General features: G+C 42.7%; 3 protein-coding genes across 3 annotated transcripts; 2 read left to right on the forward strand and 1 right to left on the reverse strand.

Moving 5' to 3' along the window:
• The first annotated feature begins 41,064 nt into the window (after positions 1 to 41,064).
• gal3st4 (galactose-3-O-sulfotransferase 4) lies at positions 41,065 to 62,488 on the forward strand. The gene is made up of 7 exons (XM_038995297.1): positions 41,065 to 41,087; positions 42,607 to 42,726; positions 55,947 to 56,097; positions 56,221 to 56,367; positions 59,406 to 59,526; positions 59,824 to 60,026; positions 61,757 to 62,488. Exons 1-7 carry the CDS (start codon positions 41,065 to 41,067, stop codon positions 62,486 to 62,488), a joined length of 1,497 nt encoding a protein of 498 aa, XP_038851225.1.
• A 5,777-nt stretch (positions 62,489 to 68,265) lies between these two features.
• Positions 68,266 to 97,911, forward strand: LOC120049039 (microtubule-associated protein 11-like). Its single transcript, XM_038995298.1, has 12 exons — positions 68,266 to 68,513; positions 74,781 to 75,165; positions 76,495 to 76,590; positions 77,021 to 77,150; positions 77,429 to 77,515; positions 80,119 to 80,239; positions 80,664 to 80,811; positions 81,221 to 81,282; positions 91,223 to 91,436; positions 95,393 to 95,509; positions 95,595 to 95,794; positions 97,242 to 97,911. The coding sequence occupies exons 1-12, from the start codon at positions 68,266 to 68,268 to the stop codon at positions 97,396 to 97,398; spliced, it is 1,965 nt and encodes a 654-aa protein (XP_038851226.1). The 3' UTR covers positions 97,399 to 97,911.
• Positions 97,912 to 101,319: 3,408 nt separating this feature from the next.
• Positions 101,320 to 133,995, reverse strand: zanl (zonadhesin, like). Its single transcript, XM_038995299.1, has 51 exons — positions 133,956 to 133,995; positions 132,391 to 132,537; positions 131,551 to 131,816; positions 131,121 to 131,205; positions 130,842 to 130,997; positions 130,414 to 130,578; positions 127,970 to 128,067; positions 127,557 to 127,635; positions 126,581 to 127,282; positions 126,094 to 126,284; positions 125,714 to 125,843; positions 124,903 to 125,147; positions 124,314 to 124,462; positions 123,940 to 124,068; positions 123,652 to 123,790; positions 123,344 to 123,485; positions 122,758 to 122,957; positions 122,425 to 122,563; positions 122,116 to 122,232; positions 121,705 to 121,829; positions 120,955 to 121,100; positions 120,177 to 120,320; positions 119,843 to 119,950; positions 119,060 to 119,229; positions 117,144 to 117,346; positions 116,632 to 116,773; positions 116,103 to 116,350; positions 115,651 to 115,828; positions 115,233 to 115,341; positions 114,860 to 114,954; positions 114,212 to 114,388; positions 113,361 to 113,563; positions 112,965 to 113,109; positions 112,531 to 112,628; positions 112,267 to 112,410; positions 111,537 to 111,701; positions 108,721 to 108,848; positions 108,052 to 108,323; positions 107,533 to 107,741; positions 107,091 to 107,235; positions 106,631 to 106,878; positions 106,309 to 106,438; positions 105,312 to 105,513; positions 104,856 to 105,017; positions 104,520 to 104,650; positions 103,747 to 103,949; positions 103,473 to 103,608; positions 103,181 to 103,327; positions 102,600 to 102,693; positions 102,345 to 102,385; positions 101,320 to 101,504 (listed from the first exon to the last, which is right to left on the reverse strand). Exons 1-51 carry the CDS (start codon positions 133,993 to 133,995, stop codon positions 101,407 to 101,409), a joined length of 8,265 nt encoding a protein of 2,754 aa, XP_038851227.1. The 3' UTR covers positions 101,320 to 101,406.
• Positions 133,996 to 144,179: the final 10,184 nt, after the last annotated feature.

The raw sequence follows: 144,179 nt of genomic DNA on the forward strand, positions 1-144,179 counted from the left end.
TACCAAGACAACTGAGAACTCTGAAAAATACGAGGTCAAATCATGATGTCAGGGATCTTCAGGTCGGAAAGTCGGAGCTTCCCGAGTTGGAATTCCGAGTTAGAGGACCGCTCAAAAGATTTTTCCCAGTCGGAGCTCGTTATTTCCCCAGTTGTCTTGAATGCACTGAGGTCGGAAGTATGAGATATCCGTGGCATCAAACGGCAACAGAAGGCAGGCTTCATCAACGGGTCACACACCACTTTGCAATGAGCAGTATGCATTTTGAAAACATTTACTTAATTGTTTGAAACCTGAAAGTTTTAATATACTGAACAAAAATATTAATGCAATATGCAACAATTTTTACAATTTTACTGAGTTACAGTTCATATAAGGAAATCAGTCAATTTAAATAAATTCATTAGGCCCTAATCTATGGATTTCACATGACTGGATGCCGGGCCCAGCCAATCAAAATTTGTTTTCCCCCACAAAATGGCTTTATTACAGACAGAAATACTTCTCAGTTTCACCAGCTGTCCAGGTGGCTGGTCTCAGACGATCCTGCAGGTGAAGAAGCCAGATGTGGAGGTCCTGGGCTGGCATGGTTACACGTGGTCTGCGGTTGTGAGGGCGGTTGGACTTACTGACAAATTCTCTAAAATGATGTTGGAGGCGGCTTATGGTAGAGCATGGAGATTAAATTATCTGGAAACAGCTCTGGTGGACATTCCTGCAGTCAGCATGCCAATTTCTTGCTATCTCAAAACTTGAGATATCTGTGGAATTTTGTTGTGTGACAAAACTGCACATTTTAGAGTTGCCTTTTATTATCCCCAGCACAAGTTGCACGTGTTTAATGATCATGCTGTTTAATCATCTTATTGATATGCCACACCTGTCAGGTGGATGGATTATCTTGCCAATGGAGAAATTCGCACTAACAGGAATGTAAACAAATTTGTGCACAAAATTTGATAGAAATCCGCTTTTTGTGCGTATGGAACATTTCTGGGATCTTTTATTTCAGCTCATGAATCATCATGGGACCAACACTTTACATGTTGCATTTATATTTTTGTTCAGGATACATATTGTGTGGCATGTCTTACCTTACTTTCAAGTAGCCTATTAGATCTCCTCTCTTTCAAAATTTCTAACAGATATAAAACCGCTCCCACACGCAGTGCCCTTTTGACAACTGCGTTTTCCGTCTAATTGCATTATGGAACGAACATTCATGCATAGCCTAGTACCGTGTGCGTATTTCTGCGTGTATAATGAGAAGAAATAATAGATTATCAACATTTTAAGGAAAACGTTTGGATCTGTTGCATCGGTCTCATTGGTTTTAGAGTTGTTTTTATTTGTATGTAGCCTATTGGTTGTATGAATTTGGGATCTATCTGTCCCACATCTGTTTGGAATAGGCTATTTCTTACTCGACAAGCTGACCAATATAATAGCTAACCTAAACGTTTCTACTATAGTAGATTGACATAGGATAGTGATTTTAGCTGTTCATTAGTCGTCTTGTTGGCTGAGCAAAAGTAAATGTGGACAGTTAATCTTACATGTTCAAAGTGAATTCTGATGTGCACTTCGAACATGTAAGATTAATTGTCCACATTTACTTTTGCTCAGCCAACACTTGCATGTTCTGTTAATATGAATTACCATATTCTAAATGTGATTTCTTTCATTCCCGAGCAGCGTGGGTGGACGCACTAATCAGGTTACGCACCCAATGCTTATGGGTCTTCTTGGTCTTCCTTTCCTGTGGCGGTCCTCATAAGAGCCAGTTTCATCATAGCACTTGATGGTTTTTGCGACTGCACTTGAAGAAGCTTTCAAAGTTCTTTAAATTTTCCAGATTGACTGACCTTCATGTCTTAAATTTCTCAAATGTCCAGGAAATTAAAATGTTGCCGGTCAAATGAAACCCTGCTACCCTGTGATGGACATCCAGAAATGAATACATACCATCAGTGCTTGACTTGGGATGGAAGAAGTGCAGGAACCGTCTTTGTCCAAGTTCCATGACTTCTCCATGACTTTTAACACATGTTTCATTGCTATTATTATAGCCTACATAAAAAAGTAAGCATTATTGATACTGGGAAGCTACTGTGTCTGATCCCATGTAGACCTTCCCCCTCCTGCAGTTGTGCCCTTGATTAAGGCACTTAAAGTACTCATTACATTTGGAATACTTAGCAGAACAGGAAAATAAAAAAATTAACTTACTTATCAGGATAACACATGGTCACCCCTACTGCATATGGTCTGGCGGACTCACTAAACACAAATGCATCTTTTGTAAATAATGTCTGAGTGTTGGATGCTCTGGGCTGTCCATAAATTTGAAAAACAAGAAAATGGTGCCATCTGCTTTGCTAAATAATAAGGAATTTAAAATTGTTTATACATTTACTTTTTATACTTAAGTATATTTTAACAATTATATTTACTTTTGATACTGAAGTATATTTTAAACCAAATACTATTAGACTTTTACTCAAGTAATATTTTACTGGGTGACTTTCACTTTTACTTGAGTAACTTTCCATTAAGGTATCTATACTTTAACTCAAGTATGACAATTTTTTTTTTTTTATCCTCATCAATCTACACATAATACCCCATAATGAAAAAGCAAAAACAGGTTTAGAAATTTAAGCAAATTTATTAGACATAAAATACTGAAATATCACATTTACATAAGTATTCAGACACCTTTACTTGTTGAAGCACCTTTGGCAGAAATTATAGCCTCGAGTCTTCTTGGGTATGATGCTACAAGCTTGGCACACCGTATTTGGGGAGTTTCTCCCATTCTTCTCTGCAGATCCTCTCAAGCTTTGTCCTATTCACTAACTGTCTTGGTGTGTTTGGACCATGATAGTTTGTTGGTGATGTGGACACCAAGGAACTTGAAGCTCTCAACCTGCTCCACTACAGCCCCATCGATGAGAATGGGGGTGTGCTCGATCCTCCTTTTCCTGTAGTCCACAATCATCTCCTTTGTCTTGATCACATTGAGGGAGAGGTTGCTATCCTGGCACCACATGGACAGGTCTCTGACCTCCTCCCTATAGGCTGTCTCATCGTTGTCGGTGATGAGGCCTACCACTGTTGTTTCGTCGGCAAACTTAATGATGGTGTTGGAGTCGTGCCTGGCTATGCAGTCATGAGTGAACAGGGAGTACAGGAGGGGAATGAGCACTCACCCCTGAGGGGCCCCCGTGTTGAGGATCAGTGTGGCGGATGTGTTGTTACTTACCCTTACCACCTGGGGGCGGCCCGCCAGGAAGTCCAGGATCCAGTTGCAGTCGGAGGTGTTTAGTCCCAGGGTCCTTAGCTTTGTGATAAGCTTTGAGGGCACTATGGTGTTGAACGCTGAGCTGTAGTCAATGAATAGCATTCTCACATAGTTGTTCCTTTTGTCCAGGTGGGAAAGGGCAGTGTGGAGTGTAATAGAGATTGCATCATCTGTGGATCTGTTGGGGCGGTAAGCAAATTGGAGTGGGTCTAGGGTTTCTGGGATAATGGTGTTGATGTGAGCCATGACCAGCCTTACAAAGCACTTCATGGCTACAGATGTGAGTGCTACGGGTTGGTAGTCATTTAGGCAGGTTACCTTAGTGTTCTTGGGGACAGGGATTATGGTGGTCTGATTGAAACATGTTGGTATTACAGACTCAGTCAGAGACAGGTTAAAATGTCAGTGAAGACACTTGCCAGTTGGTCAGCGCATGCTCGGACAACATGTCCTTGTAATCCGTCTGGCCCTGCGGACTTGTGAATGTTGACCTGTTTAAAGGTCTTACTCACATTGGCTACGGAGAGCATGATCACACAGTCCAGAACAGCTGATGACCTCATGCATGCTTCAGTGTTACTTGCCTCGAAGTGAGCATAGAAGTAAATTAGCTCGTCTGGTACGCTCGTGTCACTGGGAAGCTCGCGGCTGTGCTTCCCTTTGTTGTTTGTAATAGTTTGCAAGCCCTGCCACATCCGACGAGCATCGGAGCTGGTGTAGTACGATTCAATCTTGGTCCTGTATTGATGCTTTGCCTGTTTGATGGTTGGTGGAGGGCATGGTGGGATTTATTATTAGCTTCCGGGTTAGAGTCCCTCTCCTTGAAATCAGCAGCTCCACCCTTTAGCTCAGTGCGGATGTTGCCTGTAATCCATGGCTTCTGGTTGGGGTATGTACGTACAGTCACTGTGGGGACAACATCATCTATGCACTTATTGATGAAGCCAGTGACTGATGTGGTGTACTCCTCGGAAGAATCCTGGAACATATTCCAGTCTGTGCTAGCAAAACAGTTCTATAGCTTATCATCTGCATCATCTGACCACTTCTTTATTGACCGAGTCACTGGTGCTTCCTGCTTTAGTTTTAGCTTGGAAGCAGGAATCAGGAGGATATAATTATGGTCAGATTTGCCAAATGGAGTTCGAGGGAGAGCTTTGTACGCGTCTCTGTGTGTGGAGTAAAGGTAGTCTAGAGTTTTTTCCCCCTGGTTGCACATTTAATATGCTGGTAGTAATGAGGTAAAATGGATTTAAGGTTCCCTGCATTAAAGTCCCCAGCCACTAGGAGCGCCGCTTCTGGATGAGCGTTTTCCTGTTTGCTTATGGCTGTGTACAGCTCATTGAGTGCGTATACAGCTCACTTAGTGCTAGCATCGGTTTGTGGTGGTAAATAGACAGCTATGAAAAATATAGATGAAAATTCTCCTGGTGAATAGTGTGTTCTACAGCTTATCATGAGATACTCTACCTCAGGCGAGCAAAACCTTGGACTTCCTTACTATTAGATTTTGTGCACCAGCTATTGTTAACAAATATATACAGACCGCCACCCCTTGTCTTACCGGAGGTGGCTGTTCAATTTGCCGATGCAGCGTAAAACCCGCCAGCTGTATGCTATTCATGTCGTCGTTCAGCCACGACTCGGTGAAACATAAGATATTACAGTTTATTGTCCCGTTGGTAGGATATTCGTGATCGTAGTTCTTCTATTTTGTTATCCAATTATTGTACATTGGCTAATATGACAGATGGTAGAGGCAGATTACCTATTCGCCATTGGATCCGTACAAGTCACCCTGACTTACATCCCAGATATCTCAATTTCTTTCTCATGCGAATCACAGGGATTTGGGCCTTGTCGGCTGTCTGAAGTAAATCCTTCTCGTCCGACTCGTTACAGAAATAAATCTTCTTCCCTTGCGAGGTGAGTAATTGCTGTCCTGATATCTAGACGCTCTTTTCGGTCATAAGAGACAGTGGCAGAAACATTATGTACAAAATAAGTTACAAATAACGCGAAAAAAACCCACATAATAGCACAATTGGTTAGGAGACAATAAAACGGCAGCCATCTCCTCCGGCGCCATTATGTATTTTCAGGGTCCTGAGATGTTCGATTGGCTGAGCCACTCAAGGACTATCAAAAACTTGTCCCGAAGCCACTCCTGCATTGTCTTGACTGTGTGCTTAGGGTCATTGTCCTGTTGGAAGATGAACCTTTGCCACAGTCTGAGGTCCTGAGCGCTCTGGAGCAGGTTTTCATGAAGGATCTCTCTGTACTTTGTTCCATTCATCTTTCCCTCGATCCTGACTAGTCTCCCAGTCCCTGCATGATGATGTGGGATGGTGCCATGTTTTCTCTGGACGTGCCGCTTGGCATTCAGGGCAAAGAGTTCAATCTCGGTTTCTTCAGACCAGAGAATCTTGTTTCTCATGGTCTCAGAGTACGTTAGGTGACTTTTGGCAAACTCCAAACGGGCTGTCATATGCCTTTTACAGAGGAGTGGCTTCCATCTGGCCACTCTACCATAAAGGCCTGATCGGTGGAGTGCTGTAGCGATGGCTGTCTTTCTGGAAGGTTCTCCCATCGCCACAGAGAAACTCTGGAGCTCTGTTAGAGTGACCATCAGGTTCTTGGTCACCTCCCTGACCAAGACACTTCTCCCCCGATTACTCAGTTTGGCCGGGCGGACAGCTCTAGTCTTGGCGGTTCCAAACTTCTTCCATTTAATAATGATGGAGTCCACCAGTGGTGGAAAAAGTACCCAAATGTCATACTTGAGTAAAAGTATACAGTTGAAGTCGAAGTTTACATACACTTAGGTTGGAGTCATTAAAACCCGTTTTTCAACCACTCCACAAATTTCTTGATAACAAACTAAAGTTTTGGCAAGTTGGTTAGGACATCTACTTTGTGCATGACACAAGTAATTTTCCAACAATTGTTTACAGACAGATTATTTCACTTATAATTCACTGTATCACAATTCCAGTGGGTCAGAAGTTTACATACACTAAGTTGACTGTGCCTTTAAACAGCTTGGAAAATTCATGAAAATGATGTCATGGCTTTAGAAGCTTCTGATAGGCTAATTGACATTGTTTGAGTAAATTGGAGGTGTACCTGTGGATGTATTTCAAGGCCTACCTTCAAACTCAGTGCCTCTTTGCTTGACATCATGGGAAAATCAAAAGAAATCAGCCAATACCTCAGAAAAACAATTGTAGACCTCCACAAGTCTGGTTCATCCTTGGAAGCAATTTCCAAACTCCTGAAGGTACCATGTTCATCTGTACAAACCATAGTACGCAAGTATAAACACCATGGCATCACGCAGCCGTCATACCGCTCAGGAAGGTGACGCATTCTGTCTCCAAGAGATGAACGTACTTTGGTGCGAAAAGTGCAAATCAATCCCTTAACAACATCAAAGGACCTTGTGAAGATGCTGGAGGAAACAGGTACAAAGTATCTATACCCACAGTAAAACGAGTCCTATATCGACATAACCTGAAAGGCCGCTCAGCAAGGAAGAAGCCACTGCTCCAAAACCGCCATAAAAAAGCCAGACTACGGTTTGCAACTGCACATGGGGACAAAGATCATACTTTTTGGAGAAATGTCCTCTGGTCTGATGAAACAAAAATAGAACTGTTTGGCCAGAATGACCATTGTTATGTTTGGAGGAAAAAGGGGGAGGCTTGCAAGCCGAAGAACACCATCCCAACTGTGAAGCACGGGGGTGGCAGCATCATGTTGTGGGGGTGCTTTGCTGCAGGAGGGACTGGTGCACTTCACAAAATAGATGGCATCATGAGGTAAGAAAATTATGTGGATATATTGAAGCAACATCTCAAGACATCAGTCAGGAAGTTAAAGCTTGGTCGCAAATGGGTCTTCCAAATGGACAATGACCACAAGCATACTTTCAAAGTTGTGGTAAAATGGCTTAAGGACACCAAAGTCAAGGTATGGGAGTGGCCATCACAAAGCCCTGACCCCCATCCTATAGAACATTTGTGGGCAGAACTCAGAAAGCGTGTGTGAGCATGGATGGCTACAAACCTGATTCAGTTACACCAGCTCTGTCAGGAGGAATGGGCCATAATTCACCCAACTTATTGTGGGAAGCTTGTGGAAGGCTACCCGAAACGTTTGACCCAAGTTAAACAATTTAAAGGCAATACTACCAAATACTAATTGAGTATATGTAAACTTCTGACCCACTGGGAATGTGATGAAAGAAAAGCTGAAATAAATCATTTTCTCTACTATTATTCTGCCATTTTACATTCTTAAAATGAAGTGGTGATCCTAACTGACCTAAGAGAGTAGGATTAAATGTCAGGGATTGTGAAAAACTGAGTTTAATGTATTTGGCTAAGGTGTATGTAAACTTCTGACTTGAACTGTAGATACCTTAATAGAAAGTTAATCATGTAAAAGTTTCCCATTAAAATACTACTTGAGTAGAAGTCTAAAAGTATTTGGTTCTAAATATACCTAAGTATGAAAAGTAAATGTCATTGATAAAATATACTTCGGTATCAAAAGTTAAAGCTAAAATAATTTAAAATTCCTTATATTAAGCAAAGCAGACAGCCTCATTTTCTTGTTTTTAAAATGTAAGGATATTCAGGGGCACACTCCAACACTCAGACATAATTTTCAAATTATGCATTTGTGTTTTGTGAGTCCGCCAGATCAGAGGCAGTAGGAATGACCACATATTCTCTTGATAAGTGTGTGACTTTGAATATATTCCTGTCCTGCTAAGCATTCAAAATGTATCAAGTACTTTATGGTGTCAAGGAAAATGTAGGGAGTAAAAAGTACATTATTTTCTTTAGGAACGTAGTTAAGTAAAAGTTGTCAAAAATATAATTTGTAAAGTACAGATTCCCCAAAAACTACTTAATAAAGTATTTCTACTTATTTCTACTTGACTTTACGCCACTGGAGGCCACAGTGTTCTTGGGAACCTTCAATGCTGCAGAAATGTCTTGCTACCCTTCCCCAGATCTATGCCTCGACACAATCATGTCTCGGAGCTCTACGGATAATTCCTTCATCCCCATGGCTTGGTTTTTGCTCTAACATGCACTGTTAGCGAGAGGTTGACCGATTATGATTTTTCAACGCCTATACCGATTTTTGGAGGACCAAAAAAAGCCGATACCGATTTTTATATATATTTGTAATAATGACAATTACAACAATACTGAATGAACAATGAACCCTTTTATTTTAACTTAATATAATACATAAATACATTCTATTTAGTCTCAAATAAATAATGAAACATGTTCAATTTGGTTAAATAATGCAAAAACACAGTGTTGGAGAAGAAAGTAAAAGTGCAATATGTGCCATGTAAAAAAGCTAACGTTTAAGTTCCTTGCTCAGAACATGAGAACATATGAAAGCTTGTTCTTCAATATTCCCAGTTAAGAAGTTTTAGGTTGTAGTTATTATAGGAATTATGACGCATTGACTATTTCTCTCTATACCATTTGTATTTCATATACCTTTGACTATTGGATGTTCTTATAGGCACTTTAGTATTGCCAGCCTAATCTCGGGAGTTGCATTGCTAAAAGCTGCTTGCAAACGCAGTAAAGTGCTGTTTGAATGAATGCTTACGAGCCTGCTGCTGCCTACCACCGCTCAGTCAGACTGCTCTATCAAATCATAGACTTTATTATAATAAACACACAGAAATACAAGCCTTTTGTCATTAATATGGTCAAATCCGGAAACTATAATTTAAAAAACAAAACGTTTATTCTGTCAGTGAAATACAGAACCATTCCGTATTTTGTCGAATGGGTGGCAACCCTAAGTCTAAGTCTAAATATTGCTGTTACATTGCACAACCGTCAATGTTATGTCATAATTATGTACAATTCTGGTAAATTAATTATGCTCTTTGTTAGTGTAACAGTATAACTTTAGCCCGTCCCCTCGCCCCGACCCGGGCGCGAACCAGGGACCCTCTGCACACATCAACAACATCGCTCCACAAAAGCCGCAGCCCTTGCAGAGCAAGGGGAACCACTACTTCAAGGTCTCAAAGCGAGGTTTTAAAAAATATACTTCTGTGTATTGATTTTAAGAAAGGCATTGATGATTATGGTTAGGTACATTGGTGCAACGAATGTGCTTTTCACGATTGCGCTTTTGTTAAATCACCCGTTTGGCAAAGTTGAAGCAGGCTGTGATTCGATGATAAATTAACAGGCACCTCATTGATTATATGCAACACAGGACAAGCTAGTTAACCTAGTAATATCAACCATGTGTAGTTAACTAGTGATTATGTGAAGATTGATTGTTTTAAGTTTAATGCTAACTAGCAACTTACCTTGGCTCATTGCAGCCACACGATCCTTTTGACGCTGCACTCGCGTAACAGGTGGTCAGCCTGCCACGCAGTTTCCTCCTGGATTGCAATGTAATCGGCCATAATCGGAATCCAAAAAGGCCGATTACCGATTGTTATGAAAACTTGAAATCAGCCCTAATTTAAAAATCGGCCATGCCGATTAATCGGTCAACCTCTACTGTCAACTGTGGGACCTCATATAGACAGGTGTGTGCCTTCCCAAATTATAAGGGCACAAGGCAAGACCCAGATGCAGACACAGGAGGCAGATGGTTAGAGTCCAAGATGTTTATTAACAATCCAAAAGCGGTAGTCAAGAGAATGGTCGTGGACAGGCAAAAGGTCAAAACCAGTTCAGAGTTCCAGAGGTACAGAATGGCAGGCAGGCTCGAGGTCAGGGCAGACAGAATGGTCAGACAGGCAGGAATGGAGTCCAGAAAAACAAGCAAAGGTCAAAACCGGGAGGACTAGTTAAAGAGAATAGGAAAGCAGGCGCACAGGAAAAACACGCTGGTTGACTTGAACATACAAGACGAACTGGCACAGAGAGACAGGAAACACAGGGATAAATACACCAGGGAAAATAAGCGACACCTGGAGAGGGTGGAGACAATCACAAGGACAGGTGAAACAGATCAGGGCGTGACACCAAATCATGTCCAATCAATTGAATCTACCACCGGTGGCCTCCAATCAAGTTGTAGAAACATCCCAAGGATGATCAATGGAAACAGGATGCACCTGAGTTCAATTTTGAGTCTCATTGCAAAGGGTCTGATACTTATGTAAATAAGGTATTTCTGTTTTTTATATTTAATAGATTTGCAAAAATGTCTTAAAACCTGTTTTCGCTTTTTCATTATGGGGTATTGTGTGTAGATTGATAAGATGGAAAAAGTCAAGGGGTATGATTACTTTCCAAAATCACTGTATATATCAGGCTAAAATATTTATGTTGTAGGGGAGATGCACAGCAAGTCATTTGTCAATTAGGCTATTCTTAGAATATTTTTTTACGTTGTCGCAATTACATGGCCACTGTTTAATAGAGGGGAATCCCAGCTTTCCAACAGTGCAGATTTATTTAGACTCTACAGTGGAAAGGCAACAACGAAATAAATTATTGGTTAACTATAGTTAACTAGCGCGATAACTGCTACAAGTTATGTTTTGAATTGGTGATCTAGTTAGTTAGTCTGTCATTATTTTATACTTGCTGCTGAAATGTTGCGCTCTCTCTCCTTGGGCAATGGCCCACTCTCACTGGCACACAAGCAGCACCACAGACATGCATTGAAGGATCATTCCGATAATGGCTGACATGTTGTTTTTTAATTGATTGATCATATTTAAAAGGGTGCTTTCATGAATTACATTAACAAGAATTCTGAAACAAATTTACAAACCCTCATTTGACAACTTGGAAAGCGCATCATGCCATTCAGGCTGGCACATTTTCAATCTGTACTATCTCGAACAGCCTACTGTCACTCACAGATTCACAGAATAGCCCCAAATAAACTTGAACAAAGAGGAATCAGGAAATAAATGCCCACTGCTATTCAATGAAGATCCTGCCTTCATTCCGCTTTGATCAACCTTTTTTGCCTCGATGTGTGAATCTTGGCCAGCAATAGGCTACTTTGTATTTTATAGAGGAACTAGTATGCAATTCCCCCCAAAATTAGAAGTGCCGATACGGCCGTAACATATCATACTAAATGGAGTGTCTCGGATTTACATACAGAATAATATGAGATGTTCTGAAACCAGGTTGCTTTAACCCCTACCTCCTAGCCTAGCTAACATTAGCCACCTAGCTAACGTTACCCGTAGCCACCCAGCTAATGTTACCCACAACAAATTGTAACTTGTAACGTATCATACATTTGCAAATTTGTAATATATTATTTGAAATCGATGATGGACATCCACAAATGAATACATAACATACGAAACGTAACGTAACATTCATAATTAGAGTGTTTTTGGATTTACATTTACTATATTACGTCTACCCCTGAGTCCAGGTTGCTCATTCATTCGGGCCCAGAAAGTTTGTTCTCATGTGGGGCTCATGGTTTCATTCTCCTGCGCCAGCGCGAGAGGAGCGTGTATGAATGGAGCGTTTGTTTTCTGCGGAATATAATGCTTGGCGAACAGATGGGGGTTGGAGGAAGAGGAACAGGGACAGATAGACTATGACACAAGAGCTTGGATGCTGACTTGTGCTCAACTTCTCTTGACTGACTGAATGGAGTCTCTCTAGTCTAGCCTACATTCATTTAAAAACGTTTTTACAAGGCTTTGAATTGTTTAGCCTAAATATGTTTGGCCAAGCACCAGAGTTGCCATTATTGTTTGAATTAAACAGATAGCCTTTATTTTAAGGACTATATCACTCCATTGACTTAGGCCCCTACTAAATAAATATTTTAAAAGTTTGATTTTATAGGAGAGAAAGGTAGCTTTTTGACCTCGGCCAGCTCTTTCATAATGTTAAATATCTCACAAATAAAGATACAGCACGCGAGCTTGCATGACTGATGACTTCACACGCACACACACACGCACTCTCACTCAAACACACTCTATGGTCACAGCCTACTTTTGAAGTAGAGAGAGGGGAAGCAGGCAGCAGTGACAGACTGGTCTGGTATAGAGGGAGAGAGGGAGGGATAAGAGGAGGAGAGTGGGGGAAGGGTTGATTGTTAGAGCAAGTAGGCTGCTGAGGAGAGAGGACTTCAGAAGCAGTGCACTCTCCAAGAAAATATGCTGTCTGGTTGAAGTCTATTGGATTTTCAGATGTTAACGTTAGGATACACGTTTAGCGAACTTTATGACCACATTCGCTGTTGTTCCTTGTAGTTCTTTGAAGTGTGAGTACTAGGTACGAACTCGCTAGACTTGAGATGAGTTAGCGGTATACTGGCCGTTAGCTAGTTTAAGAAGTAAAGATTATTTCATAGAAAGGGTTGGCAATATCGAGGAAAATCCTCGTCCAGACATTGGCAAGAAAATTCCACTTAACGACCTATCGGGTGAGTAAAGTGTCTGCATAACAATGGTGCATACTTTATGAATTATGGTTGGAAAAATATTGATATGAACTTTTGCACAGATCTTGCTAGCCATGTGGATCCACAATGGACAGACTGGTAATTCACGTCGCTAATAATAACTTTTGGGAGATTTCTTTTTAGAAAACACATCACGTTCACACGAGAAATGATTCAGCTAACTCTCCATAAGCGGGCTAGCTAGCTACTTTGCACTAAACAGTCGTATTTTGTTGGATTCATTTTCGTACTGGTCCCCCGTGGGAATCGAACCCAAAACCCTGGCGTTGCAAGCCCCTTGCCATACCAACTAAGTCATACAGTTGTATTAGTTAACAATATAAACATCACTAAGTCTTGTATAATTGGGTTTTTAGCAATGATAACTATAGTATTTGAGGCTCAGACGCATCACATCAGGTAGTCGATAAACATTGGTGAATCGATCGGTCACTGACTAGGCTACAAGACAATGGGGGACTATATCCCCCGTTTTCGAACTCGTTCTGGGGAGTAGACAGCTTATGGCCAGGGTTTTGACCAATCAGTTGGGCTAATCTAGTTTAGGCTGATCCTATGGCTCAGTATATCTAGGTATACGTGTTGTTGTGGTCCCTGGTGAAGGTTCTCAGTAAACTGCTTAAGTAAGAGCATTTTGACATGTTTACATTTAGCCTTCTCATGATAGCATAGGATGGTTACGATACAACTCAGGTCTTCACCCGTGTCATTTTCGTTGGACAAGAATGCACACAATATTGTTTTGTTCCTTCCTCCTTGAGTACTGATTTGATTTAGGCCATTATAAACAAAGCAGCTGTTTTCCACTGTAAAGTAGGCCTATATGTAACTAAATTGGAATGTCAACCATTTTTATTGCAATTGATAAACTTTCTTTATGTTGAACATAACCCTAATTCAATTTGACTCTATCAACCACGTCAAATAGTCTCCATTTTAGTACTAATGTTATTACTAGTTTATTAAACAGTTATAAACACACTGAAGTAGGCTATTTCAGCAATATATATATATATTTAATGCATTTAGGCAATGACATTGGTTGACATTTGCCAGCAGAAAAAACATCAATATTTTTGTGAAGTATCTGACAGCCATTTGATGTGTTCAATGAGGCATTGTATCATGTGGTTTGCATTATATAATGTTCATACTGGGCGGGGGCTTGGAGCCGAGGCGCCCTAAACAGTCAAATCAATAGACTGGCCCTGGCTCCGCCTCCACCAGTGGCTCTCAACAGTGCTTTTTCATAAAAAAAATAAAAAAAATCACCTTTATTTAACTAGTCAAGTCAGTTCAGAACAAATTCCCTACACCGGCCAAACCCGGATGACGCTGGGCCAATTGTGCGCCGCCCTATGGGACTCCCAATCACGTCCGGTTGTGATACAGCCTGGATTATAGAGATACTAGTTACGGTCATAGACATAGAAATATTTTTTATAGCTAATAGTGATAAATATCTCTAGCTATAGAAATATAACTCCTAGAGACTGTCTGACATGCTATATGGAGGGGTGAACGTTGAGTGATGATACATGAACATATAGTCAAAAGTAGTGGTCCCCTTTGGGATACCACTTCAGTCGCTAGCTAGGCTGTTAATCTATCACATGATACTCTCTCTGGCCACCTTATAGACATTGAATAGATCGATACACATTCATTTCTCTGTCAAAGAGTCTCTACAACCACTCCCCTGCTTCCAATAGAGTGTAGCCTACAGCTGGTCTGTAGTAGTAAGGATACTGACTGACCCTTCAGTGCTGAGACATGGTTTAGATTAGTGTAAATCACCCCTGCTGCCCCAGGACAAGACTAACACACCTCATTGAACTCATCAAAGGCTTTATGATTAGGTGATTAAGTGTGTTTACAGCTCGAGATGGAACTCTAGAACACTGGTTTGGAATATAATTAGATGAATTAGATCCCTCTCTCTCTCTCTCTCTCTCTCTCTCGCTCTCTCTCTCTCTAGCTCTCTCTAGCTCTCTCTCTCCCTAGCTCTCTCTCACAGTTTTTCTCTTTCTCTCGGTCGATCTCTCTGCCCTACTGAAAATGTCACAATCTGTTAACCTTCCACCCTGTCCTGTACTGTCTCTTGTACTCTCCTCAGCCTGTGAGCCACACTACAGTACACACACACACACACACACACACACACACACACACACACACACACACACACACACACACACACACACACACACACACACAGACAGATAGACAGACAGACAGACAGACAGACAGACAGACGGACAGACGGGCAGTCAGGCAGAAACAGGCAGGCATAAATCTTTTTTTAAAGTTGAAACTTTATATGACAGTCATTAATGACATTTTTTATTGAAATTCAATTATCCATTTAGTCTATTTTAAAGCACTTTTTGGTTTATTTTCTCTAGTAGTAATTTGTATTTTTGCAAATTTGGAGAATGAAACCCCTACTTGTTTGCACACTATCTCAGTGTTTCTAGTTACCTTTTGGCCATCCCTAACAGATGGAGGGAAATTTGCTGGGAAAACACTTGCAACCTATAGCGAGCTTATGCACTCTATATTCATAATTGTGTAATGAAGGTTCAGTAGATACCAACATATCGGTTGCCTATGGGCCTATCTGAAGTCTTACAACCTGTCAAACAACAGCTCTCATGACTCTCATAAATACAATCAATCACAGATAGTTTACTAGTTCACTGGTGGGGACCAGGGTAAAGAAAGAAACACTTGAGGCATTCAGATTAGCCTTACAGATCTGAGTGATCATTATCTCCACCCACATGGCACCTTTTCCTCCTCCACAGATGCTTATTGTGAGGGAGGGAAGGAGGAAAGGAGAAGGGTGGAAGGTCTGGGGTGCATCCCAAATGGCACCCTATTCCCTATATATTGCACTACTTTTGACCAGAGCTCAATGGGGCCTGGTCAAAAGTAGTGCACTATATAGGGAATAGGGTGCCATTTGGGATAGAGCCCTGGGCAGCTGGTCTGTTGGGGCTTAGAGCCTAGGGGCCATTCTCTGCCAAGGACCAGCTACAGTTAAACGATTAGTGGCTTTAAAGCTAAATATATCTTCAGCCTCAGGACCTAAGGTCTTCCTTCCCGAAGCCAGATCTGGGTTCGAATAGTATTAGAAAGATAAAATAACTTTATCTGTGCTCGATTGAGCTTGATGGCACAAATGGAACCAATGGAATAGTCCACAAAAATCCCGAAGTCCAAACTCCAACCCTGGCAGAGTTGCCATTCCAGGAAAGATTTCAAATACCGTTTGAACCCCTAAGCTTCCACTAGTGCACACAATGGAGGATGGCTAAGACAGTAACTGTAGCGACGATAACTAGGAATGAGTGACACCTCCGGCTGACACGATTGTGTGAACTAGTTCATAATTTTGAGTTGACGACACACGCATAGACACACACGCAAGAATGTCAACTCTGCCGAGTCATGTTTAAATCTATCACTCGCTCTGTCTCTATGAGAAGTTCAGGGTCAATGTTAAGGGACCGCAATCAGATTGGTTGGTCATGTGCTTTGGGCTCTTGATGCGTTGTTATCCTACAATTTAATTTAGCTCCATTTAGCTACGTCTGTTCTATTCTATTGTTATCTCCGTTATGAACACTATAGGCCTACGGAATCATAAGGACAAACGTCTCCAAATTAACCCAATAGTACTATAATGCCTCCAAATGAACCCTATAGTACTATACTGTCTCCAAATTAATCTTACCTACACTACCCTGTCTGACTGGCATGCCAATGGGTCACTTGAGGAAATAGGTTAATGCTTTTGAATGGAGGTAATGTATTCATGTTTACCATCCATTCTAGGGTTTAAAAAATTATGCTAGTTTTCACAAAATTCCCACCTTTTCTGGAAATTGGAGGATTGGAGGATTTCTGGAATGTCTTCTTATTCCCTCCTGATTCCGGGAACCTCCTGATTCCAGGAATTGTCCAACCAGGATTTCTGTAAAATCTGGGAATAGGCCTTACCCAAGAAAAAACAATGAATTTGATTCTGATAGCTCGATTACTTTACTTAAAACTTCCTATGGCTGGGGGCAGTATTGAGTAGCTTGGATGAATAAGGTGCCCAGAGTAAACTGCCTGCTACTCAGTCCCAGAAGCTAAGATATGCATATTATCAGTAGATTTGGATAGAAAACACTCTGAAGTTTCTAAAACTGTTTGAATGATGTCTGTGAGTATAACAGAACTCATATGGCAGGCATAAATCTGAGAAAAAATCCAACCAGGAAGTGGGAAATCTGAGGTTTGTAGGTTTGCCTATCCAATATACAGTGTCTATGGGATCATATTGCACTTCATAAGGCTTCCACTAGATGTCAACAGTCTTTAGAACCTTGTTTGATGCTTCTACTGTGAAGGAGGGGGGAATGGGAGCTGTTTGAGTCAGGGCTCTGGCAGAGTGCCACAAGCTCACTCAGGCGCGCCCCGTTGAGAGTTAGCTGCGTTCCATCGCATTTCTACAGACAAAGGAATTATTATTGAAGATTTATGTTAAAAACATCCTAAAGATTGATTCTATACATCGTTTGACATGTTTCTACAAACTGTAATGGAATTTTTTGACTTTTTGTCTGGCCTGCGCGTCATCAATTTGGATTTTGGAACTAAACGCGCGAACAAAAAGGAGGTATATGGACATAACTTATGGACGTTATCGAACAAAACAAACATTTATTGTGGAACTGGGATTCCTGGGAGTGCATTCTGATGAAGATCATCAAAGGTAAGTGAATATTTATAATGCTATTTCTGACTTCTGTTGACTCCACAACATGGCGGATATCTGCATGGCTTGTTTTGGTCTCTGAGCGTTGTACTCAGATTATAGCATGGTGTGCTTTTTCCGTAAAGTTTTTTTGAAATCTGACACAGCAGAAGTTCATCTAAAGTTCCATGTGTAATACTTGTATCTTTTATCAATGTTTATTATGAGTATTTCTGTAAATTGATGTGGCTCTCTGCAAAATCACCAGATGTTTTGGAGGCAAAACATTACTGAACATAACGTGCCAATGTAAACTAAGATTTTTGGATATAAATATGAACTTTGTCGAACAAAACATACATGTATTGTGTAACATGAAGTCCTATGAGTGTCATCTGATGAAGACCATCAAAGGTTAGTGATTAATTTTATCTCTATTTCTGCTTTTTGTGACTCCTCTCTTTGGCTGGAAAAATGGATGTGTTTTTCTGTGACTAGGTACTGACCTAACATAATCGTTTGGTGTGCTTTCGTCGTAAAGCCTTTTTGAAATCGGACATTGTGGTGGGATTAACAACAAGTTTATCTTTAAAATGGTGTAAAATACTTGTATGTTTGAGGAATTTTAATTATGAGATTTCTGTTGTTTGAATTTGGCGCCCTGCACTTTAACTGGCTGTTGTCATTCCCACACCTCAGCCGGCTCATCAGGCTCTCATCCCACGTCATGCCTCAACCGACTCGTCGACGCTCCCACACTTTAGCCGGCTCGTCGGGCTCCCACGCCTCATGCGCTCGTCGGGCTCCCACGCCTCAATCGGCTCGTCGAGGATGGCTCGTTGTCAGGCTCAAAAAGCCTCAAATTTGCCCCGATGGCCACCATTTTTTCAACCCAGGTCAGCCTATTGCGTGCTTTGGTGTGTGTGTATTCCCAAACAAGGTCCAGTTACACTCTGAGGGAGCTGATGTTGGTGGGATTTGGAGGATGATGGAGGCAACAGGGGAAAGAGCCTCAGATCCACCAGGTGGCTGATGAGATATGTTGGCACGATTGCCATATTGCATCTCCATCCCAAAGCCCTTGCTTGGAAGTGTACTTTGCCAGACTGCCAAGAACCTTGCCCTCATCCAGGCCTAGGTGGCAAGACACGGTAATGATGCCAGCATTCTTGGGGTCCAACATGTACGCTGGGCTTCAGGCAGAAGTCTTCACGCTTTTTGATGTATTTCAGAACTGCAGTTTCCTCTGCTTGGAGCAACAGTGAAGTGGGCAGGGCAGTACGGATTTCTTCTCTTACATCTGCAAGCAGAGTCTGAACATCAGACAGGATGGCATTGTCTCCCTCAATCCGTGCAATGGCTACTGCTATAGGTTTCAGGAGTTTCAGGCTGCTTATCACTCTCTCCTAAAATACATCATCCAGGAGGATTCTCTTGATGGGGCGGTCCATATCGGCAGACTGTGATATGGCCATTTCTTGGAGAGACTCCTTCCCCTCCAGGAGACTGTCACACATGATGACAGCACCACCCCGATGGATGTTTCTGGGCAGCTTCAATGTGGTGCTCTTATTCCTCTCACTTTGCTTGGTGAGGTAGATTGCTGCTATAACTTGATGACCCTTCACATTCCTAACCATTTCCTTGGTTCTCTTGTAGAGTGTATCCATTGTTTTCAGTGCCATGATGTCCTTGAGGAGCAGATTCAATGCATGAGCAGCACAGCCAATGGGTGTGATGTGAGGGTAGGACTCCTCCACTTTAGACCAAGCAGCCTTCATGTTTGCAGCTTTGTCTGTCACCAGTGCAAATACCTTCTGTGGTCCAAAGTCATTGATGACTGCCTTCAGCTCATCTGCAATGAAGAGACGGTGTGCCTGTTGTCCCTTGTGTCTGTGCTCTTGTAGAATACTGGTTGAGGGGTGGAGATGATGTAGTTAATTATTACTTGCCCACGAACATTCGACCACCCATCAGAGATTATTGCAATACAGTCTGCTTTCTCTATGATTTGCTTGACCTTCACTTGAACTCTGTTGAACTCTGCATTCAGCAAATGAGTAGATAAAGCTGGAGGGGTGTATGCTGGGCGGAGAACATTCAGAAATCTCTTCCAATACACATTGCCTGTGAGCATCAGAGGTGAACCAGTTGCATACACAGCTCGAGCAAGACATTCATCTGCATTTCTCTGACTACATTCCTTCATTGGGTCAAAAAAACTCCTGATTCCAGGAGGACAATGAGCTGTTGCTATCGATAAGGTGTCTGATTCATCATCGAATAGAAGAATAGAAGTAGAATAGAAGTAGAAGGACTTTTGTCAGAGGTTGCTTGTTGTGAGCGCTGAGGGGACTTGGCCAGATGATTCTGCATCTTTGTTGCGTTCTTCACATATGATTTGGACACAGTATTTGCAAATGTATACCGCTTTTCCTTCTACATTAGCTGCAGTGAAATGCCTCCACATATCAGATAATGCCCGTGGCATTTCCCTATAAAGATTAGAAGATCATGAGTAAAAAATAAATAAATAGAATTCCATATACAGATAAATAGTTAAGCAGTTAGATTAAACAACTCCTTTGTAAGACAAATGTTTTAAAATTAAACATGTATGGAAACAGGTGAATTAACACTCCTCAGTTAACAGGCTCAAGCAAGCTAAAACCCACATGGTAGCAAAAACTAACTAGCAGAAATTGTTAACAAGTATGAAATAATTTAAACACACTTTTCTGTAGGCTACTATTTACTAGTGAACAAAAAATAATGTATGTCATATAAAATATCTTCACCCCACCCAATATTGTAATTAAAACTTGCCAGAAAGCAAGTAGTTCTTGGCTCAGACACTGTAGTAGTGTTGGCTCAATAGCATCTCATTAGTGTGCAAGATCTTGAGAATCAGCTGTACATGTGATGGAAGAGTGCACTGCACATGTGATGGAAGAATGTACTGTGCATGCAGAGGGTTGCAATTCCATCGAATTTGGGATAGTTTAACTGAAATATACCACAAGACCTAGAATTGCCTGATGTGTATCCCACAAAAAAGGTCCACTCTTATAAGCTAACTTTTTTGATGAATTTAAGCAAAGTTCCCCAAATTAACCCAAATTAACTTCCCATGGAAAATTTCCGGAAGATTTCCGGAAATTTCCCTGAAAGTTTCCGACCCTTTGCAACCCTAGTTACACCAGATACTGACTGGTTTTCGGATCCACACCTCTACTTTTTTTAAGGTATGTGTGATGAACAGATGCATATCTGTATTCCCAGTCATGTGAAATCTATAGATTAGGGCCTAATGAATTCATTTCAGTTGACTGATATCCTTATATGAATTGTAACTCAGTACAATCGTAGAAATTGTTGCATGTTGCGTTTATATTTTTTTCCAGTGTATTATCTTTTGAATTTAATTGACTTACTGTGTGAGGTGAAGAAAAAATGACTGAGAGCTGGGCACTTTCTTACATTTGACATTTGCGAGAAACAGGCCAGGTACTTCTATGCGTGCTCAGGCGCGAGTGCTCCGTCAACATTAACAGGACAGAGAAATCAGACACATGGCATGAGATAAACCAAAACTTTTTTCTCACAAGCGTAGCAGGTTGTGAACTCTGCAAACAATGTTTCCACTCCGAATGAGAATAGTCAATTACTGTAATTAATAAATGAATAAACAGAAATTAAAGTAACCAAATGACAGGGATCAATGGTAAATGTCCTGTTTTACAAACGGTATAGGCTACCACATGGGTATTCATAAAAGTGCAAACCCGACACTGTATAGCCTAGGCTACTATTCTATTTTGCGGGTATAGGAGGGCGGCTATTTTTATTGTCTTTCCTAGGGCAGGACCGGGCCTGATCAGCTTTGATTAGTCTATGAATTAAGAAAAGATTCCATATAAAATTATACATGCCAGGTTGGAGAAGATTGGCACATGGTCCATTGATACAGCATTAGTACATTATAGGCCTCAGAGCCAAAACAACCTTGTCGACTGCTGTTGAATAATTAATGACATATCCAACCTTTTTTAGAAGAAGACCAATTTATTGATTTACTAGCAAGCAATAAAAACACGCATTGTATAAAAGAAAGTACACACATCAAAGATTTGTTTTACTGAAGTGCCATGGCCTATAGCTCTCTACACTCCCGGACATCTAGCGGATTCATAGTTGTGGGAAGTAGGGTTGCTGAGGGTGCTGTAGCACCCCCTGAAAAATCGTGAATAAAAAAAAAAAATTCGCAGCAACTCCACCCTCTACTTCCTGCGGCTATGAGCGGATTAACTGCTATAGCAGCAAAGGACAGTTGGAAAGTAGAAAGTAGTTTAATATACAGACAAAGTTAGCAAAACAATTGCTTATAATCATTAGTAAACAATCCCGCTATTAGGTAAAGTTTATCTATATGAAAATAAAGTTAATAAAACATTTTTTAAATCCTACAATTAATGTAGCCCTATTTAAACGGTTTTGGCGGTTATTTTAATTTCATGACGGTCTTCATCCATAACCGCCAGTTACCCGGTTATTCAATTACCATCACAGCCCTAGCTTCTGTGAGACTGTACCCCGGGCCCTTATGGACACAGGGGGCTCCGGCAATGGCTGATGTAGCACCCCATTTGGCTGCAACCAAACGTGGGGGCACTGACGTCACAGTAATGCTTTTGTGGCGGGTGGCGCACCGGTTGCTCAGACCTGCACTAAGGCCCCTCGCTCTTGGGGTTACCCGAGCCAAGTGCTCGGAGGCTGCTTCCTCATCGGAGGTGCCCGCAGGATGCTTTCTCCCTTCAACTCTAGGAATTGGAAATAGGAATGGGATTGCCATAATGCCAGGGGAAAGCTAGTAAGCTTAATTTGACGGAAGTTGTGTATGCTAGCTGACGTTAGCCACGATGAGGCTTCTAGTCTAATCTAGGCTAGCTAGCCTCTTGAAAGTAGTACGGTCCGTTTAGATCAAGAGAAAAATTATGGTGTAGATATTGGGGTCGGACGAACAGTAGATGAGTCCCCCCCATTTTTTCCTACATTTTAAAGCGCACTTCCTGCAATTATACACAGTTTAACATGAATTATGACTCTCTGGTGGGGTATTTTGAAAACACAGTGTAAGGTAAGTGGAAGGATATGTGGACGCCCCCCCCACAAAAAAAACAGCTAACTTCCTGCATTTCAACACATTTTGCCATGGGGCAGAGAGAAACATTTGCAGTTTTATGATGCTATGCTACACATTTTCTCATGAGTTTGAGAACATTTTTGCAGTTTTAAAACCAATTTCCTGCAATTCTACACATTTTACCATGGGGCTGAGAGAATTTTGTTTTGTTTTATAGCTCATCTCATGCTATTCTTCACATTTTCCATGAGGAGGATTTTTTTCCCTCAGCTTTAAAGCAAATTTTCTGCTACTCTACACATTGTGCCACGAGGCTGAGAGAAAATGTTGCCGTTTTTAAATAACTGTCCAGTGAAAATCTCATATTCTATTAACTCTGACTCATCCTATGCTTGTATTTGTGACTAAAGAATAAATTGGAGAAAAAACATGTAAAAAACCCCTCAAACTATCTCAAACAGACCATTTAAAAAATGCTTCCTTTTTCCTCATAGAGGATGGCCAATCAGTCTACTCGCATGAATATTTTTAATGACCCGGTATACGCCCACACCATTCTGTTGTTGGGGAACATCCACACCATTCCAACACGGAAAAGCTGCTTTTTAACATAATTAATTAAACATTTTTGAAAGGAAATATTCATAGAAATCTATTTCATAGAAATCTGGAAACACTGCACAGTTTCTTCAAAGGTCGACTTTGGGAAAAAATGCTAAATGAATGGCTTTAAACGGTATAACTGATCAATGCACCATCATAGGTCATTTAATGCTTAACCCCAAAAATGGATGAACAAGATATTCGTTACTGATCTCTACAGCTTCCATTCAAAAACAAATCCTGTGAAATGACGTCAACACATACTGGAGGAGTTACTGGCTAGCTACAAGTGGCTAGCTTAGCTAACAACCTAGCCAAGGCGGTCCGGGCGCATGACTAGAATGACACCTCAATGAACCACCAAAGGCACACCGCATTTCTGTTTGAAAATGGAGAAAGAGGAGGAGTTGGACCGTTTTTTGTTCCAAAAGTTGACAGTTAAAGCTAATTTCTGGTCATGGGTGCACCTCAGCCACGCTCAAGGTCCTAAACGATATCATAATCGCCGTCGATAAGAGACATTACTGTGCAGCCGTATTCATCGACCTGGCTAAGGCTTTCGACTCTGTCAATCACCACATTCTTATCGGCAGACTAAACAGCCTTGGTTTCTCAAATAACTGCCTCGCCTGGTTCACCAACTACTTCTCTGATAGAGTTCAGTGTGTCAAATCGGAGGGCATGTTGTCCGGACCTCTGGCAGTTTCAATGGGGGTGCCACAGGTTTCAATTCTCGGGCTGACTCTCTTCTCTGTATACATCAATGATGTCGCTCTTGCTGCTGGTGACTCTCTGATCCACCTCTACGCAGACGACACCATTCTGTATACTTCTGGCCCTTCTTTGGACACTGTATTAACTAACCTCCAGACGTGCTTCGAAGCCATACAACTCTTTTTCCGTTGCCTCCAACTGCTCTTAAATGCAAGTAAAACTAAATGCATGCCCTTCAACCGATCGCTGCCCGCACCTGCCCGCCCGTCCAGCATCACTACTCTGGACGGTTCTGACTTAGAATATGTGAACAACTACAAATACCTAGGTGTCTGGTTAGACTGTAAACTCTCCTTCCAGTCTCACATTAAGCATCTCCAATCCAAAATTAAATCTGGAATCTATTTCGCAACAAAGCATCCTTCACTCATGCTGCCAAACATACCCTCGTAAAACTAACCATCCTACCGATCCTCGACTTCGGCGATGTCATTTACAAAATAGCCTCCAACACTCTACTCAACAAATTGGATACAGTCTATCACAGTGCCATCCGCTTTGTCACCAAAGCCCCATATACTACCCACCATTGCGACCTGTACGCTCTCGTTGGCTGGCCCTCGCTTCATACTCGTCGCCAAACCCACTGGCTCCGGGTCATCTGCAATTCTCTGCTAGGTAAAGCCCCGCCTTATCTCAGCTCACTGGTCACCATAGCAGCACCCACCTGTAGCACGCGCTCCAGCAGGTATATCTCACTAGTCACCCCCAAAGCCAATTCCTCTTTTGGCCGCTTTTCCTTCCAGTTCTCTGCTGCCAATGACTGGAATGAACTGCAAAAATCACTGAAGCTGGAGACTCATATCTCCCTCACTAGCTTTAAGCACCAGCTGTCAGAGCAGCTCACAGATCACTGCACCTGTACATAGCCCATCTATAATATAGCCCATCAAACTACCCCATACTATATTTATTTATTTATCTTGCTCCTTTGCACCCCAGTATCTCTACTTGCACATTCATCTTCTGCACATCAATCACTCCAGTGTTTAATTGGTATATTGTAATTACTTTGCCACCATGGCCTATTTATTGCCTTACCTCCCTTATCTTCCCTCATTTGCACACACTGTATATAGATTTTTTTTTACTGTATTATTGACTGTATGTTTGTTTATTCCATGTGTAACTGTGTGTTGTTGTATGTGTCGAACTGCTTTGCTTTATTCTTGGCCAGGTCGCAGTTGTAAATGAGAACTTGTTCTCAACTAGCCTACCTGGTTAAGTAAAGGTGAAATAAATAAATTAAAATACAATTTCCTGCAATTTTGCCATTGTGTTCATATGCTATCTGGGGGGCCCCCAAGCAACGTAACGCTAGATACGTATACTAAACAAGAGAGCTACCCTAGCAATTCCACCTTTAGGTAGCCGGAATAGCTAGCAGTTGCTAGCTCGACTCTGAGAGTTAGCCAAACTGGCTAGCATGCTATGCAGCGCTTGGTCTCAAAAGTCTATGTAGGACCGGATCACTGAGGTGGGACCCGGACCCTTCTGGGAAGAGGCAAGCACAGGCGGTGGGGGGATACCCACAGAACCTGGTCGCTCTCTCTCTTTGAGTAGCCTCCCGTAACCAGCGACAGAGAGCACAAGAGCCGGGAGACATTCAACCCAACCAAAGTCCAAATGCATCTCCGCGTCCCACTCAAACTCGCCAAGGTACGTGCAACTGGGAAACGCCAAGCTCCCTAGATAATGCTACCCGATAGTCAATAGAACCTGCGCCACGGACTAGCAGGGGAACAGTGCCCACGGTCCCCGAGCCTCGCACATTAACTGATATGAGCGAGAGCAGCCTGATCATGCACAGAGCCGAGACATACTGGACGAAAAACGTTAGCATCTTTTAATTCATTGGGACATGGTCGCGAACCCCAACCAGACTTGTTAGCCTTTGTCATTTCGGTCGAGTTATACAATCTTACTTATTGCTATAGCCAGGCCAAGCAATCTGAAGAATAACTAATTGTTTGTGTTTAAGAAACGTATGAGAACCATACAAACTTCAACACACAACGTCCAGGGGGTGAGCACGCTCTACCACTAAGGGACAGTTTAGTTGGTTCAAAATTCCAAAGGCACTGAGCTAACTTTGTTGCAGGTGCATGCATGTTGTGTTGTAAATGTGAACATGAGTTAAAACCACCACTTCAGATTAATCTGACGTTTTTTCTTGCACTATACCCAATGATTATGAAAACTTACTTGATAGGTCGGGCGTCCTCATTGTGGTTTTATAGACGTGTTTAATGCATTTTATGTACACACTTTATTAGAATACTTATGAAATGCACATTGTTATATTTGGTAACACTTGCTTATTTTCCATCGACTCCAATCCCTTTCGCCGCATTGAACGGATGTGGGTGGTGCAATGTCTACGTAAGGGTGCATATTATAAAACACTCACAAAAGCTCTGTCGATGGTCTTGAGGCCGATACATGAAGCTTAATAACGAGCAGTGATACTATCAAGAGCAGTGATACTATCAAGAGCAGTGATACTATCAAGAGCAGTGATACTATCAAGAGCAGTGTACGGGTTTCTTCTTTTTTTCACAGTTTAGTTGGTGCAACGTAAGACAGTCTCGTGTTCCAGTTGTTTGTTTTAGTAGAGTGAATCCTTCTTGTTCATGTGTGCAGCAGTGAGTGCATACTTGCATGTGGCTGGGTACACATTGCTGACAGCAGCAGTATACAATTACTGAACAGCAGCAGTAGGAAATAAGAGCCGTGGTCAGTTCCCCCAATGATTGAAATGCATCCTATTGAAGATAACCTTTTGGATAGCCTTGCTGTCCATCTCATTCGCACTGAAATGCATCCTCAACTCTGCAATACTCTCAGTACAACAAGGGCCTGTTCATCATGGTGCAAACGTTGCAGAATATCCAGATAGAAATGTATTGTGTAGAACAGGGGCCATATCCACAAAGCCTCAGTGTAGAAAATTGCCCAGCTAGCACATAACGTTCTAAGAACCATATGTTTCTTAGTGCTTGGTGAGATTGTGGTTGTCCTATGGTTATTCTTCATGCAACCTTCCCACAACTTTCTGGGAATGGTGCAGGATAGTTGCTTGGCTTTGGAACATTCTCAGCACATTTAAGGAATTTGACAGAAACTATATTTTCTTGGTATTTCATTAGTTCAACAGAATGTTACCAAAAGTTCAAAAATGGTTACATTTCATTAACATTTTGGTAATGTTCTAGGAACGTTCTCTAGGTGGTTTGACATTGGGAATATTCTCAAATAGTTCTGTTGGAAGGTGAACCTTCACCCCATTCTGAGGTCCTGAGAGCTCTGGAGCAGGTTTTTATCAAGGATCTCTGTATTTTGCTCCGTTCATCTTTGCCTCGATCCTGACGAGTATCCCAGTCCCTGGCGCTGAAAAACGTCCCCACAGCATGATGCTGCCACCACCATGCTTAACCTTAGGGATGGTGCCAGGTTTCCTCCAGACGTGACGCTTGTCATTCAGGCCAGTGAGTTCAATCTGGGTTTCATCAGACCAGAGAATCTTGTTTCCCATGGTCTGAGAGTCTTTTGGTACCTTTGGGCAAGCTCCAAGCGGGCTATCATTATCCTTTTACTGAGGAGTGGCTTCCATCTAGCCTCTACCATAAAGGTCTGATTGGTGGAGTGCTGCAGAGATGGTTGTCCTTCTGGAAGGTTCTCCCATCTCCACAGAGGAACTCTAGAGCTCGATCAGAGTGACCGTCAAGTTCTTGGTCACCTCCTTGACCAAGGCCCTTCTCCCCTGATTGTTCAGTTTGGCCGGGCGGCCAGCTCTAGGAAGAGTCTTTGTGGTTCCAAACTATTTCCATTTAAGAATGATGGAGGCCACTGTGGTCTTGGGGACCTTCAATGCTGCAGAATTGTTATGGTACCCTTCCCCGGATCTGTGCCTCGACACAATCCTGTCTTGTCGCTCAAAGGACTATTCCTTCGACCTCATAGCTTGGTTTTTGCTTTGACATGCATTGTCAACTGTGGGACCTTATATAGACAGGTGTGTGAGCCTTTCCAAATCATGTCCAATCAATTGAATTTACCACAGGTGGACTCCAATCAAGTTGTGGAAACAGCTCAAGGATGATCAATGGAAACAGGATGCACTTGAGCTCAATTTCGAGTCGCATGGAAAAGGGTTACAAATACTTGCAGTACCAGTCAAAAGTTTGGACACACCTACTCATTCAAGGGTTTTTCTTTATTTTTACTATGTTCTATATTGTAAGACATCAAAACTATGAAATAACACATATGGAATCATGTAGTAACCAAAAAAGTGTTAAACAAATAAAAATATATTTTAATTTTGAGATTCTTCAAAGTAGCCACCCTTTGCTTTGATGACAGCTTTGCACATTCATGGCATTCTCTCAACCAGCGTCACTTGGAATGCTTTTCCAACAGTCTTGAAGGAGCTCCCACATATGCTGAGCACCTGTTGGCTGCTTTTCTTTCACATCTCAATTGGGTTGGTTGGGTGATTGTGGAGGCCAGGTCATCTGATGCATCACTCTCCTTCTTGGTCAAATAGTTCTTACACAACCTGGAGGTGTGCTGGGTCATTGTCCTGTTGAAAAACAAATGATAGTTCCACTAAGCACAAACCAGATGGGATGGCGTATTGCTGCAGAATGCTGTGGTAGCCATGCTGGTTAAGTGTGCCTTGAATTCTAAATAAATCACAGACAGTGTCACCAGCAAAGCACCATCACACCTCCTCCTCCATGCTTCACAGAGGGAACAACACATGCAGAGATCATCCGTTCACCTACTCTGCGTCTCACAAAGACACGGCAGTTGGAATAAAAATTCTCAAATTTGGACTCAGACTTAAGGACAGATTTCCACCGGAATGTCCATTGCTCGTGTTTCTTGGCAGAAGCAACTCTCTTCTTCTTATTGGTGTCCTTCGACCATGAAGGCCTGATTCACGCAGTCTCCTCTGAACAGTTGATGTTGAGATGTGTCTGTTACTTGAACTCTGTGAAGCATTTATTTGGGCTGAATTTCTGAGGTTGGTAACTCTAATGAACTTATCCTCTGCAGCAGAGGTAACACTGGGTCTTCCTTTCATCTCGCATGAGAGACAGTTTCATCATAGCGCTTAATGGTTTTTCTGACTGCACTTGAAGAAACTCAAAGTTCTTGACATTGTCCTGATTGATTGACCTTTATGTCTTAAAGTAATGATGGACTGTCATTTCTCTTTGCTTCTTTGAGCAGTTAAAAAAAAAACATAATACGGACTTGGTATTTTACCAAATAGGGCTATCTTCTGTATACCACCCCTACCATGTCACAATACATCTGATTGGCTCAAATATATTAAGAAGGAAAGAAATTCCACAAATGAACGTTTAACAAGGCACAGCTGTTAATCGAAATGCATTCCAGGTTACTACCTCATGAAACTGGTTGTGAGAATGCCATGCGTGTGCGGAGCTGTTATCAAGTAAAAGGGTGGCTACTTTGAAGAATCTCAAATATAAAATATATTTTGATTTGTAATTTTTGGGGGGGGTTAATACATGGTTCCATATGTGTTATTTCATATTTTTGATGCCTTCAATAGTATTCTACAATGTGGAAATTAGTAAAAATAAAGAAAAACCCTGGAATGAGTAGGTGTGTCCAAACTTTTGACTGGTACTGTATGTAAATAAGGTATATCTGTTTTTTAAATATTTTTATATATTGGTAAACATTTCTAAAAACCTGTTTTCGCTTCATCATTATGGGGTATTGTGTGTAGATTGCTGAGGAAATGTTTTTATATAATTAATTTTAAAATAAGGCTGTAACGTAACAAAGTGTGGAAAAAGTCAAGGGGTCTGAATACTCACTGTATATGAGTCTCACCGTCTTGTCTGTCATGTATGCCTACAATTATAGGGAATGATATCTTCTGGTATGGTCATTATATTTCTATCTGCAACATTCTGAATGTTTCACCCCAGGCCCTGGCTTGGAAGGTTCAAGGGTGCAACATTACAGGCTGTTCAGATATAAATGTGTTTGAGTCTGCTGCTCTATGTGTTACATTTCTATATGCAATCTCTATATTTTTCCATGTGCAGTAAGACGTTTCACTCCAGGCCCTATATGGCCAGCCACAGAGAGAAGACACCCTTCACTTGAAGTGATAACTGTCTGCTCTATTCATTATATTTCTATCTGTATTCTTCTGCAACGTTCTGAACATTTCAGTTCCCCAAGTACACCCCAGGCTCTGCTGAGACCTCTGTCGGAGACAGTATTCAAGTGTTAGAAGTCCTAACTGTCTGCTCTATTCATTATATTTCTCTGTGCAGTGCTCTGAACGTTTCACCCCAGGCCCTGCACAGCCTGCACAGCTTGCCATGGCACGGAGACACACTTCAATAGAAGTGATAACGCCCTGCTTCCCCTCCATTATCACATTCCATTGCTTCCCGTTGAACTCTGCAGCGGCGAATTAGCGCCAAGTCCACTCTTTACTGCTACTGCTTGAACTGGAGGTTGTGCACTACTTTTTACCAGGGCCATAGGGCACATGTAGAAGTAGTGAACTTGTAAAAAGTAGTTAGACAAAGTTCTCTTGGATGTTCAGCATTCGAAGTGAGTGACAGAGACCGTTTGACTTCAAATCAAATCTGATTTTATTGGTCACATACAGTTGAAGTCGGAAGTTTACATACACCTTAGCCAAATACATTTAAACTCAGTTTTTCCCAATTCCTGACATTTAATCCGAGTAAAAATTCCCTGTCTTAGGTCAGTTAGGATCACCACCTTATTTTAAGAATGTTAAATGTCAGAATAATAGTAGAGAGAATGATTTATTTCAGATTTTATTTCTTTCATCACATTCCCAGTGGGTCAGAAGTTTACATACACTCAATTAGTATTTGGTAGCATTGCCTTTAAATTGTTTAACTTGGGCCAAATGTTTCGGGTAGCCTTCCACAAGCTTCCCACAGTACGTTGGGTGAATTTTGGCCCATTCCTCCTGACAGAGCTGGTGTAACTGAGTCAGGTTTGTAAGGTTTGTAGGCCTCCTTGCTCGCACACGCTTTTTCAGTTCTGATCACAAATGTTCTATTGGACTGAGGTAAGGGCTTTGTGATTGCCACTCCAATACCTTGACTTTGTTGTCCTTAAGCCATTTTGCCACAACTTTGGAAGTATGCTTAGGGGTCATTGTCCATTTGGAAGACCCATTTGCGACCAAGCTTTAACTTCCTGACTGATGTCTTGAGACGTTGCTTCAATATATCCACATAATTTTCTTTCCTCATGATGCCATCTATTTGCTGAAGTGCACCAGTCCCTCCTGCAGCAAAGCACCCCCACAACATGATGCTGCCACCCCCGTGCTTCACGGTTGGGATGGTGTTCTTCGGGTTGCAAGCCTCCCCCTTTTTGCCTCCAAACATAACGATGGTCATTATGGCCAAACAGTTCTATTTTTGTTTCATCAGACCAGAGGACATTTCTCCAAAAAGTACGATCTTTGTCCCCATGTGCAGTTGCAAACCGTAGTCTGGCTTTTTTATGGCGGTTTTGGAGCAGTGGCTTCTTCCTTGCTGAGCGGCCTTTCAGGTTATGTCGATATAGGACTCGTTTTACTGTGGATATAGATACTTTTGTACCTGTTTCCTCCAGCATTTTCACAAGGTCCTTTTCTGTTGTTCTGGGATTCATTTGCACTTTTCGCACCAAAGTACGTTCATCTCTAGGAGACAGAACGCGTCTCTTTCCTGAGCGGTATGACGGCTGCGTGGTGCCATGGTGTTTATACTTGCGTACTGTTGTTTGTACAGATGGACCTGGTACCTTCAGGCGTTTGGAAATTTCTCCCAAGGATGAAACAGACTTGTGGAGGTCTACAATTGTTTTTCTGAGGTCTTGGCTGATTTCTTTTGATTTTCCCATGATGTCAAGCAAAGAGGCACTGAGTTTGAAGGTAGGCCTTGAAATACATCCACAGGTACACCTCCAATTGACTCAAATGATGTCAGTTAGCCTATCAGAAGCTTCTAAAGCCATGATATAATTTTCCAAGCTGTTTAAAGGCACAGTCAACTTAGTGTATGTAAACTTCTGACCCACTGGAATTGTGATACAGTGAATTATAAGTGAAATAATCTGTCTGTAAACAATTGTTGGAAAATTACTTGTGTCATGCACAAAGTAGATGTTCTAACCGACTTGCCAAAACTATAGTTTGTTAACAAGAAATTTGTGGAGTGGTTGACAAACGAGTTTTAATGACTCCAACCTAAGTGTATGTAAACTTCTGACTTCAACTGTACAGTCGTGGCCAAAAGTTTTGAGAATGACACAAATATTAATTTTCACAAAGTCTGCTGCCTCAGGTTGTATGATGGCAATTTGCATATACTCCAGAATGTTACGAAGAGTGATCAGATGAATTGCAATTAATTGCCAAGTCCCTCTTTGCCATGCAAATGAACTGAATCCCCCAAAAAACATTTCCACTGCATTTCAGCCCTGCCACAAAAGGACCAGCTGACATCATGTCAGTGATTCTCTCGTTAACACAGGTGTGAGTGTTGACGAGGACAAGGCTGGAGATCACTCTGCCATGCTGATTGAGTTCGAATAACAGACTGGAAGCTTCAAAAGGAGGGTGGTGCTTGGAATCATTGTTCTTCCTTTGTCAGTCATGGTTACCTGCAAGGAAACACGTGCAGTCATCATTGCTTTGCACAAAAAGGGCTTCACAGGCAAGGATATTGCTGCCAGTAAGATTGCACCTAAATCAACCATATATCGGATCATCAAGAACTTCAAGGAGAGCGGTTCAATTGTTGTGAAGAAGGCTTCAGGGCGCCGAAGAAAGTCCAGCAAGCGCCAGGACAGTCTCCTAAAGTTGATTCAGCTGCGGGACCGGGGCACCAGCAGTACAGAGCTTGCTCAGGAATGGCAGCAGGCAGGTGTGAATGCATCTGCACGCACAGTGAGGGGAAGACTTTTGGAGGATGGCCTGGTGTCAAGAAGGGCAGCAAAGAAGCCACTTCTCTCCAGGAAAAACATCAGGGACAGACTGATATTCTGCAAAAGGTACAGGGATTGGACTGCTGAGGACTGGGGTAAAGTCATTTTCTCTGATGAATCCCCTTTCCAATTGTTTGGGGCATCCGGAAAAAAGCTTGTCCGGAGAAGACAAGGTGAGTGCTACCATCAGTCCTGTCTCATGCCAACAGTAAAGCATCCTGAGACCATTCATGTGTGGGGTTGCTTCTCAGCCAAGGGAGTGGGCTCACTCACAATTTTGCCTAAGAACACAGCCATGAATAAAGAATGGTTCCAACACATCCTCCGAGAGCAACTTCTCCCAACCATCCAGGCAAAAGTGATAACTAAGTGGCTCGGGGAAGAAAACATCGATATTTTGGGTCCATGGCCAGGAAACTCCCCAGACCTTAATCCCATTGAGAACTTGTGGTCAATCCTCAAGAGGCAGGTAGACAAACAAAAACCCACAAATTCTGAACTCCAAGCATTGATTATGCAAGAATGGGCAGCCATCAGTCAGGATGTGGCCCAGAAGTTAATTGCCAGCATGACAGCGGATTGCAGAGGTCTTGAAAAAGAAGGGTCAACACTGCAAATATTGACTCTTTGCATCAACTTCATGTAATTGTCAATAAAAGCCTTTGACACTTATGAAATGCTTGTAATTATACTTCAGTATTCCATTGTAACATCTGACAAAAATATCTAAAGACACTGAAGTAGCAAACTTTGTGAAAATTAATATTTGTGTCATTCTCAAAACTTTTGGCCACGACTGTACATACATGGTAAGCAGATGTCATTACGAGTGTAGCGAAATGCTTATGCTTGTAGATCCGACGGTGCAGCAGTATCTAACAGGTAATATCTAACATTTCACAACAAAACCTAATACACACAATCCTGTAAAGGAATGGGATGAGAATATATAAGTATAAAATATATGGATGATCAGTGACAGAGTGGCTAAGATGCAATAGATAGTAAAGAATAGATAGTGAAGGATACAGTATACAGTATATACATATGAGATGAGTAATGACTAATGCGAGATATGTAAACATTCTTAAAGTGGCATTATTAAAGTGACTAGTGTTCCATTTATTAAATTGGCCAATGATATCAAGTCTGTAGGTAGGCAGCCGCCTCTCTGTGCTGTTTAACAATCTGATGTTCTTGAGATAGAAGGTGTTTTTCAATCTCTCTTTCCCAGGTCTGATACACCTTGTACTGACCTCGCCTTCTGGATGGAAGCGGGGTGAACAGGTAGTGGCTCGGGTGGTTATTGTCCTTGATGATATTTTTTGCCTTCCTGTGACATCGGGTGTTGTAGATGTCCTGCACCACCCTCTGGAGAGCCCTGCGGTTGTGGGCGGTGCAGTTGCAGTACCAGGCGGTGATACAGCCTGTAAAAGTTAGTGAGGGTTTTCGGTGACAAGCCACATTTTTTCAGCCTCCTGGGGTTGAAGAGGCGCTGTTGCGCCTTCTTCACCACACTGTCTGTGTGCGTGGACCAATTTCAGTTTGTCAGTGATATATACACCGAGGAACTTTCCACCTTCTCCACTGCTGTCCCGTCGATGTGGATAGGGGGGGTGCTCCCGTTGCTGTTTCCTGAAGTCCACAATCATCTCTGTTGTTTTGCTGACATTGAGTGAGAGGTTATTTTCCTGACACCACACTCCGAGGGCCCTGTGCATATTAAAAGACCAGTTTGTCTTATATAAGGCTGAATGGACTGAATGTAATGGTCATTCTGCATTTGAGTACTGTAATTATAATACTGTACATTAGGTCCAATTTATTCTTTACCTTTACACGTGATATTTCTTGGTCTTAGACTGAATGGACTGAAGGACTGAATGGAGCCTAATGCTCTTCATGCATTCAGTAATAGATAGCTACAATACAAATGCATATTATGTGCATAGGAACCCTTTGAGTAAGACTAAAGGGATCTGGACGTGGCCTGATGGTCATCATACATTTATACTGAACAAAAATATAAATGCAACATGTAAAGTGTTGGTCTCATGATTCATGAATTGAAGTAAAAGATCCCAGAAATGTTCCATACACACAACAGCTTATTTCTCTCAGATTTTGTGCACACATTTGTTTACATCCCTGTCAGTGAGCATTTCTCCTTTGCCAAGAAAATCCATTCACCTGACAGGTGTGGCAAATCAAGAAGCTGATTAAACCGCATTATCATTACACAGGTGCACCTTGTGCTGGGGACAATAAAAGGCCATTCTAAAATGTGCAATTTTGTCACACAACACAATGCCACAGATGTCTCAAGTTTTGAGGGAGCATGCAATTGGCCTGCTGACTGCAGGAATGTCCACCAGAGCTGTTGTCAGAGAATTGAATGTACATTTCTCCATAAGCCGCCTCCAACATCGTTTTAGAGAATTTGGCAGTAGTCCAACCGTCCTCACAACCGCAGCCACCCGGACAGCTGATGAAATAGAGGAGTATTTCTGTCTGTAATAAAGCCCTTTTGTTGGGAAAAAGTCATTCTGATTGGCTGGGTCTAGCTCCCCAGTGGGTGGGTCTAGCTCCCCAGTGGGTGGGCCTGGCTCCCAAGTGGGTGGTGCTATGACGTCCCAGGTCCACCCATGGCTGTGTCCCTGCCCAGTCATGTGAAATCCATAGATTAGGGCCTAATTTATTTATTTCAATTGACTGATTTCCTCATGTGAACTGTAACTCAATAAAATCTTTGAAATTGTTGCATGTTACATTTATATTTTTGTTCAGTAGTGTAATAGATACTGTACTGTACATTAGTTCCTTAACATTATTATGTGATGTAGTATTTATTATATGTCGATATTAAAGGGATAGTTCACCCAAATTACAAAATTGCACATAGCAGCCAGGTTATCAAACCCAAAGAATTGATTGCTGATACTGTCTCCCCTTGTCCTAAGACTGCTTATAGAGTAAGGAAACCAATATTTAATTTTGGTGAACGATCCCTTTAAATTTGTCAAAAATAATCTAGTCTTCTTTTTTTTATTGGTTGCCACAGATTAATCTGCAGCGATGATACATTTTTAGTTTATCCTTTGATTTATTTATATTTTTTATTTATATTTTATTTTAATATAGGTGATCTCATCCCATTGAGATTATAAAAGGAAAATCTATTTTTTCAAAGGGACACCTGTCCAAACAAAATGTCCCCATGCCCAGCAATCAAACACTACAGTTTGGGGTATTATAATTTATCCTTTATTTTATGGTGGTCTCATTGAGATTTAAAAATCTATAACAAGGGATATCACCCGAAAACATTGCCCCAGCAATCAGACATTACAGTATTTAGGTATTATTACACCAGTATTATTATCACCGGTATTATGATTCAGTATTAGGTGGTGGTAGTGTTGATCCTATTGCCTCTAGGTAAGTTCAGCTGGGTTCAGTCACACGCTCTGCCCGGTCTCTGCTCTGGAGGATCCTTCATGATAATTTAAGATAAAAAAATGAAACTTAAGGTTACTTTTCCATCAGTTCGTTTTTTAACCTTTGTAGACTTAAGGGGTGCTTTGAGGAACCCTTTTCAAAAGAGCGGTGCGTTTTGGAACCAGCAGTGTGCTGGTGAGTAAAGGGAGCTCGTGCGTACTATTCGAATTGAGACGGTCGGTCAAAAGATGCACTGGAAGCGGGAAGCGTGTGGTTGGTTGTAAGACCCCTACAGGTGAAAGACAACTGCAAAGGATCGATGAGAAAGGTGAGTAAATGTTAGCTATTCGATAGCAAAGTTAAGTGATATCAAAAAACAAGAAAAAAGTACATCATGTAATGTAGTCTTCGTTTTTCATCAGCTAGCCTGTAATGTTAGCTGCTAATTGTTGTATAATTGTTGGTACATTTTAGCTAACGTTAGCTTGCTAGTTACTGTAATGCTAGCTAACTTTAGCTAGCTAGATTCAATATGGCAAAATGTTCATCCTCATTTAAACCCATAATACACTCTCTCACCACTCCTTCCATCCTCCTCCCTTAAGACTTTCACACACACAGAGAGAGAGAGAGCGCGAGAGCGAGATAACCCAATCTAGGTTATATTAAAGGTGAAATATGCAGAAATTGTTCTGCCATTTCCTGATTGAAAAAATTCTAATAGTTTGCCTAATTTCAGTTTGTGTCAAAACAAGCATTCATTGTGTAAAGAATGATTGTACCATCTAAACCTCTGTTGAATATATTTTCCATAACCCAAAATATTGTATGTTCAGCAGTTTGAAGCAGATGTACTAAACTGAAAGAAAAAAGAAATGTATATGTTACATTTGATATCAACTACTCATGTTGACTGTGTCTAATTTATGTCTTTCAGGGTGGTGTGTCGGGATGGACTGCTCTGATGGAGAAACTCAACCTCCACAAACTCTACGCCTATGTAGATATTCCATTACAAATCTGCCGTTTCCAGCTACAATAGTCATTTACAACATTAACAATGTCTACACTGTATTTCTGATCTATTTGATGTTATTTTAATGGACAAAAAAATTAGCTTTTCTTTCAAAAACAAGGACATTTCTAAGTGACCCCAAACTTTTGAACAGTAGTGTATATATGTATGTTTTTATGTTTAGATTCATAATATAATTTAAAAGTACGCATTAAGGGATCTGTAATAGAATAAATGTGGCAAAATGTCTACATTACGAATGTAGACATTAATAAAGGCATTTCTAATAATGTGGGACGTGACGCTTGGCATTCAGGCCAAAGAGTTCAATATTGGTTTCATCAGACCAGAGAATCTTGTTTCTCATGGTTTGAGAGTCTTTAGGTGCCTTTTGGCAAACTCAAAGCGGGTTGTCATGTGCCTTTTACTGAGGAGTGGCTTCCGTCTGGCCACTCTAACATAAAGGCCTGATTGGTGGAGTGCTGCAGAGATGGTTGTCCTTCTGGAAGGTTCTCCCCTCTCCACAGAGGAACTCTAGAGCTCTGTCAGAGTGACCATCAGGTTCTTGGTCACCTCCCTGACCAAGGCCCTTCTCCCCCGATTTCTCAGTTTGGCCAGGCAGCCAGCTCTAGGAAGAGTCTTGGTGGTTCCAAACATCTTCCATTTTAGAATGATGGAGGCCACTGTGTTCTTGGGGACCTTCAATGCTACAGAAATTGTTTGGTACCCTTCCCCGGATGTGTGCCTCGACACAATCCTGTTTCGTTGCTCTATGGATAATTCCTTCGACCTCATGGCTTGGTTTTTGCTCTGACCATGCACTGTCAACTATGGGACCTTATATAGACAGGTGTGTGCCTTTCCAAATCATGTCCAATCAATTGAATTTACTACAGGTGGACTCCAATCAAGTTGTAGAAACATCTCAAGGGTGATCAATGGAAACAGGATGCACCTGCACTCAATTTCGAGTCTCATAGCATAGGGTCTGAATACTTAAGTAAATAAGGTATTTCTGTTTTTTATTTGTAATAAATTTGTGAAAATTTCTAAAAACCTGTTTTTGCTTTTTCATTATGGGGTATTGTGTGTAGATTGCTGAGGATTTTTTGTATTTAAAAAAAAACATTTTAGATTAAGGCTGTCAAGTAACAAAATGTGGATAAGCAAGGCTTCTATGGTTGAGCAAGGCAGTTAACCCCCAACAACTGCTTCCCGGGCACGGATTAATGCAGCTCCCCGCACCTCTCTGATTCAGAGGGGTTGGGTTAAATGTGGAAGACACATTTCGGTTGAATGCATTCAGTTGCGCAACTGACTTGGTATCCCCTTTCCCTGTCCATTAATTCAGCTCCGCCCTGGGGTTTCTGTAGTGCACTTGGAATAGAGTTTTCAAAAACACTGGATTGATGCAAATAATCATGATTCTGCCAAGTGCCTTCAGAAAGTATTCACACCCCTTGACTTTTTCCAAATTTTGTTGTGTTACAGCCTGAATTCAGCCTGAATTTTTTACAAATTAATTAAAAATGAAAAGCTGAAATGTCTTGAGTCAATAAGTTTTCAACCCCTTTGTTATGGCAAGCCAAAATAATTTCAGGAGTAAAAATGTGCTTAACAAGTCACATAATAAGTTGCATGGATTCACTCTGTGCAATTATGGTGTTTAACATAATTTTTAATGACTACCTCATCTCTGTACCCAACATATACAATTATTTGTAAGATCCCTCAGTTGAGCACTGAATTCCAAACACAGATTCAACCACAAAGACCAGAGAGGTTTTCCAATGCCTCGCAAAGAAGGGAACCTATTGGTAGATGGGTAAAAATGTTAAAAAAGCAGATATTGAATATCCCTTTGAGCATGGTGAAGATATGAATTACACTTTGGGTGGTGTATCAATACACCAAGTCACTAAAACAATACAGGCGTCCTTCCTAACTCAGTTGCCGGAGAGGAAGGAAACCGCTCAGGGATTTCACCATGAGGCCAAAACAGTTACAGATTTGAATGGCTGTGATAGGAGAAAACTGAGGATGAATCAACAACATTGTAGTTACTCCACAATACTAACATAATTGACAGAGTGAAAAGATGGAAGCATGTACAGAATAAACATTTTCCAAAACATGCACCCTGTTTAGCAACAAGGTAATAAAGTAATACTGCCAAAAATGTGGCAAAGCAATTCACCTTTTGTCCTGAATGCAAAGTGTTATGTTGAGAGATTAATTTACCTTTCAACAGGACAAAAACATATAAAACAAGGCCAAATCTACACCTGAGTTGCTTACCAAGAAAACAGTGAATGTTCCTGAGTGGCTGAGTTCCAGTTTTGACTTAAATCTACTTGGATATCTATGTCAAGACCTGAAAATGGTTGTCTAGCAATGATGACCAACCAATTTGACAGAGCTTGAAGAATTTTGAAAAGAATAATGGGCAAATGTTGCACAATCGGGGTGTGGAATGTTCTTAGAGCCTTACCCAGAAAGACTCACAGCCATACTTGCAGCCAAAGGTTACATATGTAAATGAGATATTTCTGTATTTCATGTTCATAAATTCCTGGTTTGCATACCCATTCTTGCCTTAACATTTATCATAACTTGAAACATTTCCTACTTCCCTACCCCATGCTGTTTGAGTTCAGCCCGTGCTCTGTATGTGTGCAGGCCGCATGTAATAAATACACATAATGAACGAACAGCTTCCGGTATCCATCCTTTAAAAAAAATCAATTATAAAGCCTAGATTTAAAAAAAAAAATATATATATATAGCATTATTACAACAACAACAAAAAACATTTCACTGGCCCAAGCTGCCCATTGACGGGATGATCATCCGGGTTTCCAAAACATCACCTGTATGTCGAGCCCTGACAGACAGGGGCATTCCCGTGCTGTTGTTGCTTCTTCAGAAAGTTTAATTGCACATTACTGTTTGAATAAATCATGATGATAAAAAAACGTGACCATGTACATTTATTTCACTGGAACCCTGGCAACCAATTAAAAATGTGTGTTGCACTGCCAAGTCAAACGGTCGCAAATGTGACTTTTTTGGTCGCAGCATCGAACACTGTGTGCGCGCGCTTGTTTGTGTGTGTGTGTGTGCTGTGTCTGTGTCCCTGTGTATGTTTGTGTGTAACTCCCCCGCCTCTCATGACCCCCACCCCTGCACATAAACATTTACGCTTACAAAGCCAACCCCTTTCTCTCCGTCCAAACCTGTTTTATCCCAGAGCCCTGAAGGAGCAGCTAGCCAGCAAGGAGAAAGGCGCAATAATAAAAGGGAATGCAGCTTGACAAACAGCACTGCGAGAGCGTCACGTAGCATCCTACGGTAGCCTAAAATCGTAACGCAAAACCTCCGGGATTTTATACAGAAGACAATAATACTCGTTAATCTATAGCGATGGCTTGATTTGATCGGTGGGTTTTCGGTAAAGGCACGGCCAGGGCTCGTGCCTTCGAGATGCACCGTGGCTCCTGCTGCCGCCAACCGCTGCAACACGCCACGGAAACCGCCACCGGCCCGGTTCTATCATGGCTTTCAAACGGAGAGCGAGGTAAGAACACCGAGTTTGTGTTCAGTCGAGACCGGGACGGGGCTTGCATTGCAATCCGAGCCAGCAGCGGAATCGGACAAGGGAGGTTGATAGATACAAGGGTCTGAATTTCTCATTGAAACCGAAGCTGAGATTGATACAGACAGACAGCGGTGGTTGTTTTATTACGGTCGGTCTACTGAAAGGAGAATCCCACCAAACTAAGGCCCCCACGTTCGTGCGATAATGTCTCTTCCTTAGGCTATACCCTTCATTGAGCATTCCGTTTATATAATTTGTATTAGGGCGTCTCACAATGTAACTTATGTTAAGCGTTTGCTTGCCTTGCTTGCTTACTAGCAGGTCGACTCATCATCACCATGCTCGCTTGTGTGACAAACTGAAATCCGTGATTTCGCTCTGTCTGTTACGATTCTGTGGTGTTAGCTAGAAAGATTAATGTTCAATCAGCAGTGTTCTTGTCTGTCGTTAATGCTTACAGCCTCGCCTCCTCTCAGTCCGAAAAACCTTTGTGCTTGATTGAACACCTGGGAACATTGAAGTATATTTCCACCCACTATCTTCGTTTTTATCATAATTTTATTATAACAATAAATCAATGCATTATAGCACACAGCAGAAGAGGTTATTACTGTGACATAAACATTGCAGCGGGACAGTAGGCTAGAGCTGTAGCAAGCTATCTAGCAGTACAATGCCTATTACTGTTGTGGCTGAAAGAGTCAGTGACAGGTTTGCACAGCACAGGGATATCATTACAGTACCGCTAAACCAATTCCTCCTATGATGACATGTGATACTGCATTGAACCAGATACCCCTATTTAGAAGTACTCTATAGGCCTACTTCCACTATTTTTTCAAGAACTACCCCTGCCAAATAGAGGAAAGTAAACAAACGCATCAATGAAGAGTGAGTAAATAGTGTGCACACACATATGAATTCATGAAATTCCTCTACCCTCTATAGACTTGTTGTTTAGGTCAATTATTCCTTGTCCTGTTTACATACTGTGTTCGCTGACATCATACTCAGAGAATGTGCTTGCTGATACTGGTGCTTCTCACTGGTCATCACAACCCTCAAGTCATAATTGTTTGGCGACCCATGCAACGCCGCCGCTCTCGCACTACCTTTCTTTATCTTTCTCCCTCCCTCTATTTCCCTTCCTCCCTCTCTCCTTATTTCTCTGTCCCACTTCCACTCCCCTCTATCGCTCCTCCCTTGCTCTTTATACCCTCTCCCCTTCTCCTTCCTCTCCCGCCCCACTCCAGGAGGATGCGGCTGGGGCCTACGTGGCTCTGAGCCTAACCCTTATATTAGTTTGGTGTGTTATATCATATTTGTTTGGTGACCCATGCAATTCTCTCTGTCTCTCTCTCTGTCTTTCTCTCGCACGCACACACACACACACACACACACACACACACACACACAAAGGGTATGCGGCTGGGGCACATGTGGCTCTGGACCCTTAAATAAATAACAATAATATTTATAATTCTCTCCCTCTCCACAGGAGGATGCGGCTAGGGCTGGGGCGCTATCGGGTGGGGCCCATGTGGCTCTGGAAGGCCCTGCTGGTGTTCGTGGCCATCGCCTTCGCAGGACAGTTACTGGGGGTCATCTTCAACAAAAGGTCAGAGGTCCTCCACCCCAGCATGGTCCCAGATCAGTTCCTGCTGTCTTGGCAAACTCCTGTTTGACAATGAGCGTTGGAGTTGGCAAGAAAGCGCAAACAGTTGTGGGATCAGGCTATAGCTACTCTGCAGCTCTTTGTAAAAACAACGTCTTCTTCTTTTTCTATTCTATCGTTCTTCAATAGAGAATAGAATCAACTTCCCTATCCCAGTCCATAACCAGTATATAACCAGTATAGGAACAACCAATACAGCTATATGTTGTGTTCAGTCAACTTTCACCTGCACCTTTAGCAATTTGCTATTTGCACCTTCCTCTTTTTTTCCATATTGCTTTCATCAGCAAAACAATGAAGAAGAAAAATACATTGTAGTAGCACCTACATTATAGAGACTTACCTTGTACTGTATGTTACGTCTTGGTTCATTAATAACCTCTAAAAGTCTAAGCTGTTGTTGGGGGTTCTACTTAGCTAACATATGGAATTGTTTTAAGATGATCATACCATGGATCATTTAGCTATATGATTTTTAATTTTAGGACCCCTATATATTTATAGAATATTTAATAAAATATTGAATTTGGCCTTAACTACTATATCCCATGGAAACGCATTGAATAACACATTCATAAATGGCAAAAATTACAGTAAAAAAATAAATAATAAGGTATAAGGTTTTGAAGTGTCTGGCCGATATCTAGGACATATAAGAAAGCTCAAGAAATATTTAACTACATTTTTTTTACACATATTTAACCCCTTATTTTGGTTGGCATAAAACTACCTCCATACTTCGATTCATTTGTATGGTTTCCTTTCGGACAAGTCCCTTGAAACGTTTTAATATTTTTTAAATTATATTTAGCCTTTATTTAACTAGGCAAGTCAGTTAAAAACAAATTCTTATTTACAATGACAACCTACCAAAACACAAAAGGCCTCCTGCGTTGGACGGGGGCCTGGGATTAAAAATGTTAAATAAAACAACGAGAGAGACACCACAACACTACATAAAGAGAGACCTAAGACAACAATATAGCATGGCAGCAAAGCATGACAACACAGCATGGTAGCAACACAACATGGCAGCAGCACAACATGGTAGCAGCACAAAACATGGTACAAACATTATTGGGCACAGACAACAGCACAAAGGGCAAGAGGTAGAGACAACAATACATCACGCGAAGCAGTCACAACTGTCAGTAAGAGTGTCCATGATCGAGTCTCTGAATGAAGAGATGGAGATAAAACTGTTCGGTTTGAGTGTTTGTTGCAGCACGTTCCAGTCGCCAGCTGCAGCGAACTGAAAAGAGGAGCAACCCAGGGATGTGTGTCTCCGTAATCTAGAATGGGTAGGATCGTCATCTGAATCAGGGTTAGTTTGGCAGCTGGGGTGAAAGAGGAGCGATTACGATAGAGGAAACCAAGTCTAGATTTAACCTTAGCCTGCAGCTTTGATATGTGCTGAGAGAAGGACAGTGCCATACTCCCAAGTACTTGTATGCAGTGACTACCTCAAGCTCTAAACCCTCAGAGGTAGTAATCACACATGTGGAGAGAGGGGCATTCTTCTTACCAAACCACATGACCTTTGTTTTGGCGGTGTTCAGAACAAGGTTAAAGGCAGAGAAAGCTTGTTGGACACTAAGAAAGCTTTGTTGTAGAGCGTTTAACACAAAATCCGGGGAGGGACCAGCTGAGTATAAAACTGTATCATCTGCATATAAATGGATGAGAGAGCTTCCTACTGGCTGAGCTATGTTGTTGATGTAAATTGAGAAGAGCGTGGGGCCTAGGATCGAGCCTTGGGGTACTCCCTTGGTGACAGGCAGTGGCTGAGACAGCAGAATTTTTGACTGTATACACTGCACTCTTTGCGAGAGGTAGTTTGCAAACCAGGCCAAAGACCCCTCAGAGACACCAATACTCCTTAGCCGGCCCACAAGAATGGAATGGTCTACCGTATCAAAAGCTTTGGTCAAGTCAATAAAAATAGCAGCACAACATTGCTTAGAATCAAGGGCAATGGTGACATCATTGAGGACCTTTAAGGTTGCAGTGACACATCCATAACCTGAGCGCAAACCAGATTGCATACCAGAAGAATTAGACATCAATATATAGATGTATAGACATCAAGAAAGCCAGTCAGTTGATTATCGACAAGTTTTTCCACCACTTTTGATAAACAGGGCAAAATAGAAATTGGCCTATAACAGTTACGATCAGCTTTATCTCCCCCTTTAAATAAAAAACGCACCGTGGCTGCCTTCCAAGCAATCGAAACCTCCCCAGAGAGTAGAGAGGTTAAAAAGGTCAGAGATAGGCTTGGCGATGGTAGGGGCAGCAACACTAAAGAAGAAAGGGTCTAATCCATCTGACCCAGATGTTTTTTTGGGGTCAAGTTTAAGGAGCTCCTTTAGCACCTCGGACTCAGTGACTGCCTGCAGGGAGAAACTTTGTAGCGGAGTAGGGGAAAAGAGGGAGGCGCATCGGGGTAGTTGCATTCGAAGGGGTGGGAGATTAGGAAATGTTGGATGGGCAAGGAGGCATGGCTGAGTCAAATAGGAATCCTGACTTAATGAAGTGGTGATTAAAGAGCTCAGCCATGTGCTCCTTGTCAGTAACAACCACATCATCAACATTAAGGGACATGGGCAGATGTGAGGAGGAGGGTTTATTCTCCAGGTCTTTAACCGTTTTACAGAACTTCTTGGGGTTAGACCCACAGAGAGAGACCTGCTCCTTAAAGTAACTAACTTTGGCCTTCCGGATAGCCTGAGTGCACTTATTTCTCATCTTCTATGGTGGCATGTTTGTTTGTTAACAATACCACTGAAAATATGAAAAAATAAGGTCCAAGCGTCTTCGACAGTGGGGATCAAGCTGATTCTATTCCAATTTACAGAGACCAGGTCATGAAGGAAGGCTTGCTCATTAAAGTGTTTTAGCAAGCATCTATGACAAATCCGGACTGGTCGTTTCACTGAGCAGCCATTACGAAGACAGGCTGTAAAACAGTCATCACTAACGTCTTAACAGAAAACACCAGACTGATACCTGTCAGGATTATTTGTGAGGAAAACGTCAAGGAGAGTAGCCTTTTCTGTGTATTTGGAGTCTTACCTTGTGGGATTGGTAGTAATCTGAGAAAGATTTAAGGAGTCCCATTGCTTTAGGACTTGGTCAGGTGGTTTAAGTATGTCCCAGTTTAGGTCACCTAGCAGGAAAAATTCAGACGTAGTGTAAGGGGCCAGGAGAGAGCTTAGGGCAGGTAGGGTACAGGCCGGTGCTGATGGAGGACGATAACAACCAGCAACAGTCAACAAAGAGCTATTTGAAAGTTTAATGCTTGAAACTAGCAAATCAAATTGTTTGGGGACAGACTTGGTGGAGACAACCGAGCACTGAAGGGGATCGTTGGTAAAGATTGCCACTCCCCCACCTTTGGAAGATCTGTCTTGGCGAAAAAGGTTATAACCAGAAAGGTTAACATAAGTATTCAAAACACTTTTCCTTAACCACGTCTCAGTAATGACCAACACATCTGGATTGGAGCTGTGAACCCACACTTTCAATTGATCCATTTGAGGTAATATGCTTCTAGTGTTAACGTGCAGAAAACCCAGGCTTTACGAGAGCAGAAATCAGTGAAGCAGATATCAGAGCACAAGTCAGAATTGGGGCTAGCAACTGTAGATGGGCCAGGGTGTACATGCACATTTCCAGATATCATCAGCAGTAATACAATCAAGGCACGGCAGAGGACATAGATAGCTTTGCAGTGTTGATTTATGACATTTGAATGTGCATTAGATGTCAACAAGATCATATTGTACAGCAATCTCATCAGGTAAAATGAATATAAAGCCGGCGAGAGGTGGTAAGAATAGGATGGGAGGCCAAGAGTCCGTGTAACCAATAGAGAGCCAGAGTCCCGAGTGTGGGAACAAACATAGTCTGTCCCACGGTTGGGTAAATAAGCAAGTTCATAGTCATCAAAGCATGCATGAGTCATGAGGCAAATAGCATAAAGCACAAGAAAAAAATATAACGACTTGGGGCTAGCCATTGTAAGTTCAGAGTCACTCGCCCCAACAGTGTGTGTGTGCTGGAGGTGAGCGAAAACTCGGGAGAGAGGGGGGAGTGTGGCGTGGGTACCTGTACCAGACAGGGGGAGACAGGCCAGGGCAGACAGTGAACAGATCGCCAGGTGGAATCCAAGCAGAAGTGTCACACCCACATGGGATAAGCTTTTTTCTGGAGACAGATTCCGTGTAGAAAATGCCAGGGAATGGTCTCTGAACAGCGGGAGAGGGCTTCAAAGGCCTCTGGATTTGGGTGGGTAGGCTGTGAGACTCTCCTGCCATTGTTGGGCTCAAAGGCTTTGACACCTCTCACTTCACACCTCAGTGCTAATTGAAGTTGTATCTGTTCTGTCCTAGCAAGCTTGGTAGCCTTAACTTAGCATTATGGGGGTTGTAAGAGCAAAACGGAGAACACCATCATGTTCGTGAGAGTCTCATCTTTACATAAAGTTTGTAGGTCAAACCGTTTGGACGTTTTCGTGAGAAGACAGATTTTTTTGGATGTCTCATGATCTGACAAAAACTGCTGTAGCTCGGCCACCTTCCATCATAGATGCGAAGGCTGAAATAGGCAGATGCGGTGGATTATGACGCAGCCCATGCACATTTTTTTTAATGTAACTGTATTTAGAAAAAAGCATGCTAAGTGACCTGGTCCGTGTTGTCTTCTAGAGTGACCAAACTGTGTGGATAGAAGTGTGTCCAGTAAATAACTACAGTATCTATATGGGTCTTTCTATAAACTAGGGTACCAGTGAGGATTTCCTACACTGGACAACTTGTTACAGCTGTTGATAAGTCATTGATAATAATCTGCCAATTTATTTCATGTCATTACATTAACCTCTCTGGTACAAGTGGAGCGTCCCACCTCGACAACAGCCAGTGAAAGTGCAGGGCGCCAAATTCAAAACAACAGAAATCCCATAATTAAAATTCCTCAAACATACAAGTATTATCCACCATTTTAAAGATAAACTTCTTGTAAATCCAACCACAGTGTCCGATTTCAAAAAGGCTTTACTGTGAAAGCACACCATGCGATTATGTTAGGTCAGCACCTAGTCACAGAAAACCATACAGCCATTTTTCCAGCCAAAGAGAGGAGTCACAAAAAGCAGAAATAGAGATAAAATTAATCACTAACCTTTGATGATCTTCATCAGATGGCACTCATAGGACTTCATGTTACACAATACATGTGTGTTTTGTTCGATAAAGTTCATATTTATATCCAAAAATCTCAGTTTACATTGGCGCGTTACGGTCAGAAATGCATTGTCTCAAACAAACATCCGGTGAAAGTGCAGAGAGTTACAGAAATACTTACAGAAATACTCATCATAAACATTGATAAACGATACAAATGTTAAACATACGAATAAAGATAAACTTCTCCTTAATGCAACCGCTGTGTCAGATTTCAAAAAGGCTTTACGGAGAAAGCACACTTTGCGATTATGTTAGGTCTGCACCTAGCCATAGAAACCCATACAGCCATTTTCCAGCCAAGGAGAGTGCCACAAAAGTCAGAAATAGCATTAAAATTAACCACTTACCTTTGATGATCTTCATCTGGTGGCACTCCCAGGTCTCCATGTTAGACAATAAATGTTCATTTTGTTCAATAATGTCCCTCTTTATGACCAAATACCTCCTTTTTGTTCGCGCGTTTTGTCCAGTAATCCGAATGCTTAGGTCCAGACGAAAGTTTTTAAAAAGTACAATAAAAGTTAGTAGAAACATGCCAAACGATGTTTAAATGTCATAAATAATCAATAATATTTCAACCGGACAAAAGCTTCGTCAATAGGAAAGGAGAAACAAGAAAGGCGCATTCCCGATCAGGCGCATGGCTGATGAATGGAAATTTCCACTGGCCACTGATTGAAAGTGCTGTATCTCCCTCATTTTTCAGAGTAAAAGCCTGAAACAATGCCTAAAGACTGGCCACATGTAGAGGAAGCCATAGAGACCGTGAACTGGGTCCTAAGTCTTTGTATGGTGGATAGGCTTTCAATGGAAAAACAGCCTTTCAAAATAATAGTACTTCCTGGTTGGATTTTCCTCGGGTTTTCGCCTGCCATATCAGTTCTGTTTTACTCACAGACATTATTTTAACAGTTTCGGAAACTTTAGAGTGTTTTCTATCCAAATCTACTAATTATATACATCTCCTATCTTCTGGGCCTGAGTAGCAGGCAGTTTAATTTGGGCACACTTTTCATCCAAAATTCCGAATGCTGCCCCCTACCCAAGTGAAGTTAAGATATAAGAGGGATCATAGCTATATTCCATAAAATTTACGAGTTGATTTAAACTTATGTTTAACCCTTTATCATGGTCGATGTTTTAACAGAAAGTCCAAAATGTCCAAAATGCAAGGACTTTCTGTCCTTGCATTTATGGCAGTTTAAGTTGGCGTTATATCATATATTAAGCATTAATCAGTTAAATTAGACATTGAACTTGAACCCTGTAAGAATCCTGGATCTAGCTGTTGGACAGTTCTTTTGTATAGCGATCTCAGAAATGCAGTGTAACTAACATTTTGTGTCTTATGTTATGTGGTGAAAACAGTTTAATGGGCACACAAATCCAAAATAATAAATGTAATTGAAAAATAGAATAATTCTAACTGAAAGAGTCACTTTTTACTTCAAACCTAAATCAATACTATCATTAAAGTGGCTCTTCAATAATTATGCATAATAGGTTACTTGTTGGATTCACATTAGGTGTCAAGCTGTTTAATTACGCCCTGATATTTTCACACATCATCATCTGATCCAGCAAGGAATTTTCAGAATGACAACCAAGTGACCGATAGCTGTTGTGATAGTTCATGCGATGCTACAACAGCCCAAGTCCTGGGAAAAAAGGTGTTCGCGAGGAATGTCCAGAATATTTTGGTGTCTCATTTGTTACGCCAGTGAAGAGAGTTGTGCCTGGATTCACGTTGGATCTAATATCCCTAGCGAATTGAGGTTGATCATCTGTTGTTGTATGCTTGATTTACAGCAGTGTCTCGTTCGATTTAACAGAGAAAGCATCAAGGTAATGAGTTCATGTTTTCGTATGTTTTTGTGCCTCGGGTTGGACACTGTTTAGGATAGACTAGTGCGCAACACCCAACTCTCTTCCTGTTAATTATTCTGGATATAATGACAACAAATTACATAGCCTAGTGGACTTATTGACAATATGATCTGGTAATGAAATAACATGACAAATAAAGTTTGTTTAACATGTTACACCTGCAATGTTAAACAATGCAAGGGGCTTGAATTTGTAGCTCAGAAATGTTTTGTTGGAAAAATGACTTGTGTCATGCACAAAGTAGATGTCCTAACCGACTTGCCAAAACTATAGTTTGTTAACAAGAAATTTGTGGAGTGGTTGAAAAACGAGTTTTAATGACTCCAACCTAAGTGTATGTAAACTTCCGACTTCAACTGTATTTTAGAATCTAATAATTTGAATAACAAATTCTTTATTCTTAAAGTGGTAATGGCCTACTTTTTCTTTTACACTTTTGCATGCTTTTTGGGGGTAGGGGTTCTATATTAGGCCCTAAATGTACAATTATATACAGTTGAAGTCGGAAGTTTACATACACTTAGGTTGGAGTCATTAACCCTTTCACATGTACCATCACACGGGTGTGATCGTTCTACAGTGGTCCCTGAAGCGTACGATCACACCCGTGTGATTAGAACACTCATTTAGAACGCTCGTTTAGAACGGCCAGTTTCGAATGACGCAACAATCAGCGTTTGAGCTGGCCACACTTTTTTCAGAAACTATTTACACAAACACAGTCCTTACAAAGTTATGTCCAGAATGTGAGCAGTTTATTTTGGGATGCAATGTTCAGATATTCACAGAAGTATATATAGCATAACACAATTATCCTAACCGGAAAAATGTAGGCTACATTTGTCCAAGCGCTAACTGAGGAAAGATTGACCCAACACAAGCAGTAATATTTTCTAACTCTCGGCTGACATAAACTACAATATGAATTAGCTAATAGCAATTATTATGTATAATTAATCACATCACGGGTGAGCTCACCATTGATCGAAATAATTAGGTAAAACACTTTTGAAATCGAAAGTAATCCGACGATTAGTTTCAGCGCGCAGCCATGCATTTGTTCCTCACAGAAACCGAAGATAAGAGAAGACAAGATGAGTTTGGTCTGTTTATAGTATGCATGTTGAAGGGGTGTGTCAATCATTGTCGTTCACATCCCACCCTTCATTTCCGGAAGTCCTCAAAAAATGAGTGAACTCTTACTCACCTCCTTTTGTTATAACATCTTTGGTCAAACAGACGATTACGTGAAACCCAGAATGCATTGTATGTCAACAAACATGGCTACACAGCTGGAATTAGCTTAGCTCATCATAATCAGTACAACCTTCAAAAAAGCATTTTACACACATAATATGTGCCCATTACAATCTGTGCAAGAATCGGAATGCATGATTTGTCACATAGAATTGAAAACATGTGAATAAAACAGTAAATACACAAATAATTGCCACACAAAACATTTTCTGATAGTGATTTATTGAGACAAGTGGCGCGTGCCGGCAGTCAACCACGTACCCTCTCACTCTAAACCATTCAGTGTTGTTGTTTATGTATGTAGATAGTGAGCTAAGCTGTAGCATTAGCAATAACTTTCAAAAGGAGACAACTCACAAATGTGGAAATTCTGGAGATTTTGAGTCTGAGTATGAAAGTCAGGAATCAGATTCTGACAGTGAGGAGCTGCCCCCCAACCTTGTAGCCATTGAGAACCCTGAATCTGAGGACCCCTTGTCCACTGACAAAGTCCCAGTTCCATTAGAAGATGCTGGTGGTGATGGTGGCAGACTGACAGTGGATGAAGTACAGGAGTTCTGTGGTAACTAGAAGGCTGCCAGCCATTTCACCCCTCCTGACCCTGCTGATTGTGTTGATGAGTTCCAGTCTGGAGTGCAACGCCCCTTGCCATTTCCATCTGAGGCAGAGTGCTTCAAGTTATTTCTGACAGAGGAGCTGGTGGGAGACATAGTAGAGACCAATCGCTATGCCTTGGAGCTACAGGATAAGAGAGAGCCAGTGTAACGGATGTGAAATGGCTAGCTAGTTAGCGGGTACGCGCTAATAGCGTTTCAATCAGTTACGTCACTTGCTCTGAAACCTTGAAGTAGTGGTTCCCCTTGCTCAGCAAGGGCCGCGGCTTTTGTGGAGCGATGGGTAACGATGCTTCGTGGGTGACTGTTGTTGATGTGTGCAGAGGGTCCCTGGTTCGCGCCCGGGTATGGGCGAGGGGACGGACGTAAAGTTATACTGTTACACCAGGAGTGGGGGGACAACCACAATTAGTGAAATGTATACATTCCTGGTGACAGTAAAGAAGAACTCCCTAAGAGAATACTGGAGCAGAGATCCTATGTTTGCAACTCCCTTCTTTGCCACCCTCTTTTCCCAAGACTGCTTTCTAGTTCTGCTGCTATGACTGTATTTCATCATCAACGCTACTGCCATCCTAAATGACCCGTTATACAAAACAAGAAATGTCAACAGCTGGCAGTAAAGTGCCATGACAAACGAGACGTCCATGTCCTCTCCACTGTCCATACAGCAACCAGGTCGGCCACAGGGAAGGTGAACCACCTGACGGGAGAGAGAAACAAACCAGACAGAGAAACATCAAACCAGACTGCGTGCTTGACTATTACCTCAAAATGGGGGCAGTGGATAAGGCCGACATGATAAACAGCTTTGTGGAATGAACTCAGGAAACGACCAAGTGGTATAAGATATTTTTCCAGGGTAGCGTCAAAATACAACATGCCAATACTTCTGACGCATTTAGCATTGTTTTACAGAGCTAATAGAATAATGTAACTAGCTACATAAGCACGATTGAATATAACACCATAAAAGGTGAGTAACATGAGTAACGTTACCTAGCGTGTCCGCGGTTATAAGGAATATACACAAATATATTATGCTCTATACACACAGTGAGCTACAGTAGAAACGGTAAAACACGACACAGAAACTATTATAACGTAATTAGGCACTTACTTTGATAGAAACGCAGTCTGGATTTGAAGATGGGTGTCTGTAGTGACGCCTCTAGCACTGAGACGCTGTGCCACTTGGGAGTCAAAAGGCCAGGGTAGCTTCAACATACAACACATGCTAATACATCCGTGACACAATTAGCATTGTTTTCCAGAGCTAATAAGACTGTAGCTAGATACCTAAGCATTGAGTATAACACCATACATGTTATGAAATGAGTAACGTTACATCGCGTGTCCGCGGTTATAAGGAATATACACAAAAACATGATGCTACAGTAGAAACGACATAACACGACATGCAGAAACTATTATAACGTAATAAGGCACTTTGATAGAAACGCACTCATTTCCAAAGTTATTATTGGTAACGAAAACAACTTTGATTGCGATGCAGGCGACAGGTGGAAAATATGAACACGTGTATGCAGGACGGCAGATGAGTAAATGTCTGCAGACTTGAACTGCACAAACAATTGAGAAGTGTTTGGGGAATTTTGTCCGGGTCAGAAATGTCAAAAAAATTAATTGGTCCGCAAAAGTAAAAATGACTACTTTTATGTGAATGAATGAGGCGGAACACACCTCATTTCAAACTGTTATTATAAAATAAAAAACTGTTTAGAAAATAATTTAAAATTGACAAATAAAACAGGCAAAGGCGTGCTTTGGTTTGAGGGCAGCGCAGATTAAATGTACTGTTACATAACAATCACATTCTGGAATTGGAGAGAACGTTCTAACATCACGTGCATAAAACAACTCACGCTGGGGCGACCGTTAGAGATATTTGGAACTCACGCATGAAAGGGTTAAAACTCGTTTTTCAACCACTCCACAAATTTCTTGTTAACAAACTATAGTTTTGGCAAGTCGGTTAGGACATCTACTTTGTGCATGACTGTTACGTCCGTTGTTGGAATGAGACCAAGGCGCAGCGTGGTAAGCGTACATCTTTCTTTATTTGAGGAACACAAAAAAAAAAAAGAAAAAAAAAAAAGGGATAAACGAACTTAACATTCTGCAGGTTACACAGTAACAGTACAAAAACAAAATCCCACACACTCAGGTGGAAAACAGGCTGCCTAAGCATGATTCCCAATCAGAGACAACGATAGACAGCTACCTCTGATTGGGGACCCATACCAGAACAACAAAGAAATAGAAAACATAGATTTGGCCACCCAAGCCACACCTTGACCTAACCAAATAGAGAATAAAAAAGGCTCTCTAAGGTCAGGGCGTGACAATGACACAAGTCAATGACACAAGTCATCCAACAATTGTTTACAGACAGATTATTTCACTTATAATTCACTGTATCACAATTCCAGTGGGTCAGAAGTTTACATACACTAAGTTGACTGTGCCTTTAAACATCGTGGAAAATTCGAGAAAATTATGTCATGGCTTTAGAAGCTTCTGATAGGCGAATTGACATCATTTGAGTCAATTGGAGGTGTACCTGTGGATGTATTTCAAGGCCTACCTTCAAACTCAGTGCCTCTTTGCTTGACATCATGGGAAAATCAAAAGAAATCAGCCAAGACCTCAGAAAAACAATTGTAGACCTCCACAAGTCTGGTTGAGAGAAATTTCCAAACGCCTGAAGGTACCACATTCATCTGTACAAACAATAGTACACAAATATAAACACCATGGCACCACGCAGCCGTCATACCGCTCAGGAAGGACACGCATTCTGTCTCCTAGAGATGAACGTACTTTGGTGCGAAAAGTGCAAATCAATCCCAGAACAACAGAAAAGGACCTTGTGAAGACGCTGGAGGAAACAGGTACAAAAGTATCTCTATCCACAGTAAAACGAGTCCTATATCGACATAAACTGAAAGGCCGCTCAGCAAAGAAGAAGCCACTGCTCCAAAACCGGCATAAAAAAGCCAGACTACGGTTTGCAACTGCACATGGGGACAAAGATTGTACTTTTCTGAGAAATGTCCTCTGGTCTGATGAAACAAAAATAGAACTGTTTAGACATAATGACAATTGTTATGTTTGGAGGAAAAAGGGGGAGGCTTGCAAGCCGAAGAACACCATCCCAACCGTGAAGCACGGGGTTGGAGCATCATGTTGTGGGGATGCTTTGCTGCAGGAGTGACTGGTGCACTTCACAAAATAGATGGCATCATGAGGTAGGACAATTATGTGGATATATTGAAGCAACATCTCAAGACATCAGTCAGGAAGTTAAAGCTTGGTCGCAAATGGGTCTTCCAAATGGACAATGACCCGAAGCATACTTCCAAAGTTGTGGCAAAATGGCATAAGGACAACAAAGTCAAGGTATTGGAGTGGCCATCATAAAGCCCTGACCTCAATCCTATTGAAAATGTGTGGGCAGAACTGAAAAAGCGTGTGCGAGCAAGGAGGCCTACAAACCTGACTCAGTTACACCAGCTCTGTCAGGAGGAATGGGTCAAAATTCACCCAACTTATTGTGGGAAGCTTGTGGAAGGCTACCTGAAACGTTTGACCCAAGTTAAACAATTCAAAGGCAATGCTACCAAATACTAATTGAGTGTATGTAAACTTCTGACCAACTAGGAATGTGATGAAAGAAATAAAAGCTGAAATAAATCATTTTCTCTAATATTATTCTGACATTTCACATTCTTAAAATAAAGTGGTGATTCTAACTGACCTAAGACAGGGAATTTTTACTTGGATTAAATGTCAGGAATTGTGAAAAACAGAGTTTAAATGTATTTGGCTAAGGTGTATGTAAACTTCCGACTTCAACTGTAAATTATACAATTGTATAACATTGAGGTTCTTGAAAATTACAATTAAGTTATTGAAACAGTCCTTGAATTTGACTTATCAATGTCTGTATGAACCCTGCTTAAAGAATGTATAGTCATATGCCTATGTTGTTGGATAGGTGGAGTTATGGGCCAATTTGCATACATTTACATTTATTCCTCTCAGTGCACATGTGGAACTGCATAAAAATATTTTTTTATTTTTGTTTCAAACCATTTTGAAATGATCATCTTTTCCCCCTCCCCTCATGTAGCCTCCAGCAGGACAGGTCGCGGTCGCTGTTCTCATCCGACGGCCAGGGCCCGTCTCTGGGCTCCTGTCGGCCCCACAGCCACGTCATGTTCCTGAAGACCCACAAGACAGCCAGCAGCACTGTTCTCAACATGCTTTACCGATACGGAGAGGTAGACTACTTAATCTTCAGTTTGGCTTTCCTTCAGCAAACTTATTTTTATGTTATATTGTATAATTTCTTTTGGATCTTTGAAAGCAGCTTGAAATCCATAGTCTTGTTCTTGTTCTTCTAGGAGAGGGATCTGTGCTTCGCCCTGCCTCTGGGGTACCAGTTTGGCTACCCTCTCCCCTTCAACGCACACAGGGTCAAAGGTTATAGAGGGCCCCACGTGGCCGAGTTCAGCATTATGGGAAACCACATGCGCTTCAACAAACCAGAGGTACGTGCTTTAGATTATTAATTGTGTATTTATTTATTTTCTTCCAATGTGTATTTATTGAGGTTTTTGAACAGCAAAAAAAAACAAAAAAAAACCCATTAACAGGGCAAGACACAAGGTCAATTGTATTGTAATTTTTCCTATATTCATGTGCATGTGAGGACATGTTTTATTCTATATTTACACGTTGGCCTATTATTTATTGAGGAAACAAACAAAATCATAGGACAGAAGGGAGAAAAAAAACTAATACAAAACAGAATATTATTTTAAAATTTTTTGTGCGTTAGTTAAACACAGATTATTATTTGCATGGAACTGATGATATCTTTTGTAGGTTTGGCAGGTTCCCTTGTGATTTGTTAACTGCTTCTGTTGTTGGCAAAGAAAAGGACAGTGACAGTTGTATGTGAACGTTTCAACAGGATGGAGCAATTTAGCTACCAAAAGTATGTGGACACCTGCTCGTCGTACCTCTCATTCCAAAATCATGGGCATTAATATATAGTTGGTCCCCCCTTTGCTGCTATCACAGCCTCCACTCTTCTGGGAAGGCTTTCCACTAGATGTTGGAAAGGACTTCCATTCAGCCACAAGAGCATTAGTGCATTTGTGAGGTCGGGTACTGTGTGTGTGTCTGTGTGTGTGTGTGAGAATGGATTACTTTTGGGAACAGGAGCGACCAGAGCTTATTAAAACAGGTTTGTTAGTGGTACTTGTTAGAAAACATCAAAGACTGGGATTCAACTTCACAAACATTAGACTCATTGCATGACGCACGCACACACACACACACACACACACACACACACACTAATCCCTCTGTCACGATCGTCTTTAGGTGAAAGAGAGGACCAAGGCGCAGCGTGATATAAATACATCTTCTATTTATTGAAGATGAAACGAACATGAACACTAATACAAACTAGACAAAACAACAAACGTGACGCTAACAAACGAAAGTGCAGACACAAGCTACTAACGTCAACCATAGACAATTACCCACAACCTACCTAATGCCTATGGCTGCCTTAAATATGGCTCCCAATCAGAGACAACGATAGACAGCTGTCTCTGATTGAGAACCAATCCAGGCAACCATAGACTTACATAAACACCTACACTGAACACAACCCCATGGACTCTACAAAACCCCCTATACAATACAAACACCCTAGACTAGACAAAAAACACACAAACATCCCCCATGTCACACCCTGACCTAACTAAAATAATAAAGAAAACAAAGATAACTAAGGCCAGGGCGTGACACCCTCTAAAATATTTTTTTACATTTTCTTTAGGGGCTTTAATATTGCAGATACATTGTGGCTTCTATCAATGTAATTGGCTGCATCATTTCCAATCCCCCATATACATTACCGTTCAAAAGTTTGGGGTCACTTGGAAATGTCCTTGTTTTTGAAAGAAAAGCACATTTTTTGTCCATTAAAATAACATAAAATTGATCAGAAATAGAGTGTAGACGTTGTTAATGTTGTAAATTACTATTATAGCTGGAAACGGCAGATTTTTTATACAATATCTACATGGGCGTACAGAGGCCCATTATCAGCAACCATCACTCCTGTGTTCCAATGGCACGTTGTGTTAGCTAATCCAAGTTTATCATTTTAAAAGGCAAATTGATCATTAGCAAACCTTTTGCAATTATGTTAGCACAGCTGAAAACTGTTGTTCTGATTAAAGAAGCAAGAAAACTGGCCTTCTTTAGACTTATTGAGTATCTGGAGCATCAGCATTTGTGGGCTCGATTACAGGCTCAAAATGGCCAGAAATAAAGAACTTTCTTCTGAAACTCGTCAGTCTATTCTTGTTCTGAGAAATTATGGCTATTCAATGCGAGAAATTGCCAAGAAACTGAAGATCTCGTACAATGCTGTGTACTTCTCCCTTCACAGAACAGCGCAAACTGGCTCTAACCAGAATAGAAAGAGGAGTGGGAGGCCCCGGTGCACAACTGAGCAAGAAGACAAGTACATTAGAGTGTCTAGTTTGAGAAACAGACGCCTCACAAGTCCTCAACTGGCAGCGACCAAAAATTAAGATACATACTGTATATATATATATGGACAGTACCAAAACAAATTATTTAATGATTCTGTTTCTTTGCAGCAAAATGTGCAGAGCTGGGATATTTGTATCCCCCATATATATAACATTCTATTGGTTGCAATTTAAATTGAACATTTTGTATCAGTTCATAAACCATGTGCCATGGAAACAATCTCTTCACAACAATTTTGCAATCTGTATTGCACAGCTGTCATTTTTTTGGGTCCTTAAATGAAACGGGTATACTTTTTTTAATCACAATTTCCTTTAAACAATTTTGGTCTTTAATGCAGGGCTGACAGACAAGTTCCTTACTTTTTCCGCCTTCCACTTGCCTTTTCCATTTTTGCGGTAATGCTGCAATTAGTTGGTTGTAATTTTGGGTAGAGCAGACATTTCCATATATTTTTGTTAGCTGCATGTGTGACATAACTTCACCAGTCCTATTTTTGATATCATTCACAAAGATTATACCTTTGTTTTTTTTTATTCCCAAAATAATGTTTTTTTTTATCAATTAGTATATTTGAGTTTAACCATATTGTTGTAATATGTGTTCTGTCTTTTCTGGCTGAAATTGCAACCAATTTCTTATGGCTTGTTTTAAAAATAGCAATATTTTGGAGATTATTTCATTTTCAAATAACCACAGGTGAGAGGTTGTAATAAAGGCCCTCTAAAACATTAGCTAAAGTGCCACCCTGTCCCTGTTGAAGTAAAGGTATTATACTGCAATGAAGAGAAGAGTGTGCGGCTCCTAACTTCATATTATTATATCCATTCTTTAGTTCATTATTTCATTTTTATTTTTTTACATCCAATCAAACAGTTTTCAATGTTTTTAATTATACGGTGTACAGGGTCATTTCAAGTCATTCAAACAGTTTGACTATGGCCTCCATCACTCGTTTTCTTTCCCCATGACCTTTGACCCTCTGACCTCTTCTTCTGTGGTCCTCCAGGTAGAGAAGGTGATGCCAGTGGACACCTTCTACTTCTCTATCATGCGTGACCCCGTAGCGCTGGCCGAGTCGTCCTATGCCTATTACAAAGCTGTCGCCCCCGCCTTCAAGAAGGCCAAAGGTACATAATGTAGCCAATCTATCCTACTGTTTAATGCTGGTTTATGTCTGCTATTCTGTTACTTTTTGGGCACAGGTTAAGCCTAGTCCAGGTCTCAAAAGCACTTTCATTGGAGATTCTCCATTGAGCATGCATTTTAAATTCAGGAGTAGGCTTAATCTGTGTCTGGGGAATCAGTTTTTTATCTACATTGAGGTTGTATGCTGCAAAATGAATTGCCTCATTGAGGTCAAAGTTTTCTTAATCTAATTTTAATGTAATCTCTAATCTAATTTGAACCTTAATCTAATCTGACAGGCCTGGGAGACTTCGCCGACAACCCCAGGAAGTACTACGACCCCCGTCTCCGTAACAACCACTACGCCCGCAACCTGCTCTGGTTCGACTTCGGCCTGGACCACAACGCCAACTTCTCGACCACACTGGCCCGACGAGGCGAGGCGGCCGTCCGACGCGCCTTCAAACTCATCCTGGTCTCTGAGCACTTTGACCAATCCATGGTATATATAGTACATATGCCATTTTGCAGACGCTTTTAGCTTTTATCCATAGGTGGCCCTTATCCTAGATCGGCACTCTTTTTTTCACTTTTTTTAACCTTTATTTAACTAGGCAAGTCAGTTAAGAACAAATTCTTATTTACAATGATGGCCTACCAAAACGCAAAAGGCCTCCTGCGGGGACTGGGGCTGGGATTCAAAAAATTAAATATAGGACAAATCACACATCACTACAAGAGAGACACCACAACACTACATAAAGAGAGACCTAAGACAACAACATAGCATGGCAGCGACACATGACAACACAGCATGGTAGCAACACAACATGGCAGCAGCACAACATGGTAGCAGCACAAAACATGGCACAAACATTATTGGGCACAGACAACAGCACAAAGGGCAAGAAGGTAGAGACAAGAGTACATCACGCGAAGCAGCCACAACTGTCTGTAAGAGTGTGCATGATTGAGTGTTTGAATGACGAGATAAAACTGTCCAGTTTGAGTGGTTTTTGCAGCTCGTTCCAGGAGCATTGGTGGCAAATCTGATGGCCTAATGGTAAAGAACATCTAGCCGCTCGAGAGCACCCTTACCTGCTGATCTATAAATTCCATCTCCGTAATCTAACATGGGTAGGATGGTCATCTGAATCAGGGTTAGTTTGGCAGCTGGGGTGAAAGAGAAGCGATTACGATAGAGTAAACCAAGTCTAGATTTAACCTTAGCCTGCAGCTTTGATATGTGCTGAGAGAAGGACAGTGTACCATCTAGCCATACTCCCAAGTACTAGTATGAGGTGACTACCTGAAGCTCTAAACCCTCAGAGGTAGTAATCACACCTGTGGGGAGAGGAGCATTCTTCTTACCAAACCACATGACCTTTGTTTTGGCGGTGTTCAGAACAAGGTTAAAGGCAGAGAGCTTGTTGGACACTAGGACAGCTTTGTTGTAGAGGGTTTAACACAAAATCCGGGGAGGCGCCAGCTGAGTATTAGACTGTATCATCTGCATATAAATGGATGAGAGAGCTTCCTACTGCCTGAGCTATGTTGTTGAAGAGCGTGGGGCCTAGGATCGAGCCTTGGGGTATTCCCTTGGTGACAGGCAGTGGCTGAGACAGCAGATGTTCTGACTTTATACACTGCACTCTTTGAGAGAGGTAGTTAGCAAACCAGTACAAAGACCCCTCAAAGACACAAATACTCCTTAGCCCGCCGACAAGAATGGAATGGTCTACCGTATCAAAAGCTTTGGCCAAGTCAATAAAAATAGCAGCACAACATTGCTTAGAATCAAGGGCAATGGTGACATAATTTAGGACCTTTAAGGTTGCAGTGACACATCTATAACCCTAGCTCTTGCTCTGAGACCCTTTATAAATACAAGCCCTGGGTTCAGTTTTTCCATTTAGATACAGCAGATAATATTACATTCACGGACAAGGTGGACCTGATCCTAGATCAGCACTCTTTTTCCTACGCTTTATGAATACAGGTCCTGGGGCCATATGTATCAAGCGTTTCAGCCTAGGATTATTGGTCTAGGATACATTTTGCCTTAGTGAATAAGATTACCTGATTCAAGATCAGCACTCTTACTCTGAGAAGCTCTATGAATGTGCTGACCTAGGATATGTTTTGCCTTTTCGATATAGTGAATAAGATTTATTGGACAAGGTGTACCTGATCCCAGATCAGCACTCTCTTACCTACGCTTTATGAATACAGGTCCTGCTGCGCCACGCCCTCTGCTGGCCGCTGGACGCCATCGTCTCCTTCAGTCTCAACGCCCGCCAGCAGAAGCCCAGCGGAGGCAGCTCCTGGGTGGGTAAAGCTGCAGTTGCGCAGCCCCCCGCCCTGGCTCTAACAGACGACCAACGTCTAAAGCTCCGCGAGTGGAACGCCCTGGACTGGCACCTCTACCAGGCCTTCAACCGCTCCTTCTGGAACGAGGTGGATCGCTTCGGGAGAACCAGGATGGACCAGGAGGTCGCTCTTCTCCGTACCCGCCGGGATGTGCTGGCCCGGGCCTGCCTGAGGGATGGCGGGAGACCTGTGGAGGCCAGCCGCATCCGCGACAAGACCATCAGGCCCTTCCAGAGCGGCTTGGTGAAGATCCTGGGATATGAGCTCCAGCCTGGGCTGGACAACGCTACTCATCAGTCCTGTCTGAGGATGATCAGGCCAGAGATCCAGTATAAGGACCTGCTGGATGCCAGGCAGTTCCCCAGGGCTGCTCCCCAGGCTGCCCAAGCCCAGGCCCCGGCTATCCCTGCTGGGGGAGCCTACGTGAGGAAAGACCCTTCTTCCCAACTCAGGACAGGAGAGCTGGGGGTGGGGGAAGGAGGAGGAGTAGGAGGGGGGACGGGGGAGGACAGGAGTCGGCTATCTCGTAGTAATAATAATAATAATAACCAGACATTGCTACGAGGAGGAGGAGGGAAAGGGAAGATAAAATAGTTTTCCATCCAGAATTCACTGCCTTGAGAGAATGGATAAGACTAACGCTGACTGAGCCTGTGTACTCTTACTCAAGCACTCGTTGAGTATTTCTATTACTAAAGTACTCAAGAGACTTGTTGGAAATACCCATTCCCATTCTCCCTCCAACCCACCTCTACTTTACTGTACATTCTCTTTCTTCTGGCTGAACTTAGGACTGGTTATGACTCTATTTCGTGTTCATACTGACTTTATGGTTGCTGTGGATGTGTTTTAATGGGACTTGAAATGGAATTGCATTGCATTCAGTGGGCCAGATGTCGTTCAAAAATTCTGCTTCTCTGATCGAGAAAGAAAGTCACATTTGGTGGTCCAACTGCTACGTTCAACATAGTCTCCTGCACGATCAAGAACTCAGCCAGTCAGTTTTAGTTTTTTGAAAAATAACTAGGCTATTACCTTTCTTGAACGCTAACACAGACGGCATATATGATATGACAGCAGCCAGGCAGCCAGCCATAGCCACATACTGGGAGAGGAATGATTCCCACCTGATGTAAGTTGCATGTTCTGACTGAGAATAGGAATAGGAATGGAATTCATAATTTTGAACGCAGTGTGTCCGGTGTAGAAAACGTAGTCCACATGAAGCAGTGGATGCGGATGAGGGGAGGACGGCTCATAATGGCTGGAATGCAACGAAAGCATCAGTATCAAACACACGATACTGTTCTATTCATTCCATTCCAGCTATTACAATGAGCCTGTCCTCCAATTTAAAGCGACACCGGCCTCCACTGATACGAAGCCAGCACTGGAGAGCAGTGAGTCTCGGAATAGGCTTAACTGTGATGTCTCCAAGATGGGAGTTAGGAGCGAAAACTTTGATAAGGACCGAAGTGTACAGCATTAATGTACTGTATCTGAACTGAAGCACTGTGGTTGAATGGATAGCTAGCATGTCTGACTTTGAACCTTTTAGTGTGGCTTTCAATAGATATAGTAATATTGGATACACAGTAATTCCCTGACTCAATGCGGGTGTTAAATGCGAGCCACACAGCAAATGGGCCAGTGTTACCTCGTGTTGATTTTTCAGTGTAACATTTCTAGTGTTGATTCAGGTGTTAAATTAACACTATTTGGTGTAAATGAACCCCAGTGTTGGTGTTAATAACCAGTGTTAAACTAAAACGACGTCCATCATTGTCATATTTCTGATATCTTAGTCTTCCCAACCCAGCAGTCATTCTCAATGCAGGTTGCAGGTGAATAAGAATTTAAAATGTTGCCTATACCAGTCTGTCTGGATTCCAATAGAAATTACTCATCACTTTGCAAGCCATCATCATAATGTGACTTGCAAGCCTGAAAACCATGAGTTTCAGGCCACTGTATTGGTAAAACAAGGCCCTCAAAATAAGGCCTTATTAAAAACTTGTTGTATTGTGTTAAATAATACAATTTTAATGTTAACATATTCGCTTAGGATCTCACTAAATGGATGAATGCAACAACCATGTCTCTGTCACAAAATACAAAATACAGTTATAGGTGCTAAAACTACAATTCACTCAAAAGGCAAGGCACTCTGGGAAATATGGAAATAAGGCTGTACACTAAGCAGTGTGCTAATTTAACACTGAAAAGTGTGGACCCGTATATACACTGGACCAGTGGCCTCACATTAATTTGTGGATTTGAGGGTTAAGCTATTATTCAAATGATTCACTGAAATTGTCCAGTCCAAATAATGCTGTTTCCTTTTCCTTATTGGCCAATGGCCATCTACCGAAATAAACTTTATCAATAAAGTTGATAAATGGCTGCCAAAAGTTGCCATCTATCGACATATATGTAGTATAACCATGTTCATTGAGGTTTGTCTGTTAGAAAAGCGCAGACAGTACATGTCGCCGCGGTTGTTGTCCCACTTCCATTGATTTCAATACAATATCGATGTGAGCGATTCATTTGCGCTTGATATTGAGTACAGTAAAACAAGCTCATCAATTCCAGTCTTGAGTGACAGATTGGTAAATGTTGGTCTGTGTGCAGTTCATAAGGTATTTAATTTAGCAGTCATCTGAACACAAGTGTGACACATATGTAGAGATTAACGTTTATGTATTGGTCTTCAAAATATCACAACGTATTTCAACATATTGATTATAAATTTGGACTTCTAAAACCAGTTCGGCCATGAATCAAAAAGCCATGACAACAGGAAGCAACAACAGTATAATTTTCAATGTATGTTTTAGGAATATAAATGGTACTTTTAACATTATTTTCAGGTAAAAGCAATTAAATTAGCCCAAAAACATGCTATGATTTATTGATTTTGATGATATTAGTGGAATTGTGAAAATATGTTTGTTCTGGCTATATACATATACTGTACATCACGTGTGTACATACAGTGGCTTGTGAAAATATTCACCCCCCTTGGCATTTTTCCTATTTTGTTGCCTTAGAACCTGTAATTAAAATAGATTTTTGGGGGGTTTGTATCATTTGATTTACACAACCTGCCTACCACTTTGAAGATGCAAAATATTTTTTGGTGTGAAACAAACAAGAAATAAGACAAACATCTTTTTAAAAGTTGAGCGTGCATAACTATTCACCCCCCCAAAGTCAATACTTTGTAGAACCACCTTTTGGAGCAATTACAGATGCAAGTCTCTTGGGGTATGTCTCCTTAAACTTGGCACATCTAGCCACTGGGATTTTTGCCCATTCTTCAAGGCTAAACTGCTCCAGCTCCTTCAAGTTAGATGGGTTCCGCTGGTGTACAGCAATCTTTAAGTCATATCACAGATTCTCAATTGGATTGAGGTCTGGGCTTTGACTAGGCCATTCCAAGACATTTAAATGTTTCCCCTTAAACCACCTGAGTGTTGCTTCAGCAGTATGCTTAGGGTCATTGTCCTGCTGGTAGGTGAACCTCCGTCCCAGTCTCAAATCTATGGAAGACTGAAACAGGTATCCCTCAAGAATTTCCCTGTATTTAGCGCCATCCATTATTCCTTTAATTCTGACCAGTTTCCCAGTCCCTGCCAATGAAAAACATCCCCAGAGCATGATGCTACCACCACCATGCTTCACTGTGGGGATGATGTTCTCGGGGTGATGAGAGGTGTTGGGTTTGCGCCAGACATAGCGTTTTCCTTGATGGTCAACCCAGCAGCTCAATTTTAGTCTCATCTGACCAGAGATCCTTCTTCCATATGTTTGGGGAGTCTCCCACATGCCTTTTGGCGAACACCAAACGTGTTTACTTATTTCTTTCTTTAAGAAATAGCTTTTTTCTGGCCACTCTTCCGTAAAGCCCAGCTCTCTGGAGTGTATGCCTTAAAGTAGTCCTATGGACAGATACTCCAATCTCCACTGTGGAGCTTTGTAGCTCCACAGCTCCACAAAGCTTTGTAGCTTTGTAGCTTTGGTCTCTTTGTTGCCTGTCTGATTAATGCCCTCCTTGCCTGGTCTGTGAGTTTTGGAGAGCGGCCCTCTCTTGGCAGGTTTGTTGTGGTGCCATATTCTTTCAATTTTTTAATAATTGATTTAATGGTGCTCCGTGGGATCTTCAAAGTTTCTGATATTTTTTTATAACCCAACCCTGATCTGTACTTCTCCACAACTTTGTCCCTGAACTGGTTGAAGAGCTCCTTGGTCTTCATGGTGCCGCTTGCTTGGTGGTGCCCCTTGCTTAGTGGTGTTGCAGACAGAACAGGTGTATATATACTGAGCTCATGTGACAGATCATATGACACCTAGATTGCACACAGGTGGACTTTATTTAACGAATTATGTGACTTTTGAAAGTAATTGGTTGCACCAGACCTTATTTAGGGGCTTCATAACAAAGGGGGTGTCACGCCCTGACCATAGAGAGCCCTTGTTTCTCTATGGTGAGTAGGTCAGGGCGTGACTAGGGGTTATTCTAGTTTATAATTTCTATGTTGTGTTCTAGTTAATATTTTCTATGTTGGTGTTTTGTATGATTCCCAATTAGAAGCAGCTGGTAATCGTTGTCTCTAATTGGGGATCATATTTAAGTAGCTATTTTTCCCACCTGTGTTTGTGGGATATTGTTTTGTGTTTGTGCATGTGCACCACGTAGTCACGTTTAGTTGTTCGTTTATTTGATATATTTTGTTTTGTTTAAGTTTCTCTTTGAATTAAATATGTGGAACTCAACATCCGATGTGCCTTGGTCCCGTTCTTACGACAGCCGTGACAGAATATCCCACCAAAAGAGGGCCAAGCAGCGTATCCACGAGGTAAAGGAGTTTTGGACATGGGAAGAAGTGATGGGTGGATGCGAGACCCTTCCTTGGCGGCAGACGGAAGGTAATAATGGAGGACAGTGACGACGCCAGGGTTCGCGTCCACAGAAAGCCCAAGGACAACCCCAAGTTTTTTGGGGGGGAGGCACAAGGGGTGGCCGGCTGAGCCTCGGGAAGAGCCAGAGCACCTGGAGTAGGCGACAGAGAAGTGGTCAGTCGACCCAAGGAGCGTGCCAGAGCCCGCATGGGAGTCGATGGAACATTGTGAGGAAGGATACCGGAGAATGGAGTTGGCTAGGAGTATGCGGCAGCGCAAGCGTGCTGAATAGCGGGTCATCAGTCCAGTGCCATATGTGACGGCTCCACTCACCAGATCTCCAGTGCGCCTCCTCAGCCCGGTATGTCCTGTGCCGGGTTCCTCGCACTCGCCATGAGGAGCGTGTCGTCAGTCCGCTGCCAAAGAAACCCCAAAATTCTTTTGGGGGGTGGCACATGGAGCTGGCGGTCGAGCAGCAGAGAGTGCCAGAGCCTGTGTGGGAGGGAGGAGGAGGAATTCGATGAAAGATTCCGGAGAGAGGTGGTAGCGATGAGAATGCTGCAGCACACTCGCCCTGAAGTGCGTGTCCCCAGTCCGGTACGTCCTATGCCAGCTCCCCGCACTCTCCCTGAAGAGCCAGAGACCGTCAGGGAGGCGATGGAGAAGTTGGGAGAGAGAGAAAGGAGAGAGATGTTGTGCATGTGTGTTCTGCGCAACATTCGACCAGAGGATCCGGTTAGCAGTCTGGTGAAACCTGTACCGGCTCCACACATCTGGACTCCAGTGCTCCTCCCCAGTCCGGTACGTTCTGTGCCTTCTCCCAGCACTCGCCCGGAAGTGCGTGTCATCAGTTCGGTGCCACCTGTACTGGCTCCACGCACTAGGCCTCCAGTGCGCATTCACAGTCCAGAGCTTCCGGCGACGGTTCCCAGTCCAAAGCTTCCGGCGACGGTTCCTAGTCCAGAGCTGCCAGCGACGGTTTACAGTCCAGAGCTTCCGGCGACGGTCCCCAGTCCAGGGCTTCCGGCGACGGTCCCCAGCCCAGAGCTTCCGGCGACGGTTCACAGTCCGGAACCTCCTGCGACGGTCCACGGTCCGGAACCTCCTGCGACGGTCCACGGTCCGGAACCTCCTGCGACGGTCCACGGTCCGAAACCTCCTGCTACGGTCCACGGTCCGGAACCTCCTGCGACGGTCCACGGTCCGGAGCTTCCAGGAAAGGCGTCCAGTCCAGCTCCAGGGCAGGAGCCTTCCTCTGCGCCGGTGCCCAGTCCAGGCACGGCATCCAGTCCCGCTCCATGGCAGGAGCCTTCCTCTGCGCCGGTGCCTAGTCCAGGCACGGCGTCCAGTCCCGCTCGGAGCCTTCCTCTGTGCCGATGCCCAGTCCAGGCATGGTGTTCAGTTCTGCTCCAGGGCAGGAGCCTTCCTCTGCGCCGGTGCCCAGTCCGGGTACGGTGTCCAGCTCCATGGCCGGAGCCTTCCTCAGCACCGGTATCCAGTCCGGGCACGGCGACCAGCCCAGCTCCAATACGGGAGCCTTCCTCTGCGCCGGTGCCCAGTCCAGGCACGGCGTCCAGCCCAGCTCCATGGCTGGAGCCTTCCTCTGTGCCGATGCCCAGTCCAGGCACGGTGTCCAGTCCAGCACCAGGGCAGGAGCTTTCCTCTGCGCCGGTGCCCAGTACAGGCACGGCGTTAAGCCCGGCGCCATGGTCCGGTCTGGGGGGGGGGCTTTGACCCGCACCGGAGCCGCCACCGACACTAGTCACCCCCCCAACCCCCCCATTTTGTTTCAGGTTTTGCGGTCGGAGTCCGCACCTTTGGGGGGATACTGTCACGCCCTGACCATAGAGAGCCCTTGTTTCTCTATGGTGTAGTAGGTCAGGGCGTGACTAGGGGGTATTCTAGTTTATAATTTCTATGTTGTGTTCTAGTTTATATTTTCTATGTTGGTGTTTTGTATGATTCCCAATTAGAGGCAGCTGGTAATCGTTGTCTCTAATTGGGGATCATATTTAAGTAGCTATTTTTCCCACCTGTGTTTGTGGGATATTGTTTTGTGTTTGTGCATGTGCACCACGTAGTCACGTTTAGTTGTTCGTTTATTTGATATATTTTGTTTTGTTTAAGTTTCTCTTTGAATTAAATATGTGGAACTCAACATCCGCTGCGCCTTGGTCCCATTCTTACGACAGCCGTGACAGGCGGTGAATACATATGCACGCACCACTTTTCCGGAAATTTTTTGAAACAAGTCACTTTTTTCATTTCACTTCACCAAGTTGGACTATTTTGTTTATGTCCATTACATGAAATCCAAATAAAAATCGATTTAAATTACAGGTTGTAATGCAACAAAATAGGAAAAACGCCAAGGGGGATGAATACTTTTGCAAGGCACTGTACATATACAGTACATTTAACACACAGATACTTGCGCTCGCACGCACACACTGTACTCCGTCATGCTTGACAGCTTAAGTGTGAGTCATGGAAGCTCATTGAAAGGCCCTCTCACAGGTCTCAGTGGCTCAGCCAGCCAGGCAGCGCAAGTGGTGTCAGGTGACCATGGGGCGCATATAAAGTTACATCATCTGCTTGTGTGGAAATGAATGGTAGTCCGGGCCATATGTATCAAGCGTCTCAAAGTATTTTATCATTTAGATCATACTTAATCAGATCATTGTGGACAGGGAGGTCCTGATCCTAGATCAGCACTCCTACTCTGAGACTAGATAAATACGGGCCCAAATCTGTCTCTGCTATCTAGCCAGTCCTATGATCGTCACTCACAAACATAGCAGTTGGCTGTACAGCACAAATTGATCTGGGACCAGGCAATAACAATGCCACTGAAGCCTCTGAGTACCAGGATGTCAATATTGATTAAATATCTTACTAGCACGTAATAATCAGTATAAAACGTGTACACAAAGGTACACATGTCTTTGGCAGAACAAGCTGTGATTTTTGTAGAGAATCTGTGACTGTCTGGAAATGTTTAAGTAATCTTTTAAACAATATGGCTAACAACATGTATGATCAAAATAGGCACATGTTCAGTAGAAAACTGAAGAAATTGTCTTGAAATGGAGGAGGCACTACCAGAACTTGTCCAATGAAAACACAAATTTCCGTTTCAATACGTTTTCTGTTTTCATGCCCAGGGAATAACGGAAATATGTTTTAAATTTTATTTGAACTGTTAGATTCAAAACGTGCATAGAATGTGGAAGTTAAAACAACTGCTATCTCTTTCACTGTGTCTATCTATCTGCCTTCTCTATGTTTTACATCCTTATGAACTACAGTTATGGCGGGTGTATTAACCTAGGGCCCATTTCGCTGCCTCCATGTTTGTTTCTTTTTTGTAGTTTTTGAATGTCTTGATCAAGAGTCACAGAGATGGAGGTTTTAACAGAAAAAGAAGATGTTGAATGATGTTGATTGTTCAAGAACATGTAATCATTTTTAACATGTTACAAAATCCATTACAAACTCAATTCAATGTACCATCCAGGAACTACAACCATTTCACAAACAAACAAACACTAATAAAACAGCTATTTCTTGCCTTAGAAAACAGTACATTTCGGAAAAGGGCTTTAAAAACGATAGCTTGCTGTATTTATCGTTACTTTAAAAATATATATTGTTGTATATATTGTATTTATTATTTTAAGGTAAATAGTGTAAAAAGTTTTGACTGGAATGCACTGTTCATTTTTTTGTTTTCAAAACATTCAAGAGCTAACGGAAACATACACACATTGATACACCATTTACTTATGTTGATTATCCCAATTATTATAATATTAACAATATTACACATTAATACAAAAACACAAAACATTTATAGTACTTGACCCAAGTTACTACAAGTTTATGAAGTATTTATGCATTAAAAGAATGGCAGGAATGCAACCACACACACAGACACACACACAGTGGTGGAAAAAGTACCCAGTTGTCATACTTGAATAAAAGTAAAGATACCTTAATCGAAAATGACTCAAGTAAAAGTGAAAGTCACCCAATAAAATACTACTTGACTAAAAGTCTAAAAGTATTTGGTTTTAAATATACTTAGGTATCAAAAGTAAATGTAATTGCTAAAATATACAGTACCAGTCAAAAGTTTGGACACACCTACTCATTCAAGGGTTTTTCTTTGTTTTTACTATTTTCTACATTGTAGAATAATAGTGAAGACATCAACTATGAAATAACACATATGGAATCATGTAGTAATCAAAAAAGTGTTAAACAAATGAAAAAATATTTTATATTTGAGGTTTTTCAAAGTAGCCACCCTTTGCCTTGATGAAAGCTTTGCACACTCTCTGCATTCTCTCAACCAGCTTCACCTGGTACAAGTGTCACACCCTGCTCTGTTTCACCTGTCTTTGGGCTTGTCTCCACCCCCCTCCAGGTGTCGCACATCTTCCCCATTATCCCCTGTGCATTTATACTTGTGTTCTCTGTTTGTCTGTTGCCAGTTTGTCTTGTCTTGTCAAGCCTACCGGCGTGTTTTTCAGAACAGCAGGCAGGCTTACGCCTGTTTCCTTGAGCCCGTTTTCTAGTTTTCCTGGTTTTTGATCATTTTGCCTGCCCTGAGCCTGCCTGCAGTTATGTACATTTTGCCACTGGATTACTGACCTCTGCCTGCCCCCGACCCTGAGCCTGCCGCTCTGTACCTTGAGAACTCTGCCCTGGACTACCAACCCCTGCCTGCCCTTGACCAGTCCTGTGCCTGCCCCCTGTTTATATAATAAACATCCATTATTCGAACTGTCTGCATCTGGGCCTTTTCCTGAGTCATGATAAAACGACCAAGTCCATATTATGGCAAGAACAGCTCAAATAAGCAAAGAGAAACGACAGTCCATCATTACTTTAAGACATGAAGGGTTACTTCTGCTGTGGAGGGTAAGTTCATTAGAGTTAACTGCACCTCAGATTGCAGCCCAAATAAATGCTTCACAGAGTTCAAGTAACAGACACATCTCAACATCAACTGTTCAGAAGAGACTGCGTGAATCAGGCCTTCATGGTCGAATTGCTGCAAAGAAACCAGTACTAAAGGACACCAATAATAAGAAGAGACTTGCTTGGGCCAAGAAACACAAGCAATGGACATTAGACCCGTGTAAATCTGTCCTTTGGTCTGGTGAGTCAAAATTAGATATTTTTCGTTCCAACCGCTGTGTCTTTGTGAGATGTAGAGTAGGTGAACGGATGATCTCTGCATGTGTGGTTCCCACCGTGAAGCCTGGAGGAGGAGGTGTGATGGTGTGGGCATGCATTGCTGATGACACTGTCTGTGATTTATTTAGAATTCAAGGCACACTTAACCAGCATGGCTACCACAGCATTCTGCAGCGATACGCCATCCAATCTGGTTTGCGCTTAGTGGGACTATAATTTGTTTTTCAACAGGACAATGACCCAAAGCACACCTTCAGGCTGTGTAAGGGCTATTTGACCAAGAAGGAGAGTGATGGAGTGCTGCATCAGATGACCTGGCCTCCACAATCACCCGACCTCAACCCAATTGATAAGTTGGACCACAGAGTGAAGGAAATGCAGCCAAATAGTGCTCAGCATATGTGGGAACTTCTTCAAGACTCTTGGAAAAGCATTCCAGGTGAAGCTGGTTGAGAGAATGCCATGAATGTGCAATGCCGTCATCAAGGCAAAGGGTGGCTACTTTGAAGAATCTAGAATATAAAATATATTTTGATTTGTTTAACACTTTTTTGGTTACTACATGATTTCATATGTGTTATTTCATAGTTTTGATGTCTTCACTGTTATTCTACAATGTAGAACATTTTTTAAATTAAGAAAAACCCTTGAATGAGTAGGTGTGTCCAAACTTTTGGCTGGTACTGTACGTAATATACTTAAGTATCAAAAGTAAAAGTATACAAAATTTGATATTAAGCACATTTCCTGTTTTTTAAATTTATGGATATCCAGGGGTACACTCCAACACTCAGACATAATTTACAAACTAAGAATTTGTGTTTAGTGAGTCCCCCAGATCAGAGCCAGTAGAGATGACCAGGGATGTTCTCTTGATAAGTGTGTGAATTGGACCATTTTCCTGTCCTGCTAAACATTCAAAATGTAATGATTACTTTTGGGTGTCGGGGAAAATGTATGGAGTCAAAAGTACATTATTTTCTTTAGGAATGTAGTGAAGTAAAAGTATAGAAAGGTATAAAAAAAGTTGTACTTTAAAGTATTTTTACTTAAGTACTTTACACCACTGCACACACACACAAACAGAAAACACACAATGCACATAAAAAGCAGTGGTATGCCCCAGTGCACAAATTTATATACTGACAATATTATAAGAAAGTTTCATTTTGTTGCTCAAAACATGTTACAAATAGAAGTGATGGGATTACTACTTTCAAGTAGATTTGGAGGCAGCTCTGCCTGCCAGACTGATGTTTAACCAACTCTGGATTGAGTAGGTTAAACATCATCCTTGGAGGCTGAGCTGCCTCACAGGCTAGTCTGAAGGCTTATTTCTCGCTTGTGCGGATTGCTATGGTACTGTGATAATAATACTTTTCTGTATTATAATACTCTCCACTATTGACTTGAGGGGAACCATGTTACATATTGTATGTCTGTTTGAGAATTAATGGTACTGTACACTACTGAAATAAAGAGTTCTTGTCTCATGTCGAGTTGAAGCATACTCACCTGGAATCATGGAATCTTCTTTTCTCTTTTTTCAAAGTCTTTTCTCACTGCCATTCAAAAAAACATTCAATGGGCATCATTATTGAAAGTGGAATATGGTCTTGAAACATTGAAATGTAACTTAAATACACTGTCCCTCCACCATTGAGTATTATTGATTGAATTGATATCATTATGATTTAATACATTTGTATGGGTAAACCAAGGAAATATTTCCTAGGGTAAACCGAGGGAATACAGAAGTACTTCTCTAAACCTACATTTATTATTTTTTTTAAACATAATGTACTGGATTGATAGGAATTCTATTCTCATTTAAATTGGGACTATTCTACCATACTTGAGAGCATACATTTTGCAGACATCGAAGGTAATATTTCAGAAAGACATATTTATTGTATCACTATCTTTTTTCTTACTTGAAGTTGTTTATACTTGGTTTTAGACCTTGGTACATATCTGCGTGCATTCATTCATCGTTTTTTTTCTTCAATTGTATGAAATAAAAGCAAATATTTCCTGACCAAAGCTTTTGTCTGTGATCCTAGTGTGGCTTCGAGGTGCTTATCTATTTAAGATTGAAATAGAAATAGCAAATCTCTCTAGCCTTTGTTGCAAATTGATCACATTATCAGGTTTTACAATGGGATTAACGGGATTTTCAATTGACAAGATCAAGTGTTGTTTCCTTCATTGTCAAACAAGCTCACAGTTTTTAATAATACATTAACTATTTAGCTACAACATGTAGGGTGAAAAACAATTTCAAATGTATTGGGAGATTATTTGGGTCTACCTAAATGGTGAGAGAAAGGTTTGATATCTGGGCCTCTGTTAATTCCACTTATCAGCAGTTGAATACTCCTGCCTAGTTTTAAAATTCAGCTCTTTTTCTCTGTGGTCGACTGGTTGTACTGTAGTGCACTGCACAGCTATGCTGCACAGTGAAAGCGTCAGTCGCAGGTTCACCGACTGATGATGGACACAGTGAATTGGATTTTAAATGTTTATTATTATAGAGATATTTGTAAAAATAGGCCAACTATCGATGCTGGTCATACACTAAGAATATTAACCCCCGAGTGGGTTTTGAATAGTATTAGCTTGTGTGATTGTATAGCAAGCTATCAACAGGATACATAATCTAGCTAGCCATGGTTCTAATGATGGAATCGCAATGTGAGTATTTTATGTATTTCCCTGCGGTTCCCATCACGGACCTGTCCGACCCGTCAAAATACCGAACTCTCCCCCGGCGCAGTCACCTCTACCTCGGCGAAACGGTACAGTTCTTGCTGGTCCTGCGGTCCAGAGATGGAGCGTCGGGCTCGAGCGGGACAAAGGGAAGCGGGTCAGGTGACAGCGGTACCCGGGCTTGGAAGGAGCTGGTAGGGTCCCTCTCCGCTGTAGCAAGTGTCTGCCCCGGAGAGAGCCGACATCGCTCCCAACTTCACCCCCACGAGTTCCAGAGAAGCTACAGCGACGACTGTGTAGACGAGGATCCCGACGACGTTGACTTTGCTGCGGGAACAGTCCACACAGCGAGAAGGGAGTCAAGGAACCGAGGTTTCAGAGAATGCAAGCCGCTTCTCATACACAATAATACGGGGCGTGATGGACGGCAGTATCGGCGCGCACCGGTTCAGGTAATATGAAATTATGAATGACTGTAGTCATAATTGGACGGAACAATGGCACAATGATTGGACTATACACATAACAACTAGCTAATACCGTATTGAGTGTTATAATAGGCTACGTGTACACCTGCTGTGTAAAATAGGAAGTGCTGACATTTCCTGAGCATGTAAGTGAAACGCTCGTGCAGCAGAAGTACACATGTAAACCACAACAGTCAACCAGACCTTTTTTTAACTTCCTGTAAGCACTGACCTATGACAGTTGGAACAAGCCAAAATACTGTTTGACAGTAGAACTGGGTTCAAATACTTTTTGGAATAATTTCAAATAACCTACTTTGTGCTTGATTGAGCATGCCTGTTGCAATGGAACCAATAGAACAGTTCCAAAAATGTAAAGCCAGCCCACCTGGCACTCCAGGCAGACTAAACCAAACGCTCAAAACAGTCAAAGTATATGAAAGATTTCAAGTAGTATTTGAACCCAGGTCTGTCTGACAGACAGCTTGTTATTGTGGCAAGGAGCACAGGTTGGTTCTAGCTACAGTCACTGTGATGACATTCAAATAGACGCCTCAAACTTTCTTTAGTCTTAACCAACCAACACTTCTTTCGATTCGTCCAACCTTGACATTAAGAGAGAGGGAGAGAGAGCTTGTGTAAGGAGTATTTGCTCACACTTGCCTGTTATCAAGCCTCGCAGGACAGACAGCAATAACCTACTAATTATTTTCAGACTACTTTGGCAGAGAATTCAGACATACATGCCAACTCAACCTCATAGGCAAACAAATTAACTTAACCTTGAGGTGTTGGCAATCGAGGGTAACAACCACCCACTATGATAGTCAATAGTAAGCGTGGGACAAATAGAGAGAATGAATGAGTATTTTTTGCACACATTCCTATTTGTCATATCCTCTGTGAAAGACAGATCCCTCTTCTTCTATTACATTTGACCATAATAATAATAGTGTACTAGCAGGTGGAGTGACATCTGTATCGATAATCTATAGTGCAAATATAGAATACAAACTTTATTTGTCCCTACATCCCCCTCCTCCATTGTTTACATAATATTCTCTCTCTCTCTCTCTCTCTCTCTCTCTCTCTCTCTCTCTCTCTCTCTCTCTCTCTCTCTCTCTCTCTCTGTATGCCTCTTTCTCTCTCTCTCTTTCTTTCTTTCTTTCTTTCTTTCTTTCTTTCTTTCTTTCTTTCTCTTTCTCTCACTCTAACTCTCTCTCACACACACTCTCTTTCCCCCCCCCCCCTCTCTCTCCCTCTTGCTTTCTCATTGTTTGTAATAGAGTATTTCTGTCTCTTCCTCTCTCCTAGTCACCCATGGACGAGCCAGTGGTATTGAACGAGGAGGTCATATTCCCTCTGACCGTCTCATTGGACAAACTCCCCGTCAACACACTCAAGGTCAAGGTGAGAAGTCATGCAGTGTGTGTGTCTGTATGTGAGTGAGTGAGTGAGACAGAGAGAGAGAGACAGACAGACAGACAGACAGACAGACAGACAGACAGACAGACAGACAGACAGACAGACAGACAGACAGACAGACAGAAAACAGGACAGACAGTGTCATTGTCTTTTTCTCTACTCATCTCTCTATCTGTGTTCCCATCATATCTCCATTTCCTCCCCAACTCTGTTTTGTCTCAGATTGTAGTGACTATACCCTATGCATGTCCATAATCTTGTCATAGCCTCTCTATGCATGTTTATAACCTTGTCATAACCTCTCTATTCCCGTCTATGTCAGATTGTAGTGACTCTATTCACGTTCATAACCTTGTTATAACCTCTATGCATGTTCATAACCTTGTTGTAACCTCTTGTTTCCTGTCTATGTCAGGTCATAGTGACCGTGTGGAAGCAGGAGGAGGAAAAGGCAGAGATCAGGGAACATGGTTACCTCACCATCCTACAGCTGAGGAGCCCCACACACACCTTCAGACAAGACCTTAATACCTTCAAAGCCCAGGGTCAGGGTCCTTCACTCTCCAGTGCCTCCCTCTGGGTTGTGACTGAGAAGGATAATGATTATCTTAGATTGTAAAACATAATCTCAATTCACTGTAAGGCCTACCAAATGAGTATAGGCCTACACATTTAAAGTACATTTTCAATATTAAGTAAAACAACGCAATTCACGAGGATGAACAACTGCAATATACATTCAGTGTAAAGTGTATTAAAAGTGACCCTCTCTATTTTTCTCCCTCTTTTTCTCCCCCCGTCCCCATTTCCATCCCCCGTCCAGTCAGCACCACGTTGAGTGTTCTTCCTCCACCAACTGTGAAATGTCAACAGATGACTGTCTCCGGGAAGCACCTGACCATCCTCAAAGGTGGGGGAAGACTACAAAAGGGTTCTTGGCTGTCCCCATAGGAGATCCCTTTTTGGTTCCAGGTAGAACCATTTTTGGAAACGGTTCTAAATGGAACCCAAAAGGGTTCTACCTGGGACCAAAAAGGTTTCTTCAAAGGGTTATTTTAGGGGGACAGCCGAAGAACACTTTTAGGTACTAGGTAGAACCTTTTTTTATTAAAGTGTAATACCTTTACACACTGCTATATTGTGATGGGGGAATACTAACATTGTTGCACCTGACCGTTCTCAAAAGTAGGGAGCAGAGGGGGGCTTACTCTGTTAAACTTGGGCCATAGTGTGGTTTATTTATTTATACTCCACTTTGCATCATGCCAAATAACTCCCCTTAGCTGTGTGTTGTTCACTATAATCCAACAATATGCGTTATTGTTTGAGTATAACCTATTCTATACTTAACCACAAATGCTTATGACCAGGAGTTTTTTCTGACCACCTGATAAGAAAAACCTTTAGGCCCTCGCTGTAGCCTGTCACTGTGAGGGTAGGGGCTAAGAATATATGAGTCCGATAACTCCTCTGAAGCAGAGCCAAGAGCTCCTGACTCCTGGTGAACAAAGTTAAGTTTGAAACAAGGCTGAGCTGGTTTAAGGAAGCGCTTTCGCTTTTGAAGAAAGGGGTTTAGCCACAGAGAGCCACTGAACTGTGTCCTAGTCCTCAGCCCAGGGCTAAGATCAATAACAACCCTCTCATGTGTAAAATCCTGTTAATTCATTGTATTTAATGAATCAACAACCAGGATAATCACTGACTCTCTGGTGGTACCGAGTCTGACCCAGTAATAGTGCAGGTTCATAGTTAGGTTGGGCCCATTCAAAAGCAAAGTCCCCAGCTAGCGATCACGATCCCATGTTAACAAAGCGTCTTTTAGATATTAAATCCATAAATGGGAGGACCTGATCCTTGATAAACACTCATACTCAGAGACGCTTTGTGAAATACAGGCCCTGGACAATAGCAGAGCTCCACCCAATGTTCAAAGGGCAAAGGGAGAGAAAAGTATTACAAATAACCAAGACCTTCTTTAATAGATGGTTAGGAAACATGTCCCAAGTAATTAACTACACCGACAACAGTGTTATCACCGTGTTATCGCAGTGTTACACAATAGCTCAATAGTTTATATAGGTAGTAGCTCTTACGTGTACATGCTGTACAGGATATTGGCTCACATATGTGGATTTATATTTACAGTATGTGTAGTAGAGCACCCTTTGAAATTACCCTGAAGTTTACAGTATTGTGTATTGTCTTTATGGGATGTGGATTACATTAGTGAGGGTTGTGTATTAAGCTTGGGCAATATACCGTTTATGCCATATACCGGGTTATTTTGAAATACAGACGGCCTACGCCACTGCTTATAACTATTAAACTATAACAATTCACATTGAAATGGGAGGTCTAGATATGTCATTCTCATTGAAAGCAAGTCTAAGAAGCTGTGAATCTGTTCTATGTTCGTTATTTCTATGCTTCTCGTTCTCAAGTTTAACTATTAGAATTTAAGCAACCAGGAAATGGCTGAGAGATTTCTGCATATTGCACCTTTAAGTATAACTATAAATTATATCCAGCTCAGGGATCCAGCTATGCATTTGGTTTGCTAACTTGCTAGCTAAGTGGCTAGATGTCAAGATCAAACTTCTTGGTTGCATTCAATCCCCTCCTGGATCAAGATCACTGTTGCCTAAATAGTTTTGTGCGTTAAAAATGTATAATTATAGCGCCCCCTGTGTGCACTTCCGGTAATACAGTATACCCTACTATGGTACAGAAACAGTATGACGGTATGAAAATCTGGATACCGCCCAACTCTATTGTGTATATAGCTAAATACCATGTATGTACTGTATATGAATGGTACCCATATCAAATCAAATCCAATCAAATTTTGTCACATGTACCGAATACAACAGTTGTAGACCTTACTGTGAAATGCTTACTTACAAGTCCTTAACCAATCGTGCAGTTCAAGAAACAGAATTGAGAAAATATTTACTAAATAAAATAAAGTAAAAATAAAAAGTAACAGTAGAATTACGTAACAATAACAAGGCTATATACAGGGGCCCGGTACTGAGTAAATGTGCAGGGGTACAGGTTAGTCGAGGTCATTTGTACATGTAGGTAGGGGAAAAGTGACTATGCATAGATGATAAGAGGATAAACAGCGAGTAGCAGCAGTGTAAAAACAAAGGGGGGTCAATGTAAATAGTCCAGGTGTCCATTTTCAATTGTTCAGCAGTCTTATAGCTTGGGTGTAGAAGCTGTTACGGAGCCTTTTGGACCTAGACTTGGCGCTCCAGTACCGCTTCCTGTGCGGTAGCAGAGAGAACAGTCTATGACATGGGTGACTGGAGTCTTTGGCAATTTTTTGGGCCTTCCTCTGAAGTGGAAGTGACTATTGTTTTTGACAATAGTATTATGACATCACCTAAACTTCTTCCTCTCTTATGCTTTCCTGTCTCCGTTTCTCTCTATCTCTCCTTCCCCCCATTTCCCCCCTCCCCCTCTATCCCTTTTCTAACTCCCTTCCCTCTCACACTCTCTCCCCCCCAGTATTAAACTCCAGTTCTCAGGAGGAGGTCTGTGTGAGGGATGTGAGAATCATTCCTAACTTCAACGCGTCCTACCTCCCCATGATGCCTGATGGCTCTGTGCTTCTGGTGGACAATGTCTGGTAAGTACAGATCTAGGTTATAGGATTTTGGGACCACCCCCATTACTAAACTTAACCATTAGGGGTGAAACAGAAACAGAAACTGACTGTAGATCAGTGCCTGATGGCTTTGTCCTCCTGGTGGACAATGTCTAGTACACTCCCTTAACCACAGATCTAGGATCAGCTTACAGTACTACTAATACCAACTTTTGCAGTTAAGGGTAAAAAAGCATCAGTGTCTGCCGGACAAGGTGCTTTTCAGGGACGCTGTTTATAAGTGTTGAAACATATTGTATATTTTGTTCTAAAATGTTGCATAAAGATATAATGAGTGTCTGAATGTCCCATACGGTTGTTTATTTTTTATGAACCTTGATCAGAATGTAAAAAGTACATAACTTTTGTAACCATGGCGATGCCATCATTTACTTCCTGTCTGCAGCCACCAATCAGCAGAGGTTGGAATGGCGTCGTTCCACAGGATGAACAGTAGCTCCTCTCACCTTCCGAGCATGCTCTCTGCCCTGGAGGAGCAGAACTTCCTGTTTCAGCTGCAGCTCAGGGACCAGCCGGAGGAAGAGAGCAACGAGGTGAGAGGAGAGGAGAGAGGGAGGAATGGGGAGAGAGAGGGGGGGTATAGAGAGAGGAGAGAGGGACAGAGAGAGAGAGGGGGAAAAACAAGGACAATGTGTAATATCAAATAAATGGTCCTAGTTTGTGATGTAAAAGGCAGTGAGATACATTTCAGGTAATAAAAAATAAAAAATAAAATAATAATCTAAAAATCTAATTTTATTTGTCACATACACATGGTTAGCAGATGTTAATGCGAGTGTAGCGAAATGCTTGTGCTTCTAGTTCCTAATATTAATATGATATCATACTTAGTGTGGGATCATTTCATCTGTTTTAGATTAAACATATGCATGAGAAATCTGCCATGAATGTCCTTGTGGAGCATGAAATCATTTGAGGAATGTGTTTTGCGCTCTGCTTAAGGGTCTGGAGGTTCCTTTGGTAGCTGTGCTGCAGTGGTCCACCCCTAAACTTCCCTTTACCAGGTAGGTCTACAACTACTAATAGATAGAACTGGCTCATAATCACTATAACTTTCCCAAACACTCACTATACCTACTCCATTATAACGACCCCATTATAACTACTAGTCTTCCCCAGGTACAGTACATCTCCACCGACTATTAGTTGAAACCAGAGCCATATATTTAAGAGAGTTGGGCCAACTTTTAGAATTCTGAATATTGTTCTAATTCTAGACAGTCAGCCACATAGCTTTGCTTAAATATCGCCCATGTAATGTAAATGTAGCTAGCCTGGCTGCCATAGGATGTTGTAGTGTCATGTAAATGCATCATAATGCCCATTCTAGTGACATGCCATTCCCCATGTAATGTTAATGGGTCGCCAACATGGCTGCCATAGAATGTGGTAGTGTCACGTACAGTCGAAGTCGGAAGTTTACATACACTTAGGATGGAGTCATTAAAACTCATTTTTCAACCACTCCACAAATTTCTTGTTAATAGTAATTTCTTGTTCTTGTAATTTTTCCAACAATTGTTTACAGACAGATTATTTCACTTATAATTCAATGTATGACAATTCCAGTGGGTCAGAAGTTTACAAACACTAAGTTGACTGTGCCTTTAAACAGCTTGGAAAATTCCAGAAAATGATGTCATGGCTTTAAGCTAATTGACATCATTTGAGTCAATTGGAGGTGTACCTGTGGATGTATTTCAAGGCCTACCTTCAAACTCAGTGCCTCTTTGCTTGACATGGGAAAATCAAAATAAATCAGCCAAGACCTCAGAAAAAATATGGTGGGCCTCCACAAGTCTGGTTCATCCTTGTGAGCAATTTCCAAATGCCTGAAGGTACCACATTCATCTGTATGAACAATAGTACGCAAGTATAAACACCATGGGACCACGCAGCCGTCATATTGCTCAAGAAGGAGACGCATTCTGTCTCCTAGAGATGAACGTACTTTGGTGTGAAAAGTGCAAATCAATCCCAGAACAACAGCAAAGGACCTTGTGAAGATGCTGGCGGAAACAGGTACAAAAGTATCTATATCCAGAGTGAAACGAGTCCTATATTGACATAACCTGAAAGGCCGCTCAACAAGGAAGAAGCCACCGCTCCAAAACAGCCATAAAAAAGCCAGACTACGGTTTGCAACTGCACATGGGGACAAAGGTTGTACTTTTTGGAGAAATGTCCTCTGGTCTGAAACAAAAATAGAACTGTTTGGCCATAATGACCATTGTTATGTTTGGAGGAAAAAGGGGGAGGCTTGCAAGCCGAAGAACACCATCCCAACCGTGAAGCACGGGGTGGCAGCATCATGTTGTGGGGGTGCTTTGCTGCAGGAGGGACTGGTGCACATCACAAAACAGATGGCATCATAAGGTAGGAAAATTATGTGGATAATTTGAAGCAACATCTCAAGACATCAGTCAGGAAGTTAAAGCTTGGTCGCAAATGGGTCTTCCAAATGGACAATGATCTCAAGCATACTTCCAAAGTTGTGGCAAAATGGCTTAAGGACAACAGAGTCAAGGTATTGGAGTGGCCATCACAAAGCCCTGACTTTAATCCTATAGAAAATTTGTGGGCAGAACTGAAAAAGCGTGTGCGAGCAAGGAGGCCTACAAACCTGACTCAGTTACACCAGCTCTGTCTTTAGGAATGGGACAAAATTCACCCAACTTACAGTGGGAAGCTTGTGGAAGGCTACCCGAAACGTTTGACCCAAGTTAAACAATTTAAAGGCAGTGCTACCAAATACCAATTGAGTGTTTGTAAACGTCTGACCCACTGGGAATGTGATGAAAGAAATAGAAGATGAAATAAATAATTCTCTCTACTATTATTCTGCCATTTCACATTCTTAAAATAAAGTGGTGATCCTAACTGACCTAAGACAGGGAATGTTTACTAGGATTAAATGTCAGGAATTGTGAAAAACTGAGTTTAAATGTATTTGGCTAAGGTGTATGTAAACTTCCGACTTCAACTGTAAATGCATCATAAAGCAGAAACCTCAATGGCCCAACCATAGAAATCCTGTATGTCGTTATCAATAAGACGTCACAATAAGGTGCAGAGCATTCGATGGCGCATTTGCCGATATACTGTTAGCTGATAATGTTTACTTTGCAAGCTACCGGACCAGTAGAAACTTTGTACAGCTGGCTAAACATAGTGGTAAGTAGACCTAATGTACTTTTTTCACTAGGCCTACCTTGCAAAGTTAGCTAACATTATCCCCTTTCAACATTGTTTTTAAGAGTGTTTAATCACGAATGCTGCTGACAGACGTGATAGGCGACACACTAGCTTAACACAGTTTCTCTGGACCCCCCCCCCCCGCAAGGTCGGTGTTTGGCCCCCGAATCCGACTGTTTTCCATACTGAGTATTGCCAACCCAGACAGTATTTCCAGAGACATTGTGTATTATATGTCCATTGTGCTGCACACAATTTAAAATTAGTCTTGAATGATACATGCCAAGATACACCAGAGATGAGATAAGGGACTGTTGGTATTGCAACCACACAATTCAAACATCAGTTCACCAGTATGAAGACGAAATCGCAAGCCCTCAAGAACTGTTGTCCGCTAAAGATGATAATCTGTTTGCATCTGCCAATTTATTGGCTGTCCAGTATCCAGACGACCTGTCCCCAGAGCTTCCTATCCAGTTAATCTCTTTCCGTTTTGTGTTGATGCTGGCAATTAAGGAGAATGAGAGGCACAATTAAAGATGTTACAGAACTGCTGCATTTGAAGCACCACTCCCTTCTGCCCAGTTTCCCTGATGATAATATGGCAATCAAGCTGTTTTTGCCATCACAGCAACTTGCTTCTGCGGAGTGATGGTTTTCAAAACAAAAACTCACAAAGAACTACCTAAGAAGCATTAGGCTCTCGGTCTGATATGCGCTTTTGAACACCTGAGTAAGCGCCACTCATTGCACTGGCGCCGTCGTAGCCTCGTAGCCACGGCATTTGTTTACAGATATCCCCTCATACTTTCAATCAGTTAAATTTGTTATTTTTCATGGTCTGAGGCACTTTTTCAGTCACATTCCTGAAGCCCAAAAAACAAACACGTAGCTTCTTAGTACATATGTCAATTTAAAAGATTTATGAATTACTTTTTGGAGGGTTACTGTCAAATGTATTTATTAAATAAATAAAAAATAGACATCGATGACAGGCGCATGGGCCCTCAGAGTTCGTGGTCCATTCCATCTTGTGGAGACTGCCGGTACGCAGGTGAGGCTACATTGATTCATGGACCACAAATTGGCTAGCTAGCTAATAACAAATAACGTCAATATGGCTAGTTAACAAGCTAACTTTACGGGGATAAACTAGATGACTATATTCAAATGTTGTTTGATTTCCTTGCCATCTACGGTGGTGATGACAGTAGTCCGACTGACAACTTTACCAGGACGAGGACTTGCCGATGTCAAGTTTTTTCCAAAAGCCAAATCTCTGACGAAGCAAGCTAAATGACACATGTTGCTAGCTACATGCCAGATGGATAGGCTACCCTCAAATGTCAGAAAATACATGATTAATTGATGTTTACTAATCATGAAAAGCGTGCAGTTATTTGCTGTATAACTCTGATGATGTGTAGTTCTGACTATGCATTTCAAGTGCTGATTATATTAAAACCAAATAGTTATACCATTTATTTAGTAATTTATTTAGTAAAACGGCACATAGTTGTCAATAGTTTTAGCGGAGCTGCGGGCTTCCTTAACCCCCAGCAGCTAAATCGAACACTGCACTGTATTGCAGTGTTGCCAACTCCTCAATAAGGAAAGTAGCTATTGGCTGTCCTAAAAGTCACTAGAAGTCGCTAATTGACGTCATCGCCTAATTTGCATAATTGGCCATGTGCATGTAATTGTGATGGACGCTGTAGGAGAGAGGAATAACGTCGTGGGAGAGACAAAATGTGAGTAAAAAACACCCTAAATATGTTTAGAACTACAAATTAACTTTCTTCTGTCGATTCTTGGTTTTTTTAATGTCACAATTCCAACCCTCCTCCTTTATCCGGGCTTGGGACCGGCAAAAGTGACCCAAAAGAGACACTCTGGCGGAGTTACTTAGTTTTTTATTATTTTTTGTATTTTTTTTGTATTTCTGTTTAGTTTTCTTAATTTGGTTTGGTATTTAACCTTATGGTCCACTTAGGAGCCTACAACAAGTCACAGTAAAACATGAACATTTTTAACCATAACATTTTTTACATTTTTTTGTATACAATCTACATTAAAACCTGTTGAGGATAGAGGGCGCTATTTTCACTTTGGGGAAAAATCGTGCCCAATTTAAACGGCCTCGTACTCTATTCTTGCTCGTACAATATGCATATTATTATTACTATTGGATAGAAAACACTCTCAAGTTTCTAAAACCGTTTGAATTATATCTGTGAGTAAAACAGAACTCATTTTGCAGCAAACTTCCTGTCAGAAAGTGAAAAATCTGAAATCGAGGCTCTGTTCCAGGGCCTCCCTATCAATTTGCTTGAAATTTATGACTATACATGCACTTCATACGCCTTCCACTAGATGTCAATAGGCAGTGAGAGGTGAAATGGGGATCCTAGGTATATCTATGGTCAAAAGAGAGGTCTTGGAATGACAGGACCCCAATTTCCTTTATTCAGGAAGACGCGGGATGGACATCAGCTTTGGCTTCTGAAAAGCTTTCCTTATAGACGGCTAATATCTCCGGCTTTGATTTTATTTGATAAATGTGACAATATCATCGTAAAGTATGTTTTTTCAATATAGTTTTATCAGATTATTGAATTTTTTTCGGGAGTTTTGGCGTGTTCGTTCTCTGCGTTTGTTCACGATGGACAGCTTCGCGCCACTTGGCAAGTTTTGCTTGCTAATTCGAGAGGGAAAAAGGACATTCTAAAACCAAACAACGATTGTTCTGGACAAAGGACCCCTTGTGCAAGATTCTGATGGGAGCTCAACAAAAGTAGGACCCATTTATGATGTTATTTCATATTTCTGTCGAAAATGTTTACTATTAGTTTCCGCCCAGATTTTGGGCGCTCTCTCGCTATAACGTAAGCTGCATGTCGTACTAAAGTTATTTTTAGAATTCTAACACGGCGATTGCATTAAGAACTAGTGTATCTATCATTTGCTGTACAACAAGTCTTTTTTAGTAACGTTTATGATTAGTTATTTGGTCAGAATAGGTGAATGTCAGAAATATATCCGGAGATTCTGGAAAATAGTTGCTACATTTTCACAATGTATAACCACGGATTTCAGCTCTAAATATGCACATTTTCAAACAAACCATATATGTATTGTGTAATATGATGTTATAGGACTGTCATCTGATGAAGTTTATGAAGGTTAGTGAAATAATTAATATCTTTTGCTGGTTTTGTCGCTATCGCTACTGTTGCCTTGAATCAATGCTGTTGTGTGGTTGGCTATTGTAGTAAGCTAATATAATGCTATATTGTGTTTTCGCTGTAAAACACTTAAAAAATCTGAAATATTGGCTGGATTCACAAGATGTTTGTCTTTCATTTGCTGTACACCATGTATTTTTCATAAATGTTTTATGATGAGTATTAAGGTATTTCACGTTGGTCTCTATAATTACTCTGGCTGCTTCGGTGCTATTTCTGATGGTAGCTGTGATGGTAGCTGCAATGTAAAACTATGATTTATACCTCAAATATGCACATTTTTCGAACAAAACATAGATTTATTGTATAACATGTTATAAGACTGTCATCTGATGAAGTTGTTTCTTGGTTAGTTTGGTTGGTTCTTGGTTAGTTTGGTTGGTTTTGTGCAAGCTACCTGTGCTGTGAAAGAAATGTCTGTGCTTTTTTGTATTTGGTGGTGAGCTAACATACATATACGTGGTGTTTTCGCTGTAAAACATTTAAAAAATCGGACATGTTGACTGGATTCACAAGATGTTTATCTTTCATTTGCTGTATTGGACTTGTTAATGTGTGAAAGTTAAATATTTCTCAAAAATATATTTTGAATTTCGCGCTCTGCCTTTCAGTGGAATGTGGGAGGAGTTCCGCTAGCGGAACCCCGGGGCTAGACAGGTTAACAATCTAAATGGACCAAGAAGAGACAATAGAAAAATCTGTCAATGGCAATGTGAGAAAATTATGGTAACTAGTCTGGCCCTAATTCAGGTTAATTGTTTTTTTTCCCCAGACCCCCCTCCACACACACACAGGCTGTGCTGGCTCATGGAAGAGTGAGTCATTGTCATTTTGGTCAAGGCTCTCTATGGCAGGTTCAGCAACTGAGGGAGCTGACTTAAATGAGTAAGCAGCTGATGTGCCAAAAAGCTGCAAAACATTATCAGGCAGCTGGTGCTCATAGCAAGCCTCACCAGACAGCTTCAGTCCATATCGAATGTACGGGATGGAGTTAAGGGTCTGCAGGGACATCCAATTTCTAAGTTTGCTTTTTACCACACTCATCTGGCTGAATACTCTCTCGACTTCAGCATTCGAGTGTGGCAAGGACAACACAGACACAGCAGCCATGGCAAGTTCTTGAAACGGGTTGATATCAGGTGCATCCCTGAACTTCCACATCTCACTCCAGAAGCCCAGTGTGTTTTTTGTCTCATTCCATTTACTAAGATGGATGGCACGCCATTGCTGGACAATCTTGTCTATCTCTGCAGGGGAGCAGCCAAGGAGCTTGGCTAGTTTTTCTATTTCTCCATGGATCTTATTGTGCTTTAGAGTTTCCTCCACATTGAAAACTGACATGTACTGCAATGCTTCAATGTTGTCCGGCAGTCTCACCCTCAACTCATTAGTGAGGGAGATGGTGAAGGCTACACACTGCTTTCGGACATTGTTTTCATCCTCAGGCGCAAGGTGGAGCTCAGCTGCCTTTGACTCAAAAAGGTAACCAAGGCACGGTTTGGGACTGATGTATCCATCTATTGGCCCTTTGAGTACATCAACATTTGCCAGTGGATTCAGCACCCTGCTGCTCATAGACTTGATCAGGCTAACCAAGCTGTCAAGTAGCTTAATAGGATCTACTTGCGCTCCCTCAAAAGCCTTGATGGCCAACTGTACCTCACCCAGCACTGACGTCAAAAAAGTAAGATACAATATGTTTTGAGGATCACTGTACATGGAGTATAAAACCTCAGCCATGTAGCAGTGTTCACTGGACTTGGTGACTGCGAAATGCAGCCTAAGCTCCTCCCACTGGTCCAAAATGCGTGAAACCGCGGGTTCAATGGAGAGCCAACGTGTGGCAGGTTTCTCCCCACAGTTGATGGTCTCATATATGGCCTTTTAGGCCTCCCTGCGCTTTGGAGACACTGAAAACCAGTTATAAGTCTCTCGTACCAAGTACTCCACACTATGGGGGATGGTGTAATTGGAAGCATGACTTACAGCAAGCTGCAGATAGTGGCACACACAGCGAATAAGAACCAGATATTTGAGGCCATACTCCTCCTTCAGCACTTTATGGACCCCATTGTTAATCCCCGTCATAACAGAGGCATTGTCAGTCCCTATCCCCAGGTGTTTCTCTTTTTTAAGACAACACTTCTCGAGGAAAGCCACAACAGCACGGGCTATAGATTTGGCATCTCCTCCCTCCAACTCAACAAGCCCCAGAAATGTTGATACAATTGTCTGCTTGGTGTAACTAAAGTACCTTATCACAACCCCCAGGTACTTAGAAACACTTACATCCGTGGACTCATTGAGGAGGAGGCTGAAATGCTGGTCACCTACATCTGCGACCAACTTTTTCAGAAAGTATGGTGCTAGAACACCATTAATCATTTCGGTGCATTTTGAAATGGGTAGCAGCAGTGGAGTCTGAGAAAGCAGCTCTACATGCTTCTCCAATGTGATCACATGCCAGCATGGAACAGTGTTCAGTGATAGCTAATGCCATGGTGGCCTCAGCCTTTTTTGCAGAGCAATTTTTTTTAACCATAAATGGCAGCTTGTTTTGGCTGGAACTGTTATAAGGCTTTGCTTTTTGAGTATGTTTTTGAGTTGTCATGTGTTTTTTTACATCACTAAGTTTGGCGTAGAAATGAGCCTTACAAAACAGGCAGTATGACCGTGTATCATCTCCAATAAACGGCTTCAACCAGCCTTTTAATTCAGGGTTTGATTCCCACTCCTTTCTGTATTTTTGAGTGTACAGTTTAGACTGAGACATGATGAGCTAGCCAGCTAGATGTTTAGCTTATGTCACAGAGAGGCACACATGCAGTGGACAAGGTGAGTAAGTGACTGAGGCTGTGTGAGTCAAATGCAGTGATTTATTTTAGACAAAGAACATTTTACATTTACATCCCGCCCCATTTACATCAGCCAGCGGCGGCTTCCCGCATGCTCGATTCATTTGCAGTATGGACGCGGAGGGGTGAACATCTCCTGCTCTGACTGCAGCTGGGAGGGATTGCTGCGCGAGGACTGGGCCGCCTGTGAGTGCTTTGGGACGGGGGTGGGGGCCACGGCAGCAACCGCTGCTCGTTGAGAAGAGTAAGAACGATATGTGCTTTCACGTCAGAGTCTCCGAAAGTCTCCAATAACACCAGAAAAAGTCGCTAGATTTGTCGCTAGTCGATTTTTTGAAAATGTGTTGCTAGAGGGGTCTGAATACTTGCTAAATATAGCAACAAAGTCGCTAAGTTGGCAACACTGCTGTATTGTAACGTTTTATTGATAACGACCTATTAAATTACTCGAGGGGCAATGTCATAAATCCTAAAAGTTCCAGAATGGGGTGAAAATGGCAGCCATGTTGGTCAGTGAGAAATCCAAAAAACTACTCAAATTGAAATTAATTTCAGTAGATGTAACGGGGTGAGTGACTCGTTGCCCGGAAGTCAGGCGCAGGAGAGCAGAGATGGGTGATAACAGGAGAACTTTAATATACACCCTGGCCCAAAGGCACAGGCGAGGCAGCACAAAGCACAACCACGGTAACATGAACCGGATTAAACAAAACAAACAAACCTAGCGCAAGCCAGCCTATAGCGTAACACCCCACACAAAGAACAATTCCACACACAGACAGACATAGGGGAAACAGAGGGTAATATACATTTAGTCTGATGAGGGAATGTGAACCAGGTGTGCGGGAAAACAAGACAAAACAAATGGAAAATGAAAGGTGGAGTGGCGATGGCTAGAAGACCGGTGACGTCGACCGCCGAACGCCGCCCGAACAAGGAGAGGGACCGACTTCGACGGAAGTCGTGACAGTAGAGGCATAGTCCTGATTTTACTTATCCAGGAAAATTAAGGCATATGATATATAAGAAATTGTGTAATATAAGTATTGTTAACCTAAAATATTGTCATATAATTATAAATCCAGTTTATATGGAATCTGCATACATCTTCTGTATAAATAGCCTCTAAAATATAAGTAAGACCATAAATGTATCAATTTTTGTTTTCTTGGAAAGCTGTGAGTGCTATTATATGATACAATATCAGTACTTGTTGAATTTACAACTTGTCTATGTACTTTCATCAACTGATTTCAGCCAGTGTATGGCTGTGGATTAACTACATTGTTTGAATGGAATGTTGGCATATTGGCAGTTAATCTGAAAAATGTATAGAATCATTCCTCTAAAACTGACTGGCTAGCTAGCTAACAAACATACAATGCAGATACATTCTTAAAATCCAATATTGTACACAGTATCTTATCACAGCACTGGCTTGTCATGGTTGACCAACTCCCTCACCAAGATGGCTGACCTTTATCCCATCATAAGAAAGTTAATAGTATTCTAATTCCTAATTCTATGGGGTCAACTCTTTAAATACATGGATCTAGTTGGAACTATCCCATAATAACTACTCTACGTTGACTAACTGTCCAAATATACCTACCCCATTATTACTCTGCTACTTAACTTCCCTTCTCCAGGTACATCTCCACCCACTACCAGCTGCCCAGCGTGAGACTGGACCAACCCCGGCTGGTTATGACAGCTTCCTGTCCCAGTGCTGTGCAGCCACAGGAGCACTTCCGGGTCAAATACACCCTACTAAACAACCTGCAAGACTTCCTGGCTGTAAGACTGGTCTGGACGCCCGAAGGTGAGGGGATGGGAGAGGAGAGGGAGAGGAGAAGAGATGGAATGATTATGGAGGGAGATGAGGTGAGAGGGAGGGAGATGTAGAAAACGGAGAAGATTAATAATTTTTACACAAAAAAGAGTGTGATCAAGCAAGAGAAAGAGTGGAAGAGAGGGATAGAAAAAGAATGACAGAGGGTAATGACAAATGGTCCGTTAGAAAGAGACCGGGAGAGAGTGAGAGATAGTCCAGGGAGAGGATCATACACACTGAACTAATAAATACAGTGGCTTGCAAAAGTTTTCACCACCTTGGCATTTTTCCTATTTTGTTGCCTTACAACCTGGAATGAAAATAGATTTTTGGAGGGTTTGTATCATTTGATTTACACAACATGCTTACCACTTTGAAGATGCAAAATATTTTTTATTGTGAAACAAACAAGAAATAAGACAAAAGAAAATAAAAACTTTAGCGTGCATAACTCTTCACCCCCCCAAAGTCAATACTTTGTAGAGCCACCTTTTGCAGCAATTACAGATGCAAGTCTCTTGTGGTATGTCTCTTTAAGCTTGGCACATCTAGCCACTGGGATTTTTCCCCATTCTTCAAGGCTAAACTGCTCCAGGTCCTTCAAGTTAGATGGGTTCCGCTGGTGTACAGCAATCTTTAAGTCATACTACAGATTCTCAATTGGATTGAGGTTTGGGCTTTGACTAGGCCATTCCAAGACATTTAAATGTTTCCCCTTAAACCACTCGAGTGTTGCTTCAGCAGTATGCTTAGGGTCATTGTCCTGCTGGAAGGTGAACCTCCGTCCCAGTCTCAAAACTCTGGAAGACTGAAACAGGTTTCCCTCAAGAATTTCCCTGTATTTAGCACCATTCATCATTCCTTCAATTCTGACCAGTTTCCCAGTCCCTGCCGATGAAAAACATCCCCACAGCATGATGCTGCCACCACCATGCTTCACTGTGGAGATGGTGTTCTCGGGGTGATGACAGGTGTTGGGTTTGCGCCAGACATGATGGTCAAAAAGCTCAATTTTAGTCTCATCTGACCAGAGTAGCTTCTTCCATATGTTTGGGGAGTCTCCCACATGCTTTTTGGCGAACACCAAACGTGTTTGCTTATTTTTTTCTTTAAACAATGTTTTTTTTTTTGGCCACTCTTCCGTAAAGCCCAGCTCTGTGGAGTGTATGGTTTAAAGTGGTCCTATGGACAGATACTCCAATCTCCACTGTGGAGCTGGTCTCTTTGTTGCCTCTGATTAATGCACTCCTTGCCTGGTCCATGAGTTTTGGAGGGCGGCCCTCTCTTGGCAGGTTTGTTGTGGTGCCATATTCTTTAAATGTTTTAATAATTGATTTAATGGTGCTATTTGGGATGTTCAAAGTTTCAGATATTTTATATAACCCAACCCTGATCTGTACTTCTCCACAACTTTGTCCCTGATCTGTTTGGAGAGCTCCTTGGTCTTCATGGTGCCACTTGCTTGGTGGTGCCCCTTGCTTAGTGGTGTTGCAGACTCTGGGGCCTTTCAGAACAGGTGTATATATACTGAGATCATGTGACACTTAGATTGCACACAGGTGGATTTTATTTAACTTCTCTGCGCTACGGATCCCTTTAGCGGGATCATTTTCCTAAACAACCACTGAATTGCAGGGCGCAAAATATTACTAAAAATATTTATAATCATGCAATCACAAGTGAAATATACCAAAACACAGCTTAGCTTGTTGTTAATCCACCTATCGTGTCAGATTTTGAAAATATGCTTTGCAGCGAAAGCAATCCAAGCTTTTGTGAGTGTATCAATCAATGCTACAACAGCTAGCCCCAAATTAGCATGGTCACGAAAGTCAGAAAAGCAATAAAATTAATCGCTTACCTTTGATAATCTTCCGATGTTTGCACTCATGAGACTCCCAGTTACACAACAAATGTTCTTTTTGTTCGATAAATATTACTTTTATAACAAAAAAACGCCATTTGGGTTGCGCGTTATGTTCAGAAAACCAAAGCCTCGTTCCGTTCGACGGAAATTCCAAAAAGTATCCGTAATGTTCGTAGAAACATGTCAAATGTTTTTTATAATCAATCCTCAGGTTGTTTTTAACAAACATAATCGATAATATTTCAACCGGACCGTAACCTATTCAATAAAAGAGAGAAAGAAAATGGAGAGCTACCCCTCTCGCGCGCAGGAACTAATAAGAGGACACCAGAGTAGTTTTGAAAAATCTCGCTAATTTTTGAAAATAAAAGCTTGAAACTATGTCTAAAGCCTGGTCACAGCCTGAGGAAGCAATTGGAAAATGAATCTGGTTGATACCCCTTTAAATGGAAGAAAGACGGGCCAGGAAACAGATTTTTTTTTTTTAAATCACTTCCGGGTTAGTAGTAGAAATGCCTTAGAGAGAGATAGAAAGAGCAGAGAGAGATAGAGAGAGCAGAGAGCGAGAGGGACAGAGAGAGAGATTTATTTGATTTTTATCAGAATCTCTTTTAGTCCTCATTTGGACTAATCTTCCAAGAGTCCTTAAACATTAAAACACAATTCATAATGCAATCACATTTTCACATATAACACACTTTTACAAACAACAGACATATTACACTGACATATTGACCAGATAAATACAGTCTGAAAAGATAGATTGATTCCTTCATCTACCATAGTCCTGCACAACCTTCCAATGTTTTATATTTAAATGGTTCTAAAGTATTGTTTGAATTTGTATATTGAAAGGTTTCTGGTTTGCTCAGATAAATTATTCAATATCTTTATTACTCTGAATCGAAATGTTATTTTGCCTATTTCTCTTTTCTTTCTGGATAACACGTAGATGGTGGACAATCTAGTCCTAGTGTTTACTGAAAGCCTGTCTCTTACCAGCTGAATACTGTTGTAAATGGAGTTTGGCCATTTTAAATGGTGTACATTGTGAAATAAAATAAGCAATGTTTTTTTAAATGATCTTGTTGATGAATTACCACCCAAGAGCATTGTGCATGACTACAACAGAATAATCATATCTCTACCTTAAAACAATCCTTGCTGCTTTGTTCTGTGTAACCTGCATCCTCCTAATTTCACTTGAGGATGCATGTCTCCAGACCACATAACAGTAGTTCACCTGACTCCCAATTAATGCTTGGCTTGTTTGCTTAAGAATCTTTCCCGGTAAATATTTTGCTATCCTTCTGATCATGCATTTTTTTTTTTTTTACATAGATGAGTTATTGGAGACAACCATGATAAGCAGTTGTCTAGCTGCACCCCTAGTAGTTTGGTTTCTGCCACTTTGTCAATTTGTACTTCCCCCATACTTATTTGCATCCCATGTTGTGCGGGCCTTTTCCTGGTGGAACAGACCAACATAACCCTGGTTTTCTTGGCGTTCAAAATAAGTTTGTTCCGGCAAACCCACTCCCTGATATTTCCCAGATCTACTTGTAGAGCTTGCTGTACCTGTTGAACCGATTATCTTGCTGTATAAATTGTAGTATCATCTGCAAATATAGTAGCTTGAGTTTCAGATAAGGCATAAGGAAGGTCATTGGTATATATTAAGTAAAGAAGTGGTCCAAGGCAACTGCCCTGCGGTATTCCACAATTTAAAGCATGAGGGGAAGAAAACGACCCATTGATATAGGTGGACTGTTTCCTGTCAGTTAGATATGACTGTACCCAATTGAATTTTGTCAAAATTATTTAATAATCCACTAAATCAAAAAATAGTACACCCACAAACCTGAGACAGAGAGAGAGAGAGAGTGGCGGTAGATGAGGGGTAGGAATTCTGTCTAATGTCCAGTGATAATTTATAACAAAGCCCCTAACTAACTAACTAACTACATACCAGAGGAACATAATCACTTTAGGCTATATTATAATGCTCTCTCCTTGGGTAAACTAAACACCAGACTCTCTCATTCTCCCTTTCCGTCAATGTCACCCCCTTCCTCCCCTCTAACCCCCCCTCCCCCAGGTCGTGGTCGTCAGGAGGACCCCTCTGTCAGTTCTGTGGTATGTCATTCCCCCCTTAACAACCTGGGCCAGTGTCGGAAAGGATCCACCCTCTCCTTTACTGTCGGCTTCCAGATACTCAAGGCAGGACTCTTCGAGGTACCAGAGAGAGTGTGCGCGTGTTTCTCCGATTTAGCATACCAAACATTACTCACTCCACATGCCCCCCTCTCCTCCTCTGCAGTTAAGCCAGCACATGAAGCTGAAGCTTCAGTTCACAGCGTCCTGTTCCAACCCCCCTGCTGAGGCCAGGCCCATGTCTCTGTCCCTGTCCAGGAAGAACTCTCCCTCCAGCCCTGCAGTCAGAGACCTGCTAGACAGACAGAGTCTGGGAAGATCACAGTCCTTCTCTCACCAACAGCCATCACGGTCGCATCTTATGAGGTAGGAGATACACGCATGTAACTCACAGACACATACACAACATGGCCAAAGGAATGTGGAAACCCCTTCAAATTAGTGGATTCGGCTATTTCAGCCACACCCGCTGCTGACAGGTGTATAAGATTGAGCACACGTCCATGCAGTCTTCATAGACAAACATTGGCAGTAGAATGGTCCGTACTGAAGAGCTCAGTGACTTTCAACGTGGCACCGTCATAGGATGCCACCTTTCCAACAAGTCAGTTCGTCAGATTTCTGCCCTGCTAGAGCTGCCCCGGTCAACTGTGTGTGCTAGGAGCAACAATGGCTCAGCCGCGAAGTGGTAGGCCACACAAACTCACAGAATGGGAGTGCTGAAGCGTGTAGCGCATAAAAGTTGTCTTTCCTCGGTTGCAACACTGACTACCAAGTTTCATACCGCCTCTGGAAACAACGTCAGCACAAGAACTGTTCGTCGGGAGCTTTCATTAAATGGGTTTCCATGGCCTAGCAGCCGCGCACAAGCCTAAGATCACCATGTGCAATGCCTAGCGTCAGCTGGAGTGGTGTAAAGCTCGCCGCCATTGGAGCAGTGGAAACACGTTCTCTGGAGTGATGAATCACGCTTCACCATCTGGCAGTCTGACGGACAAATCTGGGTTTGGTGGATGCTAGGAGAACACTAGCTGCCCCAATGCATAGTGCCAACAGTGACGTTTGGTGGAGGAGGAATAATGGTCTGGGGCTGTTTTTCATGGTTCAGGCTAGGCCCTTTCGTTCCAGTGAAGGGAAAACTTAACACTACAGCATACAATGACATTCTAGACGATTCTGTGCTTCCAACTTTGTGGCAACATTTTGGGGAAGGCCCTTTCCTGTTTCAGCATGACAATGCCCACGTGCACAATTGAGGTCCATACAGAAATGGTTTGTCGAAATCTGTGTGGAAGAACTTGGCTAGCCTGCACAGAGCCCTGACCTCAACCCCATCGAACACCTTTGGGATGAATTGGAACGCAGACTGCGAGCCAGGCCTAGTCGCTCAATATCAGTACCCGACCTCACTTATGCTCTTGTGGCTGAATGGAAGCAAGTCCCCACATCAATGTTCCAACATCTAGTGGAAAGCCTTCCCAGAAGAGTGGAGGCTGTTATAGCAGCAAAGGGGGGACCAACTCCATATGAATGCCCATGATTTTAGAATGAGATGTTTGACAAGCAGGTGTCCACATACTTTTGTAGTGTATATACAGTGCCTTCAGAAGGTATTCACACCCAATGACTTTTCCAAATTTTGTTGTGTTATAAAGTGGGATTCAAATGGATTAATTGTCATTCCCTATAATCCCTAAATTCTGGCAGTGACTCCTTGACCTCATTCTGACTCTCTGACCTCTCTCCTAATCCCCATTTTGTGTGTGCGCGTATGTCTCTTTTGTACTTGCGTCTCTATGTGTGTGTGTCCTAGGACGGGCAGTGTGATGGAGCGCAGGGCCATCACTCCTCCAGTGGGATCCCCAGTGGGTCGACCCCTCTACCTCCCCCCCGATCAGCCGGTCCTCTCACTGGACAAGATCGCCAAGAGAGAGTGTAAGGTACTGGTGCTGGAACCTGGAAGAGACTGAGAGACAAGGCGAGAGATAGGGAGAGGTGGAGGAAGAGAGGGGAGTGCTGGTGCTTGAGCCAGGTAGAAACAATGAGACTGTGAAGATGGGAGGGAGTGAAGGAAGGGAGGAAGAAGGGAGACATAGATAGAAAAAGGGAGAGAGAGAGAGAGAGAGAGACATCTCTCATGCTGAACATTTCCTACATCCTACAAGGCAGGCATGAACAATGATTTACCAGACAGACAGATAGACAATATGTCAGACACTGAATGATTGACTGTACGTGAGCCACGTCATTTGAAGACACTGGAGAAGTTACTTTCAAGAACACCATTTCACATTTTTATCTCGACAACATTTGAAGTTTTTATGTCACTGTAATGTCAACATTCCATTTCATTCCTTGTTTTATTCCTTGTGTAATGCTGTAATTTAATGTGTAAATAATTGTTAAGGTTTTGAACAGGGTGAAGACAGATCCAGACTATTTGTAGAAACATTTTGGGAACTTTTTCACTAAAGATTACTGTGTTTACCGTACAGGGTTATGGTAATAGCCAATACCTTGTTAATACATATTGTTATACACTGGTATACATTTAACACAGTATATATAATGTAATACTTGGATGTTAATTTTGTTAGTGAAAAACTGGATTTTATTATTGAAAAACAGGATTTTGTTACTGAAAAACTGGATTTTCTTAGTTTACACACTGTTAGATAAACTTATCTCATGTGATGGATGTCAAACTTGTGATAAAAAAAGCAGCAGGAGACCACAGGGAAAGGGTTGAGGTCTGTTGCATTGTGGAATAACTCTAGCCTGGTCTCAGATCTGTTTGCGCTGTCTTCACAACTCCTATGGTCAATGTCACGATAGGAATTGGCAAGACAGCACAGACAGATCTGGGACCAGGCTAGATCTGTTTCACCCGTGGATAGTGTCATCGGGTTCACTCTTATTAGAATGGGTTGTATTTTAGTGGCTTGGAGCCACACAGTCTCTACACTGTATTTAGTAGTTAATAAGTATTCTTCCAGAGATGTTTTTAGCAGCATTTGCTGCTGCTTAATAGTCTTAAAATTGCTTATACACACTCCTTAGTACACTCCAGAGTACACATATTGTACATAGAAGGGCATACTCCGTAACACACACTTCATAGTCCACACTCCATGATAGGGAACAATCCTTTCACATCATTTGCCTTTCCCTTGTTATACTGCTGTTCGCCCTACTCCTTATAAAGTGCACTACTTATGGACCCTGGTCAAAAGTAGTGGACTAAATAGGGAATAGGGTGCCATTTGGGACACGGCCTTACACTGTTGTTCACCACTGTTAAAACTTTGATTACACTGGTTGATCCTGTTGCTTGTTATGCCATTCATTCACACCTTACCTTATTATTAGGGATTTAGTCCTGGGTAACAATCCAGAATAGTGGATTATTTAGAAGTCGTAACGTCCGTTACTGTAGCTACGTTTTCAACTGTTTACATTTGTGTTGAGAACATTGAACAATGGTGTGTGTGTGTGCAAGTGTGTGTGCATGCATAAGTGTGTGTGTGTGTATGTTTGTGCCCCTGAAGCATTTGTTGTAACTTTTTTGTATGTTTGTCTCAAATATTATTTTATTTCCTGGTTCAATTGCCAATGGAAATGACCAATGGGTCTTTATCCCTGATGTAAATTACAATGTGAGGTTGGGGACATTTCAAACGATCAGATTTTTCTTTTTTTTAACTGTGTGTCAAAAGCCCGGTTTATACCTGGCTCTAACATGCATCCTTTGTCCTGATCTTTTCCACATGTTGATTGTGCCCACATTTTTAGACAGGTGTTGACAATCAAAAGACACATTGTGATCTGCTTGTAATCAGATCATCCTGCCCACCTCCGGAGATAGTCAGGCACGCATTGTGTCTTTATATCTTACAAGTGTAGACAGATCTGGACAGAGAAACCATTTTAGTACATTATTCCACCCGTTAAAATCATTGACAGCTGGCACCATTGACTGATTACATCAACATGTGTCTTACAATAAATAAATACATCTTATTTTGAAAGAGTAGTGAAATAATTTGCATAAAGGAAGGGATCAGGAAATCTGGTCACAATGCAGACACATTGGATGGATAACAGGCACATTTTAATACCATGTGTAGACACATTTCTGGAAATGTGTGCACATACAGAATGTAGACAAGATCAGGACAAAGGACCCATGTTAACACCAGGTATAAACGGGGCTTATTATGCCTTATTTTCCCTGGACACAAAGTACTTGCTTGTGTATTCTTTGTTTAATTTAGATGTTTTTATCTCTATATCTTTACATGAAGTCAAGAAATAGATGTACCCAAGACTGTGTGTGCAGAGGATGTGTGTGATTTAGTTTCTGATGTTTCATTTTGTTTAGATGTTTGATTTCCTTCAGCCTGGAATTTAACTGAAAAACAAAACCATTCCAACTCAATTTTCATTGTTCCCGAACACTTGATGAACAAAAGTTTGGTCACAAACATGTCCATTCCTTTCCTCTGTGATTTTAAAACAATGTATTATATTACTACTTGGACCAAAGTAGCTCACAATATGATTGTTTATGTATATTAGTGACTTATTTTTAACAGTCATTGTTGTTAAGCACTTGAATTGATTATAATTGTATTGTCCTTGGTTCTTTGGACACACAAACAACAAATGCAGTTGATTGTGTCACAGATGTACTGTGGCACGTTGTTTGCTAGCAGTCTCACTGGCCTTATTTTAGATGCCTCGAATACAAACGTCTGTCAGGGGAAAGTGTTGGGGAAAAAATTGTTTTGAGTCACTCCTCGTTTGTTGCACTCTTGAAATGTGAATAAATACAGTTGGAGCGATTGGGAAGTTTGTATTTTACGCGTCGTAAGTCTGCTGACCAAGAAAAAGGAAAGCGGAAGAGGGGGGAGAAATGGAGAGAATATGGGATTTGAATGGGTACTACAACATCCTTGTGGCACACCACTTTCACAGGTGCATTACTGTAGGACAGGTAAGAGACACAGGTGTGTTACTGTAGGACAGGTAAGACAGACACAGGTGTGTTACTGTAGGACAGGTAAGACAGACGCGGGTGTGTTACTGTAGGACAGGTAAGACAGACACAGGTGTGTTACTGTAGGACAGGTAAGACAGACGCGGGTGTGTTACTGTAGGACAGGTAAGACAGACACAGGTGTGTTACTGTAGGACAGGTAAGACAGACGCGGGTGTGTTACTGTAGGACAGGTAAGACAGACACAGGTGTGTTACTGTAGGACAGGTAAGAGACACAGGTGTGTTACTGTAGGACAGGTAAGACAGACGCGGGTGTGTTACTGTAGGACAGGTAAGACAGACACAGGTGTGTTACTGTAGGACAGGTAAGAGACACAGGTGTGTTACTGTAGGACAGGTAAGACAGACGCGGGTGTGTTACTGTAGGACAGGTAAGACAAACACGGGTGTGTTACTGTAGGACAGGTAAGACAGACACGGGTGTGTTACTGTAGGACAGGTAAGACAGACACAGGTGTGTTACTGTAGGACAGGTAAGACAGACACAGGTGTGTTACTGTAGGACAGGTAAGGCAGACACAAGACTGACATGACAAGTAATGTTAAGCTTGCAGCAACAATTTAATTCACTTCAATAAATTACATCTCAGGCACTTGAGGCATTTTATAATTGCACTTTTCCCTGGATCATAATATCATAATTCATACATTCTCAAATTACAACAAAAGCATTAATAAGTTAATAAAAGTAGATAATATAATGACAATAATATTAACAAATTCCAAAAAGAATAATGCGGCAAATATGTAACATTGACGTTACGGACTGTTCTGAATTGGTGTGCATTGTTTGTGAGTGAGTGAGTGAGTGAGTGAGTGAGTGAGTGAGTGAGTGAGTGAGTGTGTGTGTGTGATATCCGTACATTCATCTGCCAGTAAATGAAACTCTTATGTTCTCTACTCTTCTTTCTCTCCATCTACATGGGAGTCATGATGTCACTTGCGTTCTTCTGCTGATTGTCCAGGTTTTCGTACACGACGTCGCTGTCCTTAAGATGCATGCGGTATTGGATGCCTAGTAGAAATTAAATTCATATAATTATAAGCGAGGGAGGGAAAGAAGGAGAAAGAGAGAGAAAGTGAAGAAGGACAAAGAGAGGGAAAAAGAGAGAGAGAGAGAGAGGTGTAATGTTTATTATTATCATGGATTTGTTGTTTTATGACAGGTACTATTAGGTAGGTCCAGGAGTTTCTCCTGGCCAGGTCACCAAGGTGATCAAGGGTTTAGTTGGGAAGGATGGAGGGCAGAACTACTTGTCATGCAATCCAGTGGAAGAACCGAAGCACTTATTTTTCACAGTATGAGCATTGATTTCACAATTTCCCTCCTGATCATGGCTTCATAGAATTACAAAAAACTTAAGTTTAGGCATAAGGGTCGAAATGAATGAAGGTTATGTTTAAGTTTATGTTTAGGAACACGGGTTAGGTTAAGGTTAGTGTTATATCAGTGAGGTTAAGGTAAGGGTTGAGGTTATAGAATTATGGCACGGCAAGGTCCACTTGCCTCTGTAATAAATCAGCTGAATAGGTGGGTGACAGGTGACAGGTGTTTTTCTTGTGCTTTTCTCTTTAGCTGGCTGCCAATAGTCTGCTTCAAAATAATTTACTCATTTAAAATGGTCTAGAGTCCACCCATTATGGCATCATTGACCTGAACAGGGAACTTTGTTCTACTGGTTCAAATTCAGTGTTTACTATATCCTTCCCATCTAAATCCTTGGCCTGGTTTTATTGGGAAAATTTTAGCTAAGTAGTATAATATTAGTATAATATTAGCTAAGTAGGTAAAAAATAATGTAAGTGAAAGTAAAAGTTGATATATGTTTTAAGTGAGATTGAGATAGGCACTTACTTGAATCTGTGCTGTCAGAATCACACTTGTTTTTTTTGTTCCTGTGAACACAAAATGGTTTAGAGAGTTAGCATCCGTTTACATAGGAATACAAATACTGCACTGACAGGTGACGTTAGCTTCTTCTGTCTTGTACACTGAATAATAACGCAAGCTGTCATGATCGACTTGATCTTTGATTATTTCATGTTGTCAGAGTAGATTTTGCTCTGCGATTAACAGGCTGTGTTTTAGTGGTTGTTGTACAGTACTGACGTTCGACAGCATTTGTAGCATAACACACAGATCAGCGCTATGATGATGACTCCCAGAGGCACGAGGACTGCGATGAGAATGATCGTGTTCTTATCTGTGGGACGAAGCAGGAGACAGTTACAACACTGGTATGCCTGTATGCTATTTCTAACAACTGCTATGTCCCAACAAGGATTACCGGGTACAGTACAGTATAGTACAGTCCCATACAGTACAGTATAGTATAATACAATACAGTACAGTATAATACAGTACAGTCCCATATAGTACAGTACAATACATATGAGTCCCATACAGAATAGTATAGTACAGTACAGTCCCATACAGTACGGTATAGTATAATACAATACAGTACAGTATAATACAGTACAGTCCCATATAGTACAGTACAATACATATGAGTCCCATACAGAATAGTATAGTACAGTACAGTCCCATACAGTACGGTATAGTATAATACAGTACAATACAGTACAGTCCCATACAGTACAGTACAATACATATGAGTCCCATACAGACTAGTATAGTACAGTACAGTCCCATACAGTACGGTATAGTATTAGCTCCAGTTAATCACGTACCCAGGCCTCCGCTGGTCTCGGTCTTCTCGATCTCACACAGGCTGCCCTCGAAGCCCTCTTTACACTGGCAGGTGATTGAGTCAACTGTAGTGTTAGACTCAGAGCAGGTACCGCCATTTAGACAGGGGTAAGACAGACACGGACTCACTGAGAAGAGAGGGCGAGAGGGTGCGTTTTTTATCAAAGACATTTCAGTCCATTTTGCACACTGAAGTTGTTCTTATTGCAACTACTAGGGGCACAAATGCATGTTTCAGTAGACACACACAAAGACACACACACACACACTCACTTTTGTAGCAGTCACGTGCGTAGTCGAAAATGGTACAGACTTGTGTGTCGGCACAGCCCTTGGGTTGGCACACGGCGCCCGAGGCCGTACATTCACACGACAGGGCACAGTCCTCTGTCACAAACTTCTCCTTGAGCTGGGTAGGAAGGGAATGGCGGGATGGGGAGAGAGAGAGAGAGAGAGATCAAAATGGGGTAGAGCGAGAGACATGTACGAGGAAAGAGACAGAGTTATACACACCACACCATGTTCTGCAACAGCTGTATTAACTCACCGGGTAGTATCTATCCAGGTAGTTGCAGCCACACTCGCTATAGGGCACACAGCTGCCTGTGCTCATGGCGAAACCGGGGGCACACTGGCACCCCTCAACACAGGCAGTGAAGTCACAATCGGAAGGCGCGGCCAGGTCAGCGCAGGAGGCGGGGCAAGGGGACATACACTCAGAGTAGGTACTGTTGGCCACACAGCTCAGGACTAGGGGGGAGGAGAGGAGGGAGAGAGGGAGAGAGGAGGGGGAGAGTGAGGGAGAAAGTGAAGAGAGAGGGAGGGGGGAAGAGAGGGAGAAAGTGAGGACACAGGATTAGCAACAAACACATAAGGGGTGTTGAGAGGAGGGCAGTTGAAAATAAGTATTACTGCCAAAATGATTTGGCAGAATCAGTTTGCTAGGGATTACAAGTGAAGAAAAAAAGTCATTTATTAAGAACACAGCAGTGAGTGAATGTATTTTGGTTGTATTTCGGATAGATTGTGTGTGTGTACTTCTGTGTATATAATAATTTGTGTGTAATACCGGAGTGTGTGTGCATTAGTGCATGTGTGTTTGCGTATGCATTTGTGTGTCTGTGAGTGTGCGTGTGCATTGATGTGTGTGTGACAAGGTGCATGTGTGCATTTATGTGCATTTAATAAGATCTCTGTAGTCTAGTGTGTGTGCGTGCGTGTATTTGTGCTTGTGTGTGTGCTCATTTGTGTCCGCGAGTGTTTGTGTGTGTGCACACGTTTCTGTGCGTGTGCGTGTGTGTGTGTGTGTGTGCGTCTTACCACAGCCCAGCTGTTGTCTCCATTTGCCCAGTTTGACACCGGCCTCCTGGCATGCCAGGGCGTACACCTCAAAGCTGTCACAACGCAGAGAGGCGGTTTCCTGATCCGCACAAAGGTCAAACACACAGTCCCTAAAACGCACACACACGACAGACAGTGAGTGGAGGGAATAGTGCAGACCTACACACAGATCCAAACACTGTTGTATGAACATATAAAGTAGAATATAAATTCAAGTTATGGGTTGAGAGAAAAGTATCAAACGTACCCACCTGTAGCACACAGAAACACTCTTTCGCTCTCTCTCTCACACACACACACACAGTCTCTACTCACTCCTGGAAGCTGTTGGGCAGTAGGTGGGCGTGGCAGCCAGCGAAGGGTCCTGTAGGGTCGGACACGGCTCCGCACTGTTTGTTACCATTCAACTCAGCCAGCTGAGCGTCAGTACAACCTGCTGTCTCAAAGCCAGACTCTGGGTCTGTCTCCACATCACGCCTAGGGAGAGGGTGAGAAGAGGTTGAAGAAGAGGGCGAAGAAGAGGGTGAAGAAGAGGGCGAAGAAGAGGGCGAAGAAGAGGGCGAAGAAGAGGGCGAAGAAGAGGTTGAAGAAGAGGGTGAGCGAAGGAGAAAAATAACAAAGGAAGGAGAGTCATATTTAGTTATGTACACTCGATCATCTCAACAAACCTATTTTTCAGTCAGTTGTGTTTATAAATAGATCATGAATGAACCAACAAATAAATTAATGAATTAAATGTTTTTATATATAAATCGAGTGATTCCTTCCCACCTGTGCAGGTGCACCATCTTGGGGAGGTCTGCTGTCACTAGCTCCGCCCCCTGCCTGTCAGTCACTCTCCAGCTTTCGCCGAACTCGTCAAGTTTCCGCGTCACAGTTCCGTCTGGTTTCATGTACTCATTCTTGGAGGATCCGTCGTTGTTCCCACACAGACCTCTCACCCTGTTCTTGTATGTACTGGGTAGGATCACCTCTGTTAGGGAGGGAGAAAGAGTATTGCATGAGTACAAGCAGTGCTCTTCTTAATAAGATATTTAATCATTTTATTAAAAACCTTTTCTCAATAGGGGGGCGCTGTTTTCACTTTGTAAAAATTCGTTCCCAAATTAAACTGCCTCGTACTCAATTCTTGCTCGTACAATATGCATATTATTATTACTATTGGATAGAAAACTCTCTCTAGTTTCTAAAACCGTTTGAATTATATCTGTGAGTAAAACAGAACTCATTTTGCAGCAAACTTCCTGTCAGGAAGTGAGAAATCTGAAATCGGGCACTCTGTTCCAGGGTCAGTTTATTAATTTGCATGTAATCTATGGGTCGACATGCACTGCATACGCCTTCCCCTAGATGTCAGTAAGCAGTGAGAATTGGAATGGGGTGTCTAGGTAGATCTGAGGCCGTATAAAAGCTCTTGGAACCGGGTGTGCAGTCTTTTCAACGTTCGTCATGACGCAAGACAGACCTCAGGATTGCATTGCATTTATACCTGAAATATTTCATCTTGGACTTGTGATTTCATGATATTTAGATGCTAGTATTTACTTGTGGCGCTATGCTAGGCTATGCTAGTCAGCTTTTTTACTGATGAGGGTGCTCCCGGATCCGGGATTGGGACCAACTAGAAGTAAATTAAATAATTTAGTAAATTAAATTAACTTTCTAGACCATTCTGTTCTCCTCCTAGCCAATCTGATGTCTGAAAACTCTTTGTTGCTGCCCTATGGACGTGATGTCATCTCTCTCTCTCTCGCTCTGTGTGTCTTACCTCCGTGGATTTTGCCATCGAAGCGGACCGTCATGCCAAAGTCGGTGACCAGCTGGACGTTCTTAGAGTTCATCGTGATGGTCAGGCCGTCTCTAGGACTGAGAGGAGGAGCCACACGCTCACCGTTCACCTACACGGGTAGTGAAAGGACATAAGAAGTTATAACTGTACAGGGAGATGACACAAGAGGTTAGAACTGTTCATAGTGTTGTCATAGTTGACCTGGAAGGTAACAGAGAGGAAGGAGAGTCTCATGGTTTTAGAGCTAGATTACTGTCGCAAAGGCAACGTGCATTGTTGGATTATATTATATTTAACTCACCAGGACAACTTTCTTCTGCAGGAAGCGGATGCTGACTCCATAGACATCGACATACACCTCATCCAGGTAGGAGATCTTCTTGCTGCCACCGCGACGGATGTTCTTCCCTCTGACCTGGAGGGAGGCCAGTGAGCTGAGGAGGGAGTGGCCCTCGGTCAGGGTGTATGTGTAGGGGCCCTGGAAGTGGTGGGTGAACCCATCAAACGTACGGTAGTGGGGGTCGCCGTGGATATTGCACCTGTTGAATTCTGGAGAGGGGGAAAGGGGGGGGGGGGGGGGGGGGGGAGTGGCAGAGAAAGGGAGATGAAGTAAGGTAGGGAGAGAGAGAAAGAGAGAGACAGAAAAGTTTGTATTGAGGAAGTATAGTTGTCAAATAGTAACCTTCTCCTAATATTTTAGGTAGAAATAGCAGTGGGGGCAGAGTTGCAGGGACTATTTTGAGAGAAGAGTTGGGACTTACTCTCAGGTTTGCAGTAGAGGTCTCCGTTTTTGTCCAGAGTGCAGACAGAATCATCCCTACATTGAAAGTCAGAACAGGTGATGGAGCCTCCCAGGTTACAGGTACACTTGTCAGCACAGTGGTCAGTCACCCACGAGTCTCCCATCTGCAACACACACACACAGAACACACGCTAGGATTACGGCTGACTGTTTATACAGTATGTCTGAAGAAACCTTGTTTGAATGGTATTATAGAGGATGTGTTGAATCTGTGTCTGGCTGGTGGAGTTTGGATTCTTGTCTAACCAAACTTGTTTCATAGTTGAATATCATGCAGGCTATGGTACAAATATGTTTGCCATCTGACAATCCCCTTAAGTTGAAAGGAACTTTTCGGTGTTTAGTTGGGGTGTATGACTGGTAAAGTAGTCTGATTGGTCAACGAAACAGTAAGCACTCACATCATGGTACTCTCCATTGGAGTCCACACATCCACACTTGGCCAGAGGGACACACTTCCCGTCGCTGAGTACGAACCCCGCGTCACACTGGCACCCCTCGACACAGGTGGTGGGGGGAAGGTGGCAGAACATGGGGAACAGGTCGGAGCAGGTGGGGGGGCAGGGAGGCGTGCAGTCAGAGTAGTGGCTATTGGGGGGACACGGCAGGGCTGGAGGGGGAAAGAGAGATGGTGGGGTTAGACGATAATCAAAGATACTATATTTTTTATACAGTACAGTAACAGTTACAGTAACATTGGCTCTATGGATGCGTTTCATCTGAATTGCGGCATCATTGGTCGACAGTATAGGCCTACACATGTATTACTTTTACAAATTCAATTCCAAAGCCAACTAATTTCCTTCCATTTTCATTCATTTATATAGCATCCTATATCCTAACTCCAATACTCTCTCCTTCCATTTCACCCTACCCTCTCCATCTCCCTCCCCCTACCCCCATCTCCCCCCATCACTTACGACAGAATGTGTTGTTTCTCCAGTCAACGGTAACCCCAGCTGACTGACAGGCCTGTGCGTAGGCTTCCACGTTATCACACAGCGTGGCCTGCATGCCGTCGTATTCACACATGTCGTACACACAGTTCCCCAGGAAGGCCTCCGGTGGCAGGAAAGAGTGGCAGGGCTTGAACTTGTCGCTGAGGATGATAGAAGAACACAGGGTCTCGTACTGCTTCTCTTCTTCTGCCGTGCAGTTAGGGTGGATGTTGGGACGCTCATCTGGCGAGCACCTGGAGGGATGGAGGGAGGGATGGATTAGATAGAGGGATGGAGAAGAGGGAGAGAGTACCCGAAAATTTTACCTCCTGCCAGACCATTAGGATTAATGATCAATCACCACTAAGTGTCGCTAGAATGTTTCATTATACATCTTTTTTGCAAGCCTTGTACAGACAGAGTGGTTTACTCCTGGCCTATTTGTACCTGGTCTATTTGAACATTGGCTTGCCTTAAGGCTATACATTATTAAAGATCCAGGTATCTAAAATATAAATGATATAGACAGGTGTCAGTGTTTCAGGGACACTCAGGTGTACAGTAACACATGATCTGACCAAGACAAAGCTTTAGTGGTAGCCTCCTGGCCTAAAGTACAAGGTCAAAGGTGAGGGGTTAGAGGTTACTGACCCTGGGTCGGAGTCTCCCTCGGACTTCCAGCTGTTGCCCAGTTCTATCACGTCCTTGGCTGGGTTTCCATCTGGCTTCAGGTTGTCGTCTTTGGCGTTCATGTTGTAGTTACCACACATGCCACACACCTGGACAAACGGAAGGAAAGAGGTGCGAATTGAAACTGAGGAATGATATAAGAGTGAAGTTTGTACAAGAAACAGTGTCAATTACTTTAAAAAGAGCTAAATCAAATAAATGTGAATAGAATTTGAACAGTAGGGCCTCCCGAGTGGCGCAGCGGTCTAAGGCACTGCATCACAGTTCTAGAGGAGTCACTACAGACCCGGGTTCGATCCCGGCATCTATCACAACCGGTCGGGCTCTATGACATTATATAGCACTAAGACGGCACTCAATGAGCTATGTAAGGCCATAAGCAAACAGGAAAACTCTCATCCAGAGGCGGAAAATCTGACCATAATTCTATCCTCCTGATTCCTGCTTACAAGCAAAAACTAAAGCAGGAAGCATGAGCGACTCGGTCAGTAAAGAAGTGGAATATGTTCTGGGATTCTTCCGATGGCATTGAGGAGTGCACCACACCACACTGGCTTCATCAATAAGTACATTGATGACGTCGTCCCCACAGGGACCGTACGTACATACCCCAACCAGAAGCCATGGATCACAGGCAACATCCGCACTGAGCTAAAGGGTAGAGCTGCCGCTTTCAAGGAGCGGGACTCAAACCCGGACGCTTATTAGAAATCCTGCTATCCCGTCCGATGAACCATCAAACAGGCAAAGGTCAATACAGGACTAAGATCGAATCGTACTACACCGGCTCGGATGTGGCAGGGCTTGCAAACTATTACAGACTACAAAGGGAAGCACAGTCACGAGCTGCCCAGTGACACGAGCCTACCAGACAAGCTAAATTACTTCGGCGCTCGCTTCGAGGCTAGCAACATTGATGCATGCATGAGAGCATCAGCTGTTCCGGACGACTGTGTGATCATGCTCTCCGTAGCCGATGTGAGTAAGACCTTTAAACAGGACAACATTCACAAGGCCTCAGGGCCAGACGGATTACCAGGACATGTACTCCGAGCATGTGCTGCCCAACCGGCAAGTGTCTTCACTGACATTTTCAACCTGTCCCTGACCGAGTCTGTAATACCAACATGCTTCAAGCAGACCACCATAGTCCCTGTGCCCAAGAACACTAAGGAAACCTGCCGAAATGACTACCGACCGGTAGCACTCATGTATGTAGCCATGAAGTGCTTTGAAAGGCTGGTCATGGCTCACATCAACACCATCATCCCAGAAACCCTAGACCCACTCCAATTTGAATACTGCCCCAACAAATCAACAGATGATGCAATCTCTATTGCACTCCACACTGCCCTTTCCCACCTGGACAAAAGGAACACCTATGTGAGAATGCTATTCATTGACTACAGCTCAGCGTTCAACACCATAGTACCCTCAGAGTTAATCACTAAGATAAGGACCCTGGGACTAAACAACTTCCTCTGCAACTGGATCCTGGACTTCCTAAAGGGCCGCCCCCAGGTGGTAAGGGTAACAACAACACATCTGCCACGCTGATCCTCAACACGGAGGCCCCTAAGGGGTGAGTGCTCATTCCCCTCCTGTACTCCCTGTTCACCCATGACTGCATGGCCAGGAACGACTCCAACACCATCATTAAGTTTGCCGACAACACAACAGTGGTAGGCCTGATCACTGACAACGATGAGACAGCCTATAGGGAGGAGGTCAGAGACCTGGCCGTGTGGTGCCAGGATAACAGCCTCTTCCTCAACATGATCAAGACAAAGGAAATGACTGTGGACTACAGGAAAAGGAGGACCAAGCACACTCCCATTCTCATCGGCGGGGCTGTAGTGGAGCAGGTTGAGAGCTTCAAGTTCCTTGGTGTCCACATCACCAACAAACTATCATGGTCCAAACACACCAAGACAGTCGTGAAGAGGGCACGCCAAAGCCTATTCCCCCTCAGGAGACTGAAAAGATTTGGCATGGGTCCTCAGATCCTCAAAATGTTCTACAGCTGCACCATCAAGAGCATCCTGACTGGTTGCTTCACTGCCTGGTATGGCAACTGCTCGGCCTCCGACTGCAAGGCACTACAGATTTTACTTAACACTTATTTTTCTTGAAACTGCATTGTTGGTTAAGGGCTTGTAAGTAAGCATTTCACTGTAAAGTCTACACCTATTGTATTCGGCGCTTGTGACAAATAACATTTGATTTGATCGGGAGTCCCATAGGGTGGTGCACAATTGGCCCAGCGTCGTCCGGGTTTGGGGAGTGTTTGGCTGGGGGTGCTTTACTTTGCTCATCGCGCTCTACCGACTGCTTGTAGCGCGCCTGCAAGCTGACCTCGGTCGTCAGGTGAATGGTGTTTCCTCCGACACATTGGTGCGACTGGCTTCCTGGTTAAGTGGGCGGGTGTTAAGAAGCGCGGTTTGGCGGGTCATGTTTCGGAGGACGCATGACTTTGACCATTGCCTCCCGAGCCCATTGAGAAGTTGCAGCAATGAGATAAGATTGAAATTGGGGAGAAAACGGGTCAAATTCAAAAAACTAAAATCCCCCCCCCAAATTTTTTTTGAACAGTATGGATAATTCCATGAATGAAAAGGGCAGAGAAAATCATTAGAAGTCCCTTTAAAATGTAGGTCGGAGTATTTTAGTATGGCCAAGACATGTATTGTGTGAAAGGCTTAATTTTACCATCATTATAAGTTGTATAATACGCATTATTATACAGCAGCATTACTATAGTTGGGCCTCAGTCGTACCTTGTTGAAGTATTCTCCAGGGATGGTGATCTCCAGATGGTGGACTCCATCAAACTTGACCTTCAGGCCAAAATCAGTGTCCAGTAGACTGTAGACACCACTACTCAAGACCCTGGCCCCGGCCACACCGATGGACAGAGGAGTACGTACCCTGCGCCCATCCAACTGGAGAGGAGAGAGAGAAATGGAGAGAGGGGGGAGGGGGGGATAAAGGAGAGGTGATTAGTGGAAATCAATAACAAATAAGGCATACGGGTTGTTGTTTCTCAAACTTCACTATCACAGCTTCCATGGGCGGTTCCACAAAGTGGCTTGGCGGTGTTGAAGCCCCCTCAAGAATAGGCCTAACACCCCAATTAACCCCCCCCCCCCCCCCCCCCAAAGATAATTTATTAGTACACCATAGATCCCTAGGCAATGACCGAGCTACCCTGCCAGCTTCATTAAGAAGATGAATAACGATCAAAGCGTACCATAACTGTATCTCTATTATCTGACTAAAACGGTGAGAAAACAAAGGAAACTGGGCTCAGGCTTGAACCAAAGCGTCAAACTTCTACTTTTCGCTACTCTGACACGCTCCCCAAGGGATCCCTCTCCCTCTCTCTGTTTCGTGTTTTCTGTCTGTGTTTGCTGTGATGTGACTGAGGCATAAGCCTGTAAGCCATACGCACATTTCTACTTTCACCAAAAACGGACGACAAAGGTTGGAAGTTGAACTCCATCTCACCAGAACTCTGTTGCTCTTTTGAAGCGTGACGTTGGCGTTGGGAAGATAGACCGTGACGGCGCGCACGTACGACGCCTCCGGTTGGCCACGCTCCTCGTTCTTCGCCACGATGGTGAACGGAGTTACCTTGGTGGAGTTACACACCTGAGGGAGAGAGGGGTCGGAGGGAAGGTGAGAGGGATGGAGGGAGAGAGATGTGTTACACGGGTACCGGGAGAGGCAGAGGGGAAGAGGAAGAGAGGTTGAGAGACGACGGTTACATACCTCCACCAGTGTGTAGGTACAGGTGCCCATGAAGGTGTGCATGACACCATCAAAGGTGTAGTAATGAGGATCTCCGGCCACATGACACACACCCAAACCTGGGGAGAGACACAGAGAAGAGAGACATTCATATCTGGGTTAGTGATGCCTTCTTGGGAGTTCTTCATGGTGTGTCATATACAGGCAGTGTCACATTCATTTCAAATCACATGTGAAGATACTTAGAGCTGGTTTTCCAGCCACAGATTAAGCCTAGGCCTTGGAAGCATGTTCAATAGAGATTCTCTAAATGCTTTTTAGTTCAGGACTAATAATTCATTATAATTAGGAATCTGTATCTGGGAAACCAAAACATTTCTGTCCCTGTAACAGAAGCAAAATAAACAACACAACAAAGACTAAGAAAAAACCCTGAAAGGGAGTGTGGCATTTACCTGTTGAAACACATGCCATCTCTCCCTCCAACACCTTACACTCCTGGGCGGGACTACACTGCCACGGCTCACAGACAATGTTGTTGCCAGGGTTACACTTACAACGCTCCGAACAGTCCAGCTCAGTGAACCAACTGTCTCCCACCTAGGGGACACACACACACAAACAAGGAGAGATATGGACATAAGACACAGTCCCACAGACATATAACAATCAACCATGTTAGTTAGTCAATAAACCACTTCATTAATTTAGTCAATCATTCACATGAGCAAAATGAGCTATCCTTAAACTATTTCAATCTGTTTACATCATTCCTATAAGTCTCAGGTCATTGTATTGACTACTATGTAAACTTTACTAGTCAAGTCGTAACTTGGTTCGTCCATTCTTACAGGCCTGTAGTTGTTATCTTTGTCGGTGCAGCCACACTGGCTGGGTGGAACACACTTGTCACCGCTGAGTAGCAGGCCGGGGTCACACACACATCCCTCTACACAGGGCTGGGTACAGGTGGCGTTGAAGGTAGGGTTCTGACAGCTGGAAGGACAGGCGTTGCCACATGGCTCGTAGTGGCTGCCTGGGAGACACTTCAGAGCTGGGTGGAGAGGGGAAGAGAGAGAGGGGAAAACATGGGTTACTGATGGGCAATGAAAATAATCTGTGTTGCTGCTGCCCAAGAAAGGGGGAGAACAGAGGGAACATGGGATTTGAATTGGTAGTAAGACTAATCCTTGTGGCACACCACTTTCACAATATTGGTGTTACCCAATAGAGATAGGACTCAGTACACATAAAGGACTCACAGGTGTGTTACAGCACATGGAGCACAGGTGTGTTACAGCACATGGAGCACAGGTGTGTTACAGAACATGGAGCACAGGTGTGTTACAGCACATGGAGCACAGGTGTGTTACAGAACATGGAGCACAGGTGTGTTACAGCACATGGAGCACGGTTCTGTTATAGCACATGGAGCACAGGTCTGTTACAGCACATGGAGCACAGGTGTGTTACAGCACATGGAGCACAGGTGTGTTACAGAACATGGAGCACAGGTGTGTTACAGAACATGGAGCACGGTTCTGTTATAGCACATGGAGCACAGGTCTGTTACAGCACATGGAGCACAGGCGTGTTAGTTAGACTGCACACAGTCGGGAAGGTGTGTGTGTGTATGCGTTTGCGTGCATAGCTGTGTTTCAATGTGTGTGCGTGCCTGCGCGCATGTTGGTATGTGACTTACGACAGAAGGTGTTATTCCTCCATGCGATGGGTACTCCAGCCAAGGCACACATGTCAGCGTAGCTTTCTATAGCCTGACACAGAGCCACCGTCTCCCCTCCCGTAGCACACTGGTCGTACACACAGTTCTCCTGGTAGATGTTGGGGGGAACCACCGCATGGCACGGCTTGAAGATACCTGAGAGAGAATGGATGGAGAAATTAATGGTGTTAAATAGCTGAGACAGTGAGGAATTGTCAATAAATAGTTTTAACATTGTACAAATTACATGTAGTAACACAATAGACAAAGAAAATGCTGTAAGACAACTGAGAGAATTGGACAAATGACCAATGAGTAATGGTCGTAATAAGTTAGCTGACATTTCAGGCACAACTCTCTCACTTATCTCGAGAATCAATGATATTTCGTTTAAACATAATTTCTTGTTCTACAGAAATTAGAAATGGCTTTAGTAAATGGAGACTTAAAGATACAGTACAAGTGGTATGTAATAACACGTTTTGTGAACGAGTGTACGCGGATTGAGCATGTCTATGATTTTCTGTCTGGTGTTAATGTCCGACAGCTGTAATTTGTGTTTCCATGCGTCTGTGTGTGTTTCTCTGTGTGTGTGTGTGTGTGTGTGTGTGTGTGTGTGAGTTTCACCGCTGGGGTCAGTGATCATGCCACAGCTGGTGGGTTTCTCAGCTTCTGCCTCAACCTTGGGATCGCACTCCTCCTCTCCTCCACCGTGGGTACAGCTGAAAGAAGCGAGAGGGATGGAGGGATTGATGAAAGGAAGAAAGGAAGGAAGGGATGAACGTCAAAGACGTCGCTGTCGAGGATGGAAATGAAATCTCCTCGATTTAGTCAGACCTATAGGTCATAATTGATACAAAAACAATGGAATCTAGGCTAAATGTAACAGTCTGGTATCTTAGTTCAGACTACGGTTCTTCCTAACAGTGCTGGATAAATATAAACATTGAAACTGAAACATGAATGTGTGTCGTGTGTGTTTCAGGTGTGTGTGACTCACTCGGGGCGGTCGTCGGGCGCCTGCCAGCTCTCTCCCAGTTCGTTTGTGTTGCCGGCTGGTTTACCGTCTGGCTTGATGTTGTCATCACCGGGTTGGCCGTTGAAGTTTCCTACAAGAATAGAGGATAGACGGAACCAGTTACTACTGCCCACATCAACAGTGACCGTGCATACAAACTGTTAGCCGGGTTAGGGTAAAATTATATTTTAAGTCAATTCAAGACATAAAATGATATTCAAAGAGGTGTTCAGACAAGACTACATAAATCTACTACCCACTACAAAGGGGATATGATAAAAGTGGGTGAAATAACTTATGAGGGCTTTTTTTTTTATGTGCCTGGTTTCTTTTAATCACATTATTTACAATCAATTATCTGTCACGTTTAGAGGTGATCATCATTGATTGATTCTCTTACCACAGAGTCCACAGAGCAGACCGTTGTAGGAGGAGGGCAGAGTGACGTCAGTGTGGTGGTTACCATCGAACCTCACCCTCAGGCCAAAGGTCGTCTCCAAGACAACGAACTTCCCGCTCAGGTAGATCTTCACCCCATTGGTCAGAGTCACAGGAGGGGTCACCAGAGTTCCGTTGACCTGGAAGAGATGAGAGGAGGGTGTGACCATTTTAAATTGGAGTTAACTTAGCTGATTGTACAGTACGTGGTTATCTATCGATAATGTACAGTATTTTCATTGGTATGCATTCTTGTTTTCGTATTCCATTTAAAGACATTTGCTCCCAGCTTGTTCCCACCATAACGTCTAAAGTCTATTTTTATTGACCACACTGTGAGGCCTTATCTTGACACTTTGCCAGCATAACTGAATGAACCAGGTCGTGCTGTGGCTAACCTCCCATGTTCCTCACCTGTATTTTGCGTCCTTTCCCCAGGACGACGGTGATCCCGTACACCTTAATCACGACGGCTTTGACGTACGACACCTTCTTGTTGCTGCCTCGGTGCTCGTTCTGGGTGTCAACGGTGAAGTATGGCATCCCGGAGGTTTCATTGCAGGGCTTGGTGAGGGTGTAGGAGCAGGAACCCATGAAGTTGTGCACCCTCTTATCGAAAGAGGTGTAGTGAGGGTCACCCTGGACCGTGCAGATTCCCGTTTCTGTGAGTAGAGGAGGGTAGAGTTCAGATTTGAGTTTATAATGTTTTGTTTTCATAGAAGTTTAAACTTATGTATTTCTTATAAAAACGTACACATTTCAAAAGCTACAACTGCACGAAAACTGAGACCCCACAATTGTATAGTGCTATAGATGCTTTTCAATCTTACCCCCAAAATAAAGGCCAAGTAAAATAAATGACACGCACAAACAAAATGACATTGGCATCTGTACTCTCCCTCCTGTTTGTGTGTGTGTGTGTATGTGTGTGTGTGTATCGTACCCAGTGGGTAACAGCCTAACTCTCCGTCCTGCAGGGCACAGCTCTCTGTCAGGGTACAGCTGGTGTTGTGACACTGTATCACCCCCCCGCCCAGACACACACACTTCTCCTTACAGCCCTCCAGGTACCAGTCATCACCCACCTGAAAAAAAACACACCATGTTCAGACTATAGGACCTGACTGCCATGAATAGCCCAGGGAAATGTTTTTTTAAATTTTATTTAATCTTTATATTCTATAGGGAAGTCAACAGGTATATTTTACAAAAAAGTCCAACATGAAAAATACAAGATACAGTACATATAAACTTTGTGTACAGTTCAGTATCAAGTTTTGGGTATTTCTGAATGTGCACGTGTACTAACATTTTGGATGTGCATATTTTACTTTCTGTTCGGATGATTTAGCAATGTATTGTATTTATACTGTATCCTAATGTACCCTTTACCAAACCTCGATGCTTTACATAACACACCGAAATTGTCAAAGTGAAAGAGAGAGTCGTACTCACAGGGTGGTAGTCTCCGGAGGAGTCGACACAGCCACAGTCTTTAACAGGAACACACTTGTCGTCGCCGAGGATGAAGCCGGGGTTACACTCGCACCCCTCCACACACAGCTCTGAACAGCCAGGGGCGCCGCTGACACCCAGGCAGGTCTCGGGACAAGAGCTCACACACATGGAGTAGGAACTGTTAGGGGGACAGGGCAGGGCTACGGAGGGAGAGCAAAATGAAAGGGGAATGCAGTAACAGGGTCAGTACAGGTAAATCTTCATAAATCACAAACATATTGTAACAAATCTGGGTTAAAGGGGCAGTCAGCGGTTGAAACAATAACAAAGCATGCTTCAAATCAAACTTTATTTGTCACATGTGCCAAACAGGTGTAGACCTTACTGTGAAATGCTTACTTACAAGCCCTTAACCAAAAATGCAGTTCAAGAAAGAGTTCTGAAAATACTGACCAAATCAACTAAAGTAAAAAATAATAAAAAGTAACACAATAAAATAACAATAACGAGGCTATATACAGGGGGTACCGCTACCGAGTCAATGTGCGGGGGTACAGGTTAGTCAAACTAATTTGTACATGTAGGTAGGGGTAAAGTGACTATGCATAGATAATAAATAGCGGGTAGCAGCAGTGTAAAAACAAATGGGGGAGGACCATAATGTAAATTGTCCGGGTGGCCATTTAATTAATTGATCAGCAGTCTTATGGCTTGGGGGTAGAAGCTGTTGAGGAGCCTTTGGTCCTAGACTTGGCGCTCCGGTACCGCTTGCTGTGCGGTAGCAGAGAGAACAGTCTATGCCACTCTCCAGCCACTTGGGTGGCTGGAGTCTTTGACAATTCTTTGGGCCTTCCTCTGACACCGCCTAGTATATAGTTCCTGGATGTCAGGAAGTTTGGCCCCAGTGATGTACTGGGCTGTACGCACTACCCTCTGTAGTGCCTATCGGTCAGATGCCGAGCAGTTGCCATACCAGGCGGTGATGCAACCGGTCAGGATGCTCTCGATGGTGCAACTTTTTGAGAATCTGGGGACCCATGCCAAATCTTTTCAGTCTCCTGAGGGGGAAAAGGTGTCATCGTGCCCACTTCACAGCTGTCTTGGTATGTTTGGACCATGATAGTTTGTTGGTGATGTGGACACCAAGGAACTTGAAACTCTCGATCCGCTCCACTACAGCCCCGTCGATGTTAATGGGGGTCTGTTCAGCCCACCTTTTCCTGTAGTCCACGATCATCTCCTTTGTCTTGCTCACATTGAGGGAGGGGTTGTTGTCCTGGCACCACACTGCCAGGTCTCTGACCTCCTCCCTATAGGCTGTCTCATACTGCCTGCCCTTGCTTCTATAAAAAGCTGAGGGATGGGGCTGGAGAAATGTAACTACTCTCAAGAGCTATGGATCGAAAGACTGACCATCCATGATATTAAAAGTATAGTTTAAACCATATTTTGGGGCTATAAAGTGTTTGTTTACGTTTATTTGTTTACAAACATTGGAGTAAAATAAGCTTATATTTCTGGTTCTGATGGAGTACGACAGTTGAATTAATCTCATAAGGCATTGATAAATTATATTCTTCAAGAATCAATGCTACATATCTCTCATTTATAAGTCCACAAATGAATGTAGCAACTGCAGATTGCCCCTTTAAGCTTGCTGCAACATTTAAGGAATTACTTTACTATTGACGGACAACAATACACTCTGTAACTGTGTTAATGTATGACTTTGAAGTGGCAGCCTGAGATATCGACCTTTGCATCTCCTTTCAACTTTTGCTCAAGCTGACACATAATTGTGACCTGCCAAATGTTTTCAAACCAAATATTTGTTCAATCTTCAAGGGCTTGACAGAGTGTGTCTATATATATATATATATATATATATATTTATATTTATATATGAGACTCACGGCAGAAGTCTGGCTTCCTCCAGGGGTGAACCGTGGCCCCTGCACCCAGGCAGGCGTCAGTGTAGGCCTGGAGCTGGTCACACAGCATCTGCTGCTGGCCCACGAAGCGACACATGTCATACACACAACTCTGGAGGAACGGAGTGGGGTCCACCAACGCAATGCACTCTCTGATGGGGGGGAGAGGAGGAGGGTGAGAGAGAGAGAGAGAGAGAGAGAGGGGATGAATGAAATGTGTGAGGAAAAGGGGGGATTAAGAATTAGGGAAAGAGAGAAATACATTAAGAAAGAAAGAGATGGAAGGGTAAAAGGGAAAAAGAGGGAGAGAGAGAGAGAAAAGTAAAATACAAACACACAAATCACTTTGTTTGTTTTGAACACATGGAGGGAGTTAAGTGTTATGACCTGAATCATGTCAGGGCTTGTGAACTATGGTAGGCTTGTATGTATAAGACAATCTTAGATATTCTTAGCAGTGTGGAATGTAAAGGAGTAAGATTGCCAGCCCAACATGTGTTAACCATGCTATCTGGATTAAAGTCATGGATTATTACAAACAGATATTACAATAGACTAGAGATCCATGTTTGTAAGCATCAGGGGTCATAGCATGTGAGTTTGGAGGTATCCATGTATGTATGGATTAGTGTATGTTTTCATGTGTGTGTATGGTGTGTTAAACTGGGTGTTTATGTCTAAATGATACATATGGTTTGGATCACGCACAGTAGGGATATGTTGTTGGTTCTGTATGTCAAGTATCCATGTGACTCCGTTGCTCACCTGAAAGGTCCTTTGGTATCGGTTAATTTCCCACAGTTCTCTGGTTTGGACACTTCTGCCTCCAGTGATGGATCACAGACAGGGTCTGGGTTGGTGTCGGGTTTGCATCTATGGAAACACACAATTATTAATAAACAATTTAAAATAGGAAATGTAATACCAATATAGTGCACAACACAGTTATTACGCCTAATAAGTGCATATAGGATAAAGTGCACACTCAGTTCCTAAACTACTTCCTAAAGTGTGTACCTACATTCTACTACATACATTACTGGGCAGAAATATTCCTGACTTCATTAGTCACTATTCCCAAGAGAAAATTCCCACTCACGTGGCATCCTCATCGTCCTCGGTCTTCCAACTGTTTCCAAAGTCCTTGGAACTGGTGACCTGGGATCCATCCGGCTTGGTGAAGTCGTTGTTAGGGTTACCATCATAGTCGCCGCACAGACCACACATCTGGTCAAAGTAGGAGCTGACGGACACCAAGACACACAACATTTCACTACACTCGCAATAATCTGCTAACCATGTGTAGGTGACCAATAAAATGTGATTTGATTTGATTTGATCACAGTAGATTAGTTCAAAGGTCAAGACACAAAGATATACAACCAGTGGATTAATAGAGAGATCCTACTAAAAATATCAAATTACAAGACACAATAGATTAGACACCGATATAGACAACAACCAATAGATTATTACGATTACCAGATTATTACCAAAAGATTACTACAGAAACCAAGATACCAAACCTCTGGATTACTACAAAGATATCAAGACACACAAACAATGGATTTCTCGAGATCCTACTACAGAACTCATGGGAAAAATCCTGAAGGCTTTAGTTGATTTAAGAGATCTATTTACAGTGGATCGATACTGAGTTCAAACTCCTCTAAAGGTTGAAAGATGTGGAATGTTTTGAACAGAAATGGTTCTGAATTATATATAAATGTTGATCAATTATCTGCATGAATATTGATAAAATACAACATAGGCAGTGCCCAAACGTAGACACCTAACTTAAGAATAGGGTGTAATTTGAGCCTTAAGAGGGAAAAGGAAGTTGCTAGGGATCTACTTCCTGTGTCCGTAGTACACACCTGGGCACTGAGATCTGGGCGTAGTGGTTTCCGTCCCAGCGCACCTTGAGGCCGAACGGTGTCTGCAGGGTGATGTACTGACCCGCAAGCGATAGAGAGATTAGTGGAGAGGGGTAGTGAGGGAGGGACACACGCTTTCCGTTCACCTGTGGAGGCAGAAAGAGAGATTAATTCTAGGAAAGTCTCCGCTGATCCGGAGAAAAATAGACAAAAAAGGAGGAATAAGCAGTCAGAGAGAAGAGGAGGCGTAATTGGTGGACAGGTTTGAAGGATTACTGGTAAAATAGACGATGACGGAGGGTGAATGAGATATAATATAAAAAAGAGACAAAGATAGAGAGAAAGTGAAAGACAGATAAAATGTCTATTGAAAAGGGAAAGAAAGGCTTTGGGTGTATTGCCGTTGTGTAATTTCACTAATCCTCCGATTAAGGGAGATATGGAGTTTGAAAGATAGAGATAATTGAGTGATACCACCACATCTGTGATGTGGAATGTGAATGATAAAAACGTTTATGGAGAAGTGTTATTACATGTTAATAACTGTGTTAGTGTCACAGGTCTATGTTAATTACTGTTTAATAAAAAATGTATTTCTTCCTTCTGACAAGTTTTTCCTAGCCAATGTGCTTCTGCTTTGCTCTTGCTCTTTGGGGCCTAGTCCTCGTTACTTCAAAAGCACTGTGACAACTTCTGATGTAAATCGGGCGTTTATAAATTGGACTGATTGATTGATGTATCAACAAGTACCAGAGTCCTCCTGCTCTTCATCAGCGTGACGGTGATTCCGTCGACAGTTACATAGAGCTTCTTCAGGTACGACACTCCAGCCAGACCACGCTCCTCGTTCTTACCCTCCACGGAGAACCATGGACCTGAGAACACAGCAGAACATAGGTAGAACCCAGAGTTCGAACCCCGGAACCTAGAACCCAGAGTTAGAACTACAGAATCTGGAACCCAGCGTTAGAACTACATAATCTAGAACTGTTAAGACAGAACTAGAACTACAGAACCTAGAACCCAGTGTTAGAACTACAGAATCTAGTACTGATAAGACAGAGCTAGAACTACAGAATCTAGAACCCAGTGTTAGAACTACAGAATCTAGAACTGATAAGACAGAGCTAGATCTACAGAACATCATCCTCATGTGTTCACCAGTGTTGTTCTTGCAGACCCTAGCCAGGGTGTAGGTGCAGGTTCCCATGAAGCTGTAGAACTTATCATCAAATGTGTTGTAGTGGGGGTCCCCAGAGATCACACAGTCCTGAGAACCTGGGGTAAATGGAGCAGAGGGAGATATCATGAGATATAAAAGCCTGCTTCCAGACCTCTTTGTGTTGTCTTGCCAACTCATATGGTCATAGCCTGGTCACCTACCCTGACTTCCAAGACGTCAGACATCAAGACACCATTTTGAGTGTGTGTTTGTGTGCGTGTTCAGACTGTTTATGTAAAGGGACTTACCTGTAGGGTAGCAGTCCAGCTCTCCTCCCTGCACCTTACACTCGTGCATGGCAGGGCAGTCAGAGGGCTTGCAGGTGACGGAGGGAGCGTCACAGAAACACTTCAGCTTACAGTTCTCCATGTACCACTCATCACCAGGCTGGAGGGACGAGGAAGGGGGGGGGGGGGTTATGTTCTTCCCGAAGTGGGTTAATCCTATCGGAGCAAGTTTACTATGCTCTGGAAGTCCTGGGTTCGAGGCCTGCGATGGCCGATGCACCGCTCAGTATAATATGTTTGAAAAACCTCCAACTCAGACACTGGCACTGGTAACTGACACACACACCCTCTTACCTCGTAGTACTCTCCGTTAGTGTGTTGGCAGCCGCAGGAGCTCTCTTTGACACACTTCCCGGCGCTGAGGATGTACCCAGGGTCGCACACACACCCCTCTGAACAGGGTCCGTCACACCCCGCGGGGGGCTTGGCGGCACAGGTGGGCTGGCATGGGGCGGCACATGGTATGTAGTGACTGTTGGGGGGGCATTTCAGAGCTGAGAGAAGGAGGGAGGAGACATTAGGAGGTCGGTCTTTGAAACATGACTGTCTCTCGGTAACGACTTTGTTGATTTTAAAGGACAGAGCTGTTGGAGAGTATTGTTTGGTCTTTGACGTGTTAATAACAGTGTCTTCGGTGAGTGAACGAATCATTATTATCATATTGATCATCTTAAACATGAACTTCCTCCTCGTTGTCATCGTGTAGGGTTGGGGTCCCTTCCATTTCAATTTCAGTCAATTCCGGAAGTACACTCAAAATCTAATTCCAAATCCCTTCAAATGCTTTTCAATGAGGAACAATCTGGAATTGAAATGTGCTTTACTTTCTAAATTGACTGGAATTGAAATGGAATTGACTCCAACCCTGATCTCTACTCACGGCAGAAGGTGCTGTTCCTCCAAGGTCCAATGGTGACTCCTCGGTCCTGACACTCATTTACATACGACTCAATGGCTTCACACAGGATGGGCTTGGCACCGTCCAGCTCACACAGGTCAAACAGACAGTCCTTGAAGAAACTCTGAGACACACACAAAAACGCACACACATCGCAGACAAAGTTCGAGGACTTCAGTTAGAGTACTGCAGTCTCGCGACACCGCCAGTTTCTTAGTTTCCCTGAATTACATACTGTATCTTTATCTAGAGGGCAGATTCATAATGACACAAGTAAGGTAATTACTCACATTGGGGTTGACCTTGGGGTGACAGACAGCAAAAGGTCCGTTCTTGTCCAGTAGCATGCCGCAGTATCCTGAGCTCTCGTACCCGTCCTGCTCATCATCAGTACAGCCAGGTATGGTGGTGTTGGGCTGCTTGTTACAACTGGAGGGCGAGACAGAGTGAATCAGTCGTGTGTGTGTGTGTGCGCATGCGTGTATGCCTGTGTGCTTGTGTGCATGTGCACAGGTGCATGTCTTTCTGTGTGTGAGTGCCTGCCTGCGTCCGCATGTGTAACTGGTGGCATGACTCACTTAGGATCGGTGACCCAGCTGTGTCCAAAGTCATTGGGGTTGGTGGTCAGAGAACCATCAGGTTTCCTGAAGTCATCGTTGGAGTTTCCGTTGTAGTCTCCACACAGTCCACACAGCTTGTCCTTATAGCTGAATACATAGGAGCAAACAAGTTTATGAGTTAATCATTTTCTCAAGCATTTTAATCACAGCAGAATTATATCATAAACATATTACAATGTGAGAGGCTTCTATTTTTTTTATTTTTTTTATGTTACTTTTATAGTTATTTTTAGGGCATATCATATTGGGGTCCCCAAATCTGTAGGAGGGAAACCTATATGCATAAACCCCATGTTTGGTCTCTGCAGGTGTGTGAAGCAGTTTTGACTCACTCGTTGATGACTTTGATATCCATGTAGTGGTTTCCGTCGTATCGTACCGTCACACCAAAGTCCATGGCTACGGTGTAGTGTTTACCAGACATCAGCACAGACACTCCTGTAGCTGGGGTCAGAGGGATGTTCACATTGGTACCATTCAACTACATGGAGAAGAGGAGGAAGACACAGACATGGGTTAGTGATCGGCATTCCTTTTTTTATTCTTATTTTTGGCTTCCTCTTTATGTGCTGTTCTGTGTCTACGTTTTTTATGTATTGAATGCTGCACAGGAATTGCCCTCCAGTGACTAAGATTTATTGAATTGAAAGACAAACTTTTCTTTACTGTGTCTGTTACTTTATATTGAAGGCAAGGGTAAAAAAAAAGATGTACTTTTCATACTGTGTTGTCACTTTATATTGGTGTTAATTAGTCTGTGCATGTGCAGGGCTTTGCATTTTATAAATCATCTTTTCTACTGCTATAATATGTGTAAAAAAAAGTTTCAAATGTCATCCTTCCGTCCCATCATACCCTTCATCTCCCACTCTCTTTCTCTGCCCCCCCCCCCCCTCATCTCTCCATCCATCTCTCTCTCACCTGCACGGTGCCTCCCTTGAGCACGGAGATCTTCACCCCGCGCACGTACACGTGCACGGCCTTCAGGTAGGAGATGGTTGGTAGGTTATAGCGGTTCTCGTTGTCGGCGTGCACCTCGTAGTGAGGCACTGAGGTGTCGTTACAAGGTTCGGACATCAAGTAGCTGCAGTTCCCCATGAAGTTGTAGTATTTTTTGTCGAAGGTGGTGTAGTGAGGGTCACCGGACGCTATACAGGTAGACGTGCCTGGGGGGAACAATTAATGAATCACGTAATCAATCGATTAATCAGAGAGCTGGGAATCAATAGCAGTCAATATAAATGTGTGTCTAATGTGTCCAGACTGTGTGGCGAATATTAAGCAGGTGGATAAGATTGGTAATATCATACTACTGATTGATAGAGGTGCCTGTAAGGGGAATAGTGATATAAAGTAGTAAGTGGAATTAGTAATTGGCTGGTGGACAGTTCGGGTTGTGTTTACACAGGCAGCCCAACATTTCTATGCAAACTTTCTAAATGTCGACCCCCAAAGAAATCACTGGACAAGTTAATGGAAACATAGCTGGTGTTCAAATGTCTTCCTTGATGCATTGGGTTAGAGTTGTCAGCCGGTGAAGCCTGACATAATGGTGATAGGGTTTGTACTGAGCCATAAATACACATAATACATGCTCTTTTGTTGCATAGCTAGGAATCAAACTAGGCACAATACCCAAGGGTTTCCCAAGGATTCTTTCTCCTTATCACTATTATTGATTCTAAGAACATTTGAAGGTTTATACAACTTGTGACAACTCAACTAACTGTACCTTTAGGATAGCATGCCCCGTTGCGACACTCCTCCGCGGGAGAGCAGGCGTTGTCCACACAGTCCAGAGTGTAGTTGCCGGCACAACGACACAGCTTGGAGCAGCCGTCACCAAAGATGATCTCTCCTGGCTACAACAACAGAGACAGGGAAAGAGGGGAATTATTAACATGCATGGTTGGCGCCCTTTAATGTATATTTGTGATGTGCTGACTTGAGCAACATCAATCACCATGGCAGTGGCCATTCTGCAAATAAAAGTATTGTTTCAAATATCGCATTGCATATCGCATCGTATACTGTATCGTAAATAGTGTCGTATATCACCATGTTTCCCAAACGTCATGGACCACATACTAACAATTACAGATGGTCTCATACCTCATAGTAGTCACCTCCCTCCAGACAACCACACGTTTCGATGGGGACGCAGCGACTGCCTTTGAACACGAAGCCTGGTTTACAGAAACACGCGCTGATACAGGAGCCAGTGCAGTTAGTAGAGGGTTCCTTACAGCTGGGGATGCAGGCTGGGCCACACTCTATGTACTCAGCATTGGGAGGGCACTTCACTATGGGGGAGAAGACGGAGGGGACAATTTGGGGGAGGGCAAAAGAGAGAGGGAGAGGAAAGGTGGATGGGGCAAAGGAGATAGGGAGAGGATGCGGAAAAGGAGGGTCAATGGAGAGGAGGAATACATGAGAGAGTGGGGAAGGGTGGAAGAGAGGGATGGGGAGAGGAAGAAGAGGGAGAGTGTTGTAGGATGGAAGGGAGACAAGTGGTTTTAACATTAGGACTGTGAATACAGAAAGTGGTGTTTGATTCTGATTGTGAGAATGAAATCATCTGATTGGCTGTTAATCTCACCTGGTGGTTTGGTGGTTGTAGGTTTTGGTGTTGATGGCCCAGGTGTAGTTGGTACTGGAGTTGAAGGTTTTGGTGTAGTTGGCCCAGGAGTTGAGGGTTTTGGTGTAGTTGGTCCAGGAGTTGAGGGTTTTGGTGTTGATGGCCCAGGAGTTGAGGGTTTAGGTGTAGTTGGTCCAGGAGTTGAGGGTTTTGGTGTTGATGGCCCATGAGTAGTTGGTCCTGGAGTTGAAGGTTTTGGTGTTGATGGCCCAGGTGTAGTTGGTCCTGGAGTTGAAGGTTTTGGTGTTGATGGTCCAGGAGTTGAAGGTTTTGGTGTTGATGGCCCAGGTGTAGTTGGTCCTGGAGTTGAAGGTTTTGGTGTTGATGGTCCAGGAGTTGAAGGTTTTGGTGTTGATGGCCCAGGTGTAGTTGGTCCTGGAGTTGAAGGTTTTGGTGTTGATGGCCCAGGTGTAGTTGGTCCTGGAGTTGAAGGTTTTGGTGTAGTTGGCCCAGGAGTTGAGGGTTTTGGTGTTGATGGCCCAGGAGTTGAGGGTTTAGGTGTAGTTGGTCCAGGAGTTGAGGGTTTTGGTGTTGATGGCCCAGGTGTAGTTGGTCCTGGAGTTGAAGGTTTTGGTGTAGTTGGCCCAGGAGTAGTTGGTCCAGGAGTTGAGGGTTTGGGTGTAGTTGGTCCAGGAGTTGAGGGTTTTGGTGTAGTTGGTCCAGGAGTTGAGGGTTTAGGTGTAGTTGGTCCAGGAGTTGAGGGTTTTGGTGTAGTTGGTCCAGGAGTTGAGGGTTTAGGTGAAGTTGGTCCAGGAGTTGAGGGTTTTGGTGTAGTTGGGCTGGGAGTTGGTGGAGCTGAAATAACCAAGGAAAACATATGATACACAAAACGATCATTTCAGAAGACCAAATAAACTCGAGGCTAGCAGTTTTCTAAGATCATAAGACATCAATAGATTATATACTGTATTATCTCAGATCATAGATTATTCCTTACCTGTGCAGGCTGTGATGCATACAGCGTCTATAGCGATGTCTGTCTTAGGGGTCTCACCGTAAACACCAATAATCACAAACTGATACACAAACACAAGGGACATATTTTTCACAACCGTAACCATAGGCTGTGACCGAAACACTCTTCATCGAATGAACATTCAAAGAAAAGGCAAAAAGTTCAGGTTCATTCAATTAACTATTTACTCTTCACAATATACAACCACATTTGTGCTTCTAGGAGGAAGGGTTGAAAACCAGATTCAAGACCGATATCAACATGCCTTTGAAAGCAAAGTCTTTTTGGTCTCTACCCCCAGTTCTAAAGTTATTTTAGACCCCAGGAAGACTAGCGGTCTTCAAGCTGCCATCTTATGGGGATCCAAATAAAGAATAAAACCCAACTAGGTTTACCTGCATGCTACCTGAGCCAAGGTAGCGTATGTCTGCAGGCTTCCAGCTCTGGCCCTGGTTCCCTGTCAATGAGAAGATGGGGGCTCCAAGGATTCCTCCTGGGGAGGGGGGGGGGGGGTGTTATGTGAAGAGGTGGTCAGAGTTTATGGAGAAAGGTAGAGAGAGCTAGAGACTGAAACATGTAGTGGTGGTCAGTGGAGGCTGCTGAGGGGAGGACTGCTCATTATAATGGTTGGAATGGAGTGAATGGAATGGAGTGAATGGAATGAAACCATGTGTTTGATACCGTTCCACTGAATCCGCTGCAGCCATGACCACAAGCCCGTCCTCCCCAATTAAGGTTCCACCAACTTCCTTTGGTGGTGATACTCTTATCTTAGCATTGTCTAGACAATAGAGGGCAAGCAGTTGATGTACGACACCTCCTGGCGGCCATGTTGGAAGGCCACCGCCTGAATTCTTCTGACAACAACAGCCGAGTGGCTACCCCAAACGGCATGATAGCGGTGACTAAAACTAAAACGAATCATTTTTAAATTGGGAACATATAGCTGAACAATATGTAAACAATGTGTGCGTTAAGCTATTCTCTGCTTCAGATGCACAATGTCAAGGGGTGCATTGCAAATGCCCATAAGGCTAATGCCGTCATACTGTAGGCCAGTGGTTCTCAACGCCTGTCCTCGAGTACCCCCAACAGTACAGTTTATTGTAGCCCCAGGCAAACACACCTGATTCAACTTGTCAACTAATCACCAGGCCCTCTGAGTTGAATCTGGTGTTTTTGTCCAAGGCTACAACAAAAATGTGTGCTATTGGGGGTACTCAAGTACTGGAGTTGGGAACCACTGCTGTAGGCCTATGGCTGCATTGACGTTGCATGCCATGATCAGCCGCAAAATGGGTTCACATGGCTGATATCCTGAAAAAATTGTGACAATCAAATACAACTAATTGGAGAGCTTATGACTGAACAAAAAGGTCCTTGTTCATTTGAGAATACAACACAAATAGACAAATTAGAGACAGATTCCCTTCCCCTCTTTATTGCAGGATTGTGATGTGTGATTAATCAACATAGACACTAGTTCATTGTGAATAATAGTTCAGTTAACAATTAAAACAAGTCTAAACACTTAACATCAAAGAATCAACACTATTTCATACAAATTCAAAGTGTACAAGTAAGCTAACTCATCTGTAAAGGTTAGACATTTTCGTAAGTAGGCCATTATTACTAAAGCATAATTTTAGGTGAATAAAAAAAGCAAATACCGGAGGTGGCCAACCTCGCTCCACCTATGCCTGATCTACGGGTAACTAATTAGGTTTGATACATTGAATCAGGTGTGTTAGTTGGAACAGAAACCTGCACACCCAGCAGGGTTGGCCCGCTCCAGTTGGAATAAGTTTACACATTGTGTGTGACTTTTAAACTGTACTTTTGTTCACAAAATGTGCTAACATAGGTACACATATAGTCCATGGTATACAAGGATGTACCCTTAGTCTCTTGGGACATTTATTGGGACCTCTTCATCTGCAGACATGGTTTTACGGCTCTCTGTATCTGAGGACTGAAAACATCAAAAAAGAAACATGCTGCATTATACTCAAATTAGACAGCACTGAATATGATGTTGCTCCGTTCTTCACGCTAGGGACTGAAACTGGAGAATGTTTTCATAATGTACTCCCACAAAGGTACCTGCTCTCTCCAGAGTAGTCTACTCTCCCTTCTCTGACAGCTGGAACTGCTAGCTAATGCTTTCACCCTCTTCCATGGCTGTTAGCTAGCTACAAATGCCCTTTGAGTTACAATGATAAATACATCAAGACGGCTAGCTAACTATCTAATATGAAGTTAGCAAGCTGGTGATATTTAATTCACTTAGCTAGTTACAGTATGTCAAGTTAGCTAACTAGCAAACATTATCTTAGATGCTCATTTGAGTAAGCCTTCACACTGAGTTTCTGTATAAAGCTAACTAGCTAATAATACATTCATCATTTTCAAAATATCTTTACTTACTTGAATGGGTTTCCCCACTGCCTCCGTTTTCTGGGTCCTTAGAAAAATGTAATAATGGGAAATCTTTCCAAAGTTTCCGGTGGAAGCAAAAACGCAGCAAGCAATGTGGACGACCTCCAAAGGACTGACATTTACATTTGAATCATTTTGCAGACGCTCTTCTCCAGAGCGACTTACAGGACCAATTAGGGTTAAGTGCCTTGCTCAAGGGCACATCGACAGATTTTTCACCTAGTCAGCTCGGGGATTCAAACCAGTGACCTTTCAGTTACTGGCCCAACAATCTTAACTGCTTGGCTACTTGTCACCTGACGTTGGTCTTCCAACATGGCGCCTGGTGCGGTTGCTAGGTGATTTGTGACAACTGCAAGCCTTCTATTATCTTGCCCTCAGTAGGCTTGTTGGGTCTTACCTGCGGTCACAGCGTGCACTTGGAGATTCATTGTGGTGGCAGTTCCCCACATGTAGTAATGGAAGGTGAGGTCCAGACAGCCAGAGGAGCCGGTGGAGGGACTCCACAGCTCTGCTTTCTCTCCAGGGACAGCATATACTGAGTCCATCAGCAGATAGCTGCCGACTATGGAGAAACAAGACCAGGACAGACATTAGACACAGACATCTAATAGTGATGGCATGATTTGACAAGCATTTTCATACTGTCATATCGACCCAAACTGTAAACCTAAACTGCTGGCTCGCATATTTTCTTTTCGCATGGTCTTTTCCAGTACCATTCCAGCAACTATGGTGGATGTGTAACCAGGCCAGTCCAGTAGCCTACAGCTCGTCTCTGTTCTCCTCGGCTAAGTAGTGTGAAAATGATATAATACTGATACGCACAGCCTGGTTTGGAGAAATCATCATCAGGACCAGTCCCAGGGGTCTCAGTCCCTCCAGTGAATTGTTCCCAGCCGAAGAGTTCAGGATTTGTAGGTGATTTGGCATCCCACCCACACAGCTCATCAAAGGTGTCGAAGTCGCAACCAGTAAGACAGGCTGTGGAAATACATGGGATTGATCAAAACAGATGTCTAGACAAACAGAGAGAGAGAGGTATAAAGGTGAAGAGAGCGAGGGAAAGAGAGAAAGCACGGCGATACATAGTAAAGAGGTACGTACCGGGACATGCTCCCTCACTAATGACGATATTATCCAGAGCTGAGTCACAGGAATCGCTGAGCCCTCGCTGTGCCTCAAACACGATCTGTAAACCGCGAGTTAATATGTTAATGTAGAGTTAATATGGAGAATATGAACATGGACACTTGTGACCAGACTAATCTGAAAACACACATACCAGTGTTTAAGCGACAACTTTAGGGTGAAACTTGTTAAAAGCGGACACATATAAACATTAGTGTCCAGGCTACTACTTTCCCTAAACCTTATAAAAAATGTAAAAATTGCTGTTGCAGTTTTTGAACTATGCTCTTGGTCCATAAGATCAATCAAGCCCAGATAAAGTATTTAAAATTATTTAAAATAGTAGAACCCAGGTCTGAACCAGCGACACACACACACACGCACGCACACACACACACTCTCTCACATTTAGGCTCTGTCCTGCTGGTTTGGCCACAGTAATGGAAGCTCCAAGCCAGGAGGGGCTCTGGATCCCTGTCTTCTCCCAGACGTTGTCCTCTGAACTGGGCCGCTTGGCCAGCACGCGCAGGTGGTTCTGGTTGTCTGAGCCGTACATGTAGTAGCGGAACTGGACACAGATCTGGGCTGAGGGCGAGGTGAGAGCTGGGCTGAGGAGACGAGCCTTCTGCCCATTGGCCACGTTGTCACACTCGTGGTAGATGTAGAAACCATCTAAAAGAGAAAGAACGGAGATGCATAGTAAAGAGGTACCGGGACAAGCTCCCTCACTAATGGCGATATTATCCAGAGAGAGGGAAAAGAGAGAAAGAGATAGACAGAGAAAGAGAGAGAAAGAAAAACAGAGAATCGTAGAAAGAGAGATAGAGAACAACAGAGAAACATAGAAGAAACGGTGATGGAGAATAGGGGTTTGGAGACGAAGGAGAAGCGATGAACTACACTGTGGCTGCGTCTGAAAAGGCACCCTATTCCCTATATAGTCTACTATTTTGGACCAGAGCCAAGGGGTGCCATTTTGGACAAAGCCTTCTGTGTCTTCTCAGGACACACACACGTCTCGATAGTGACAACAGAAACGGACTGGCATCCAGGCTACCATGACTCATAGCATGACTCGTGGAACGTGGCATTCTCTTGTATCTTGGGTGGGCAATATGAGATATGACCACAGGTAGGTACATCTCAAAGGAGCTCCTTTTTTCCCCATTTAGTGGATAGAAGAGGGAACCAATCATTGAATGGTCTAATGTTTCAGGTGGGCGTTTTAAGGTCAAACACTACTCACTGCCGTCAGGGTAGTCCCCGGGGGGTCCTGTTCCAGGTGTAGGGGTGGCGCCTTTATTTCTTGTCCAATCACTGTTATCCATGCTGTCCTGCTGGAATTGACAGAACGGCGTACTTTCCTGGTTAAAGTCACAGGAGGTCAGGATGGCTGTGACAGAGAGAGATGGGAGGAGAGATGAAGAGAGAGGGAGAGTTAGCGAGGCTCTGAAAGTTCTACTCTCTATTGCACACGAATCTCTCTGGCATCACCGAACATTAAATAACAGCAAATACTTGATCTCAACTGGCATCACTGAATGTCAGTTACTGTGAAGAATTTGTGTCAGTTTATATTACCAATGAGGCAAATATCATGGATCAGTTGGCTGATCAAAGCAAATCGTCATAGCTAAAATAGCATTATACCATATTGGCTGTCATGTGTTGTCCTCACTGCTACAAAGTCAAGGTGACATTGCGCAACAAGATGGCAACAGAACACTGACTACCGTATCAACAGTAATGCATTTGGAATCTGCATTATGAAAACATTATGGAACACTCAGGCCCTAAACCAATCACTATATGGCACCCTCCTGCGCTGTCTTATAGGAAGGGTATCTGTGTGTGTGTGCTTGTGTGTGCACCCATGTTTAGTGATGTGTAAGCAGGTTGTGTAGTGATAAGCATGTTGCATTGTATAGGGGAGGGGATGTATAGGTATAAGAAGATAAGAGTAAAAGGAGGAAAGTCCATCACGTTCCCAACGGCACCAAATTGCACCCTTTCCCCTATATAGTGCACTACTTTTGACAAGAGCCCATGGTCCACTTTATAGGGAATAGGGTGCCATTTGGGAATTACCCTGGATCACGTGGCTGGATAGTACTGACTGAGCCTTTTGTCTTGAATCTATCATCTGCCCTAGAATAGACCCACAGCGGCGGGGTGCACATCTTTGTTCTAGCCCGACACTAAATCACTGGACTCAACTAATCATTTAATAATCATTTAATAATGATAGGTTGAATCAGGTGTGTTAATGCCTTGATAGGTTGAATCAGGTGGGTCCCTGCTACTACTGTCACCTCATTAGTTAGGCAGAAAGTGAGCAAGATTAAAACAAATGTGTACTTTTTATATGACAAACTTACCAGCATCTCTCGCTGTTCTTTCATAGCTGTGTAAAAGAAACACAAAACTAAATGAAAACAGGACATGAAAATGAATAGGCTAATAGCAGTGTTGGGGGAAGTTACTCTGAAAATATAGTTTACCAAGCTACCAATTAATTCACACTGGAATTACATTTATCATAGTGATTCAGGAGTAACGTTAAAACAGAAGAATATGCTGTGCCCACATTAGACAACAATCCTGAAAGAACAAACTCAAATTGCTGAAATAACTAAATGAAATCAATGAGAGAACAGTCACTAAAATAGCAGTGCAGATGGCGCTCTTTTGCAAAGTGAGTTACAGTTCATACAAGGAAATCAGTCAATTGAAATAAATTGACTTGGCCCTAATCTATGGATTTCACATGACTGGGCACACTACAGACAGAAGTTGGCTGATCAGCTGTACCGACTTCAGACGCTTGTAGGGGTCGGAGAGGAAACGCCATCTTGTACATGAGAGTCTCATCTTTGGGCCAAACCGTTCGGAAGCTACAGATGAGTTAGTGAGAAAACCGATTTTCGCCCTAGCTCTGCCACCTTTCACTGCAAATGCGAGAGTGCGACATCGGCGGATGCATCAATGGAAAAAACATATTTCTAGCTTAAACTGACTGATTTTGATAGGGATGTTTGTATTATGGTAAATAGATTCGCAGGGCCACGGAAATCGACTCTAACCCCCATACCATTTCATTACTTTACTTCTAATGGTTTGGGACACCTGGGACCATCACATGACAAAAACCTTCAGGGGACCATGACACAACATCCCAAGGACGTCCTAAAAACATCCTAGGGGACGTCCTCGGGACAAACCGGGAACTAGACTAAACCTCCAGGGGCAAACGCCATCCTAAGGGGGCTATAAAAAGGTCCCCCAAAGGACATTCCATTGGGACCATCATGCAACATCCTGAGGACTAGTAAAATGAAAGTCCTGAGACCGTCCTAAACCGGTTATAACATGGTCCTCAGTGACGTCCTGGGAACGTACAGGGAACTAGACAAAGGTCCCCCCGTGAACGTTCACTTGGGACCATCACGTGACGTTCTTAGAACGTTCTCAGAGGCTTAGAGGGATAAAAAAAGTAGTGTGTAGTTCCAGTAGTTAGCTGCACCACTAGATGGCAAAAAAAAAGTAATTCACTGCTGAAAACACTACCAAAATTTGAATTTAGTTCGATTACCACCAAGCTACTACAAAATGCAATTAAATTACTATTGAACTAAATGTAGTTCACTACTCCCCAACACTGGTGAATAGTGAGTTTCAAATTCCATTTTTACATTTACATTTTAGTCATTTAGCAGACACTTTTATCCAGAGCGACTTACAGTTAGTGCATTAGTGCAATCTAATCTGCAGTTAGATTCATCATGAATAGAAAAGTTACTGAATATGATTTATCCTAATTTTATGTAAAGAATAAGAAATCATAGTATAAAATATACCAGCAGAGATGATCTTCTATACTGTACAAGTAGAGTACAATTATTTAAACGCATCAATGCATTAATGCATCAAAAAACAAGTGGTTCCATACTGTTTTAAAATCATTCAGAATAACTTGAGGAAACAAGCCACTAGCGATCAATTATTCAACCATCCAAAGCCACCACTGTTTAAACCGGCTCCACCAGAACAGACTACAATACATCGTAGAATACAGTCATAGCCATGTATTTAGAGAGTTGGGCCAACTTCTGAATATTGTTCTAAATCTAGACATTAGGTTATATAGCGTTATTGAAATACACTGAGCGTACAAAACATTAAGACAACCTTCCTAATATCGAGTTACTGTTTAGTACACTCAGTGTATTTCCTATGTAATGTTAATGGGACCCTAACATGGCTGTCATAGAATGCTGTAGAGTCATGTACATGCATCATAAAACCTCAATAGCCAAACTCTCTAAATACTTGGCTCTGGGTATACACTATACGTCCCTCAATGATGTCTTCAGAATAAGCATCGAGTTGTACAAATCATCCAACTAAATTAAAATCCTTCAAACACTTTGCTGGTAAAATCTTCCAAACACTGTAACAGGGATGCCTGCATACTTATCAGTAAAAAAATTGATAATGTATAATAATGCCAAAATCAATTTAATATTGAACCACTTCATTCAAATGATGCAATTAGACATCCACAACCATAGCACTTGTTTATGGATCAATATTAAAATCTCAGTCTATCTGTTATACTCACCCTTCTTCTGTGCTAGCCACTGTTCTGTACCCACATATCAACAGCAGTACGCAAATAATTTTTAATTTACCCATGGCTAACATTAGAGTTAGCAGGCTAACCATTCAGTTAGCAGGGAGTGAGGCCAATCTGATGGATCAGGGGACTTTTATACATTTACAGGTGGAATGGAGTAGTTAAAAAAAGAGGGGAGGAGGGAGGTGAAGAGAGAGAGAGAAGCAGGAGGTGAAGAAGGGAGTGTATTGGAAATTCTATGACTCTATAACCTGCATACAGGTGGGAGGAAAGTAAAGAGAGAGGGAGGTAAAGAGAGGTCGGAGGGTAAGGGAGTGGGGTGTATTAGAAATCACAAGCCTATGTCTCATGCTGTGTATTATCTTGCTTTGCACGTTACAAAACCACCAACCCAATGAGTGAATTAGTTACAATGAGTGATATGGCATGGGTGTGTTCGACGCGTGTGTGTTGTCTGAAGACAGTATACAGTTAGAATGGGTGGGGATGCTCCTGAGTGGCGCAGTGGTCTAAGGCACTGCATCTCAGTGCTAGAGGCGTCACTACAGACCCTGGTTCGAGTCCAGGCTTGAAAAAGAAAAGGAGAGCTGCACACTCTAGGAGCTCAATTAAAACAAAATAAATCAAATAAATCTTGTGAACATCTTATCCATTGGCAGTAATATGTTTTCATGAGGACTGCCAGAGAGGCTAGAAAAGTCCATCCACACTTGGACACATTCCCAACCATTAGTCTTGGAAACACTGTTCGGAGTTTGGACTGGGAATCACTGTTCCGTCACTGCAGAGCAGTCCCACCCTGAGCGCGGATAAGAGGTTTTATAGGTCGTAAAGAGGTGCAAGCCCATGGTATTGTCCGTCGCCTATGAGTCTCACATTCACTCTCTCTCTCTCTCTCTCTCTCTCTCTCTCTCTCTGTGGGACCCCGCCATGCTGTGTCAGTCACCTATTCATTCTCTCTTTAATTTCTCCATATTTCATTCTCTTTTCTCCCCTCTTTCTCTCAATGCTGTCAGGCTATCGATCTGCTGTCCATCCTGTCTGAACAGCTATCCCCTCAAAACGCTCAAGCTCTCCGTGTAAACTACCTGTATCAGTCTATCTTTCTCACACCCTAATTTTCATCTGTCTGACCCCCTTCGTATTTCCCCCTCCATTGCTCTCTTTTTTCTCTCTGACCATATTTCACCATCTGGCCTTTCACCGTCGCCCTCTCCATCCCTCGACTAGGATGGTTAGTCAGGAATGGTAAGGAACGGGAGTGAGATTAACAAACTCACACTAGAGTATGAACAGTTATTAGAAAACAATTGTGTACAAACGTCAAACATCTCCAGTCCTATACTAAATAGTATACAATACGAACCAATAAATCTTAAAATAATTCAACAACATTGACATTGTTGTCACCCTAACTGAATTTCTGCCAAAGAAGTTACAGTACATTTTTTTGCGTTTGTGACTCTCTGTGACTGAAATTAAAACCTTTAAAGTGGCAATCAGCAGTCGAAATAAGACCAAAGCACCCCTCCCGCCCCTGTTTCTGTAAAAATATGAGGGATGGGGCTGGATATATGAAACCTCTCTCAAACTCATACACAGAGCTATGGATGCAAGGACTGACCATCCATGATATCAACATTATAGTTTTAACCCTGTTTTGAGGCTATAAAGTGTTTGTTTACAATGACTTTGTGTACAAATATTGGAATAAAACAAGCTTATAGTTTGGATTCTGATGGGTTACGACAGTCGAACTGAGCTCACAAGTTATATTATTTAAGAATCAGTGGGTACATATCATTCAAAAAATGGACGTAGCAACTGCTGAATGCTCCTTTAAATAGCCCTTGACCCGACTATCCCATAAGACTCAAACAGAGTCATTCATAACTGTACTCGTAAAAACACTGACATCTCAAATCAAATCAAATTAGTCACATGCGCCGAATACAACAGGTGTAGAACTTACAATGAAGTGCTTACTTACGAGCCCCTAACCAAAATTGCAGTTTAAAAAATACAGATAAGAATAAGAAATAAAAGTAACAAGTAATTAAAGAGCAGCAGTAAATTAACAATAGCGAGACTATATACAGGGGGTACCGGTACAGAGTCAATGTGCGGGGGCACCGGTTAGTTGAGGTAATATTTTCATGTAAACTCAGCAAAAAAAGAAACGTCCCTTTTTCAGGACGCTGTCTTTACAAGGTAATTTGTAAAAATCCAAATAACTTCACAGATCTTCATTGTAAAGGGTTTAAACACTGTTTCCCATGCTTGTTCAATGAACCATAAACAATTAATACACAAGCACCTGTGGAACGGTCGTTAAGACACTAACAGCTTACAGACGGTAGGCAATTAAGGTCACAGTTATGAAAACTTAGGACACTAAAGAGGCATTTCTACTGAGTCTGAAAAACACCAAAAGAAAGATGCCCAGGGTCCCTGCTCATCTGCGTGAACGTGCCTTAGTCATGCTGCAAGGAGGCATGAGGACTGCAGATGTGGCCAGGGCAATAAATTGCAATGTCCGTACTGTGAGACGCCTAAGACAGCCCTACAGGGAGACAGGACGGACAACTGATCGTCCTTGCAGTGGCAGACCACGTGTAACAACACCTGCACAGGATCGGTACATCCGAACATCATACGTGCGGGACAGGTACAGGATGGCAACAACAACTGCCCGAGTTACACCAGGAACGCACAATCCTCCATCAGTGCTCAGACTGTCCACAATAGGCTGAGAGGGGCTGGACTGAGGGCTTGTAGGCCTGTTGTAAGGCAGGTCCTCACCAGACATCACCGGCAACAACAAGGCTCATCCTGACATGACCCTCCAGCATGACAATGACACCAGCCATACTGCTCATTCTGTGCATGATTTCCTGCAAGACAGGAAAGTCAGTGTTCTGCCATGGCCAGACATGAGCCCGGATGTCAATCCCATTGAGCACGTCTGGGACCTGTTGGATCGGAGGGTGAGGGCTAGGGTCATTCCCCCCAGAAATGTCCGGGAACTTGCAGGTGCCTTGGTGGAAGAGTGGGGTAACATCTCACAGCAAGAACTGGCAAATCTGGTGCAGTCCATGAGGAGGAGATGCACTTCAGTACTTAATGCAGCTGGTGGCCACACCAGATACTGACTGTTACTTTTGATTTTGACCCCCCCTTTGTTCAGGGACACGTTATTCAATTTCTGTTAGTCACATGTCTGTGGAACTTGTTCAGTTTATGTCTCAGTTGTTGAATCTTGTTATGTTCATACAAATATTTATACATGTTAAGTTTGCTGAAAATAAACGCAGATGACAGTGAGAGGACGTTTCTTTTTTTGCTGAGTTTATGTTTGAAAAACCTCCAACTCAGACAATGGCACTAGCAACTGACACACACACACTCTTACCTCGTAGTACTATCCGTTAGTGTGTTTTCAGTTTCTTTTTTCGCTGAGTTTGGGTAGAGTTATTAAAGTGACTATGTATAGATGATAACAACAGAGAGTATCTAAACTCATATGTAAGCTATTCAAAATGGTAGCATGGGGAATCTCTAGCCAATACTGTTAATCTATAATCCAATGAGCATCCACACCCATCTGAGCAGTTATACACGCATAAACAGAACTCTGTAAAGCAAGAATGGCTATAACACGCACTCACACAAACGGTAGTTAAATTATGTAATAAAAAAAGTAGCTCTTTATATATATATATACTGTATATATATATATATAGAGAGAGAGATATATATATTTTATTTTGTTTTCATAATCTTTTTTAAACTTTTGGCCAAACTTACAACTATAAAATACTGTATGTAATATATATATATTTTTTTAAAAGTAGCATTATGTTGGCTAAGTACACAAATTGAGAGAGGCTTGAGTTGTTGCTCAGTTACATTGCCTCAGTTACATAGCCGTGGGACAGGGGTGTCATGCACCCACAAAATCTGAGGGGGCACAAGGTACGTCAGGATGGCTGGGGGGGATGGATGGGGGGGCTAAAATCTAGGTAAAAAAAAATGAAAGAATGTAAGTCTTATTCGGTACATTTAGTAACGGTTTGCTTTTCTAAAATCTACCAATCTTGCCAGCAGGCATGCCAGCTAAGATAATTAGACAAGCTAGCTACACTAACTTGATTGATAGCCTGAAATGGTTTCTTGGTAGCCAGTTATGAGGTTGGGAGATGGGGAACCTATCTGGGCTAGGTAAAATCAACTTCATCAAATTGCTAGGTAGCTAGTAGTATTACAGAGAAAAAACAAAAAATGGACTTAAATTTTGGGGGCACGTGGTCCTGTGCCCCCTATGGGCATGAAGCCTCTGCCGTGGGAATAAGGATAACCTTTTTCATCCTTTTTTCTTTTGTGTGTCAGTCAGGACTGAAAAGGTCAAATGTCACTCTATATGGCCAGTTTTAAACACCTGTTATATCTGCATGTTTACATTGGTACTGTAACAACGTTCGTCTGAGGAAGAAGGAGAGGTACGTGTTCATGACTTTAATAACACTGAACACTAAAACAAAAAATAACAAAACGGAACAACTAAACTGTCCTGTCTGGTGCAGACACAAAACAGAAAACAACTACCCACAAAACACAGGTGGGAAAAGGATACTTAAGTATGGTTCTCAATCAGAGACAACGATAGACAGCTGCCTCTGATTGAGAACCACACCCGGCCAAACACATAGAAATAGACAACATAGAACAAAAACATAGCATGCCCACCCCAACTCACGCCCTGACCAACCAAAATAGAGACATAAAAAGGATCTCTAAGGTCAGGGCGTGACAGGTACCCTATCCTGACCAAATCTGGGTTCAAATACTTTCAAATACTTTTACAATTTGCTTTAGTCTGCCTGGAGTGCCAAATGGGCTGGATTTGCTGTTTTGGAACCATTCAATCGGTTCCATTAAGACAGGCAAACACAGATTGTGTATTTGGAATCATTTTAAATAGTATTTGAACCCAGGTCTGGCCCTGAATGGTACAGTTATGTACCGGAACTATCTTAGCAACACAAGGTCATTGTTGGTGTGGTGCAGTGATCTTTGTACACGTAGATACTCCAACTCCAGTCCTATATAATTGGAAACAGACTGGGTGTGGTTCGGTTGTTTAAAACATGTGGGACAGTAAAGGTGATGGCAGATAGGACAAAAGGTTGATTTATTAATAACTTGATGACCTGAAATGTGATAAGTACTGCGTACGCCCCTGTGACACCTATGCTGAATATCCATGTGACAACAAAAAGATCTTTAAGTCACAAACCTGTGGTGCGATTGCAAAAGCAGTAGGACCCTCTGGAAGAATACCTGGAGTTATGACGAAGGCCCCTCTAGTGTTAATACAATATTGACACAGTTTCTCACTCTCACCTGTCTGAATGGGTCTGAATGGGTAAAGGGGTGAACATATGCAGTGGTTCGAGTTGGTTTTGTGGAAGTGAGGAAGTAAAACAGACATGATTCGTAAGATGTACAGGGGCATTACTACAAATCAGAATCGTGTTGTATTGTTAGGAAGGCCAGGGCAAGGCCGCAGTCAAGTCAGTCATGTAAATCTCCTACCTTAAAGTGTTGATATTGGCAAAATGCATGTTAAGGTAGATGTGAATGATTGGGAAATCTATAGCTTTACAGCCACAGTGGGCTTTACAGTGGGCTTTATAGCTTTACAGCCACAGTACGATGGGGATTGTGTCTCCTAGGCCTATACATGCTGAGGTGTAAGTGAAGTAGTTGGTCTATGAAATAGACACAGTAGTCTAGTGAAGGAAAACAATTATTGCTGTTTGTTTCGGGCAATCGTGAAATCACATCTCTGTTCCATTCCCTCCTATTCTATATCATTAAATTAAAATAAAATTGTATTTGTCACAACAGGTGCAGACCTTACCGTGAAATGCTTAATTACAAGCCCTTAACCAACAACGCAGTTCAATAAATAGAGTTAAGAAAATACTAACTGAATAAAATTTAGTCAAAATTAAAATAAAAAGTAAAACAATAAATAACAATAACGAGGCTATATACAGGGGGTACTGGTACCGAGTCAATGTGCAGGGGTACAGGTTAGTTGAGGGAGTTTGTACATGTAGGTAGGGGTAAAGGGCCTATGCATAGATAATAAACAGCAAGTAACAATAGTGTAAACAAAGGGGGGGGGTTAATGTAATTTGTCCGATTAATTGTTCAGAAGTCTTATGGCTTGGGGGTAGAAGCTGTTAAGGAGCCTTTTCATCCTACACTTGGAGCTCCGGCACCGCTTGCCGTGCGGTAGCAGAGAGAATAGTCTATAACTTGGGTGACTGGAGTCTTCAACCATTTTTTGGGCCTTCCACTGACAACGCCTAGTATATACAGTAGTTCCTCTGTAGCGCCTTACGGTCAGATGCCGATCAGTTGAAATACCAGGCGGTGATGCAACCGGTCAGGATGCTCTCGATGGTGTAGCTGTATAACTTTTTGAGGATCTGGGGACCCGTGTCAAATTCTTTTCAGTCTCCTGAGGAGGAAAGGGTGTTGTCGTGCCCTCTTCACGACTGTCTTGGTGTGTTTGGACCATGATAGTTTGTTGGTAATGTGGACACCAAGGAACTTGAAACTCTCAACCCGCTCCTCTATAGCCCCATCAATGTTAATGGGGGCCTGTTTGGCCCACCTTTTCCTGTAGTCCACAATCAGCTCCTTTGTCTTGCTCACATTGAGGGACAGGTTGTTGTCCTGGGAGTGTCTCTGACCTTCTCCCTATAGGCTGTTTCATCGTTGTCGTGATCAGGCCTAACACTGTTGTGTTGTCAGCAAACTTAATGATGGTGCTGGAGTCGTGCTAGGCCACGCAGTCGTGGGTGAACAGGGAGTACAGGAGGGGACTAAGCACGCAACCCTGAAGAGCCCCCGTGCTGAGGATCAGCGTGGCAGATGTGTTGTTGCCGACCCTTACCACCTGGGGGTGGCCTGTCAGGAAGTCCAGGATCCAGTTGCAGAGGGAGGTGTTTAGTCCCAGGGTCCTTAACTTAGTGATGAGCTTTGTGGGCACTATGGTGTTGAACGCTGAGCTGTAGTCAATGAACAGCATTCTCACATAGGTGTTCCTTTGTCCAGGTGGGAAAGGGCAGTGTGGAGTGCGATTGAGGTTGTGTCATCTGTGGATCTGTTGGGGCGGTATGCGAATTGGAGTGGGTCTAGGGTTTCCAGGATGATTGTGTTGATGTGAGCCATGCCTTTCAAAGCACTTTATGGCTACCGACATGAGTGCTACAGGGTGGTAATCATTTATGCAGGTTACCTTTGCTTCCTTGGGCACAGGGACTATGGTGGTCTGCTTGAAACATGTAGGTATTAAAGACTCGGTCAGGGAAAGGTTGAAAATGTCAGTGAAGACACTTGCCAGTTGGTCCGCGCATGCTTTGAGTATACATCCTGGTAATATATCTGGCCTTGCGGTTTTGTGAATGTTGACCTGTTTAAAGGTCTTGCTCACATCGGCTACAGAGAGCGTGATCACACAGTCGTCCGGAACAGCTGGTGCTCTCATGCATGCTTCAGTGTTGTTTTCCTCGAAATGAGCATTAAAGGCATTTAGCTCGTCTGGGTAGGCTCATGTCACTTTGCAGCTCGCGGCTGGGTTTCCCTTTCTAGCCTGTCATAGTTTGCAAGCCCTGCCACATCCGACGAGCGTCAGAGCCGGTGTAGTAGGATTCAATCTTAATACTGTATTGACGCTTTGCCTGTTTGATGGTTTGTCTGAGGGCATAGAAGGTTTCTTATAAGCATCCAGATTAGTGTCCCGCTCCTTGAAAGTGGCAGCTCTAGCCTTTAGCTCGGTGCAGATGTTGCCTGTAATCAATGGCTTCTGGTTGGGAAATGTACGTACGGTCACTGTGGGACGACGTCATCGATGCACTTATTGATGAAGCTGGTGACTGAGATGGTATACTCCTCAATGCCATTGGATGAATCCCGGAACATATTCCAGTCTGTGCTAGTGTAACAGTATAGCTTCCGTCCCTCTCCTCGCCCCAACCTGGGCTCAAACCAGGGACCCTCTGCACACAGTCACTCACGAAGCATCGTTACCCATCGCGCCACAAAAGCCGCGGCCCTTGCAGAGCAAGGGGAACAACTACTTCTAGGTCTCAGACCGAGTGACGTCACCGATTGAAACACTATTAGCGCACACCACCGCTAACTAGCTAGCCATTTCACATCGGCCACACTAGCAAAACAGTCCTGCAGAGTAGCATCTGTGTCATCTGACCACTTCCGTATTGAGCGAGTCACTGGTACCTCCTGCTTTGGTTTTAGCTTGTAAGCAGGAATAAGGAGGATAGAATTATGGTCATTTGAAAAATGGATGGTGAGGAGAGCTT

Source organism: Salvelinus namaycush, chromosome 6, assembly GCF_016432855.1.
Source record: "Salvelinus namaycush isolate Seneca chromosome 6, SaNama_1.0, whole genome shotgun sequence".
Lineage (NCBI taxonomy): Eukaryota > Metazoa > Chordata > Actinopteri > Salmoniformes > Salmonidae > Salvelinus > Salvelinus namaycush.

Coding starts and splice junctions, on each gene's coding strand:
- gal3st4 (XM_038995297.1), top strand. CDS start 41,065: ATGGCTTTCAAACGGAGAGCGAG. Junction 42,727..55,946: donor GGGGTCATCTTCAACAAAAG/GTCAGAGGTCCT, acceptor CCCCTCATGTAG/CCTCCAGCAGGACAGGTCGC. Junction 56,098..56,220: donor TGCTTTACCGATACGGAGAG/GTAGACTACTTA, acceptor TTGTTCTTCTAG/GAGAGGGATCTGTGCTTCGC.
- LOC120049039 (XM_038995298.1), top strand. CDS start 68,266: ATGGCCGGAGCCTTCCTCAGCACCGGTATCCAGTCCGGGCACGGCGAC. Junction 68,514..74,780: donor AAGCCCGGCGCCATGGTCCG/GTCTGGGGGGGG, acceptor CCCCCGGCGCAG/TCACCTCTACCTCGGCGAAA. Junction 95,795..97,241: donor TCACGGTCGCATCTTATGAG/GTAGGAGATACA, acceptor TGTGTGTCCTAG/GACGGGCAGTGTGATGGAGC.
- zanl (XM_038995299.1), bottom strand. CDS start 133,995: ATGGCGTTTCCTCTCCGACCCCTACAAGCGTCTGAAGTCG. Junction 125,844..126,093: donor AGGGAGGTGACTACTATGAG/GTATGAGACCAT, acceptor CTGTTGTTGTAG/CCAGGAGAGATCATCTTTGG. Junction 107,742..108,051: donor GAGAAACAACACATTCTGTC/GTAAGTGATGGG, acceptor TTCCCCCTCCAG/CCCTGCCGTGTCCCCCCAAT.